Source organism: Apteryx rowi, unplaced genomic scaffold (assembly GCF_003343035.1).
Source record: "Apteryx rowi isolate R43461 unplaced genomic scaffold, aptRow1 scaffold_109, whole genome shotgun sequence".
Lineage (NCBI taxonomy): Eukaryota > Metazoa > Chordata > Aves > Apterygiformes > Apterygidae > Apteryx > Apteryx rowi.
In genome coordinates, this window is record NW_020447297.1 from 950,384 (window position 1) to 1,094,562 (window position 144,179).

The window sequence follows — 144,179 nt, forward strand, 5'->3', positions numbered from 1 at the left end:
CTTCTGAGAGCCTTATCACTGTGAGTTGCACTAATCACTCTTTCAACACAAAGACAACCTCTTCTTTGAGTAACCTAAGAAACTGGTTGTTCCGCATCAACCTCACATTCTTCCTTTAACCTTCAATGGAATATAGTTTGTTTAACTATCCAGTCTGACCAAAGTTTGCTAACTAAAGAAAAACGGAAGCGGATTCCAAGAAATAATTTAATTGAATTTTATTCCTCCTAAGGCGCACATTAAGCACCACATGCTTAGCTGGGATGTGAATCTGGCCATTAAGTCCAAGAGAGTTTTTTACACTCCCACATTAGTAAATGAAGAGACGGGCACCTCCAGGTGACCATATTTTAGACACTTCCCTGAAACGGATGGGACAAATCACTCCCAAGATGCCCCCTTCCTTATCCCCTGGCAAGGCAACCTAGCTTAGTCACCTGGAAGTTCGCAACCTAGTCCAAAATCAGATGAGCCCCATCACAAGAAGAAATCCACCTAGTTCCTTATGTTTGACACACTGCCGGGTCCTCAGTCCCTCAGATTCACTTTGCAGAGAGGCTGCAGCTCTCACAGAGTTGCTGCATGATCTTGCCTTCAGGGCAGAAGCTCCTGGGTGTACAAGCTCTGTCTTATTGAAGGACAGGGAGTATTTGGTACAGATTTAATGGATGCGCAGGAGTCCATCTCCCAGCATCTCCACTGTGCAAACTGGCACACATGAAAAAGTACCCATGAAGTCGTGCAAGTACAGTAATACTGCAACAGCGCTGACCCAAAGCTAAAACTGCCTGGGTTTCACAATCCATTGATGTGCTGAAAGCAGTACTGAAAGTACGCCACAGTATTACTGAAAGCATGCCACAGTATGCGGCACTGAAGGGCAGTGACCAGAAAGCACTTCTGCTAGGAAGCATACCCCTTCTTCTTGTTTTGACATGTGCAGGCTTTCCTTTAGGAAAAGACAATAAGAAAGACAATAAGAAATTTAGCTGGACACTATTCTGGCTTAGCATCAATGAAAGGGGGTGAAATTCCACGTGTTCAGAAACTTCTAACTTGTGCATCAGGATTCCTGTGAAGGGATGCAGAGACCAAAAAATTGCTGTTGGATTTACAACTGCCATTATGACATTGTAAGGTTAGGAAGAGAGTCAGGAAAACACCGAGCAGAGAATGTGACAATGGCAAGAGACAAACTTCCCCAAATCCTGTAATTTTATTATTATTTTAATTCAGGCTCTCCTTCCAGAGCAGCTCAGCAGTTTAAAAGTCCAGAAATGCTGCCAGTCAACATAAGAGAGGGGAGAACACCTTGTACTAGCTACAGGAGATCAAATTCATCCCAGTGGAGTTGTTTTGAACGACTGGAGGTGGGGTGGGGGGGAGGAAGGAGAAAAATAAAAAAAAAAGTCTGATTTAAATTGAACTCAGTTTGCTAACTGGCATGAATGATTCACCAAGGCCTTTAAACCATTTTTCTGGACCCTCTCATGTATTTCCCCCCAGTTGCTCTTCTCTTCCCTCCTTTCCCACTGTAAGTATCAAGGGGGTTTATGCTTCAGGCATCTCCAGTTCCTCTGTACTGCTTCCCAGGAGTTGGCTTGGCCAGATCCTAAACTGACTCTTCCCCAGTGACCGGCCGGACTTTAGATGGTGTATTTCTCAGCTGTTAGATGCATACAGCTTTTCAAAGCATGATTTAGATCAAGTAATTTTTGTTTTCAGTGGCGCTGCATCATAAAATTAGACAATTACTCTTGTAAATCTGTCAGGGCTCTAAGCAATTATCTGATTTAGAACATTTAAAATAAAAGGCAGGAAAATTCCATTCTCTCTTATGTGGCGTTAAGATGAATTAGCCCACGGGATAGACATCCAGATAAAATCTGTTCTATTAGGTAAAGTCTGAGTGTAGTTGGGTCAACATTCAAAAATATCCATGAACATATGGATCTTAAAATGAGCTTTACTTTGGCTACATTCATCTTCCTTTTGTGTTCCAAGTGCACCAAGTAAGAAAGTTTATTGGTAGGGATGTTTGATAAAAGAGGGAATTTTAAGTCATTACTGCAGAAATTTTACAGAAAAAAATTGTCATCCTTATTGGTGTTTTCAATGGAAAAATGATTCAGTGTTACAGTAAAGCAGTCAGAATGCTACTGAAACATAAGAAACCCATACAGAGCTTGAAATCTTTCACAAACATTGGGGGGGGAAACAATTCCTGCTAAAAGAATACAACTAAAAAAATGATCCACTAAATCCATTGAAGTCCATCGAGCTGCTCTACAGGCAGTATGATAAGGAAGAAGCAGGAAAGAGGAATGCAGTAAGCTACTGACATTGCAATTGCCTGGCAGCTACAACATGCCCAGAAAGATCAAAACCCCACATTCGTTAGCCCTGAAAGTCCTGGTTGTGAGAAGCACTGAGCATTTCCCAAAGCTTTTATGACTACAGTATTAGTGATAAGACAGTCCTCAACTGAGAATTACTGATGTACAAGGAGAGACCGAAGGTACTGTGTTTGTTCAGCCTGGAGAAAAGAAAGCTAAGGGTGGGGAGAGAATCAGATGACTGCCTTGAGCTATCTGATGGAAGGGTATATGGAATATGAAGCCAGACTTTCCTCCGAGGCGCACTGAAAGGACAAGAGGCAAAGGGCACAAGTTGCAGCATGGGCAATTTCAAGAGGACATGAAAGAAAAGCTTTTTTTAATGTGACACTTGTGCAGCACTGGGACAGGTGCCCAGAGCAGAATCTCCATCCTTGGGGATTTTCAACACTTACCTGGGCAAGAAATCAAGCAACCCGATCTGACTTTCTGACTTTGAAGTGAATCCTGCTCTGAGCCAAGGTTGGACTAGAGACCTTCAGAGATCCCTTCCAACCTGACTTATTCTACAGTTCTAACAAGGTGAGCCAAGTAGATGCAAGGTTGACTCAGGCAAGATCAGTTCGCTCTGTCAAGCTGAAAGGGCATGAACAGTGCCTCTTTAGTGCTGGACCACAGAACCACCCTTTGGTAGCAAGTAGCTATAGATGAGGCAAAGTTACTGCTGAAATGGAACTGATTAAAAACCTAGGAAGAAAAAGTGTAGAGTAGTTCTATAGTGACGTTTTAGGCTTAATGGCAGTGTCTTTCTAAATTAATGACTAAGAGAAGCTTTAAAACAGATCACGTATACCCCCCTCCACACACATTCTTCTCCCCATTTTCCCCAATGGTGTTACTTCACTCAGTGTGAACACCACTTAGGTTCAAATCGTGCTCCGAATACAGCATCTGACAACACCAAGAGGTGTCTTCGACAGGTCTGCTGTTGCAGGCCTCCTCTCTTGATCTGCCACGGCAGCACCGCTTCTCGCTCTACACTAGCATCCACACATATTTCAATATGTCCACATTTTTCACAAAGCAGATGTACTATTTCCCAGCCAGTCTTACTTGAGAGAGTTCCTATACCTCCCTCCATCTGCTCCCCAGGCCTACGCAGGCAACAAACTGTGCAACCTTGTAATGATGATCTTGGCTTCATGCCTCCACAAAAAAAAAAAAAAAAAAAGTCCTCCACTTTAGCTGGTTTCTTTATAACTTCTATAATTAGCTTCTCTAAAAACACATGAACAGAAGACTGTCTGTATTTTTGATAAAGTTTGAGTGATTATCCTAAAGAGAGTACAGGAATGTTTCAAAGCCACAAATGTTTCAGAGCTACCTTATGGACATTTATAATTTATAACAAGCTTCAAATATAGAAGACGTGACTTTAGTAAGAACGGAAACTGAATGATAAATGCATGCTAGGGCTGCTGGAAAGGCAGGATACAATTTCCATTGGAATTTTACGTTTCCTTTCCCTCAGTCAAAATTTTAATATTTCTCCAAAACAGCAAAGTCCAATGCTTTTTCACGGTTGGAGAGACCTCAAGGACTTCATTCAAATTAGATGAACATGTGACGGAGGAACAGTCCTCAGGCACAAAACATTTTAAATCCAAATTTCAAATACCTCAGAATTTTGAAAGAGATTCAAGGTTCAGGGACTGTCTGTTACAAGAATGAGAAACAGAACGGACATCAGAATCAAAAGAAAAGTTTGATATTATAAAAGGTAAATACTCTTAACATCTGTAAATTTTAATTGTAGGTCAACTGTAAATCACAGACTATCTGAAGGGGGAAAGTTTTGGCCTTATTTTTTCTAAAGAATCTCAACTCCCACATTCTCCTGAATTTCACTGAGCCTCATTTCAACTGAATGCTCTTGTTTTAATTAATTATTTAATCCCTACGCCACTCTAACAAACGCATGCCGCTCCTAGGAAGGTTTTTGTTAAACCACCGTGTAACGCAAACAAAACCTCCGCACGGCACACGCACACCTCCGGATGAATGCTAGGGGAAGCCAAAGCTTTAACAATTAGACATTATTGTCAAACCACATACCGGTAATGAGAACAGTTGTTCAACAAAGGACCGACATTATTTGAGGAAACTGAAAACCCAGAAAAACAGAGTAATCAAAAGAATTGACATTCAAAGATAGGTTAGCAACAACTGTAACCTTACAGCCTCTCATCCATGCTGGAGTAAATAGATAATTGCTCATGCATAAACATAAAAAGGGCTTAGGTGTTAATAAATTAAGGATTAAACTTTGAGAACATCCACAAACAATAGAACAAAATGAAAAGCCTATAAAAACCTCTTAGTAAGTACCCTGTATCTTGCTCTGACCTGTTATAGTAACAGCCCAGTTCCATGAAGCCTCTAYCATTGAAGGCTAAAGAACCACCAGGCCTTCTTCCTCATTCTGATTTAAAAAATGGGGTAAGTCTTTGGTAAAATCCAAACTAAACATCTCTTCTTAAGGCTCACTTGTGCGGCACCACCTGCATGACCCAGCCTGATAGTGTGAGACGCAGAGGAGCTCTRACTTACTTCTTTGCCTAATTTCCATTCCTTATTTCTTCCTTAATTTCATCACTGTCAGAACTATTGCTATACAAGAAAGAATCCAACCAGGTCTGAGAAGGCCAGACCTGTCCACTTCAGATTTTCTTGTACCTTCTTCTGAAATAACCAGCACAGCCTCCTACCAGAACACGGCATAAATCTAGTCTGAAAACACAACAATTCTGTTCTGTCAGTACTTCACAGGATGGAATTACCTCCAGAATTTGGACTCCAAACTCTGCAGTAGTGTCTGCACCCGTTGATCCTAGTCTGAGGCAAACGTATTTAACAAKAACATTTGGGAGCATGTCGTAGTCCAGGGTTGGGGGTGCAAATACGCAGCACCGTTGCCCTGTGTTTGATGGTGACAACACTGAGGACTGGAGAAATGGTTAGGACTACAGTCACAGAAACTATATGATTGTCCTTAAYATTTGCACATATGCATGAATGTAAGTGAACGCCTGCAAATCTCTGTCCAGTTTCAGTCTTATTCTTTACTCGAAACCTTAACCATCTTCAATTTGTGTGTGGTTTCTGCAGACCCCAAAGAACTTAAGTTTGACACAGTCTGAGTACAAAAGCCAAACAAGGTTGTAAGCTGCTTGACTGGAACTGATTAGAATTACGGTGTAACAAATGCAACTATGCTTGAATTCCTACCGGAGCTTGGGACAGCCAGATCCTTTTACATTTGCTCTCAGCAAATACCCAAGCATTCCTTTTTTAGCAGAAATACTCATAAGAAATTAGTTTCAAGTTCTCATGGGTGCATATTTGGGACTCCAAAGACTATATCTGCACACACAAGTATGTTATTCATGCCAGAACTGCTCATCCAATCAAGGAACGGAAATACTACCACTGTTTGTGGTTCATTTACCCAAATTATCCTGAATACCAAAATGGAAATTTAGAATAGTTGGGACCACTATGACAGTGAAAACATTCAAAAAATGCATGATAAAAATTCTAATATTACACTAAAAACCCTGTGCTACTTTCAGAGGAAGAAAAAAGAAAAGCTTATGTCGAAAGACTTTCAAAACACCTGGGACTGCCAATGGCAGGGGAAAAAAAGAAACAAAGAAAAAAGCTTTTGGGTAAGGAGAAGTGGATGAGGATCTGTAAAACCAGTGATGAAAGTCAGAATTTTATTAATTCATTACTGAGAACATTATTTAAGTCTTTTTTATTAAACTACACTTCACTTAGCCAAAAAAAAAAATCCTGCAATATGCAGTAAAAGACATTATTTTATTTAAAGTTTCTTTTTCATTTATGGTTAGCAGAATATGTGGAGGACCAGCTTTCAGAACAAGCTTCTGGAAAAAAATCATAAATCATGAGCACACCCTAGTGTTGTAAAGTAATATTGCAGCAAGGCACTAAAAAATCCGTCATATTAAGAAATACTTAGGATCTTCCTAAGTAATGTTATGTTTTTATATTAAAGAAGCAACTTCCTTGCTGAAATTYGGATTTCTTGTCTTAGTATTTAGGAAATATTTACTCATTTGGATGTTCCATTTTCTAATGAACTGAACATAATCAAGTGCTTCTTATAGATGTGAGTTTTAAAGCTCATTCACCAATTAAGGTCAAAGCAATGAACAACTGTTTCTTTTATGGAGCATAAGCATTGCAGCATTTATCATGGAGAATCCATAGCAACTTGTTACAGTTAAGATCTCTCTCCACAGCTTCATAAGATGCGAGACACCAGGAAGAAGAGGAAAAGAAAGCAACAGCTAAAAATCTAAAGCATTTCATGTGRGATTTATAAGAAATTCATTCCCAATTCATTCATGACCTGGTTTTCTAGAAACTGCTCCATTTACATAAATACAGCCTGGATGCAGCTACATACTGCCCCTACAATTTTTCTGGCTCTTCCTACCTTATTTCCTATTTTTCCCATTTTATTTAATAYTTCCTATTTTATTTAACATTTCCTATTTTATTTAATTCCAAATAAAAGAAGACATTTAAAACAATAGATTTCATGTTATTAATGATGGTGCAYTACAGGGGAAAAAGACAGGTGTTTTTTGGCAAAGCAACACACATCACCTGCAGCTTGGCAAAGCGACCCTCTTCAGTCTGCCTACAACCAGGAGGACAACAACATCGTGAGGAGTGAGATGGCATCCGTGTCACTTCAACAGAAGCGTGCAGYGGGCTGCAAATTCAGGGAGAACAGGAAAGGAAGGAGACATCTCGCCTTTGCAAACTGCGACAGGAGACGCTTCTCAAGGACGGACGGGAAGCCTTCTGCGGTTTGCCCTGTGCTGAGGAAGAAACAGTGAGTGTGCTGCCCAGGGCAGCTGAACTGCTTTARAAGTTAGAAGCTAGGTGCACATTTCAGGGGAAGAAAACAGAGTTTTCCCTGAGAGAAAGRGACAACGGGATGACACGGAGAACTKACCAGTTGACAGTCGGATCTGCCAGCCTAACTGTGTATAAAAGAAGCAGAATAACAAAAATTAAGGACAGCAAATACTGTATACAAGAAGAACAAAGATTTGTCAGTGCTTGTGTCAGATGGTGGCAAGCAGTTCACACCTGAAGTCAAAAGCCACTGCAAACACACAGGACGAGGAAAAGTCAGGGATGGATTAAGGAATATGGGGGTGAAATTAAAGGAAGGACAGMACTTCTCATTTATTTTTCATGGCTYTAAAGGTCTCTGAAAGGCTGCTAAGGCAGGATCTTTTAGTTGTCCTTCTTCCTCATCACCTYTTCCTCAAAAACCCCTCCTGAAGCCCTCCCCCCCAAAAAAAAAGTCAAGGCAACAATTTATTTTCTTGACAATGCTATGTGCAGAAGAAKGAAACATCTGTATTCTTTTGATTCATTGCATTAAGCACATCTGAAGGAAAAAAATAAGAGGGAAAATACAAAAAAGGAAGTTCTGAAAAGTGACTGTACAGTCAGAGTATGTATTTTCTTTCTGTAATTGTGTTCTGAGATTACTGCATTTTGTTTCTTTCTCAGGCCACGTGCCAAAGCATACTGCTGTTTAGTACTGGTCCCGAGTTAATTATTTTTCTGACAATAGTTCCAATTATTATTTAAATGACAAAATGTGCTCTTGCTTTTCCACGTGCTCACATTGCTATTACTGGAGATAATTCAGAAGGAGAAAAAAACTTCCTCTCTGAAGCTTTCTGATGCAGAACATCGTAGAAAAAAATGACATGAACCACTTGTTAGGTTACTGATAAAAAGCTCTTCGCCACAAGCCCAGAAGAGCACAGGRGCACAACGGAGGGGAGGACACAAATTACCTGCTCAGAGGAACAGACACCCTGTCCGGCTCCTCYGGGGCTGTCCCAGAGCAGCATCAGCCCCATGGTGCAGGTGCGAGACCCCAGCAACGTGAGCCAACGGGGGCGGCTCCGCGGAGCACCTTGCGGACTGAAGGGGTCACTGCCTGGGGGAATGGGACACAGCGTGGGATGCAGGGAAACAGCATTTTGGGAATGTGTAAGACTTATTTTAGGATGTTTAGGGGAAGAGCCATAGGCAGAGAAAGGGAAGGATCTAGGTGATTTGGGGAGGTTGTTCCTCCCATGTTTGTCACATGGGAAAGTAAAGGGATAAAGGGACAACCAGAGAAATCCAAGCAGCTGTGGACCCCAGTTGTCATGGGGAATTTTAACCCCTCTGCAATTTGCTGGCAGGACAACATGACAGGCTACAACTGACCGAGGTGATTTCTGGACTACAGTAAGGAAAATATTTTAATGCAAGTCATTAGGGTCCTAGGTGCACCAACAGACCTTATTTGCCCTGACCAGCCAAAAGTCTTTCTGTGCAGGGAAGTAGCAACAGTTCCTATGAAAGGCAGACAGAGTACAGGGAAGCTTTCTCAGTGGTAGGAAAGATGCACTTACTGGGAATGCAGCAGCACCCAGATGAATATACCCACAAGCAGATCAGATGAATTACTATCTTTACATGTGTTGTTCACAAGGCCAAGAAAAATGGACAATACTTTAATGTAATGCACTTTATAAAGGGAGCTCACAAACACATTGCAAGAGCTCCAAGCTTTCAGGATCCTAAACCATCTAAATTGCCACAGTATCAAGCCAATGGAGCTTGTTTCCATGGTAGTATGGGCTTATGAGTACTTCTATGCCCACACAACTGCTCCAGCAAACAAAGAATGCATATCAAAAAAGGAAAAAAAAATGTTTGGCTGAAATATAGTAATCTAAAATAAACTGCGGTGAAGTGAGGTCAGCTGATGTGAAGTGCATCCATCCATGGCCTCTGCACTCTCTCTCTCTTCTCCTGCTTTATAAATTGTAGGAAAACAATGATGTTCTGTATGAGTCTCATCAGACATCAGGACAGTTATCCAGTAAGCYGTGATGAAATAAAAAGAGGAGAAAACAAGAAAAATAGGTTATCAGCTACCATGTGAGAGTTGCGCAAAGAATGAACAACAAAGCCTAATGTTATCAGAAGCTGCATGAATACAAGTACAGCCCTGCTGTTAAGTTGTTTTGCTTGCATATTTCCAGCAGGCTAATGAAGAATGTTTGTTTTCAGTTATTTTCCAGACATTAAGGTAAGATTACTGTATCTGACTCCTGCTGCTTAACAYCTTGCATTAGCAAATAGTCCCAGTGATCTCAACTAAATTAGTTCTTAACTATTTAAAATGCAATATTCATAGGAGCATGATAAACTGATATTAAGAAGCAAATAGCTGCATTGTACCCAGAAGGTACATATGCAATTACATGCACGGATAGTTAACAGTGAAGTATGCTTCAAGATATCCTTCAGTCTGTCAACAACAGGGCTGATGAAGAACAAGACATCCATCACATTCCTACACAAAACATTACATGATATTAAAAATTACATAGCTGCCTAGGCTCAAGGGCTTTAGATGCAATTATAAAGCTCAGTGGTAGAAGAGTACATATTGTTTGCTTTAATTAGTATGTTCCCATGAAATTTAATTCTTACCTATGTTTCATACCTTTCCTACAACAGAAAGCTGAGGTTCCTGTTAAGCTAATACTCCTTTCAGAGAGGCAAGACAAAAAAAAAAAGGATAAAGTTCCCAACTGAAACAACCCCATACCTCACTCTTTAGGAGCTACACAAAGATTTACGTTATTGTATTTCAAACAGCAYCTGGCAGCTCTGTGGATATTGGCTCTTTTCATGTTTCTAACTCTGAAATACGCAAAACTGCACAGACCTCTAGGGAAACAGCCAAAGCTACCACGGAATATAGAAACAAAGGTTTTTTGYAGCCATATACTTTGTGTTCCTAAATCTGCCTGAAACTGAGGAGCAGTCCAGAATGCTGGAAAAAAGCACAGTACTACTCTTCTTTTTTATAAAATGTAACAGCTTTTCCATCCCACATCAGAAAGTTTTTAAGAAAAAGCCCAACAGCTTCTGAGTAACCCAAACAATTTGCAACAAGACAGTTATCAAAATGGATCTTGTGATTTAATATACTTTTTTAAATAATTCATACACTATAAATAGTCTATTTGTGGATGAGGCAGATTCTCCCAGTTTCAGGCAATGAAACAGCAGAAAGCTACCTTGATAGTGAAGAGTCCCCAGGCTGGTATTTCAGGATGTTTTTTCTGAAGAGTGCAATCTTCATGCATCATTTTTGATAGTTTAACTTTTGCAGCACTGACTTTTAGCGGTTGCCCTGAGCAGAAAAAAACAGTGCAACAGCTTTTAAGCATCCGAATTGAACATCTCATCCTTGTAAAACTTTCCAAAATTCCTTACTCTTACTGTTTTACACTTTCAGTTATTTTTATCTAACACTTAAATGTAGATAGCTTTGCTAAACACAAGCATCGTCTTAGATCACACGTCCTCTTTAAGTGACAGAGATTCACTTGTCTACAGGGAGATGATGGAGCAGGCTCCTGTCAGACSTCTTACTTGACATCTGTAAATACCCAACGGTCAGGGTGTGCAAACGGGGACTAACCAGTTAACATAGGCAGCCCAGAGGCATTGCCCAGGAATGCAGGACATGCCACATAAATGGCAGAGGCCCTGACCTAAATGGAGCTCCTAAGGAAGGATGGGGTTGCTCTCAGGTTGCCTGGACCACCAGGTCCCCCTTCCTGAGGGCACAGCTGGCACCGTGGTGTGCTCTGGTCAAACCACTGAATCCAGAGACCTAAAATGTAAGGGGTAGGGAAATGCTCGACATCTAACAACCACCCCAATATTAACAGATATTCCAAAGACACAGGGAAAAGCAGGATAACCAGTGGGATACAGCACTGCTACACTATCAACTTCACAAGAATGACAGACATGATGTGTGGGTGGCAGAGTTCCACTCTTTTTAAAGGATTATGTAAGCGTATAGTGTAACAGCATGATATGTTACAGCAAAAGAGAAGCATGGCAGAATTCCTGGCCCCCATCTCCTGCCCCCATCATGACAATGACACTGATCAGGAAAGAAACTGCAAATTTTGGACTGGTGGTAATAGTAATAGTAAGAGTTCAAGGTAGGTAGTAATAGGAGTTCAATTACCTACATATAGACTGGATGAGCGATTCATCAGGATGAAATGCAGAGACAAAACTCCTAGAAGATCCCGTACTGGAACTCACATGAAAGATGCTATTTTGGATTTAGTCTCAAGTGGTGCTCAGGAACCAGTTCAAGTGGCATCACTGGGAGAGCTCYTCCTTAGTAGCGACAACAATTAGGTTGCTAGAGTAAAGAGCGGATGATTGAAGAAAGAGATAAAAAATGTGAAGGGAACAATGTAAAAACAAGGCTATTAGTCAAAAAAGAAATATTGAAAAGAACAGCCCAAGAAGCCTGCAGACAACCTAAYGGCTACACAGAATACTGAGTTCGAAGCCCAGGTAAAACATGCACCAAAAAGAAAAAAAAGGAAGAAAGAACAACCCAATTAATTCCTGCTTGGTTCAATAGGGAGTTAAGGAGGCTGTCTGAAAGAAAAGGTCAGAATTTAAAGCAATGGAAAGCTTGCCCACATACAGAGAACAGAAAAGCCATTCCTACATGGCAGGTCAAATGTAAACAAAAAAATTAAGAGGGTAGAAATGAATTTGAACAGCCCCTTCTAATGAATGCTCAAGTTCACAGTAAAAAGTCCCCTAAAAACATCAAAAGCAGCAAACTAGCTAAGGAACCAACAAGGTTGCTTGATGAAGGAGGTGTAAAAGGGGCACTCAGAGACAAGGCCACAGCAAAACCACTTTGTGAATTCTTTGCACTGGTCTCTGCTAATGAAGACCTTGAGAAGACTCCCCCACCCACAGCATTCTTTATAATGGTTCGATTTCAATACACAAGAAATATCAGATCAAATAAATAAATTAAGAAGACACCAGGACCGGGTAGCATTCTTTCAAATGTGAAACTGAGAAACCGCTGGCAAAGATGTGCTATCCCCCATTACAAACAGCTGCTGTGCCAGAGGCCTGCAGTGCTGCTAACGCAACTCCCATCTACAAGAAGGGCTCTAGAAGATATCTGTGAATTATGGGCTTATGAGCAAGTTCTTTGGCAAGGTGACAGAGATCATAATAAAGAATAAAGAGTAAAAATTACTGAGCATGTGCACAAACATAGTCTGTTTGGAAAGAATTAGCATTGTTCTTTTTAAAGGGAAATTCAGCTTCAGTAGGCTGATGGACTTACATGAGGATGTCAATCAGCATCTGGGTAAAGAGAATCCAGTGGAAATGATGAATTTCTATTTTGAAATAACTCCTCCTTATTAAGCTATGTTGCCTCAAGGTTGGAAAAAAAGTCATGTTCTGGGACTGAATATTTCCTGTTCTTTAACCAGCAAAGATAGCTTAATAGTCATTTTTCAAAATGGGGAGGAATTAAAGTAGGGTTGCTTGGGGATCAGTGCTGGAAATAGTGTTATTCAACATCTTCTCCTGTGACTTAGAGAAGGGAGTACACTGAACCATCTCCAAGTCTGCAGATGACACTTAGCTTTTATAGGCAGAGAAATGACACATCAGTAACAAGGAACTCCAAGGATCTCACAACACAGAAACCAAAAAATGGCAGATGAATTTTGATATAGATAAACATGAAGTAATGCATCAAGGAAGACAGTCTGAGCTTGAAAGTGGCTGTTAAAGCTCAGGAAATATCTTGCTGTCACCACTAGTAGTTCTCTCTTCAGTAGCAGGGTCAGGAAAAGAAACATATCTGGAGTCCCAGCATGAGGCACACTTTGGGCAGGGCACCCATGGCCACGAACATAAAACAGCCCAAACCATATGTTTGGTAGGGATAAGCAAGCCTTAGATACAGATTTGGACTTTTACAGTAACCCCCTGAGAACAYAAAATGGACGTCAGATGATCAACACCAACTGCATTGCTCCACAGATCTGCTCCCACTACTAAGCTACTTCAGAATACCAACAAACGTTATCCAAGGTGCTTTACTTTGGTGTGGGTATGTATCTAGTGTCTTTCACCTCATGCACACTTCAGAAGCAACAACCCTTCCAGTTCCCATGTGCAATACTGTTTTCTACTATGTATTTTAATACTCTTCCAACTTATCAGCAGTAATTTCCTATGTTCTTGTTCAAGGCAACGCTAAAATAGTATACAGACAACACAAAATACACTACACTTTTAAACAGAATGTATAAATATCTGCACTAATGAGCCACRCTCAAGCTAAATGCATCATTTTGCTCAAAACCCAAATTCTATAAATTGAAGTGGGTGTCAAAATCTTGAAGAGCTTAAGTACTGCTTTAAAAGAATCTGTCAATTATTTAATAGAAATCCTTTCTTAGCACAATGTTGCTGATCTATGTCTCACACCCAAGGTTAATATAATGCTTAAAATGTAGCATTTCAAGTACTGCCGCAAGAAATAATTTAGCTTGGAAAAAATGTGGAGAGAATGAAAAAGCAATTATTCATGTGAATAAAAGAAAATGAATCACAAAGCAGAGAAAATTGTATCTATAGAATGTAGACATGCAAAGATCAATCCATTATACTAGGCAACACAAAGAAAGGAGATTTAAATTGCGGGATAAAATTATCGTTACATACAATACTTTTTTTTTCCCTTTTTTTTTTTTTWARSMAAAAAGAAAACCAGTTCACCACAAAATCTGGTCAACTCTGCTACTACCCCACCCGGAAAACCTGTGTGAGCCTGCCCAGGTACACCTGAACCGTCAACACAATCCTCTTCTTCCAAAGGTCTCGAACGATGGAGAACGCACACAAAAGCTTGGTAGTCCCACACAGGCTTATGTGCCCACACCAGGGCCGTTAAGACACAGTTTGGCAAAACCGAGAAAGGTAAGATCCAGGGACAGAGCGATTATCCTCAGCAGGAAGAGGTCCAGACACTTCACTTTTGCCACGACAATGAACCTGGACCAAGATAGGAGAAGAAAAAAATATATATCAAGATGTCCCATGAAGGCTCAAAGGCCAGTTTCATCCTGTTCCTCAGGACATTTCAGTGGCTCAGAATCAAAACCACTCCTCCAGTGCAAGCTGGTACAGCTTCCCATAGTATTATGGGCAGGTCTCCAGGTCAGAGCCCCTACCTTGGAGTCAGCCACCTCTGTGTTGAGCACCCCAAAGACAGATGGCAAGACAGAGAACTGCCTCCCGGGCCAGAGAGGTTTGCTGCTTCCCAGGGGCTTGGATCTGGGATGCTAAGGAGAGACTGCCAAGGCACAGCCCTTGGACACTTGTTCATTCCTATGGGCAGCGACGATACTGCCAAGGCGTACCCTGAGTGTGTCAAGAATGACTACACACCCATGAGAGTGAGGGTGAAAGGTATGGAGACCCAGGTGGTGCTTGGTGCTTCTTCTCCATCATGCGGGTGAAGCGGAAAGACTGGGGGAGAAGCAGAAAGATCTTGTGGGTCAACATATGGTTGCACAGCTGTTGTCATAGACAGAGCTTTGACTTCTATGACCATGGGACCCTCTTTGAGGATCAAGGACTTCTGCAGAGACAAGATTCATCTAAAAAAGTCAGGCAAGCACACCTCAGACATATTCAGTTGTCTAAACATAGGACTCAAGTGCCATTTAAGATTCTAGCTGTCCAGATACATACCCTGGCTGACCTGCAACTGCTCCTTCAGAAGTGCTCTATGTGCTCTAGCTCATATATAGACACCTTCGCTCTGATATCTTAATATAAGGCTGAATYAGACTCCAAGGATGGGATTTAGCGGCTTAAATACAGGTGTTTAGTGTTTTTTCAGGCCCTCTGGGATATCCTACAGCTCCCAAGTCATTTCTGCTAGCTCCACACAGTTGCCTTGCTGAGGGAGCTGGCAGATGTTATTGCTAGGCCACTCTCCGTCATCTTTGAAAGGTCATGGAGAACAGGAGAGGTGCCCGAGGACTGGAAGAAAGCCAATGTCACCCCAGTCTTCAAAAAGGGCAAGAAGGAGGACCCAGGAAAATACAGGCCAGTCAGCATCACCTGCATCCCTGGAAAGGTGATGGAGCASCTCATCCTGGAGGCCATCTCCAAGCATGTGGAGGACAAGAAGGTGATCAGGAGTAGTCAGCATGGCTTCACCAAGGGGAAATCATGCTTAACCAATCTGATAGCCTTCTATGATGGAATGACTGGCTGGGTAGATGAGGGGAGAGCAGTGGATGTTGTCTACCTTGACTTCAGCAAGGCTTTTGACACTGTCTCCCATAACATCCTCATAAGACAAGCTCAGGAAGTGTGGGCTAGATGAGTGGACAGTGAGGTGGATTGAGAACTGGCTGAATGGCAGAGCTCAGAGRGTTGTGATCAGCGGCRCAGCAGTCTAGTTGGAAGCCTGTAGCTAGCGGTGTCCCCCAGGGGTCAATACTGGGTCCAGCCTTGTTCAGCTTATTCATCAGTGACCTGGATGAAGGGACAGAGTGCACCCTCAGCAAGTTTACTGACGATACAAAACTGGGAGGAGTGGCCGATACACCAGAGGGCTGTGCTGCCATTCAGAGAGACCTGGACAGACTGGAGAGGTGGGTGGAGAGGAACCTCATGAAGTTCAACAAAGGCAAGTGCAGGGTCCTGCACCTGGGGAGGAATAACCCCATGCACCAGTACAGGTTGGCGGCTGACCTGCTGGAAAGCAGCTCTGCGGAGAATCACCTGGGAGTGCTGGTGGACACCAAGTTAAGCATGAGGCAGCAATGTGCCCTTGTGGCCAAGAAGGCCAATGGTATCCTGGGGTGCATCAGGAAGAGTGTTGCCAGCAGGTGGAGGGAGGTGATCCTCCCCCTCTCCTCTGCCCTGGTGAGGCCCCATCTGGAGTACTGCGTCCAGTTCTGGGATCCCCAGTACAAGAGGGATGTGGCACTACTGGAGCAAGTCCAGCGAAGGGCTACAGAGATGATTAGGGGACTGGAGCATCTCTCTTATGAGGAAAGACTGAGAGAGCTGGGCCTGTTTAGCCTGGAGAAGAGAAGACTGAGAGGGGATATTATTAATGTGTACAAGTATCTGAAGGGAGGGTGTCAAGAAGGAGCCAGACTCTCTTCAGTGGTGCCGAGCAACAGGACGCAAGGCAACGGGCACAAACTGAAACACAGGCAGTTCCACCTGAACATGAGAAAAAACTTCTTCACTGTGAGGGTGACAGAGCACTGGAACAGGTTGCCCAGAGAGGTTGTGGAGTCTCCTTCTCTGGAGAGATTCAGAACCCGCCTGGACACGATGCTGTGCAACGTGCTCTAGGTGACCCTGCTTGAGCAGGGGGGTTGGACTAGATGATTTCCAGAGGTCCCTTCCAACCTCAACCATTCTGTGATTCTGTGAAACACTCTGCATTTTTCACAACAGACAGGAACATTGACTAGATGCGTAAAGGTCATTGTAAAATAGCATACAAAACATTATGCTTAAGTGCAATTATGTTCTCTACAGTATACAGTGAACAGCAACAAGGGGAGTCGACAAACTGCAACACGAGCAATGAGCACATATAACTTGTTCCAATTTCTTTGCGTTCATACTAAACTCTATTTTACTTCAAATTCTCTATCAAGAAAAAAAAAACAACAAACATCAACAACTGCAGGTGTCTTTTGAAAGCCAGATTTATTTTATTCATTTGCATTACTCACTTTGGAAAATAATGGTATTTGCAGACACCACAGTGTTCAAAGAACATTTTAAGCACCCTTTCCAGACCTCACATTTGCTGGATTGTTGGGACTGTCACTCACATTGATAASATCTTCCTTTGACCCCTAATTAGAAGAACGTTTCTAACCCACATAAATTCAGTAGTTGCTGGTGCTGAATTGGCCAAATAAAGCACATGTCCCACACCACTCAAGCTGCCATGTGAACAGTCAGTGAGCTCAAAGTGTCTGCAGTGATTGTCACTGACTGGAATCCTGAAAATTGGGATAGTGATATCTGGGAGTTTGAGGACTACTCAAAAACACAAGCCTTATCAATCTGCTCCAGCTATTGTAACTAACAGAACTAGTGACCCCATAATGTGACCACTCAACAGTCCTTTACTCAGAGTGAGATTACGAATATGTGGGAAACTTGCAGCTAATGGCTTCAAGAAACCCCTTGCAGTGGCTGGGGAGGTGCAAGAAAACGAGCAGGTAGGATGCAGCTGATGGCTTGAGATGGAAAGAGCTGTGTGCACAGGGGCAAGGTCAGAGCTCAGTTAAACCATCAGAAGCCGCTGCCCCAATCTCCAGGCTACATAGCATCCTGCTGGCCAAACTGGCCTTGCTGTACTAGCAGGGCCCTGCCACTAGCCTGGCAGCAGATTGGGATAATCAAATTTACTGGACTAGCTGGGTGAGGTTGTCGGGCAGTCCTATGCTTCCATAGCATCACACCTTAGCAGATACTGGCACTCAGTGCAACAAAAAGCCATGCTGAAGAGCTTGGGGAAAAGCAGTCTCAAGGTTTGGGAAGCTCACCTCCAATAAGCTATGTGGTTAGTTAACACCAAGCCGGGAGCCCATCATAGCAGCCCTGTGGAAAACCATACACCCTGAACTCCATTAGGTGACAAGCTACCGGCCAGCCCAGGGGGTGCTTGCACCAGGAGGGGAAACTGCATCTCTCACCCTGCAGCAGCTGAAATCCCTAAGGAGGGAGTCCCTATCAGCTCTGCCCTTTGGTGAAATGCCCACGCTGCAATTAATGGACATTGTTCACCACTCACTTTGAATCAGGACACAGTCCTAGAGCTCTTAGGCTCATCAACCTATGTTGCATCCCATAGTGGTGTTGCTCTTTGCCTGCATATTGTTTCCTATAATCATGTGTTAAGTTATGGCAAATAATTCATATTTACGATGATAATCTCCACAATCTACTCTTAAGTATGTGGTTCACAGGGTGAGGGGTAGAGTTTTTAATGTTATAGGCTGTAAGTAGCAGCAGGACACAACAGTGACCTGTGGAAGAGTTGTCACAAACAAACAGGTGCCAGCCAAAACCATTTCCAGCCTGCCCTAAGGCAAGTGCAACAACAGCAGAAAAACCTATTGTGTGCCAAAACTTAATTGAATCAGAGAAGTGTGCAGCACCTCAGTTCAGATACATTTAAGGAACTGTCTGGGGGACTCTCAGGGAAGGAGGACACACCATGCTGGGACAGGTGCACTCCCAAGAGCTCCAGCCTGTGGACAACACCATGCTAAAGCAGGGACCACTATGTGCAGAGCAGCAGAAAACAGTATGCTTACTGCCTCAGTCTCTCACATTGCCCATCTCTGTCAGATGAATTTTGATGGACTGAATGTACCCTTTGGTGAAAATGAGGGAAGATGAGACTGGGGTTCACTGCTTTTTTTTTTTTTTTTTCTCCCAGTGTCCAAATCACAGTCAGAGGCTTCTGTTGGTTGACAACAAACAAAACTATTCTAACTAATGCTGTTAAGTAATTCTGTTAATAAAACATGGCATTTGGGAACAGGATTTCTCACTACTTGGAATATCTGGCCACAAAAAAATGCATTACCCAGATACATCTAGGTAAGGCAACCTAGTACAGATTTATGGGGCAGTGCAACATAGTACAAGCAGCACAGACAACTGTAGAAGGGTAGTTTTCAAGGTGTGACATCATGAGCTTGTCCCTGAAACTTCAGTGCCAGTAAACATGGCTCCAAGAACAAACAGTTCCAGCTATAAAGAGGGTGTTACTAGCAGAAAAATTTTGTATAGTAGCAATCTCCTTCCACATGACTTCAGATTGAATTTTGTTACTTATTTTCAACAGAGACAGCACATCCCGTTTCCCACTGTCTAATGCAACCCTACTCTGCTGAAGGACCTCATGACCTCAGGAGTTCTTTCCTCAGGTTGCAGTGAGGTGGAGTACGCCATTGGCAGCTGATTGCAAGGTACAGCTATGCCAGGAGATCTGCTAGGTACCACTGGATTGATTTTGTCCCACATGCACAAGAACTATCCAGTTCCTGCAAGAGCTATATTCACTGCATACAATAACCACCCGCAGTGGATGCACTTAAGAAAGAAACACTTCATATTGTTTTATCAGTGATAAAGGTAAAACTCATAAAACTAATACTATAACCAGGTTACTAAAGAAGCCCTGATGCAGGAAAGAACCCTGACTTTTCTTTAACTTAATATTAAACCTTTACCAGATTTGAAATACAGTTTTCCAATTCCTACTTTCTGACTGCACCCATCTGAAATTGCTCCTAGTGAGATCTTGGGTCATACTGCATACAAGTACCCACTGCTAGGAGTACCGGAAGAGCTACTTCACGGAAAACAATCCCCACACTTTTCATAACTGAACTACTTTTGAACCACCCCAGTTAATCTGCARGTTATAATCAACCTTGGCTATTATTTTTACAGGTAAGTGTTAAATTAACCCTTGAGAACACCAGCACTAGCATGGAAAGACACAGCAAGCAACTAGATGGTACAGAAGGTACAGAAGTCACCCTTACTGCTACAGAAGCAAGCTGCATTTATGAGAGCTTTCCTTAGTATTGCAATACTGATGCGTGGACGCGAGAGGGCATTCCTGGCATTTATATTTTGGCTTGGGAAAATGAACTTTTGAGAGCTGCTACCTCTCAGGACATATGAAAAACTGACTACAGGTCAACAGTGCTCTACTTTTATGCCCATGCCTAACAGCATCCATCTTTTCTAAGATAAATGGATTGTAAAAGACAGACATTTCATCACTCAGAAGTAAAAGCTCTTAAGACCTGTGCTTTGTCACTGTATTTTATTACAACAGCTTCGTATTTCACTATCTGTTACTAGGAAAGCAGCAGGAAAGGAACAGGCACTGAGTATTTTTTCAGGAACTGCATTTAAAACCCCCTCCCACAGGCTGCTTCTATATCCCTGTATTTACTGCAGCAGTAAACCTCCACCTCCACTAACTGCTGCCAGCACTATTGGCCATGCTCCTGGGGATACGGCTAGTCCTTCTTCTCTCCTTCCTTCCTTCTCCCTTTTGCAAGTTCTTGATTACTGCTCATTTGCTTTTGAAATAGCTACTTTCTACCAGCAAACTCTCCCCAATAAGTTTATACATTTGGAGGAAGTTCTACTGTCAGCACTCTAACAATGTTTGCTCTACCAATACCTATTTAAAATGTGCCTTCTACATACACTTCCCTTTCCAAGTACTATACAATTCCTTTTTTTCTTGCAGCTTTCCAAAAAAACACACGACTTTGATAAAGTCTGTGCAGCAAAATGCTCCTGCATTTAAATTCCTGCATCAAAAACTCTGCTGGGTTTGCACAGCCCCTTCTACCCCCTTACTCTAATCTGCACAAGGCTTTGTGTTAGCACATTTCAGTTTTTGGGCCATTCCTCTCTCTCTCCCCTGTGCAATTTCACTTTCCTCCCCCMCAAGTTTTCCATAAACAAGGGTTTTTGTAGTAAATGCAAACTGTTTCAACCAGTAAGAGGAAACAAAAACCTCTTTACCCAGAGACTTTACCCAGTGCTGCAGAYAGCAATCTTTGAAGGCCTGCTTTAATCCTGAGGTCTCACTCAAGAACCTTACCACTGCCCTCTGGTCAGGACCAAGACCTTGCTCCTGGCATGCTGCAGCTCCTGCTTCTCTAAGGTACAAACACGTGTCCCCACTCCAAAACCTTAAGTGTAGTTGAATCCATAGGCCCACAAACCTGACCACTTTTTTTTCGCCACTCCTAAATGCTTACACAACCTTGTTGGTAAGCAGAAGGAACATATTCTATTTAACACAGAGATCCAAAATGCTCCTCCCAATCAAGACTTTTCTCTTCCTCTCTGCAGACCTATTGCTTATACTCAACTGAGATACCTGTGACCAAAGCCTACAGCTTTCTCCCCTGCAACCCAACCAAAATCTTGATATAGATTTCTCCACAGGCCTCCTGCAGCTTCCCACTACACAAAGATCAGTGGGAATTCCACCTGGCAGACCCTGTTAATCTCATCTGATCACACTAGTTTCCTATCACTATCTTTTTTCTTTTTTTTTTCCTGGCAAGAACTAGGGAGTTTTTCCTGTTCCACAAACCAGCTCCACATGGAATCAGTTTGTGAGCAGCAATTCTGCCATTTTTTGCAAAGCATACGTAATTCCAAGTAGCTGAAAGACTCAGTGCAATGTCTTTAAACAGCAGTAGGCACTTCACAGCTAGAATTGTGCTGCATGTCACTAAGGAGTGATTACATTACACTGCCCTTGTACAGTCAAACATCAGTGGTCAGCCACACTGGGCAACAGATATAGTTCATGTAGCTCACAAGTTATGCATAAGCCACAGTACCAACTATTTTCTCATCAACTTCAGTTTCCTTGAAAATGGAGCTACTGAAGTCGTTCTACACCAAATTCATGCACAGAGTGTTATACAGTAGAGGGCATTAGGATCTTGGGAAAAAGGAACAGCAGCATACATGTCACAAAACTCTCAGCCTCAATGCTGTTCTCGCTGCAGACAGACTAGGCCATGGCCTGCCGTACAGAGATGTTGAAGAAAAACTGTAGTATCTTTCCCTGATGCAGAACACAGGAAATTATGACCAGCGTTTTTTCGTTCTGTGAAGCTCAAACAAATTTCATCAGTTTAAGGACTCATAATACCTGGGCTTGTAGAATCCCAAACAGACAGTGCTTGTTTTAGGGTCTTCCTCTTTCCATTAACTGCAGAAGCAGGATTTAAGCCAAATTCGCAGCACAGTTGGGTAACCACATACTTGAGCTGCACTAGTAAAAGTACAACCAGCAGATCAAGAGGAGTGTTTATTTCCCTCTTTGAAGCACTCAAGATGCCTCGTGTGGAAAACTACGTTTTATTTTGCTTCTCTCATCAGCCCAGTACAAGAGAGCTCAATAAAGTGCAGCAAGTCCAACAAAGCATCAGAAAGACAATTAAGGGGGCTACGTCTGTTCAGCCTTGAGAGGAAGTATGAGGGAAGAGTCAGAAGCTGTAGCACAGGCAATTTAACTAGATAAGGAAAACAGCTTTCCCAGGTAAGACTGGTCATGTATTGAAAGACATTGCCCAGACTGTGAATTCTCCACCCTTGGAGAAGACCCTGCACAACTGTATCTAAACCTTCTTTAAGCAGCATGCTGGACTACATGAACTCAAGGTTCTTTCCAGCCTAAATGAGGCCTGAAAGTATGACCCTCCACAGTCCTTCCCCTTAGTGTGTTGCACCATGGGCGAATATAGGTGCAACTTGAAAGGACAGATTCAACTGATGCATGCTCCCACCTTAGAAGTTACCAGCATGAGAGATTAGGCTTTCACTTAACAGCTAGGGTTTTTGTGTGGGGGTTGTTTTTTTTTTTTTTTTTGCTTTTACAAATGTGTAATTTTACTAGAATATACAAGGTTAAAATTAGTAGTAGCACAGAAGGCTGCAAATACATATGTTTCTTTTGATGACTTTAAAAAAAATCAGAAAATGATCACCTCTGCCAGATTTGAGCACTCCATTCTCACATTTCATTATTTAACAGAGTTTTTGCATCTTAAAAGCATTTACTGAGATGATTATTGCAGTGTTATAACATGAGCTCTTTTAGTTTTAAGTCTACCATTTGCTTCCCTCCCAGGGGGAGGAGTTCTCCCTGCTTCCGATGACATGGTCTCCACAGCAACATATCCCTGACACCGCACTGAACACAGCCCCGCCGCTGCAGTCCTGCCCTCCACTGCTTCAGGAATGCAGTGGTTAAAAGCTGCACCGAAGAGCTGCAATGTCGGCAGATCTGAATGATTTGTTAGATGAAGTAGAGAATACGCCCCCTAAACACACTCTGGGCTAAAAATGGATAACTCCTTTGTGGAAGAAGTGGCTGCATCACTGGTGAGAGAATTTCTCAGTAGAAAGGTAATTTTGTCTCGATTTTCTCCAGCTAGTACAAATGAGAAGGACACATGAAAAATGTTAGATGTTAAAGATTAAGGAACGTGGGGTGGGACGGGGAGGGACGGACTTCTTCCAGCCTTAGAGCAGCTAGTCCTGAACTGTAATAAGCCTTTAGAGTAAGCATCTGCACTACATTTCCCACAATGCCTATTTATTTCTGAATATGGAAGGCAGCTTCCTCTTTGAGAAAACCTGATTCTTACCCAGATGTGCCTGCAAATACCCAATATTAACTCAATTACCAATCTTGCTATTGCCCTTGGGATACATAGGTAACTTCCCAGACCAACTAATAACGTAAAAAGACAAAAGGCAGCACTGCTAGAGAAAATGGTAACATGTCTTTTTCTGGTTTTCAGTAATAGCTTAGCAGACAGTAGATTTATCTGGGGGGAAGGAAACAGGGAGAAGGGGAAGAAAGAGGCCACTGTACTTTTCACAAACTTAATGCCATAAAGAAAATCCTTTGTATTGTAAGCGTAGGGAGAGTGGGATGGAGCAGAGGAGAAATACACCTTCACATTTCCAGGTAAAACTGTCTACCTCCTTATATTTTTTACTTCCAATCCTGAGAAAATATTGCTGTTGTTCAGCCTAATCCCCTAGTGTCAGCAATGTTTGCTTATGTCAGAAATTAAATAACCACAATGCTATTAAGCGCTACACAAACCCTACTTTTGTTGTCTGTTTTGCATCCAGTCTCCACATGCACATTCTCAGTGTTTGCGAACCATGTTTAAACATTTGCTCATTAAATTTCAGATGCAGAACTCATTATTTGCCACTTACTGTCATGTAGGTATGACAGCATGAGAGGCTGAAGTCTGTCAATTCAACTGATTACAAAGATTTTTTCAAATGAAAGACACTTCCATTTCAAAGTTGGATATGTTTAAACATAAAATTGAATAAAAGCATGAAAGCAATAGCAATGCTGTACTGGCAAAACAGACCACAGAGCTTACAACAGTAACTTACACATACACTGCCGCATTTGTTTCATATTGTATACTATGGTGTCAAAATAAGGGGCATGGAAATCCTTTGTGCTTCTGCATGTGTTTCCCCCTCCATCCCAATCCTTCTTTAATACACACCCAAGTCAACTGTGAGAACCATTCTTTACTTGCCATGACTTGTCCACGCATCCCTAGCTCTGAGCCAGGCAAACCATCTGCAGGGAGGGAAAAAAAAAAAAAAAATTATTGTAGCAGGAACACTTCATGCAAAGTACCAAAATATTCTCTCTCAAAAGTGTTCTGACATTGCGCTGCTTGAAGAAGTTTGGGATTTGACCCTGACATTTCACAGGAAATCAGGCTCTCCCCCTAGAAAGTGTCATATCCAGACATTTAGTCTCTGAAGCTGCCATGCATGACTAGATTCTAAACAGCTGAGGAAGTTTGAAGTGTGGTGGACCACAACTGGAATAGGCTTGATGGTGCAAAATTTTCATTCCAGTTTTTTAAAAATTCATACAAGAGATGGAGGCTTTTTTCTTCTTCCAGATAAGAGCAACAACTTTAAGAAGATTCATTCTTAACTGTTCCAATTAATATGATCATTATATTGTCATATAAACCACAACTGGATACTGAGTCACATGAAGACCCCAAACCAGTTTGCTGATTTAATGAAAATCAGACTGATTTCTGACCAGAGACTGACCAGACTAGCCTCAACTCAGGATAAAGCTTTTGAAATTTGTTCCATACAGGCCAAAAGATCAAGTGTATCTGATGTTTAGACTTTGTAACTACAGAAAACAAAACTGTATTTAAGAAAAACTGTATTATCTTGATGGAAAAAAGCAAACTCATTATTTCTGGAATTACATGAACCACAAGACCAGGTACCAGCAGAGGCCTTCATACAGACCATTCAGCCTAACAAAGCTCTTAAGCAGACGAAGTTAGCTGCAAGGTGGTTTGTTTTTTCATGTTTGATTATTTCTACTCACAGATAACATCAACACCGTAGGATACAGTTATTTTAAAATCTGTGCACTACAGTAATCCAAGACTGTATGATTATAGTACAGGGTTTTGGGGGGCACTTGTTATTAACGACTGTCATTTTAGTACATCCGTAAGTTTCATATTAGGTTCAACAAAGTCAAGAATAAAAGCTCTGGTAACTAGTTGTACTGTCTTAAGTACCCTAAATCTTACGCTTCTCCTTCTCAGGGTTTGAAGAAAACTATCGCTGCCATGGACCGAGAATTTCCACGTTCGGCACTTAGTATCAATAACAGGAATGAACTTCGAGATGTCCTACATCTACACTCCTTGTACAAACAGAACAAGGTAAGGAAATAGATCTTCCTCTCAAGAACGTGGCAATCATTCTGTGAAACTAGGCCAGACAGATCAAGGCTGTAGTACATATCTAAACTGCASAGAACTCAACCCCATATACACTATTGTATTGCTGTGGATGTACCAACAGATTTCTGGAGTAAAGGAGAGCATAACACTGAGCTAGGATTACATTACAGCTCATGGGACTAAACTGAGAACCTGGCAGTTCATGAACCGTTGTTACAAACAGCATCCTCAACAATAAGCACTTATTAATTTTAACACCTATTCCATTGTTATGGCTAGATTATTCAATTTCAGAAGTATCTCTGTGTGCCTGTTTTCATTTGAGACTTTATACAAGACCTGCAAGATAGGATTACACTTTTACTATGTACTCACTCTTTAAGATAACACAGACCACAATGCTTGATGTCAGGGACATCAGTGGACAATTTCCATTTGGTCCCTAAAAGCAGTCCTGGACATTCATGACTTCAGGAATCACGATTCTTTTGGCAAGCAGCATCTTAATGATAATGCTATCCATTACTATATCATTAAAAAATAATAATAATAAAAAAACCCCTTGCACTCTATTTACATTATTACAGCAGACACTAGCTTTTTTTTTTTTTTAAAAAAAGCTTAATTCCTAGAACCTCATCTTCACAGAACCTATTTTCTCATGTACTACTGAAAAATAGTAAAGTGACGTGTATGTGTGTGTGGGGGGGAAGGTTGTTGCCTTAAAATTAGGAGTTAACTCATGCACATGACTGGAGTTCTAAAATTGATGCTTCTCAGAGTTCTGATAATATGAAACAGAAATACTCAAGTCAGGTGTTGAAAGGAATATATACAGTTCATTCTACACCCTTCTAAAACTGACCAAGTAACACTAGCAAAGGTGTACTCTGGCATAGTTACCACCCTGTGTTTAGCTAAAAGAATGACCAAAAGAGCTTGTTTCATCTGTACCATGCCTACTTGGCTGGTTTAAGAACTGAAACCTTTAAGCTTATGAATTTCCCTGACATCTTCTAGTTTCCTGTACTATTTATACAGTCACATCCAGTATATGCTTGCAAGCAGCTAAACCTAGAAAGCATTAAACATTTTCAGTCACTGTACAGAGYAAGAGGAAATATCCTATCTCAGACTACAGCAAGACTAATGAAAGAGTTTTAATAGTCACCAAGAGTTTTATTTTTCTTCTTGAATAGGCAAAAGAAAATCCACTGAAAACACTTCTTGAAATTATTACTAATTACTTCCTTGAGCATGTCCGGACTTCTAAAACCATAGCCTCAAGTTCTGCTTTGACAAATCCTCAAACTAAGAGCTCATCAGTTCAGCTATCCAACTACTCAGATGAAGAACACGTGCATCGGAGCACCATTATGTCTGATGGGAGCAAAACTGAAGATTACAGGTACATCCTTTTCTCTTTTCCCCATTTAGTCACAACTTTTTTCCAGCTGAAATAGTGTTAAAAGGTTTATCATTTATACCTTCAGCTACACTATTTTTTACTAGTTATGCTAATAACACAAAGCTTAAACTATCGTATTATTAAAATCTCCTACGCAAGCCACCTCTTCAAAAATAGTCCTTTATGCACCTTACCAATTATTGAGACTTGGTCCCAATTACATGATTTGGTCACTGAAGCATACACAAATCTGAGCTTTTATACCTGATTGGAAAATATTCACATCAAAGCACATTCTACTGAAAAACTAACTACCTGCACTCACACAACTGCTATATTCATGCTTTGCATATTTAAAAGCAGGGCAGACTATCTTAAATTCAGTATTGCTACAAATACAGATTAGTTCCATCCTGAAATTTATCTGAAAAAAAATGTGTAGTCAAGTCTTTCCATTGTGTTTCTTAGTGTCTCATGGTGGAATAATAGTCCTAGCTGTRCTTTAATAGAAAGCTTTTAAAATGGGCATTTATAGGACTCTATCAGCACAAAAAAAAGGAGTCAGCTTCCCAGCTTTGACTTTCACATAATTTATCTAATTTTAATCCTCATCCTAAACACAGCGTACTCAAACTAGCTACTTCTGAGCATTAAAGCTTGCAAAAACCCAGCAAGTCCTTCCTTATAGGGAAAGAAAGCCAAGACTTTGTAAGTTGAAATAATCATTTGAGAAGTAATCCTTAAAAAGAAGGGAGTACAGAAGAAGAGCAGGCCGTTTCTCTTTTTTCAGATATGATTTCAGTATGTTCCTGGTGCTCTTCTCTCTCCYCGTGTCTGATGCTCTCCCACCTCACGCTGCCTCAGAGCTCAGGCCTGCCTCGTTTTCCTCCCCTGCCCTACAAGACACAGCAGCTGCCCCAGTCCCCTTGCAGTGCCTGTAGCCCCCACAGACCTTTTTCACTCGGGCAAAGAGCTTTCACACACCGAGGAAGCCCCTAACACCCCTCTCTGACACCTAATAGCGGCACCCAGCACACCGAACACAGCACGTCAAACGCACCAACACCCCCCTCAAAATGGCGCCTTCCCCCGGCCCACAGCTAAATATAGCCCGGAGGGCGCATGCGTATTGGCAGAATAGGCGTGAAAAGGGGAGGGGGCGGCAAGGCGAGTGCTGGGTTGCTGGCCCAGAGAGGCCCTCACTACTCAGGAAGTGGCGCCGTAAGGGGCCGCTCTGCCTCACGCTTAAGGATACTCTATGTTTTTTAATCCTCCACAGAGCGGGACAGACAAGCGCAGCGTGTGGGTGGGCGCCGCTCCTCGCAGGCGGGCGGCCGCCACGCGCGGAAAGTCCGCACGCAGCCGCTCCGCACGCACCTGACGCACCTGCGCCCGCAGACGGAGGGGCAGAGTGAAGCCGCGGGCGCAGAAGCGGCCCGCGCGGGCGAGGGGAGGCTCGGCGCTGCGGGGAGGCGGCGCGCGGCGGTGGCGTCGCCGTTCCCGCTGCGAGGCGTTTTCCTCGGGAGCCCGCGCGAGGGGAGAGGGGAGGGCCAAAAGTGCCAGGTTACAGCAAAGTGGGAGCGTGAAAGGAAGAAATATCTGACGGTTTGGGGCAGAAAAGCTTAGGGGGCAAAATCCAGTGTTGATGTGCAGGTTTCCTCTTAAAGCCGGTGTGATTTTACACCGATTTTCACAACTTCTCAAGCACTACGCTCACGGTTGGCAAGGCCGAAGACGATTGGAGGTGCAAGGAAGGAAAGGGGGCCAAGCGGGTGTAAAATAGGCTGGTTGTGGCAGGACGGGGGATTCAGGGTTTCAGATTCYGTCCTGGCGTAAACCAGGACAACTCTTTTATTTATAATGGTGCTTTTTAATTTTAACGCCAGCTGAGAATCCAATCCTGCAAACACATTTATCGAGAAAACTTTCCTCTCAAATCTGCCGGTGGCTCTATGCACTGAGAACGTGCTTGCCATATACATACCTGCTCCCATTCTTAAAGTCCGAGCTTTGGTTTCTCTTTCTGGGTACGTTTAAGCATATTCTGAGCAAGACAGGTAAGGAAGTCTGTGTTGGAGCCCCACATTCATCAAGGGTAAAGGAAGACAGAGGCAAGCACATCCTGGACAGGTGGCTTCATTTATTCCTTGGATCAGGTCTCATGGTAGCCGTGCAATTTGACAGCACTTCTGACCCACAGTGTGGCAAGAGGAAGAAGCCACAAGGCTGCTGTAATGAGGARTATTGTGCTTTCCGGGCCGCCTATCCAATTCCTTTTATTGGCCATGAAATAAATCAGTTGAGAGAAACACCACGGCAGAAGTGTGGTTCTGTGATCCTCCTCACTATTTCAGCCCTCTCGGGCCAAGGAGAAATTAGGCATTACTGTGTCAAGCAACCAGTGCCTGAAATTAGTTTTTATTTCAACTACCAGGATAATTTTTAACAGTGCTGGCAGGAGTGGAGACTGTACAGGCCAATAATTAGATAGATTCAGTTTGCCAGTTCCTTACTAAAAAGTACAACTTTCATCTCTGTCCTTTTAGCTGACCACCTTATGTTTTTTGAAATCCTCTAACTTAAAATGGCCCCTATGTTGACACRTGTTGCCCTTTGGCAACAAGGAGTTATGTGGTCCTAGGTCAGGAATAACAGTCCTCAGATTTTCTAATGCTCGCAGAGATTGATCATCTTTGCCTTGGTTTACACATGAGGCCTATCTTCATAGCACAGGACATGATCCTTTGAAAAAAAATTAACTGGTTAAATAAAAGGAATATTTTTGTGATATGAGATACTTCAACTCATGGAATTGTTTTACTATGGAACAGGATAGAGAAAACTGTCCTACAATAAAAAAACAAAGATTAGGAGATGGTTATCTTGACGCTATAATTTTTGGGTTCCCGAAAATATAAATTACGTTTGTAAGATGACAGGAAATAGGTCTCAATGAAGTGGGAACAAGTCAATGTAAGAACTTCCATTTAATAGTGATCTAATGTTATGCAGCCATTGAAAGAGATCCTGATGAAGAAAATCGAATTCTGAATGGTTTCTAACAGGATATATTAACAAGGCACAAATGAATTTTTTTAGTATGAACATGATTTGTAGAAGGTTATTTTTGAGAAAAAAATCCTGATAGTGTTATGCAGAAAGAATCAGAGATCCAGATGAATCATGCTTGCATTTCAGAAAAGCTTGTTTATAGAATTATRTATGTGTAGGAAAGTAGATGCAAAGAGTGACTTATATAAACATTGAAAAGGTCAAATGTCAGCAATGTAGCAACCTATTATCATGGAAAAGACCAAATATAAATGAACCTGTTTGATCTAAAATAGATGTTCCACATCAGAACAAAGCATGAAAGGGGTCAGCAGAGTCAGTCTAAGTTATATGATAACACAGGATGTTAGCAAAAATGTTAAAACGGTTTTCAAATTGCCAATCACGCAGATGGAGAAGGAATGGGAATTGTTCTTGATGGCCGCTTAGAAACTATCTGATATGCTATATATGATTTGCTTTTTCTGTTATGGTATTGTATGTATCAAAAAAGTAAGCATAAGATTAAAGTATTACACATACTATAACTAATTGCAAGACATAATGATGAAATTGAAAGTGTCCTGAAGACCTGTAGATAGATGTTTAAGTGAAAAGTGATCATGTTTGAGTACCATCAATAGATAACAAGGGACTTAACTTGAAAACAGTGCTTTAATTAGACAAGCAGCTGTTTTTCTTGGTTTCATTGTGTATTATTTTGCTGTTTGAAGTTTTGCTTCTTTTTCTCACTTGTAGATATGATGTCGAGGATCCTCTAGATAAAATCCTTCCATCCAGAAAACATCAGCACAAAAGTGAAAAATGCCACACAGGGACAATACACAACAGCCACTCACTCTCTGATGGGGATAAAAAATTAGAAGATAGTCGGGAAGATTTAAAAGCAACACCGAGTTCTGAGGAGCTGAAAGGCACAGTGAAGGAAAAGCAAAGGTCCAGGTCTGGTCTCCTTGTCAGAGGAATGATGGCTGGACCAAGAGCAAGCTCACCAGAGGTGATTTCCAACACTTACAAAATATCAGGCTTGACCATAGATTTTATATATAAACTGCTGCAATAAAATCATTTGCAAATAATATTAAAATGACTTCTGCATGTTAACTCATTAAATCTGCAGTCTGTAAATATGCGGTAAGTTAGGGCAGTGATTCTGGTTACTTTAGAAATTAAAACTCTTTCAGAAACAACCACTAGGAACAACATATGAACTACCCTCAGCAAATCTGTGATCTTTAGTTAAAGAATGCCTTTATAAATTTGTTTTTCATTTTTGGTATCTCATATCTCTTGACAGCTGAGATTTTCCATTTTCCTCAGGAAATTGCTTTTTTACTTTAGCAGTATCTGCAGCTCCTAAAGTTTTCCTAGATACGAGTATCTGATTTCCTCAGACTTCTCTGAAACCCACATTTAATCAGTAGGAGTTTGTGGTTCAAAAACTACTCTCAGTTAAGAAATGTTTTTGTTTTTTACAATTCTCCATCAATAAGTGTTTGAGAAACAATTCCAAAATTCATTCCTCTTTTTTTCCTTCATGCTGCTTTTATATAAACAGAAACTTTCCCTGTGTAAATTTACACTTATAGAAATGAGAAACTGAGACATTTTAAGCATGTAATTTGGATAATTCTGAAGAGAATATGGAAGTTAAGTGGATTAACTGGATTTTTCTAAATGTCTTTTATTTGGAAATAAAGACTGGGTATCTGTAATGGGGAGGTTTTCTAGTAAAATGTCTTGTAGGTCTTGATTTCTTCTGAGTTGGGTACAGCCCCAAAATTAAGCTTTTTGAAGTATTTTGTTGATGCTCTTGGATGAAAGAGGTTTATAAAAGCAGAGAACAATTTAAAACATTTTTAGTACTGCCCAAATTTTAAGTGAAAGTTTATTTCTGTTCTCAATTATTATCCGAAAGTTTTACGTAATTTACTATCTACCTGATTCCTAATAAAGAGGAAATCATTTAGCGCAGAAGTTAGTGATAGAGCGTTCCATTGCTTTTTGTGTTTATTTGAAGATGCTTGAAATTTAATCTATGGTTTTAATGGTGCTTATTTCTAGGATTTGCAAAAAAGGAGGCTTTCAAAACGATCTGTTAGCATAAGCAGCACAGGACAATTCAAGGGTGAAGAACATGAGAAAAATGACCTCGATGTCCCAAGCACTGATTTTCAAGAAAGTAAAGGATCTTCCACACAATCCACAAGTTACTTCTCTTCGCACAGTGATAGTGCCTTGAAAGGAAATACGGAATTTTCATCAAAGACTTTGTCCAGCTCACACACGAGTTCAGTCTCTGAAAAACTACGAAACTTCCCCAAAGATACAGATGACTCTTTTGCCAAACTGCTGTCTGAAAGAGAGAGGACTAAGACAGAAGAAAGAAAATCTATTCCAAGCTTTGATACGGACAGCAATGAAAAAAGCCTTAAAGTGAATGCTCCTCACAGACATTCAGGAACTGGAAGAGAGAAGAGAGAAAGATCCCTCAAGAAAAACGAGAGTCGGTTGTCAGGCCACAGGTAAGAATATTTGTAAGAATGTTATACTAAAAGGTCCAGAAAGTCTGATGGAGGACRAAGAGTGACTGGGATTTGCTTTCTGATTTCCCTGAGGGGAAGTAGTTGGAAGAGGTGAAGAAACTGAAAGGCAGAGAAGTTTTAGTATTTMTTTTATTAACTTTTAACATCCTGAACCACCCAGGACTCCCTTTTTAGTCAATGGAGAGACCAAAGAGGTGTTAATTTCTCTTTGCTGCCTTTAAAGGGAGCTGAGGATAATTAGTTCAGACTTAAACAGCTAAATGAAGGAATATCAGCCAAGTGCGTGGGTATGTCCACATGGTTCAGTGCAGTGCGGTGTCGAGGTAGCCCAGCCATACCCAGAGAAGCTGGTTGAGCTGCCAGCACAGTGCTGCACCACACAGGGTCTGCACTTAAGTCCTTGAAGCAGGGTAGCCCATGTCATTGCAGCATTTAGACTAGGCCCGATTAGTATCCCTGCACACCGTCATGCTGTTGCCACACTTAACTTTTATTCAAAGTTAACTCCATTTTTTTTTTATGGTGCTACATTGCTTCATATTGATGTAAGAGATTTAGAGAGAGCCTCCTTCTATGAGTTCCAAATATGTATTTTTCACTTTTCTCCATCTTTTACCCTTAGTTGTTTTGATCATTTCTTTGGGGAGGTTTATCTGTCCAGATTTGAAGAGTGGGAAGTGTGGGATTTTGTTTATTTGAGGGAAGCTAAAGCAACAGGACCCAGCGTATGTTATAATTGGTGGAAATAGTTTGGAGTCTTGTCACCTGCTACTGCATAAACTAAGAGACTTGCCGATATCCTTTGTTGGGGGCCATAACGTAGCATTTCTGTTGTACTAAATTTAACAGCTGTGTTGATGGCTAGGGGGTATTTAAGTGCTAAAAGGGCAAGCAATTTATTTTTCCTTATTTTTGTTTTCCTGTTTGATTTGTTATAATAATGGGACGCAGTGTGATGAGGCCCTGTTGCGATCATGAGTAAATATGATACACTGAGTCCCTTCACATTTATGTTAGGTGCTGCAGGAGTTAGCAAATGAGGAATCTCTTGGAGCAGCTTCTTGTCAGAAACCAAAACAACAACCAAAACCAGCCACCAGCCTAATGCAGTTATTTACCTGTGTTAGCAAAAGATTAAAAAATACTACAGTCTTAGGTCTCAAAATCCACAAGAGGTCAGATCTCCCTTACATAGCGTTCTGGGGAGCTGAGATACCACGGACAGTAGCCGAACCCAAGCAATACAAGTCCGACTCTTGCTGGAATGAAACTAATGCTTGCAGATCCACCTGCGATGTTTCTTCTTTCTGAAGGATTTATTAGGTCGTGCATGGCTCAGTATGGATGCACAGAGCCAGCTTGGAAGTCACTCTGGACGTAGGAACACCTGGGTCTGGTTCCATATGGTCTGACAGATCTGGGGCAAGGCTAACACATCGCCTCATCTTTGCTGGTTTCAGGATGGTTTATTATTTCAGGCTCTGCATTAATTCAAGTAGAGGACACAGCTTTGGGGGGCTTTTGACAGCTCCCCATCAAAACTGAGAAGAACGAGCATATTCTTGGTGTTTGTTAATCAACGAATATAAAATAGATTATTTATGACTGTTTTCACAGTGATAAAGGCATGGTGGGCTGGGTAGAATTCTTTACCAATAGTGTCTTTGACCAAGAAATTACTTGTACTAATTTCGGTCCTTTTAGCTGGACCTGCTGATAGTTACTAAGCTCGTGTAGTACTTGTGGAGACAGGAGAAAAGGAGAAGATCTTCTGAAAGGGGTTTGACCACAGTGCACCGTTTTGTGCGATGTACTTTAGTAGTGTGCTCCACTGCTAAAGTGGAGTGAAATAGTTTGATTCCTTCAGTGGATTGGTCTTTTTTCAGCAAGAACAGGAGAGGGAGCTATTTCCTAAGCAGAGTCCATTTAGTCTATCTCCTAAGCAAAACTGGGACATTCCTGCCGGATGATTTGAGTTAAAGCCAATAAAGCATTTGAGTTCATGCTGAGCTCTGAGCTTCTGAAAACTCTCACTGAAACCGGCAGGACTGCTAATATACCTGAAGTTAAGTGGAAATAACAGAGAGTGGAAGTGAGGCTGTTATAATGTAAGGGCTGGCTCTTGCAAAACTTTGGGCAAATCCCTCAGTATTTAAGAGCTTTTCAGGACTTGAATCAGAATGTCTCACCATTTTGAGGCATCCGACTTTACAGTGTAGCAGTGAGTGTTTATCTGGATCCTCTTCCATTCTCTGTTACTGCTACCTGGCTTCACTGATACAGGTGCTAATCTAACTGGTTAGATGAGTAGCCAAAACTCTCTCTAGGATTAACCACAGCTAGTTCATTCACAGGCATCTGCAGTTCCGTTTTTGTTTCCTATAGCAAAATAAAAACAAACAAATCTTATTTTTCTTTCCATTTGCTTTACTTCTTCATTCTCTTTTGCCATATGCAAAAAGTTCTGTTGTTACTCACAGGCTGCAGGCTTCCGTTGTCTACCTATGAGACAAAAAATAAAATAAAGCAAAACTGCTGCCGTGCTTCAAAAGACAAACTGAGTATCACTGAATAAATGCCTAAAACCGGAGTGGGCAGAAATACCTAGCTATAAAAGTACACTGGCAAAGTGCAGATCCCACTGTGTTTTGACTCACACATTTTGATAAAAGAAATGATGAACATAGCCGTGTGCTTCTTATTCCATCAACCATCCATAACTCTTAGCTACAGCATGAAGGGAGGGGAGGGGAGAAGAGGGATAGGTACGTCCAGGGGTCAGCCCTATAACTGTTGATATTCTGATGTTACCGCATCGACATGAAATTAAGACCTCTTGAGTTCAATAGTTCACACACAAGTTTATCCTAAATAAGAAGTGGTGGTTCTGTCTTGTTCTAATAGCTAGCATTTTGCTTTCTTGACAATGAGAAGGCATTTGGATTTCTGTGATGACCCAAATTAAATGATTCCCTACAAAGATGTCTGGCTTAGGAACTCAGAAGTTAACAGTAAGCTTTCCAAAATGACAGAGCAACACATCTAGCACAGATACATTAAAAAAAAAAAAAAAAGGCAAATTCATTTGCTTGAAATGCTGTTGCTGAAATTCCTTGTTTCTTCTTAGAAAAGTGGAATGAATTTAGTGAAATCGGTTAGAGACTAATCATACAGAGGTAGTCTTTGCTTTTTTACTGAACAGCATCTGCTTTCAAATKATGGTATCTGTAACAATGTTTTAAAAAGCAAGTGTTTAATAAATATTAAAAGCCAACTGCAGTTGTTACCTAATTACTCATAACTGTGATAAAATACTGACTTTTTATAGGAAACCACTTGCTATTTTATTCAATATACTCCAGGMTTAATGTGGATCCCCTTGCAGACATAACTGTGTTTGCTATTACATAATGAGTGCACCGCATAGCTTTAAAGATAGAGGTGAACAACAATTTTTTGCCTTCATCTCCATTTATCTGTATATTACTTATCAATGTAACATGTGAGTTCTCAAAAAAAAAAGGAGCATAAGGACTGCAAATAATGAGAAGCAAAGAGTTTATTTTCTTTCTTGTATTACAAGGGAGCAGAAATTTATGTGCTGTTGGGTCATAGATAACTCCCTATGCCATTATTACATTCTATTCCATGTCAGTATGAGTTATTCCATGAAGACTGTATAGTGTGCTTTCCAGTTTGCATGCTTACAGAGTAGTAATTGTGACTGTAAATGTATGTCTTAATTTTAGAATTCCTTTTTTTTTTTCAATTAACCCAGAGACGAGCAGTATATAGGTGGCAGCAAATCTTCGTGTATCCTCAGCTGTAAACAAACAGCAACTAATTTAATTTCTTAATTCATCCTATTTTGTGTATTGTACCATATATGTTGTGGTGTTCATGATGGTCACTGTGCTGGTCTCTGGAAGCTGAAGGCACAGAAAGCTGTTATGAGAACGGTATTTTTAATATGAGGTTTAAACTTATTTTCCTCAGCACTCAAATGTCTGAGCACTGAGATGTCTATTCCAAGGCTTTAATGTTTAGTAACTTAGATGTAACACTTTGGAGGCCAGGGTACACTTCTTATTTTCTGCCTAAACTACGAAAATATATAAAGTAAATCAGGAGCAAGAAAGGATTATTTTAATGGAGAAATCATGGAGCTGAAGTAATTAACAGTGAATTAATTTATGATAGTTTTCCATGTGGCTTTATTTTATCATGCAAGGCCAGATTGTTAGTAAGTTTTCTTGTTGTATAAATTAATGTATATAACAATCCTATTATTTGACTGTTGAACCTTTCATTGTAAGGAAATGAAAAATGTTTCTCTGACACTCACTTTCTCTCTCTCTTTCTCTCTCTCCCCACACACACCCCTATAATCTAGTGTTTGTATATTGATATCAAACTACAAACATGTGCGTTTATAGAAATATGTTAATGATTCTTCCATGCTCCTTCATAACAAGTTTATTTATCATAACAAATGAATAATGACACTTAATCTGTCAATGCCACTCAGTGCAGAATTAGAAACTCCATCTATCATTTCTGTCATTTTGATGCTCTTGTTTATAGTTTATTCTCAAAGCAGTATTTCTGATTGTTGTTCTCCATTTCTTTGAGTCCCTGTTCCTCTCAGTTGTGTTGGTAGTGTACAAGGCACAAGTAAACTGTGGTTTGCTCTTCACTTTTTTCTATTTTTTGGTTCTGAGGTTTTCACAGGATTCAAAGATGTTTTTAAAAAATATACAACATAAGTGAGTGATACGAGATTCCAAGTAAAAAGTTGCCATATTTGTAATTATGATTCTGTCTCTCAAAACACTGCAAGTTCCAGAGGAAATTTGGAGAGATGATGTTGAAGATGATATTGATGTATTCAGATCAAAAGTAATAAACTACTGAAGACCTTCCTGAGCATTTTAACGTGAGAGAGCCTTGAATGGCAATGAGGAAAGATTGTCTGCTACCACCAATGTCTTTTCCTTAATGCTGAATCCCTTACAGCAAGGAAGTATTTATCACTGAGCACACGGAATAAAGAGTGAGGGCCTATAATGGAATGGAATTCATGACCTTCAGGACCTGTAAAAAATTAAATAGCTGTTGAAGTTGATGGCTGACCTTGGACTGAAATCATTCTATTGCTTTTCGAGAAAACCCGTGATGAATAATGAGTTATATGGGAAGGTTGAACAGTGTTAGAAGGTCAAAACTTCCCCCTTTTCACAGCTTGAGCAAACAAACTTGGGGAAAAGAGAAGCAAAAGCACTTCATAATAGTTGAGAATCAGCTCTTCTGTCTCAACTAAAGACATACTACAGTTATTGCTCATGCAGCCTCCAAAGTTGAAGTGCCCTCTTAATTTTCAATGCCCCTTAATTCTACCAATGTAAGATTGGGTGATGATGTGGAAACCCTGCAGTTATCAGCTGAAGAGTTTCTAAATGAGTAGATCTGAGCTGGCAGGCTGCATTCTGACTGGGTGATTCTGCAGTGTGCCATCTCTCCTTATACTGAGTTAGGTGGGCAGATTTTACCTGTAGACAGCAGTTTCTTTTTTGTTAGTTAAGAAGAACCACAACATAWTGACATGTCTGAACTTTCAGTTTTCATGTATAAAGCTGAAAAATCCTCCCTAATCCCAAGAAAAGCAATATAGAAACTAGAATCACAGCAATGAAAGAATAAAAAAGTGTAAAACTGGAATCAAAGAACCAGGCAAACAAGAGGAATTAAAAGGCCCTCAAATTAAGAGTATTTTACAATTTCATAGAAATTAAAAGGGAATGACTATCAGGAAGACTAAAAGAAACGGGAATATTTTTGCATAAGAACAAAAATTTCCTCCTGGCATTAGCAAGCAAAAGGATATGGTAGTAGATCCCATTGTCCAAAGTCAGAGATCAATAATACAGTTTAGGTAGAAGGAAGTTAATTGATTCTATACTCATCCCTTCATTGTGAACAGTTGTCCTGCTTATCCTGTTCTTCTAAATGTGCCTGCCATACCCTCCTTTGCATTGCCATCAGTCTTGGCTACAAATTGAATGTGAGCTAGTGATTTCCTTCAGAAGTCTGCCAATGCAGATGGATATTTCAGACAGTATGGGCTGTTTTATGAGTGTGTGGCTTGGCTTCAGATGCCTTTTCCAACCAAAACCTAAGTATCTCTGATGTGCTTCATCTCCACCACCAGGAGGACAAGTGCCAATGAGTCCAGAGACAGAATTTCTTTCCCTGCAATACAGTCTCTCAGCTAGGTTTGCCCTAGCTGGGCACTCCTTAGTTGTTCCGAAAATATCACTCATTATTTTGGTCATAAACCCTTTTCTAGCAGTGCTTTTTATTCTAACACAAATTCGGTAGTGTTAGTAAATTACCATAGATACAAAGTTCCTTAGTGGAACATTACTCATATTTCACAGAACCATAGAAATTACAGATGGAAAAGATCTTTTAAGGTCGTTCATTTCTATGGCAGATTATTCATCACTATATATGTGTATATATATATATATATATATACACATATGTACTTGCTGTAAAACTTTTTCCAGGACTTTGTCTAGTCCAGCCTTAAATGACTCGAGTGACAACTCTCCCATGGGAATATATTCCAATGTCTAATAGTCCTTAGTTTTAGGATCTTTTACCTTATAGTCACACCAAATTTACTGTATCCTGCCCTCTTATCCATAGCTAAAGTTGTTTTTATGACTGATTTTTCCTTGCTACATGTTCACTTTTGTTAAAGTTTTTCTAGATATTTTTCATGTTACTTTAGGCACTTTTTTGTCTAAAGCTAGTATTGTGTGCTTATATTTGTATTTTTCCTGCTCTAGAATTTTGCTATTGTTTTTCTGTTAGGATTTTACTGACTTGTTTTATATTTCTTCCACGTATTTAAGGACTGCTATAACTTTATAGCACTGTGTCTCTGATTAATACAGTGTAAAGGTAGTTACCCCCTGCTCACGACATGATTCTCAGCATTATAAAATCATATTAATACATTTGTCACTGCAGCATATCACAGGATTATGCCCTCTTATTTTGTTTTAGGCACATTGCTTGCAAAATCTGTCCTCAGTGTTTTAATGTGTTTTTCTCCAATATGCCCTTTATAGGCTAGTATAGTTACGAAAACAGCTTAATCTTCAGTAAGGCAATAGGTGTTCCCATTTCTTGGTAGAGGGAGATACCTCCCTTATGGTTAGCAGTCCTGCATTTCTATATAGGACAGACAAAAAGGAGTGAATCACTTTGCCTTGTGAAACACCTCTTGCTTTCTTTATCCTGAATGGAGACCAATATAGGTGAATTCATTGTATCGTTTTACTGAAAATTCTTTCCCAGAGGCAGTAATAATCCTGGCTTTTCCCTTTCATATATTACAACAGAAAGACCCTAAAAAGTCACTTTTATGGAAAATAAAAAATACCAATCTTCTTCAAAGAAATCCTATAGAAAATCAAAATGATGATTGTTTTTAAAAAAATATGTGCAGTTTCTTTGTATTCTTTTAGACATCTGAAACTTTCAAAATAATATTTTGAAAATATTATGTGCTGTGGTCCTTTAAAGGATCAACATTCACACTTTAAATTATTAACATGGATAAACCATCTTGTTGTCTGAGTCAGTTGCACAACTTAATTGCTTAAAGCTGTCTATACTCTTCTCAAGCATTTTTCTCCTGCATCCTTCCTGCCCACAAACTGAGCTGATTTACATTAAAACATAGGTTGAGAATGCTAGCCATGAATTTGTGAGCGAGTCCAGAAGCAGGATTTGATGTTCCCTCCTTCAACACAAGCAACAGAGCAGGACACAAGCAATTCAGGAGGTTTTTGAAGTGCACTGATTATAACTTCCTGATAAAAGTGATCAAGGAGCTGATGAGGGGGCATTCTGCTGGACCTGATTCTTACAAACAAGGAGGAACTGGTTGGGGATGTGAAGCTCCAGGACACATGTTGGCTGCAGCGATCATGAGATGGTGGAGTTCAGGATCCTGAGAGGGGGGAACAAGGCAAAAAGCAAGATCACAACCCTGGACTTCAGGAGAGCAGACTTTGGTCTGTTCAGGGACCTGCCTGGAAGAATCCTGAGGGATACATCCCTGGAAACAAGCGGTCCAGGAGAGCTGGTTGATCTTTACGTATCACCTCCTCAAAACTGAAGAACAGTCTATCCCAATGTGCAGAATGTTAAGCAATGCAGCAGGAAGCCCGCATGGATGAACGACTAGCTCCTGACAAAACTCAGACATAAAAAGGAAGGTACAAGAAGTGGAAGCAGGCTCAGGTGACCCAGGAGGAATACAAAGATGCTGTCTGAGCATGCAGGGATGGGATTAGGAAAGCCAAAGCCCACCTGGAGATGAATGTGGTGAGGGAAGTGAAGGGCAATAACAAGGGCTCCTACAGGTATATCGGCAGTAAAAGGAAGAATAGGGAAACTGTGGGCTCACTGCTGAATGTAGCAGGAGATTTGGTGACAAAGGACATGGAAAAGGCCAAGGTACACAATGCCTTCTTTGCCTCAGTCTTTACTGGTAAAACTGGCTTTCAGGAATCTCAGATCCCCCAAATCAGTGGGAAAGTCTGGAGAAATTAAGACTTACTTTTGGTGGAGGAGAATCAGGTAGGCAGCATTTAAACAGATTAGACATACACAAGTCCATGGGCCCTGATGGGATGCCCCCATGAGTGCTGAGGGAGCTGGCCAGTGTCATGGTAAGGCTGCTCTCAATAATCTTTGATAGGTCCTGGCAATTGGGGGAGATCCCTGAGTACTGGAAGAAAATAGATGTCACTCCTGTCTTTAAGAAGGACAAGAAGAAGGGTCCAGGGAGCTACAGGCTGGTCAGTCTCACCTCACTCCCTTGGAAGATGATGTAGCAAGTCTTCTGGAAGCCATTTCCAAGAAAGGTGGTTAGGCGTAGTCAGAATGGATTTATTAAGGAGAAATCTTGCCTAACCAGCATGATAGCCTTCTATGATGAGATGACTGGCTTGGTGGACGAGGGGAAAGCAGTGGATGTTGTTTATCTCAGCTTTAGTAAGGCTTTCAACACTGTCTTCCTCAAAAGCAAGCTGAATGAAATAATGACTAGATAAGTGGACAGTGAGGCGGGCTGAAAACTAGCTGGACTGCTGGGCTCGGAGGTTTGTGATCAGTGACACAAAGTCTAGCTGGAGGCCAGTAAATACTGGAATAACCCAGGGGTTTATACTGGGGCCAGCACAGTTTTACATTTTCATTAGACCTGGATGATGAAACAGAGTGCACCCTCAGCAAGTTTAAAGATGATACAGATCTGGGAGGAGCAGCTGATACACCAGATGGTTGTGCTGCGGTTCAGAGGGACCTGAACAGGTTGGAGAAAAGGGCAGACAGGAATCTCATGAAGTTCAACAAAGGGAAATGTCAAGTCCTGCACCTGGGGAGGAATAATCCCATGAATCAGCACAAGCTGGAGACTGACATGCTGGGAGGCAGCTTTGCAGAAAAGGACCTGGGRGTTCTGGTGSACAGCAAGTTGAACATGAGCCAGCATTGCTCTTGTGGCAAAGAAGGCCAACAGCATCAKGGACTGCATTAGGAAGAGCCAGCAGGTCGAGGGAGGTGATCCTCCCCCTCTACTCAGCTCTGATGAGGCCACACCTGGAGTGTTGTGTCCAGTTCTGGCCTACCAAGTACAAGAAAGGCATGGACATACTGGAATGAGTCCAGCATGGCACCACAAAGATGGTTAAGGGGTTGGAGCATCTGGCGTACGAGGGGAGGCTGAGAGATCTGGGATTGTTTATCTTTGAGAAGAGAAGGCTCAGGGGATCTTACCAATGTGTATAAATATGTGATGGGGGGAGTAAGGAAGACAGAGCCAGACTCTTTTCAGTTGTGCCCAGTGACAGGACAAGAGGCAATGGGCACAGGCTGAAATACAGTAAATTTCATTTAAACATGAGAAAAAAAAATTACTATGAGGGTGGAAACACTGGGACAGGTTACCCAGAGAGGTTGTGGCTTCTCCATCCTCGAGATACTCAGAACCCAACTGGACACRGTTCTGAGCRGCCTGCTCTAGYTGAYCGTGCTCTGAGCAGGGGGATTGGACAAGATGATCTCCAGAGGTCTCTTCCAACYTCAAATACTTTGTGATTCTGAACTTATGACAGAAATAAGAGAGTAAAGTAGCTGCCTTCTTTTTAATATATGTTATCATAGAAACAGGAAGGTACAATGCCTAATAAAGGTGAATTTGACTGTAAGATTTCATAAAACTTACTAATCAATATTCCAATTTTAATTGTATTGTTTAAATTAAACTGAATTTCCTACTCAAAGGAAAAGTAGTTCTAGGAAAGTTATTTAATATAAAGTATTTCTTCAACAGTTATGATTGGCTCCAATCTTTTCTGCTGGGCATTTTGGTGTAAAAGCAGCTCTTTTAGGCAGAATGAATGTTTTAAAATATGATCTGTTTGCCCACTTCACTGTCATATACAAAACTGGTGTGTCAGATGAGACTGTTTYGCCTGAAATGACATCTGGCATGTAGCTAAGTTATAAAGTTTTGGTCTGTTGGGTATTGAGCAATTCCAAAAAATACTCATCACCTTGATAGCGTACTGTATGAAGTGAGGGCTGGGTTCAGATGGCCRTGATATGCAAAGCTTGTTTAAAATTAGTCAGAAAACGGCAACTGATTTCAGTATCTAAATAGTATATGCCAGCATACTCAGTGACATGCAGTGGGTATGCGCAATGTCTGAGGAATGCATTAAATTTCTCCCATTGTAGGAGGAAGAGGATGTATTGGGCAATGGTGGCATTTCTAGGAAATAAGAGTTTAGTCAGAGTGCAACATTTCAGATAAAAGGACAGAAAAGAATGCCAAATTGGGGCTGCCTGATAGTAAATTACCTTTACATGCTTCCTTCCATCTTCGTCTGTTTGTCATCTGTACACAGCAGCAGGCATTGTCCTTAAGTCGCGTGAAGAAGCACGTGGCGTCATCGCAGGCGTTTGTCAATGCTTCGGTGTGGCTTTGTAGGCAGGAAGCACAGTAAGAATAGTGCAGCTGGCACCTTCCCTGAGAGACTAACCACCACCCCCCCGGAGCGTGCTCAACTGCCAGCTTGGGAATAAGTCTTTATTTGGCTCTTGCAATAGGCAATTAGAAGAACGGCTGTCAAACGAGATGGGGTCGCCTTCAAGGAATATGGATTTAATTAGCCCCTATCAAAAAAAGAGAAAGAGAGTTCAGTTGCCAACTCATTCTGTAGTAGAAACCTTCAAGTATCTGGAGTTGCATAACACCTTTCATAACATAGTGCTTGGACCGGAAAAAGAACCTAAAATAAAAGTAGTAAACTATTGTGGCTCTTGTTTTGTGCCAATGGATTTATGGCATCAGAGCCTTCGACATGACATCTGCGTGTACTGCCATTTGCCCTTTTAGTATTTTTCCAGCACTCCATAGGAAGAAGCACTGTGCAATTACTGGAAATGGCAAATGGCTTCTGTATCATTTTTTTTTTATTTTTGGAAAGGCCAGAAAACTGGAAAGGTTCAGCCCATTGCCTAAAATGCATTCAGTCAATTGAGAATTTGCCTTGTTCATACAAACATACAGTGCTTCAAGTTCATCTCAAATTTAAAGCAGGAATGGTCAGTATACATCCTCTTTTGTAGCTGGAGCTTCACACCGTTTCCTTTCGGAGTGTCTTTGTAGGAACATCTGGGGGAACACAGTAGGAAGCAGCACAAGAAAGAACAGATGTTTGGATGTAGCACAAGGACTGTGTTCTCCCCTATGCGTTACTCTCGCTAAGATTACGTTAAAAGACGTAAAAGCTCTCTCTGCAGTACCTGTGCTCACCAGTGGGCGGTTATTTGTTCGCCTTTTTTTAATAACAAAATGAGATAAGAGAACTGCTCCACTGTTCAGTGTAAGCTCTTGTGTTGTTCCCATGTAATGTTTGACATTGGCTTTCAGGAATATAATTTATTTTGCTAAAAACTGTCAGCTTAGATTGTTTTGGACTGTTAAAGTCCTGAGACTTCTGACAGGAAATGTTAGGCCAGGAACTTTTCACATCCTTAAAATTAAATGTTCTTAAAGTTGAAGGCCAAAACCTGTCAGAGTGGGCATTGTATAAGACAAGCAAAACAGAGGGTCCTGTTCGTCTCCACTGGTATGAATTAACTGAGTGTTGAAGGCTGGGAACCCATTTTAGTGATTTATGTAGAGTCTCTTAGCTGGTGTCTTGGAAACATCTTTATTTAATGGAATTTTAGCTACCTGTCTTATTTTACTGATAGATGGCTATTTTGCTGGTAGATGTTTGAATTGCTTAATTTAATGTTCAGTTCACATGAGTAGTATTGTGCCCCTTGAAAATTCCAGCATGGGTTGTTCCACTGAAGAGTCTTTGATGGAGTGCAGCGTAGAATTGAACTACACATTTATTATAGTAAGTCTCCTTTTGTAGCTAGAGATAAATATGCATTCATTGCCTATGAGGGAGGGTTCTCTTCAAGTGAATCCAACTCATCACATGCAGTTCAAAACATCTTATAGCTTGACCCATCATTATTGTCTAGTGTTTTTTTCATACACAAACTTTCCCAGCAGGATGTAGTTTAATCTGAATTGTCACAACATTCTTTAAAATTCGCCTGGACAAAAGCAGATTCGTATGCAGTCCATTAGAAATGACCCTTTCAATGACAATTTTTCATTTACCTGTTTTTACATCTATCAGTGAGCCATCTGTGTATGAAATATTTTTTCATATTGCTACCATAGCATTAGAATCAGATGCAGTGCTTAACTACAGAGGCAGTTTGGAGAAATCAAGAATATCAGCTTCATTACCTTTGTTAACCCAACTTGCAGACATGGCAGAGTTTATATTAAATCTTCTTAACAAAGTCTTTTTCCATAAAAGTATATTGCCTGGTATCGATTATGATTCTTCCTTTCGTATCTTTATTGCTTTATTCTTATAATTTGCCCCAAAGGAGTGGCAAGTTATGTTGCCTAAAATGGTGTTGTTTACTGTTTTGCAAATACTAACACAGTCGAATTTTTTTTTGTCTGTTCTCTAGATTTTGCTCACTATATCAAGAATGTCGTATATTTCTTTTTGTATACGCAGTAACATTATGAGATCACAGGATTGCTTTGTGATTTCTAGGCATCCTTCTGACACTATACATTATTATGCAGAAAAGATATACATCCAGTAGAAAAGCTGTTTAGTCAGGCAGTGAAAATAAGCTTTTCCAACACTGTCACTTCAAAGTCACTGGTGACCAATGTTTATTTTATAAGTCCCTTTGTTTATTTGACCTCTTATTTATGGTAGTATAAATAGGAAATAGTGGAATGTACGTTCATTCTTGTGTGGAGAGAAGAACTTTCCCTGTAAGTTCAGTTATTCTGTGTAAATTCTGGGGTTTTGGTTTTTTTTGCTATGCATGAAGATCAGATATGAATGTTCAAATATTTAGAGAAAGTATTGTATAGTATGTTTATAATGAAGCATATTTTCTTCCTGTCCTGTTTTTCTGCCATGACAGATGACTTCCCTCTTCCTAAGTGTTCTAACTAACTGTATGGTTTTACAATAAATTTTCCTGGAACAGTAACCATCTGCTGAATGGAAATTGCAATAAAAGTCCTGACAGTGTTTTGAGAAACCTTAAGGAGGGAACTTGTGAATAACCTCCACCTGCAAAAATACCCTGCTTAACTAGAAAACACCCTACATCAATCTCTGGTGTCAGTGCTTTCCTCAGCTTGATGGGGATTTCCCTGTGACTTGAGAATTCAAAACACTTTGCATCCCGGGTTTGGTTCTTCCAGGAATGGGTGTAGAACCAGAGTCTTTCAGACTTTCCAGAAAGCCATAGCATTACAAAAAATAGTGCCAGGTGAGCTAGATGTGAAGTGTACCCAAGTCAGCTTTATTTTCATCTTTAGTTGTTTTCAGATGAAAGACTACGGGGGAGAAGAAGTATTTGGGCCAGGAACAAATCATGAGTGCTAATTTAATGTAGGGAGTGATCCATAAGCCTAAAGATAGGCATGTGGTGCCATTTGAGACTCTAAGGTATCTAAGACATCTAATAAAACTATCAGATGTGATACAGGACCTACGGGACACCCAAGCCCTTCTGGAACAGTTTTGGGGACCTGAATTATTTTCCAGGTGTCTGTTCCTTTTTGTTTTGAAAAGCACTCAGATATAAGTGCTATAAGACCTACCAGGTCAGGACAGTGAGCCTCTTTCTTCCTGGAAGCTAAGGAGGATTTGTGAATTTGTAAGCAGTGATCCTGGTCACCAGCTTACCATAAAGCATTTCCCTGTACCCATGCTTCAAACCATACCTTCAGGTAGCATTTCACATTGCTGTCTCTTCAATGAGCACCTCATGCTCAACACCTCTGCTTCACACAGCTCTCCTTCCCGTATCCGTGCCAAGGAGCTGCTTCGTATGATACCCTCCTCAGACCTGGCAACCCTATGTCAGTCTGAATCCCTTCTGCCATGCTTCCTTCCTCCTAACTCCACACCTCCACCTCAGCAAAAGGAGGCAAGATCACATATGATAGGAAGGATCAACAAACCTTGGAGCAAGGATGAAGGTTGGAGGCAAAGGCAGGAGGCTAGGCTGTTGGACAGGGGTAGACAACAGGCTTCCTGTGGATACAGACTATACCCAAAGAAATATGGGTAGTACATCTAGTTTGTTGCCCTAAAAGCCTTGGAAGTTCCTCGCTCTTGCCCAAGGTGGAAGAAAGGTATTGTGGTTAAGAGCAATGACTGAAACTCAGAAATCATCATTCTCTTCCTGTCTTTGTCTCAGACCAATTGGGTTGGTTTTAGCTCAGCATACAACTCCCACATGTAGGTATACACATGCAGGTATCTGCATGTAAGCCTAATGTCTAAGTTCCCAGAAGTAAACACCTACACTTAGTTGACTGGCAGGCTTTCTAGGCTCTTGGCTAAACCCTACTACTACTAATTAGGTCTCCATCGATTATCATGGGAGATTTGACACCTAACTCGTGTGTAGGCAACGAAATTTGGGGGTCTTAATCTGCAGACCGAATCCCAAATGCTGTATGATGCTGAGCAAGTCACTCAGAGCTATATGCCAACTACCTAACAGGTATGACATCTCTTTATTAACTGCCAGAGGTGCTGGAGTTTAAGTTTGGAGAAAGGTATATGAGTTGCTTATGACTCTTTTGAACTTGAACATGATAGTTGTTGCAACATTTAGGCTGAATTCCTTCAGAAGGTAGTTTGAAAATAGCCTCTTCATGAAGGGCTTCCATGTATAAAATGGGGAACCTAGGCCTTTTGGTTTCACTGTGTGGCTCTGTTCGCTGTTGGCGAGGAGCTCAGACAGTACATTAATGGAGGCCGTAAAAATGAAGGAGAGAGATGAGGGGCAGGTGAATGCAAGGAGCTGTAACAAAAGCGAGAACTCTTAAAGGTAGATCCTGTCTTTGCATTTGTGGCTGCTGGAGCCAGCATTTAGCACTTCTCTGTCACACACATGTTCATATTTGCTAAATCCACAGTTAAATCTTAGACTTTCTATGTAGCGAAGAGCAGTGAAAAATAAATGAGAATGAGTAGCTTTTCTAGTGATGCACACACTTCCTTGAAGATAACAGTGTTATGCTAGGAACCCTGCTCCTAATACAAAAGGATAAAGAGTTACACGTTGCTTCACCTCGCAGATCTAGGGACAGTTTTCTGGCCTTGAAGCTTGCTGTCCTATCCTGGCTGTATCTATATTACCCAGTATTTGGCTTTAGATCACTTCTAAGAGGTCCCCTGTTGTTGCCGTAAAGCATAATTTTATTTTCTGTTTGCGAGGGGGGTTGGGGTGGGGGGAAGGGCTGGAGGAGAGGGGTGGTTCAAGATCTGAAATCATGTGAAGTATGTGATGCATCCTCTTGGAGGGTGGCCTTGTAATATGAAACTAAGAGGACACGCTACCTAAGGGGACCTTGGAGGGAGCCAGACCTGATGCAGTCTGGTCCGTACGGCCTAATGAGAATGGTAGGATGCTATTCTGTGAACCCTGCTTCGGCATTGCATGGAAAAATACTGGTTGGCATGGGTCAGATCTGTGCCAGCTAACACGGTGACAATAAACCCTATGGATTACTGCAAGTCAATGCTAGATACTGTGCCTCCCCCAGCCCCTGGTTAATTTAGCTGTAACCTGTGGTGTTGTGCTTTAAGTGTTAAGAGCTTTGTTTTTGTAATACTAGATCCAAATGGGTTGACCTAGGAGGAAACACGTTATTCTCTAGGAAACAAGAGACAATAGTTTGCAATCTCAGACAAAACAAAAATGTAGATTATGGTTGTGTCTAACTGTAGTTCAGTGACATCAGCACTTGGCTGAAGTACAGTTTATGGGCAAATTTGGTGTCATTGAAACCAGAAGAGATGAAATTACTAGCAAGTAACTAGCGAAAAGAAATCTCAGCTGAAATCTAGTATTAGCAAAAAGCAAGGGGAGGTCTGATTATATTTTAAAATAAACCACAGTCAACTCTATTAAAATATATATCATAATAAAATGTACTGCTATGTTATGTTCAGCAAGAACTCGGTGCTTCTTATGCCACTGTACAAATTTGTTCTCAGTCCTCTTATTTCAACTAATCTGCTGAGCATCTTATGTATTTTTACTTTGAGTCCTTAGTAACATCGATGATTCTTTTCCATTCTGTCATATCTGAATTGTGGCCATTTGTATTTCATTGCATAAGTCCTCTAACTTTTTAACAGAGAAAACCAGAAGTGTTTCTTTTCTTTATAGTATCAAAGACTGTCAGTGAGAAAGGTGCCAAAATGCTTTTAAACTGGAAAAGTCCTGAGTATGATATGTGTGAGTTCTGTTTTTATTCATCTTTCACACACTGAAAAAGGAAATTAAGTTAATGGAAAGTATGTGATATGATAGCAATTGTTGCTAAAATAATATCACACATACAAAGAATGTTGCTGAGGAAATTATTCCATACTATTTTTGAAGGGACTATCAGTGTAATATCTTTTCTCAAGAAATAGCCAATGATACAGTATTGCTCTTTTGAAAAAAGAGCTTTTTTTTTACCGCAGTCATTTGGAACTTTTCCTTAGTTCTGAATTCATTTTGATACAAATTCAACAGAGAGAGCAAAACCATATTAAAAAAAATCTAACTTTATATTTAGGTTTTGGCTTCACAGCCAAGTGTAAATATTTAGTCCTTTTTATTAGTTGTTTATATTTGTAACTAGAATTTGTAACTTGTCATATACTGTTAAATCACACATGTAGGAACAACAGCTACCTATTAGTTGATACAAAAATTACCCTGGTACAGGAAGCCAGTCTGACACCTATTCCCACTTATATTACTTGGGTGTTTATAAAGTAGTTCAATGACTGACTTGAACCTCATCCTGGTCCCTATAAAGGATCATCCTGATCCCAAGAGGGATGTAAATTTTATTTTATGTTCTGATCCTTTGAACACAGAGGCAGTCACATGTACATGAATATCTTCACTCGAAATTCAGGACGATATAGAATCTGTCAGTGTGTATGAGCTGGCAGGATCTGACCTATCCTGAAATCACACAAATGAAATAAAACTGGTGTTGAAATAGGACTGAAATCCTGAATCAATTGCAGTGTGTTGCTCTGTGCTGGTTGCTTTTCCTGATGGACTCTGAAGCCCAGCTTTATTCCACTGAAATAAATTTCACTCCAACACCATTTATTTTTGTATACAAAATCTCAGTGAGATTGCTCCTTTGTATAGAACATTTTAAAAGCTAAAGATAAAAGTCATTGTGTGTGTTTTTTAATCTATGTCTCTCTCACTATCTCTCTTTCCATATGTATAATATCTTATAATATGTATATATCTTTGTGTGGGTATACCTCATATTTATTCTTGTTTATTCAAACAACTTTTCTCATTAAAAGTATACATTTGGTCATTCATTCTTCATTTAATTTTAATGTAGGAAGTCTCCAGCATCCACCTGCAATAAAGAAGAGCCGATGAAAGATGTACTAGAACTAGGTAAGTTATATCAAGCTTCAGTTTTGCTTTTGACATCATGTTCTTCATAGTAGCTGCAAACAATTATGTATGAGTCACTTCTTTTGTAACTCTTAGTTGATTCAGAATAGTTGCATTAGCTGTTAACGTCTTGAGTAACACTGTGGAAAGAAGTTATTAAGAAGTAATCAAACAGAGGGTGGCTCATTATCTTTCTTTTCTGTCTAAAACTATGCTTTCTCTTTTATAAAGACTGAGGATAAGAAAGTGTTAATTGTCATTTTTGATAAACCCCTGGCACTGAGCCTGCTTGGGGGATGCAGAGGCAAAATTTCTTCATGCAACACATTATATGGAATTTGTTTTCTTTCAGTTGATGTTGAGGATGAAGCAACAACTGCAGAAGTTAATAAGATCCCGGACCTTTCAACATTGTATGTGTTTCAAGTAGCATCAAAGGCAATTGATATTTCACTTGCAAAAGTAAGACTAACAGTGACGGTAAACAGAAAAAATGTATGAAAATGTTATTTCTACTAAGTTAGCCAAAGCTGTGATGAATTGTTCTCTGTGAGTGGGGGTGTGTTTGGGTGTGATTTAACATGTGCTCTATTCATTCCTGGGTATATTCCTTATTTGGTATTCAGATGAAAAAGTGATATAGGGATGCCTGTCCAAAATTCTGAGAAATGCCAAAAAAGCATGCCAGAATGCATCAGCCCACTTGAAGCACAGATAACAGCTGTAACTAATGAAGTTTTATATTATTTTATTATTGCCTCTAGTCAGTTTTGCATCTATGTCTTTTTTGAGGTTTTTAACATTGGTTTCAAAACCAGAATTGGTTCAAGTTGACAAGGAGGAAGGGGGGAACCTATTATTGGCTCTTCCTGTAAGACTTGCCACTGTAACCGTTATCAATTCATATTTCTTCACCTTAATGTCAGGCAACCAGCAGAAATAACAATATTTATCTTCACAGTATCATATGCTTTAATATCACAATTTTTTTTAAATTGTAAGATCCTTGAATTCCCAATACTAAATATTCCTAATATTTTGTAGGATGTGCTTAGGACAGAAAATGGCACAAAGAGATGACTGCTTATTTTCCTTACTCCACCCACGGAGTTCAGTGTTTGCTGAAGTTAGTGGAAATATTTTCCCACCGTGATTTCTGTTCAGGCTGAATTGGGCTGTCAGTGTATTGTGATGCTGTGGATCTGTCTGAGTGAGAAGAATAAGCACTTGTTCATTAATACTGCTGGGTTACTGCTGCTCATAGAAAACACATCTGGAGAGACGAAAAGCCACATTGCACCTTCACCTTTCTTTCTAACTGAATCGCATGTGCTTGTTTAACTGTCTTTTGACAGTGGTTCAGAACAATATTTTATTTACCCATCACTGTTTCTCCCTTTCTTATCTTCCTTATTTTGAGCAGAGATGGAAGTAATTATATACCATATAGAACCATTAAAAACATTTAATATTTTCCTTCCCATTCAGAGAGAGGGGAAAAAAGGCAGAAAAAGATCATGAGGATATCTTCCAATCTCATTTCTAGACCAAAGAAATCTGAGTAACTATCCAAATATTGAGGGCTCTGTTCTTACTCAGTTTTACAGTAGTATAAAGGCAATTTCTTCAGTTTAGCTATTCTTGAATAGCAATGACCTGCATATATTCAGGATCAATATCTGAATTTGGCATGTGCTGATATGCCATCAGACAAATAGCAAAACAGACTGTGTTTTCTCCGTACTGTGCCCGTCAGGGTCTTTTTCTCACTAATGTAACCATTAGTAGGTGTTGCTCTTCTGGCTGTTAAATTTAAGGCAGTATTCTGTAAGCCTTTCAGGGGAAACCCTGCCCCAGACAATCTGCATAAACAGTTTTCTAATGCTGAGCAACATATAGCATTATGAGCTGAAGGAATATTGCAGGAAAAGGAAAATATTACTCCTTTTCATCTGAGTGCTGCTATTTGCAGTATGTATAAAACAGAAATTAAAAGGGTGGTTATAGCGAGTTAGTCATTACCCTGCCACAATCCTCCTTTCTTTTCTATGAACTACTACAAGAAAATGTACCTGTCTTTTGGATTTGTTTTTAAAATGAGAACTTCTTTCTTTCTTTTTTGTTTAGGAAATAAAAAATCTTTTGTTTGGCTCTAGTCTTTGTTGCTTCAGTGAAGAATGGAAAATACAGAGCTTTACATTTAATAGCATACCTCAGTTAAAATACGGCATCGTGCAAAAAAAGGTACTGTATATTACTTCCTTAACAAAAAAAAAGTGATCATTGCTTTTTACGCTGGGTTTACAGAGGCTGTGCGTTTCAACAGTAAAAAAAAGTCTTTAAAAGAGTCTTCTCTTTCTTTAGTATCACTGGTCACCTTGCCAAGTCTTATTAAAAGACTTGAGATGGATGGAATATTTCTGAGGGAAGCTTAAACCAGCTACAAAGAGTGTGCATATATGGTTTGTGTGGGGTGATTCATAGGGAGGAAGACAAACCGCTTAAGCTGAAATGGCATAAACCAGGGTAAGGTCGGAGTGGAGATTAAGAGAAAAAGGAATAGTGGGGGCAAAGTTTAAGAGGGAGCTTGATCAGTCTCAGAATGGGGGGACTTAACGAGAATTGCCTGCAGTAGTAGGGAAATGCCGGAGGAGATTCTTGCCAGTCCTGTGTTTCTTAGCATTGGGGAATCATGTGATGAGGCTTACTCTTAAGATAAAAGGGAAGAAATGCCCCAGCAGTATCACTGGGACCGCTATACAGGTGGGACCACCTCTTTGCAGCCTTGTTTCCTTAATTCTGGGCTGCGGTCACAAGATTCCAGATCCTCCCTAAAACAAGGTTTCATAGTTTCCAAGCCAGGCACAACCACATTTCTAAAATCCCCAGCAGTTTCCTCTGGAGACCAGAGCTGGTAAAACCCCCATGCAATAACTTGGGTCAGCCTGAACAGCAAGCAATTCTGGGTTGAAAGCAACCCGTAAGCAACTTTGGCTGCTAATGAAAATCTCTACGGTCTTGGGTGTTCAGTGTGAGACTCACTCATCTGATATCTGATATCCAGATGCAGCTGGTCAGCCTCGTTTCTCAGCAGGCTGAGTCTGAAGCGTAGACTCAGACCAAGGTCTGTGCACAGAGAGCATGATGTGTCCTCCACATGCAAACAGGTCACAGGAAAAATGAATCCTCTCAGCTGTAGCGTAACACTTTTGCTGCTCCCTATCTTGTGACATGCTGCTGTGATACCCGTGCACAAGATCTCTTGTGTTAAGAGTAGGATCTGAGGACTTTAATAAAGAGGAGACTGGAGAAAGGGTAGATTCCTCATTACAAAACATTCATCAAGCTCCTGAACGAACACAGAAAATCTGTATCTGGCCTGAGASAAATGCACCATGATGTGATATACAGAAGTGATAGGAAGAATAGCTTTGGGACAAGGGCAGGGGCTAGTAAACATGTCATTAAATATTTAACGTGTTTAGTTAAATGTTTCATTAGGCTGATGGTCTTAGAAGAAAGCTGAGTGTGGTTATATTTAGATAGAACCTAGAGAAAAAATATTAAATGGTAATTTAAGCTCCTGAAAGAAGCATGGCATTGATGTTACTGTTCGCTGGTCCACAGTAAGTGTTGCTTTGGTACTTCCAGACCCCTCAGCCAGGGAAAGGGTATCTGTTCAGTTCTAGAGACTCACTAACCACTGAATTCCCTATAGTGAATTCCACAAAAGGAGTGAGTGTTCCAGTGAGATGTGTTTATTTCAAATAGTTAATATATTTTTCCTCACTTCCTAACTTCATTTCAGCTGAACAGTTTTGTTCTTCCCTCGCTACATTAAGTTATTGTGGTCCTATAGGAAGCTATTTACAGTGGTTCCAATTATTTTTTTGAATGGGAAGCTTTACCAGGTGGACTAAAATAAGCATATATTTCGGAAGATGCAGTCATTTGTTATATAAGTGATTACAGAGAAGTAATATGCATGTAATATAAATGAGAAAATAGAGGGTATCAATATGTAAGCTATTTTCTGATTACAAGACCTTTGTTTTCTAGGTTGCATACTATGCATACTACATTCCAGTCCATTTCAGTCCATTGAGCTTGGTGCTATACTTAGAACGACCTGAGAATTAAACTGATCACTTGAGGAAAGCAGCAATGCTGGTTGCACTTTTCATCCTCTTTTAAAGTTTTGAAAGGAGTTTGACAAATGCTAAACTGATTCATCATGACGGTTATGATATACACAGGAAATCGAGGGGGTGACTGTAGCATATGAAAGCAGTGCGATCCTGGATTAATCTCATATTATGGATAGTAGCAGTAGCACAGACTTTGGCATGGCTAGAATCAGAGCACAAATTCTCCAGGAAACTGCACGGTGGTCCATACTTTTTTTATCTTCATTATTTTTCTTACCTTATCTTCCTAGACAAAACAAGCACTGCTACATCGGCATGTATGCGACGTTGGTTTGGGGTGGAACTGTGTTTAAGTAACAGACTTCTTAATGTTAAGGATGAACCCATGTCTGAGAATGGTAGCTATGTGCTGACAGACACATGGGACAGCATCTGTGGGAAACACTACATCTGGTGTGCTGACTCCTCAGTTACATTGCAGTGACACCCAGTGCTACCAGTGTGATAAGTGTGAATGCTGTCGTGATATCTATGCTATTAGTCTTGTATCCTGCAGAGCCTGCTATATCCATGTGAAGGTGTTCCAGCAAAATGATGGCTCTTCTCTGTCTCTTCAGCAAACTGCTGGAGTAAAAGATATGATACGAAGGATCTGAGTGAATAACAAGGAAAAGAGAATTGCACTGGTTGGGGTTTCTTAGACAAGGAGAGGACATAACCATTTCCTTCTTAAGTCAACCTGTGCATGTCTCAGCCATGGAGTTTACCCATAGGAACAGGTTTTGGTCATGCAGTGGAATCACATGGGCTGGATAGCAGGGAACAAGCAAGGAGAAGAAAACAGATCACTACCCTATCCCACAGCCTTTCAAAATGGCCACTAATCTATTTTTCATAAGGTTTAAAGTTAATATGGTATTTGTTGGTATTATGATGTTTCCAGCATCAGTAAGGTGAAAGCTTCAATCTTCCTCCATTTTCTTTCTCTCCTAGTGAGATAGCTGCCTGGTGCAGAGGGCTATACGTAAACACGAGTCTATGTTTAGTGATGTAATTGGGAATTTGAGGCATAATGCTCAAAGGAAATGAATGGGCAAGGCTTAATTCCACCCTCTGGAAAACAGTCAGATTTGATTTTTCTCTAGAATTCAACAGGGATCAGGAGATCTTTCATTTCTTTGTTTGCATGATTACAGAATAAATTAAAAAAACAAAACTATTTTTTGACATTATAGATGCCATTATGGTGTGTTCTAGGCATTTTCAGGAAGAACAGATGGGAAATACAATACCAGTTAGTAACACTGATTTTCAGTGGCTCGAAAAAGCAGAGAGCACTGCAAAGTCATGGATGGAAAAAGAGAGATGAAAGAAGAGCTTACGCTTGAATGGAAACACATGGATTGCAAAAAAGTTCTCACCAGCATCAAACAGTGGAAGTTGTTTTTTTTCATGGAGTCTCCTGTTATTCCCCTCAGGGTGGCCCATGTGGAGTACTGGCAGCAGTTCAAGCTTGTGTCCTACAACAGCTTATCTTTGGAGACAGTAACAGGAATAAAGACACTCGGTAAGTCAGCAGCTGACATCAGGAATATTTTCCATACTGAAGGGAAGAAAAAATTATCTTCTGCCGCCAGCAAGGAACCTTTTTGAGTCTGAAGCAATTGAACCTTTCGTTGTTTCTGAGAAAGTAGCATATGATTTATTTGTATTTGCTTCCCTTTTAACTGTAGAAATTTAAAGGTTGGCTTTTCATTTGTATAATTAGTCACTTGTGATTAACCAAGAACCCCTGAAAATCAAACAGCTTGATTTGTGGCCAGTGAAAATTATTTAACCTTGAGATCCCAAGGAGAAATAGTTTCAAAGAAAATGTAATCAAGGTTTGAAAGACCATGAAATTCATGCAGTTTTCGACACTAAGAGAGAATCTCAATGAGGGTGTTAAAGTTATGGCTATATATTTTTTTCTTGCTGGTATTTTTGTTCTTTCACAGCAAAACTCCTTAATAGAGTTTAAATTCTCTGTATGTGTTTTCTATGTACTTTATAAATGTTGTTAAATATTGATAGCATCAAAGAAAATTGCTTGGACTGCTGTTTGGATAATATTAATGTACTTGTCACTTTGCTAAAGGAACAGAGGTTATTCAATGAAACACTGGAAAATAATGTGTTAAAGGACTTACTTTATTACCAGGCCAGCTATATTCACCTTTTGTTTTTAAAAATAAATCAAGTCCATTGGAAAAGAACCATCTCCCAGAGCTTTCCTACATTTTATAGATGCAGGTTGTTCAATGAGGAGAACAATATTTTACTGGTATTTTTGTTTACAGTGCCACCTCCCCTGTTCCGTGTGGGTAATAGCAGTTTTTTACCTCATTGTAGTCAGAAGGAAAGTTTTCAGGCTGAGATTTCACTCAGACTTCATAAAGCAACCTTACAAGGTAAAAAGACCTTGTATAAACAAAATTTAGGCTTAAATGTCCACTTTCCTGCTTGAAAATATTTGTGATAGTGGCAAGGTTTCTGCTGAGTTTTCCTCAGCTTTAGCTGACTGGCATCCAAAGCAAATTAGTTGCTTGGGCTGTTCMTAAAAACAATGGAAAGAAAAAGGCACCTGTAGAGCACTGTGGTCTGTCTTCAGCACCCAGCAAAATACAGGATGGGAGGTGACGATTAATCCAAGGATTACCAGGCCCTAGTGAGTCCGCACAGGCGGCCAGGTCCAGATGTGCTAGTGGGTAAGCAGTTCTGAGGTGAGATGCCATGTAAACCGATGGAGACATTGTAAACCGTGCTTACAATCTAAGTAAATTATTGAAAGTTTTACCATTATTACTGCTGTTGTTGCTGTTATTAATGGCACTGATTGCTTGTGGACCTCAAGATAAGGGTTCAGTTGAAGTAGTTGCTGTGAATTCATCAGCTGAGAATTGTCTGTTCCTTGAAGCAATTTAAAGATAAATAGTCTGGACTGGTAAAGAGATGGGTCCGGTGGTATAATACGTGTTCAGAGTGTAATATCATATTAATTCTACAATATTACATAGTTTAGTTCTTTCTTCTTCCATTCAGTTCTTTCAGAACATCACATCTGCCTGTAATTCATCTAAATAGCCTGCCATTCAGAGACACTTTTTAAATCAGCAGACAATGCTTCCCAAATGTCTTAAAAGTAATGCCAATACTTCAAGCATTTTCTGTACAATTTAGCCACTGAATTTTCAAAGAGTCTGTCTCTGCACACTTTTATTAGGGAATGCAGAAATCATTTATATGAAAGGTACTGAGGAAAGAAAAATACTAACAGTATTGGGAGAAACTTCTCAAACTTTACAAATATTTTCCAACTGAAAATACATCAACTCAGAAAGCACCCGTTGGTTGGCACAAATATTAGCTAGCAAAGCAGTAAGAAATATGTAAATTATTATTGTAATTCAGACTGTAATGACAGTAGATTTTTCAAGGCAGAGTCTGGCTCTTGTCCACAAAAAAGAGCTCAGAAACCTCCATGGAGGAAAACATATAGATTTTATGACCAAGAATCTCCACAGAAATCACCGAAGTATTATTTCTGATTGTGAGAACCAGGAATTTATTTCAGCTTGGAGGACAGGCTTTGATTATCCATTCCTTGGTCCCCTTGAGTCTCAGGTCCTCCTTGATAAAAATAGAGATGCTAGCCTTTTGCTCTTTCAGCATAATGCAGTGATGGTGATGTTGTAAAATTATGAGGCACCCAAATAAGTGGGTTAATTGAGGCCAGATTGTTTAAGCTATAAATATTCCAAGTTAAAACAGCAATAGCCTATGCTGTTTACTTGGCAATATTTGCCTCTCCTTTTTTTTTAACTCCTGTTATTCRCATTGTTTTAAAGGATTTTACTTTTACATATTTTGTATATGAAAAGGGCTGCTGAGGTATGCAGAAAGTCTCCAGGGAATTTCAGATTAACAGGTCTTTATGCACAGAAATACTAAAAGCCTTCAGGCTCCTGAAAATGAATAGCAAAATGGCCTGGTGTATTCATGGGATAAACATATTTTTCTTATGATGTATCTGCCATGGGCAGAAACTCTTACTCGAGCAGAAAGAAAGGGGAGTCTCAGTGCTTGAAATGAGCACTTTCTACTTTCTACTGTACCTGAATTTTCAAAGTACTAGCCACTTCATATTAAGCATTTAACTTCAGACTTCTTCAAGCTTCAAGAAATAATCAGTATGTCTCCTTCTTACTCTGCTGCCTCTCTCAGACACATAAATTAGTTGCTGTGCTTCACATGAATTCCTGAGTGTCTGTATTAAAACACAGCTAAGATAAGAGACCATTGTGATTATATTCTTTCTAATCGAAACTCTCACCTATTAGTTCCCATATCTCACATCCTTCAGAGGGAAACATTCTCTAAGTGAACATTATATTCAAGACAGACATTGAACTTGAAAGGCTGTTTAATTTTTTTGATGTTTGATGTTTCTTGTTTAGTCTTTTGAATTATTACATCTTTTACTCAAATGCTGGAAACAGGTTTTGGCTTCATCTCCCATCCTGGTAGCATTCTAAACCTGATAATATCTGAATTTCAAAGAGTGCCATTCTTGAAGCCACTAGAGAAAGATTCCAGTTCTGCGTTCCCAGGGGGAAGAGTCTGTTGTCCAATTCTTCAGGCAAGGCACAAAGACTCATGAATGCTTGGTTTTATTCCCAGATCTGCTTGTTCTCCCCCATTTGACTTTTGACCTTGCAGTCCTTTATTTCTCCATTTACTTTTTAGAAGTTAGAATAACATGACGTATTAGGAGACTTTCCAAAATACAATTTGTATGAAGTRTGTTGACACTGTTGCTTAAATGTTTGCGATCAATGGAGTAGTGTAAGCCTTCAGGACATCATTGTATATATTCCAAACCAAGGATTTAAGTGAAAATGTTTCAGAAACAATTGGGTTTCACAGACCAATACCGGGTCAGTTACCACCATGTTTTACCTCAACACTTTGGGACATACCGTATTAAAAAAAAGTGTTTATTGCAGATGGTATTTTAGACAAAGTTTGTTAATAGGATAAGAATATTACGGTATAGATTTTAAGATGACAACAGTTAAGAATTTAAAGCTTAGGAAAGAAATTAAATATAAAGGCCTTTATAAATTAAAAATCACATATAAATATATATATATAATATAATATAATTATATAAACCAATCCTATTACAGAATATTAAAACAATTTTATTACAGATTTAAGGATCTCTTTGCTTATTCTGTCCATTATTTGCCAATACAGTACTGCTCCCTAAAGTATGTTTACCTGTATTTTTTTCCAACTAGTTATAAATATGTATTCTTAAAGACCATCTATTATTTCTTTTAGAAGATTAATTTTCAGTATATGATCTATATGTGATCATTTCCCATTGTTGATCATACCTCATTTGGTTTTCTCTTGCCTTAGCTGATTGTTCTTGTTATAATCATGTTTTTTTGATGCTAAATAATGCTTCTGCTTCATGCCTTGCACTGCTGCCATGATTCCACTTTTTCCAGTCAGGTTCTTAATTCACCCAGTTCTATATATAATTTTATTTCAATCTTTCCTTGTAAATCAGGCACCATCTTTAGCATTAATTTTCTAGAAGTATCAGCTGTGTATGTAATCTCTTAGATTCACCTATATTACAATGGTATTTAGGCAGAATATATAGACGTAATCTAGCCAGCTTTCATGTGCCTAGCTTAAGTACTTATCACAGTCTAGCCATCACTGTGAGTCACATACGAGCGTCAGGATCCCCCAAATGCAACCGCACTGCTATTAACACCTGAGCTAGCTGAGCTGCAGTTTTGTCTCTGACTGCAGTAGACACCTACCCACTGTGCCCAACAATCTAAAGAGGAAATTTTTTGTAGAAATAGCTCTATTCACTGGATGTAATTACCTTCAATAAGATTCAAGGTGCCTGCTTAGGTGCCTAAAATGAGATTTCAGGCGGCTCACCCAGGGAAGGGATCCAAAAAGCCCGTATTCCATTGGCCACTTCTTCCCGTTTAGAGATTTTTAGGCTACGGAGCCAGTGCTGAACACAACCACATCCTCCTATTGCCCATTCAGTCCAATGCTGAGAACTCTTCACACTGCTTCCACAGTGAGTACTCTAATGGCATCTCTGATTCAGATGCTTAAGCCTCAGAAAAAATCTGGAGATCAAATATACCTTTTTATCTAGTGTATGTTGTTAGTAACCATAGTGGCTCCTTGTTCAACTTACAGGTTTGTTTTGAATTGGCCTTCAGAACTGCCCAAATCTCTCTCTTGACTATAGAAGAAATTCAGATACCTAATGACAGTTTTCTAAAGCAACTTTCTGGAGCCTCATTATTGGGCATTGCAACACCTCAGTTGTCTCCAAGAAAGCAGTTTTGTTCTTATAGCTACAAACCTGCTATGAATCTGCATATACTGAAATAGAAGCAGTTTGTTCTCTAATGGTTAAGCTTCCCAGTACACATTTTGGTACTTGTCTGTTTCTTGCATTTCCTGAACTACAGTAGTCTTCAGCCTTCAGAAGTTCACAGGACCAAGTGCCTCACCATGGCTATTGCAGACATATTATGGCGTGCAGGAGGCAATGAAAAAGCGATTGTGGCACTGTAAGTAAGAGAAGAATTTCTGGTTATTGTACAATGCTCCCATGATTGTGTCTGTTATATATGTACATAGCTCACAAAATGAATGGTTCTTAAGATGTCTTTATGCAGTCTAAAATGGTTTAGGAAGAAGTATTGCAAAATGACATTTCTACTGTCCTAGGACGGAACAGTCAAACTCCGAAATTGCTGTGAAATATCCTGTGGTTTTATTGAGGCTACAGTTCCTCCAAAATCTCTGCTAAGAGATATCAATCTGAAAGTGGCATTTTACTCTAGCAGTTCTGTATTGCAGGATATTCTGTTATGGCTCGGATTCCTTTCATTTTGCTGTAGCTGCCTACTAGTTTCTTATGATAAGGTTGCAGCTAGGTTGCCTGTATACAAGACATCTGACTTTTAGACACTTAAGTTTCACTGTACTGAATCCAACACTATATATTTAAGTGAGATAGGTTTTGCGAGAAGAGGTCATTTCTTTTATTAGATCAACTAAGATAGCTGAAAAATAAGAGAAGCTTTTGGGCACAGGTTCTTCAAAACCGAAATAAAAGCAGCAAACTCCAAGACATTTCAGTTAAGATCTTGAATGTTTTCCATCTGTGAAATGTTTCTTCTGCAATGATATTGTACATCTGTTCCTCTGCTTCTGTTTTAATGCCATTGTCATTTTAATGTCATTTAATGTCATACTCTTTCCCAATAAAAAGTGTAATTAACATCTTAAACCTATATCTATCCTCTTTCTGTATATAGAAACTTATAATTCATATTAAATAGACTGAGAATTAGAGCATAGATAAAGTAGATATTTCATTGATAATAGGGTTTTTTTTTTAATTTGTAGCATGAACTTTTTATGGAGTTTTTTTTTTAAGAAATAGTTAAAAATAATGAACCAAATCCTTGGTTCATCATCCAGTTCATATAGCATGTTGATTTCTCTTTAGTGTGCTTTTGGTCCTTTTAACATGAACTTTGGTTTTGTTTGAATATCCTTTTTAGGCCATCAGGAAAACAGCAGTTCACTCCCATAGGAAAATACAAAGCAGATGGAATCTTAGAAACTGTAAGGTTCTCTGTAACTCAGATTGATATTTTCCATATATCCTTCTTGTAATTTTTCTTATTTTAGTACAATCATTCTGATTTCCATATATCTCATGTTACTGTCATAGTGTTTTAAAACCATTGAAGTCAAATTATTTAGTCATGATCCAAAAACCAGTAGGAAATAATAAAATCCTGTTCTCTCTCTGGTTGTGAACTGTTCCAGTATCTGTGGACAGTTGGGATCTCTGAAGTCCTCCTTGTTTCCTTTAACTTTCAAGCTTATAAACAGTGCCCACTTCTGTTGGTATGCCGTAAAAATGGAAGGAGATCCTTTCAAGTTCCTCAGCACAGCCATGAGCATCAAAAGGCAGTCTTTTCTCCTTGTGTTTTATAAAGTATTCTTTGTCTTTTTTTCCCCCAGTAACTGCAAATGGCAAAATACTTTCCAGTTATGCCTTTATTTCCATCTGAAACTTTCCAATGACTTTGTAAACATTTATGCCATAAGCCAGGTTTTAGTGGTTTAAGGAAATATTACTGGTCTCCTAAATGCAGGACTGGGTGTGTCAAGACAGTGCTTTTCAGAACCAGACAGTTTTGGAACAACTGGAAGCAAAAACCTGTATAAATGTGGTGAATGCAGCACAAAACTTTGGCTATCATATGCTCTTCCAAGAGGCAAGATACGTTATTTTAATTAATATGCTAACATAATTCTGAGCTGCTTGCCGTTTCAGAGTTTAGTTAGCACCATAATGCTGCCATTAGGTACTGCTCATCAAAGGTCATGTGGGTATAGCCACAGTGAAAGTAAAGGGAAATCCATGATGTAAAGGAAACTCCTGATAGAGCCAGGAATATAATCCCGATCACTTGACCTTTCCCTGTGCCATATCTGCAAGACCATCATTCCTTTCAAAATCAAAAGATGGTAAAATAGACAAAGAGTGTTGAAATAAGGACCTGGTCCTGTGAACCTTTCCAAATTTTATGTTAAATAACATTATTCATGGGAGTATTTTCTGAATGTGATGAGAAGTGCTCTGATACATACCTGCGGTAGACTGCTCACCAGAAGGGGTACAAACTCCTGAGCTACTTGCCCCTTCTCTGTCTTCTAAAGCTGCATTGTTCCTATGTTTTTTCTAATAATTATTTTTCATCATGTAAGCAATGCTTAAAATGGAATCAAGGTGGCCATACAATAAACTTGCAAAAGGCAAGAAGCAGCATTTAAAAATTCAGAATGTATGAAGTGCTGAGAAAGGATATTTTACCAAGTAACAAGAACCAAAAAAAGATAGATTTCACTAGCTTTTTATACCATTTCATGTTAGTTGAAGATCTTACCAATCAGATACAAAATTGTGGCTACTTTAATTCAGCTTTCAGATTATAGAAACAAATTGTTATCATTTCAGTTGCATTTTTTTCTTACATTTCTTCCCAGCTAATACTACATAGTGCCACAAGATATGAAGATCTGATTGCATTTCTTCAGAAGAATATTCACCAGGTACTGTGTATAGGGAAGATATTAAATTTGTTATTGTTCAGCTGCCAGTCTTTCTGTATTTATCAGTCTTGTATGATGTCTTCTGAACATTGTTTCAGACACCGTATGGGCATGCCTTGCATTTTAAAACACAGAGCAACAATTTCACTTTTAGCATAAATGAGAATGATTCTGCTTTCAGTTGGATTTGCCTTTCTTTAGGAATGGGATAAAAAATGTACACAACAAGCAAAGTAAATACTATCTTCTTTTTTTTTTCCAGTTTGAAATTGGTCCCTGTGGTTGCATCCTTCTGACTGTGTCTGTCATCTTATCGAGATCTATCAATCTGTGAGTGTCTTTGTATCCCTGTTTATTAAACTGCAAAGCAGCTAAGCTGTGAGAAAGTGAGAAGACAGCCACGATGTACTGAACTCTCTGGTCTTTTAAATCTATCTTGATGCTTACTCTGATAAATATAGGGAAGTTAGTACTTAGATTTGTTCAGTCAATCTTGGCTTTTTTGTGTGTGTGTGTGAGTTTGAGACTGGCCTATGGAGGGAGTTACTAACGTAGGAACATAAACATAAGATAGGAACAAAGTGGATCAGCCAGCATCTGTTCTTGTCTCCTCCTATTGGAGGAGTGATGTTGTGCAGTCACCAAAGCTTATCACGTGCCGTTTTAAAAAATGGAAGATTTTTTGCCACTGCTCTTGAAAAAGTGTTTAGGAACCTCATTTCCTGATGGGTAGAAAATGTCTTAATTCTAGCCTGAATTTAGTTATGACTAAATTCAAGTTTCTTTTGTTGTTGTGCCAGTATCTCCCCGACTTACTTGTCCACTTCCTGGTGTTAACRACGTAAGTATGGCCACGCTGGGTTAGACCAAAGGTCCACCTACCCAATGGCTCATGGTAGTTGCATATAGAAAGAGTATTAGAAACCGGCCAAGTATAGAGGGATCTCTGCCTGTGAAACTTCTGTCAGTAAGCTTAGGGCCTTCCTGTACTGGAAGGGAGCAACTGGACTATGTATTCACTCCCTGATGTATTTTGAGAGCAAACCTACTCAGTCTTCATGAGAACTATACAAGCCAGACTGCCTCAGTTTCCTCTTATGAGAGACTTGCTGATGCCCTGGTAATTTTCTTTGCATCTCTGAATTTAAATGAAGCTTTATTGAAGAGAGTCCCAGAATGGTTTGCTGTATTTCAGATGCTTTTTTCCCCAGGGTGGCATACAATGAGTAATACTTTTCCATCTTTTTCTGAGTATCTTTTTTTGCCAGATACATTGCAGAATTGTTTAACTCATTGCTATCCTGCGATCTACAAAGATTCACTGCTCTTGTTTCTCTTCTGCAATATCCAACTAATATGTTCTTGGCTACTGCAAAACTATTTGTTTATCACTGAATCACAGAATCACAGAAGGGCTGAGGTTGGAAGGGACCTCTGGAGATCATCTAGTCCAACCCCCCTGCTCAAGCAGGGTCACCTAGAGCATATTTCCAAGGATTTTGTCCAGAAGGCTTTTGAATATCTCCAAGGAAGGAGACTCCACAACCTCTCTGTGCAACCTGTTCCAGTGCTCTGTCAGCCTCACAGTAAAGAAGCTTTTTCTCATGTTCAGAGGGAACTTCCTGTGTTTCAGTTTGTGCCCGTTGCCTCGTGTCCTGTCGCTGGGCACCACCGAAAAGAGTCTGTCCCCATCCTCTTTACACCCTCCCTTCAGATATTTGTACACATTGATAAGATCCCCCTCAGTCTTCTCTTGTCCAGGCTGAACAGGCCCAGCTCTCTCAGCCTTTCCTCATAAGAGAGATATTCCAGTCCCTTAATCATCTTTGTAGCCCTTCGCTGGACTTGCTCCAGTAGTGCCACATCCCTCTTGTACTGGGGATCCCAGAACTGGACACAGCAGTCCATATGTGGCCTCACCAGGGCTGAGCAGAGGGGGAGGATCACCTCCCTCGACCTGCAACACTCTTTCTAATGCACCCCCAGATACATTGGCCTTCTTGGCCACAAGGGCACATTGCTGGCTCACGGTCAGCCTGCAGTCCACCAGGAACTCATTTAAGCATAAACAAAATTTGACCATTCCTTTATACCTCCTACAAACTGGCTTGAGTGACTTCTGTAAAGAAAATATTGAACATAGAATGAATCCATCCAGAGTGCAGAATATGTTGTTTTTTACAGAGGTTGTCAGTTCTAGTGTTTATCCATACCACAACCAAAAATAATCTAACTTCATAGATATTTAATATTTTCCTCTTCATCATTTCAGTACATAACATTTTTGGTTCCAGTTATCCAGCAGAGATTTTCTGATCTCCTGTAGAAGAATTTCTGATCTCCTAGACAGCTTTGCTTCGTTTTCATTTTGAACAGGGATGGTAGCATTATGCATATAATACTCTCCTTCTCTCTCTCTCTTTCTCTGCAAATATATGTGTATGCACGCACACACACACACACGCATGTATATATAATAGCATTATAAGCTGTTAAAGTGGCAATAATCATTCTACCCTATTTGATATAAATAACTCCATTTAAACATTAGGCATTATGTCTAACGTAGTTGCCTATGCTCCCTGTATTGTCAGTTGAAAGCAAGACCTGTCTAGAGAGCTGCTTATGTCACGTACCTTAGATACCTGGTTTAGGGCGGGATGAATTATTTGCCAGGTGTGCCCCATTCTCTGCATCAATGACAGTGATAAAGAAAGGCTAGCATAACTTGGATTAGGCACCTAATTTTTAGATGATTATAAGTAAAGCATGATAAATCTTGTCTGAATTTAATAACTGGTGTAATAGTTATGCTGGACTCTAACTTAAAGAGGTAGTCATTAAAGTAGCCTTTTTTAAAAGCAAGTAGAGGCTTGCCCAAACAAGTTTGCAGTTAATTGTGTTTTTATACATCTTGAATGTATTTCTGTGCTACTGTGCATCTCAGAGCTGGTCAGAATATAAAAACTTTCTTCATGTTGTCAATTCCACTTTTGTAAAGATTTATAGACTTATCTCAAGTGAAAAGAACTGTCAAGGTGTTCCTTGACAAGTGTATTTCCAACTTACAGTAATAACTGTCATGAAGAGAACAGCTGCACTTAAAAGCAGCATGGGTTTGATTTGAGTAAGTGAAATGTTGCTTTTCTTTCTTGCCGCTCTACATTGTCTTGAAAATAAATAGCAGCTTAGAAGCAAATTTGAGGTATACATTCAGTTGCTCACCCGTTGAGCTTCCTAAAAGCATTTACAGATATTTTTTTTCTTTTGTTTTTGTTTCTTCCTTTCTTTACGTTACAGTAACACTGCAGGCTACTCGCTTAACTCCCTTTTTGTACTCCGACAGTAATGAAACAATAATTTTATAGCATTTGTCATTATTCTCTTTTTTCTGAGCTACTTAGGGAATAGAGGTCCAGTGTAGTAAAGGTATTTGAGTGAGTAACAATATACTTGGYGTGTAGCAGAATTTTCAAAAGCAGCAATATTCCTAATTGCTATTGATTGCATTGCTTTACTAGCCATTAAATGGTAAACATTCTTTAATAATATGAGCAAGGAGGTTATTTTTCTCATCACCTTTCAATTCTTAACAGATGGTTTATGACAGAGCCAATTTAGCATTTGTGATTCTATTCAGGCGGAGCTGTCTCAAAGTGAACATGAAAATTCCTTATGATGCCTATTTACATTTTGCAGTATCTAAATGTTTTTACAGATCTGGTCCACAATGGAGGACTGTTTATAAAATGTAGCTCTCTTTGGAGGAAGGTTCATGACTTTCTCACAGAACTTCATTTTAAAGCAGCATTACTCTTCTAGCTTAGTACTGTATAGTACATTGCATCAGTAGCAGACCTTTTTTTAAATAAGAAATAGGAATTTTTCTCTGTCACTAGAAGCAGTGGAATATGTCTTCAGACCTTTGCATAATTATTTTTTTAAAGTGCAAACTAAATTTTGTTTATGTAATTTTCAATAATAGATGAATGCCTATGTCATAATATTTCTCTCAGTATATTACAAATAACCTCATGGCTCATATCATCAAGAAATATGTACCATTTAGTGGCTGTTACAGGCATTGCAAGTAAGTATTTACATAACTGACATAGTTCTGGATGAGTATTTGAAGAGTAATGGAGTTGCTTTCAGTAGTGGAATTTTCATTCAGCAATAGACCTCACTGGGAATTTTTTTGCCCGAGTTTCTTAAAAGAAAATCAGTTTCTAAAAAAATCGAAAATTTCAAGGAAGTTTCAGTTTTCCTGATTTTGCGTGCGTGTGTGCATACTCTGTTGAAAAAGCTAGAAAAAATATTTAATTTTAGTTGAGAAGTTGACATATTTTGCTTCTCAAATCTTATTCAGATCCTTCAGTCTAGGTCAGTTCTGCATCATGTGCCCACAATGCTGACTGTCTGGGGTTCCTTGGTAAATCTCTCTCCCATACTTTATTTACATCTCTTGTAAGGAAATTGAAGACTAGAAACATAATATTCTTGAACTATAATTATCACAAAACAGAGCATTGTGCAAGATACAAAAGTATGTCCACCCAAACCAGAACAAAGCATTTATGTTTGGTTTGACAAAGAGAAGACTGGTGTTTTGATTTATGAGTATTGAAATGTTTCTTTTAATCAGGAGTATTTTTCCCCAATATTTTCTGTTCCATGAATAATTCCAGTATTTGACTTAAGCTTTCATTTCAGGACAAAATTAGAAGAAAATAGTAACACATTGTCTTATATGGTGGGGAAGGATTAATTACTGGTTAAAAGATAGAACACTGAATGTGGACTAAATGGTCAGGTTTATTAATTAAAGGATATGTACCACTGTTCTGGGGCTTGTACAGTTCAGCCCATCCAGAAGTGATCTAGAAGGAGTGAAGGATAATGAGACCACAAGGCTTGCAGGTGATACAGACTTGCTTAGGACCATCAGTGTGTGAGCAGATGCTCCCCAAGTCTTTACAGATGGAAGACAGCATGCAGTTGTGACCATGTCACATAGCTCAGGAATGACAGCTGCAGTAGTTAGTACTGTTCAGAGGGATCCAGACTTTTTAGCACCTTCTTAAATCCATGACTAACTTCTAGCAGTTCAGAAAGAGCTCGCGGTGCTAACAATGGAATAATCTCATCTATATTTAGCCATCTAGAAGTTATATACAGTCTCAGTCCTCCCAGCTCCATCTGTAGTCGGTGAGATGAGATAAGCTTCTTTAGGAAAGTCATCCCATCAAAATATAAGTGTCAGGAAAGGTGGGACGACTTGCAATAGGGGCGTGCCTATCTTTTTCCGTTAACTTTGGAGGGAGAGAGAATGACTTGCTTAGAGCAGACACCTAACTCTTAGATGACTAGCATCTTGTGTGTAATGATTCCTCTTCCTTGACTTTAATTACTTACTATGCAAATATTCACATCTGGGCTCTCTCTGTGCTCAACAAAGAGAAAAAAATCATGATTCATTTGACTTATTTTGAATGTCTGCTGTAGAATGAGATAAATCTTTTCCTGAAATGCTTAGTTATCTCCACAGTATATAAAGAAAATCTAAATGGCCTACTCAGATATAGGCTGTACATTGTACACATCGTGTAGTCAAATGAATTCTATCTTAAAGTGACTGGTCAATAAAATGGGAGATGAAATTCAGCATTAGTAATGTGAAGTGTTATACATGCTAAAAAAAGCAGTCCCAACTGGCCTTTAAATCAGCTGTTGTAAGAAAAGGAAGAAATTCTGGCACCGTTACTGGTAAGTCTCAGTTCAATTTTCAAAGATAGTCAAAACAGAAATAATGTGTTAGGAATGACAGTGTTAAGAAATGAGAATAGAAGAAAAACACGGTAAAGTCTTTATATAAATATGTGATATTTTCATGTCTTTATCTTGCATGTAGCCTTGTCTTCCCAGATCAGTAAAGATACACTAGAACTAGAAAACACTGGAAGGAAAAAAAAAGATTGCCATTAGTATAGAATAGTTTCCATTTGAGGACAAATTAAATCTTTTCTCTTCAGCACTGAGGAGGGACAACTTGGATGTGATAAAGTTCTTACATCCATGGCAAAGTTCAGTAAGGAATGATTATTCACTGTTTCTCAGAGTTTAAAAACCTGGGGGCAGTCACAGAAATTATCAAGCTTCAATTTTAAAACAAAATGTAGTACTTTTTCTTCCACAACATAAGTAACTTTCAGTACTGGAAACTGTAGTGGCCAAAAGTATGAAGAGGTTCAAATTGATGTAGACAAATGACTAAAAGATCCATTCAGCAGTAGCCTTAAACCCACCAGTCTAGATGCAGCCTCCATGTGCCCCRTGCTTGTGTTCTGCCTTGATGTGTGCTACTAGCATCTGCTATGGACTGGGTGCTGGAATAGGCTGACTTTAGGTCTGACTCCATAATTTTTACATTGTTATTGATTTTTCTTGCAAACAGAAATTCCAAATTTCAGCTACATCTATTGGGCAGTTACTCTAAATCAGTAACACCGTAAGCCTGCGCAGCCAGGAAATGCAGAGTTTTGCACTGCTTTGTGGATTTTGCTAATGAGTTTATCATATTCCATGCGCAAATGATCACTGGTAGAACCGATAACAAATCGCCAAAGAGGAATGAGAATTCCTGAGGAAGTTGCTCAGAACGTGTTGTTGCTTCTGGTACAGGAAGGAGTGCTAGTCGCTAACAATTGTAACTTCTTTTTTTTTACAACCAGCGAAGAATTAAAAAATAGTGGCACTGTTATACTAGCTCAGGGGACTAATCTTCCCGAGTGTGCAAAATGCATACTAGAATCTTCATGTGGTTAAGAGCCACGAGATATTTTCCATGTATCAGGGAGAGACAGAGCTAATAGACAGGCTGCAAGCTCCCACCTGGACTTCACTTCATTGCATATGAGAATGGAGCACTGCGTATGGGAAAGAAGTGAACACTCATTTCACAGTGACCCAGTAAGTAAAGCCTCAGTAAACCCCACTGTCTCGTTGGAGTTACGACATATACTAGAACTGCAGTGCAAGCTTTCTCTGCTGGATGCTGTCTCATCATCTCTGACACTTGGCACCTTCTCCACTATGCTTACCCATGGAAAACTGTTGCTTTATTGGGATGTGGCTGTTCCTGATCCATTCATTGAAAAGCCTTTAAGTTTCTGCCTCTTACCAACCAGGCACACTGTCAGTTTTCATTGCCATATTTTTCTGAATATTTGCAGTAACTTTATTCAATAAAACCATCATTACTAGAACCCATTAGAGCTAAGAACATATTGATTGAGCAATTGCCTTAACTCAAACTCCTTTGTAAAAAAAACAGGTTTTGCCATTTTCAAGTTATCTGCAGAAGCTAAATAGAACCTCATCTGAAACACAGACTCGTTGTGTCACTCACAAATGTGCTGACCAGTACTATCAAAACACCAATCTCTTTGGTCAGCTTGTGCTGAGATACTTCATTACTTATTAACAGCAGATCACAAATGTAATTTTGCAGTCAACATTGGACATTTGGTATCTTTTCACCTTTTTCTCTGAAGTGTTTCTGTGAGAGTAAAGAAAACAATGGCTTTATCTGTGGGRAAAAAAAAGAGCAACTTAAGGGGTCAAGAGGAGGCTGTTAAAGTTGACCACTTATAAACTTAGAAAAATAAGTCAACCCATGTCTCCTTATTATGATCCTACAACTCTTTATAACTATCCTGCTATAGTTCTTTCTCTTCCAGAAATGTGTGCAGCCCCATTTCAAAATTATYTGTGCTCTTTTCCATTTCTAAGCTTAGCAGTTATTTTTTCGCAAACCAGTGCCTTTTTATTAAATGGAATAATTTACAGTTTGGTTCCTTCTCAATCTAGGCCTTTTTGCACTGAATAAGTCTGTTCTTAGTTTCCTTATATAGTTCTCTGAAATTCATACTAAGGGGAATCATGTGATTAAAGCTATGTTCTGTGTCTTTGCGCACTCACTCTTGATTCCTGTGATACCATTTTTCTAAACCGGGGAAGTTAAATTTCCTTCATCTTTTATGCTAATGTTTCCCATGGAAAAAACACAAACAGCAAATCATTTTGATAGCTGTCCAATATACCTATTTCATCTCTAAAAATACCCTTCCCATAATAAATGAAGCAGAATTGCAACTTGTTATGTTTTACAGGAGAAAAATTCTGGCTTGTTTAAACTTTATGTGAGAGGAAAGGTTGATCAGACAGGTTAAAGGATCAGTGGCTACAATTCCTCTTTTCTGTTCGTGGCTCTGCCGTGAATTTGCTGTGCAGAGCATCTAGCTTCAACATTTGGAGAACTAGTGTACCTAATAGGAATAAATAACTTGCTTATCTGAGGAACCTGATTTTTCAGTGTTCCAAGGATCTTGGAAAAATTATGCAATATGTTGTTATCATTGTTATGTCCTCTAGTATGCTCAGTATATTCGTCAACTTTGTTTTGCCTCTGCAACTATATGTCTGGTTGCAAGTCACATTCCAAGAATATTCCTGCTTTAGTCCATTGGCAAACCATTTTTATCAATTGTTTAAACCTGTAACAGTTCTGTGCTCATTCCTTCTACCTTTGCAGGATAATATTTCACTGTGAAATGTACTGTTATATATGTATATTATATAGTACTTAGGGGCTGTAGTAAAGATCAGGACCCCTCTTTACCATACCAACAGAAAGAGTGAGTAGCAGTGCGACATGCCATCTACAACTCCCTAGTAGCTCTACCCATATATGCACTTACCCTGTAGGGCAAACAAATGTGTTCATCCTTGTTTCACAAAGGAGAAAGTTATCTCGTATTTGCTGCAGGGTAAGAGCATGTATATGTGCTGTTACTACAGGTCACACTCTACCTATCCTGATGATGACTTTTTTTGTGTGCCCGTATCCACACAATTCCTGCTCTACAGAGTTTTCATAGAACAGAAAGTGCATGTGACAAATAGGAAGCTAAAGCCTGTGGGAACTGATTCATCAAAGAGCTTCCAGACATGCTTAATTTGTTAGACATGTGATATAAGTATGCATGTGAGCACATTGCTTTATTGTGGCCGGAATGATGTACCTCACATGAGACAGGAATCTGGAAACTGACTGTTGACCTTCAACTTCTGTAGCCATGACGTTACCTGCCTTTCAAACGCTATTTGCTGGTCCATTTTCATGTGGATTATTTCATATTGCTGGAAGGACAGGATAAACACTCTCTCTTAAATATCTATATTTCATTATGATAAATAATCTTAAAAGAGAGTACTAACATTGAAAAATTTTTAGTATGGTTAAAACTTATTTCGTTAAAACGAAAACCAAGCTGTAGGAGGACTGTCTTTATGCAAAGAGACAACTTTTTATTGAGAGATGTATAATAGGGATAATCATCACAGTATTCATATGTATTAATCATTTTGTCTGTATCCTTGACCAGCTAAATCATTTACTGTAAAATAACCCTGATTCTGATCTGCTACTTTACTTTTGAACTCTTTCAATCAAGTAGAACATTCAAAAAGAAAGTGATGCTGTGTCAGTGCGTGAACCACAGGTAGAATAGCGGGTCCTCCACCCTCAACCCATTTTCTTTAGCTGACACTATTTTGTGACTCTTAGCCAATCTTTAATCTAGAGTTCCCCTAAAATGTACCTACTCTTCTTTTACAATCTCATGCTGTTTGGCTGATGAAAAAATGCTTTTTGTGAAAATATGGCTTGTCCAGTGGCTGAAGCAATTACAAGTTCACATAGAAGATACAGTCACACAGGGCATACTCAGTTCTTGATGTCAATATATTTTTATTCTGGGTAAGCCAGCTTTTCGTAAGTAATTTCCCCCCACTTGAGAACAACTGGAAGACACACAGCAAGGAGAAAATTATATGTGTGAGCAATTTTCACTCAGTGTTTACAGTATTGTAATATAAATACATGTCATGGTGTATTTTACCAAGTTCTTGCTAGGGAAGAAATGAGCCCTTGTTTGTTTGGGTAAGTGAACTTCTGTGCCTGCAGCTGGATAGGTTGCATGCAGTTCATAATTTTCAGGATCTTTCATGTCTTTGGTGCTCTGGTGTGTGAATGAGGTAGAGGTCCTTCAAGCTGAATGTTCATTGGACAGATACTACTTTTGTTAATGTAGAACCTTAATGAAGCACAGATTGTAGCTTCAACAGCCCTTGCTTTGTAGGTTCAAAAGGCAACAAGCAAGGCAGTTTGTTTGAAAGCGGTTAAACTTTTTACTTCAAAGAAAGACAAGAAAAAAAGACAGTGATAACAAATGAGACAACCTTAGCAATGTTCTGAGGAGGGTGTGAGAACTAAGTCTGCAGCTATGGCGTTTGTATTCTTTAAAAAGTGGATACACAGAGGAATATATTGGTGCAGGAAATGTTACCTTATACCAGTTGAGACAGAGAGGATCCAAGGACTCAGGAATAAAGCTATAGATGGGGGTAGTAGAATGGAGAAGGCAAGATGAAGGAAAGGAGAGAAAGGTCTAAGACAACCCAAGTGTGTAGGCATCTGTCAAATAAGGTCTGAAGATAAGATAAGGAAGCTATATAGCCTGCTAGATAAGGAATGTGACTCAGGGGGAAACATGACCACAGTGGCAAGGAAGAGGAAGAGCTGAATTAGGTTTGAAGAAGTTTGCTTCACTAAACAACAGAGAACAAATGTTAGTGGTAAGAAATCGGAAAAGATGAAACCGATTTCAGCAAAAAGGGGAAGAATCAAGAAAATACAGAGGATCTGGGTTATTGTATGCAGACATGCTCCACATCCTGCTAGGTATGAGAGGGATAGAATGGGAAAGAACAAAATACAAAAAATTAATGGGAGAAGAGCTCAGCTATACAAATAACAGAAACACACATGACTGTTGACTCCTTGTTAAGAAAATTCACAGAACAGAGAAGTGTACTGTATGCTAGGAGGAAGGATATTTGGTGTGTATATGCAGCACGAAGATTCCTCACAGAAACAGGGGAACAAAATCCAGATTGTTCCCCATAATAACTCCAGTTCCTCCTGGAACAGATCAGAATAAGTCCGTGAAGCTGAGTAACATGCCTAAAGGGAAGGGAGCTCAGCTCATTCTCTGGAGAATTTTCTGATCCCTAAAGAAAGAGTGTAAAGGAATGAAAAAAGTATGATGATCAACAAATATCTCTAGCACTGTTGATCTGAAGTGTCCTGGGAATGTCTCATGATGGGGAAAAGATGGACGTTTTTCTTCCTTTCCTTTTTTTTTTTTTTTTTAACACATGGACTCCAGCAGACTATTGGGTATTCCAAGTTAGGACAGTGAAAAACAAAGAATTCAGACTAAGAATGTTAAGTAATAGCAGAAGGTTAGAATGTGGATATTGAGAGGAAAGAAGGGGTTACTGTTGATCAGGCTGGTAACCTTTCACTGTCTGTATCTGATGTTTGTATCTGTAACTGATGTATAAAAATTTGAGAGGATGATAAAGATATTGAAAGAGCCATACTTAATTCACCAGGGAAATCATGTGGGGTCAGAGAAATATAATCAAGATATTTCAGATATAGTTTATACTAAGGTAGGGAAGCTGAGCAACAAAGTGGAAGAACCAAAACTGTTGAATCAGAAACAGATTAATTTAGATATAGCAGAAACAGAATAGAAGAGGAGTTGTAATAGGTACCAAAGGATATGTGAAAAGGAAAACTTCAATGAGATAGCATTGTATGTCAGTTATGTAAAGAAATTGAGCAGGAGATTGTAAAGTAATACAAAAAGATAGCATGGACAAAAGGGCATCAGTTTGGTTCACAATAATTCTGAGAAAATAAGAGAATTTCTATTATTGATCCCAGGATCAGGTTTGGGCATCTGTAATATTTTTAAAGTGAGAAGTACTGCAGGAATTGTAAGACTGGGGGAGACTTTACTTTTCCAAACATTCTTTGGAGAAAAAATGCTCTTAACAATGTGATAGACAATGGATATCGTCATCAAACATGTGCTGTACAAATATGTGATAATTCTAGTTTTATTTTAATTTGGTAAAAATGAAGGCTTTATTGTAGAACTAAATGTAGAAAATAACCTAGATTAGAGTCATCAGTAATTGATTAAGTTTAGATTAAGTGCAGTGTTTAACAAAAGTGTATCAGTAAAGATCATTCTCAATATATCTACTAGAGTATTTAAGTAAAAGGGAGCGATGAAGGATGCAGAATATCCAGCACACAATACAGAATATTCAGTGCTGTCAATCCCTGGTTTTTTTGCAGTCAGTGGGAAAACAGAGTTAAGCACACACTCTAAGCACACACTGTAAACACTGTGGATGTAGCTCTCCCCCTTGACTCTGGGAGGTACTGTTCTTCCTGCCTGCACCATGGTCAGTTAGTATTACTCACAGTTTCTTTAAACTTCGTAGGCATTTAAGTCCATTGCACTCAAGTAGGCAGCCTGAATATTACTCAATTTTTGCTGTTGTTAAAAAGGCACACCTTGAAAAATTAAGGAGCTAGTGGGAGACATCAACTGGATTGAAGAGCTCAAAGATTCAAATGTTAGAAAAGCCTGAAATTTCTGGATTTTATGTTTCAAGTGAGTGGAAAAATCCACTGAAGGAAGTTTTATCCTGACCTAACTGGAATAACTGTTTCACAAAGTTTATTTCATTCTGAATCCTTGTGCTAGAAAATTCAGAAATAATGTGAGTCAGACAAGGTCAAACCCAGACCTTGTCATTGAAATTAAACAAAAAACAGTTATCATATCAATAAAAAGAGGTCAAGGAAAGAAGGTGTGAAGTTACTGTGTAGGGAGGATGTGGCTGTTATTAGGGATAATATAAGGGGTGCCCCAAATCTAAATGAATATTCTGCCTTAAATTTCAATAAGGAGAATGACATGGTGAAAAGTCAGAACTGGCTAATTGGAATCCATACATAGGAACAAAATTAATTTCATGGGAGGTGGAAGTGAACCTGTAAAAGCAGTGGCCCCAGAGCACGAAGGAAAAATAAGCCAGCAATCTTTTTGCCTAGAACTTATTCTTAAACTTATGCAAGATTTTCTAAGCTATCACTTGCTTTGTCAGACTTTATGAATGGGCTGGATTACTAAAAGCTTTTTTTTTTTCTTTTTCCCCCCAAACTGTATCACTTGGCTTCTTAAAAAGTAGAGTAACCTTGCATCTCCAGTTCAGTAAGTGTGGACAAATGGATACTCTCCATCACCAAGTACTGTAAGAATTAACCTCTAAAATCAGAGATATAATAGTAAGGATGGTTAATACCTTTTTTACAATAGAGATCAGCATATGACAAACAATATTTATATAGCAAACAATATCTATATTTAAGAAAGATGGAAAAGGAAGACAGATAGCTTAGTCCTTAACTTGTTAGTTTGAAAAGCTGTAGGGAAAATTCTGAAAGGAGAATAACTAATATGTACAACGGTAAATGGAAAATGGTAGGGATTGCAGCATGCTTTTACTGAAGATAGGTTATATGAGACTAAACTAATATTCTGCTTTGATAAAAGCACAGATTTTTAAAAAGGGGAAATGAAATAGATGACTTCAGGAAAGCACGCAGTATGGTTCTGAATGGAAAACTTTTAGTTAAACTGAAAAAAACAGTTGTAAAATGATCAGAACATTAGTTAATGGAGAGATAATGAGAAGGGTTTTTTTGCATTTGATGTCATACCACATGAGAAATCATTTTCAGAAGTGAAGATGAGAGATCATTTAAAAACTGTAATAAAGGAATGGAACAGAGTGGAGACTGAAATGCAGGGTTCTGAAAAGAGAGCTATCAGTGTGGGGAAGATTACTGATAGAGTTCATCAGTGATCAATCTGGATCACTGATGGGATTAAATATAGTTAATATTCCCTTCAGTAATGTTGGAAAAAGGGAGGAATGTGCTACTGAAATGTACTGATGACTCAAAGTTGGAAGGCACTGTCCAGAGAAAGAATAGTGTTGTACAAAAAGAGTTGGCCTTCATGATGAGGATAATAAAAAAAAATTACTTTTAACTGCATAAAGTACAAGGTCATGCAAATAGAGACTACTCACTGCTGTTGTGTGAGGGTTCACGAGTTGTAAATGTCAGGATAAGAAGTTGAGAACAAGCATATCAACATAAGCAATTTTAGGAGGTGAAGAAATATTAATAGACTGTACAAGACACTGATGTGTTGTCACTGAAATACCATGTCAAATCGGGTTCACCCATTAAAACTGGAAAAAGTGCAGAGAAAGGCAAGATCATAGGAATGAGAAATCCGTCTTATAAAAGGAAAACAAAAGTGTTTATCTTTTCTAGCCTAAAAAAACAAATTTTGAGAGGGGACATGACTATTCTCTAAATATGTAAGGGTGGCAGGGTAAATAAACAAGAGCGACCAAGAATAGTTATTTAATTCAAAGAACAGCATTAGGTCAAGAATAAAAGTGTTTATCAATAAACTTAGGGTGTGACTCAGTAAGCACAGTCAAAGTTTAGATTAGATATCAGCTTCCTAAAACACGACTTTAAAAAAGTATGAAAAGCCAAGAAAGTAATTAAGGAATGTTGTGATTTTCTGTGAAAGAAAGTAACTAGGATGGCCGGAGTTTACCTGCCAGATACAGAGAACAACATCTTCCTTTCTTCCCCCTGTCTCCACAGCTCTCCTTTATCCCAGCGGCTATTGCTGTAGTCCACACCAGACCTAACATACATGAAGAGTATTGCTCTGATGAGTATCTGAGATACATGCATTTAATTGCCCCTCAGTTCCGTAAGACTATCCATATAGGATCAGAACAAAGGTCCATCTAGACTAGTATCCTTTCTTTGCCAGTGGAAAGCAGTGGCTGCTGAAGGAAACCACGTAAGAAATGAGGTGAATATAGAGCAATTATTCTGCTGGTATATTCTCCACGTTTCCAATAGTCAGTAATTCATAGACTTCCTAAACTGGCAGTGGTATCCGGACCATTAAGTTTATTAGCCCTTGATGAACCAATCTTCCTTGAATTTGTCTAAACCCTTTTTGAACCTTTTTATTCTTTTGGCCTCCTCAACATCCTGTGGCAATGAGTTCCACAATTTAGTTATGCACTTTATGAAAGAGTTTTTTCTTTTGTTTGCTTAAATTGGTTGTCCAATAATTTTACCGGGTGTTGCCTAGTTCATGCTATGAAAAGTAATAAGCAAATGTTCCTCATTCATCTCCTTACCGCTGACAAATTCTTTAACTTCTCTTGTATTCCATCTATTGTTTCCTGTCATAGCTGAATGGTTCTAGTTTATCTAGTCGCTTCTCATAAGAAAACTGCTCCATTTTTTGAAAGTGGTTTCTTGTGGCTCTCTGAACTTTTTCTTATTCTACTGTATCTTCACACAGCCTAAATTACAATTAAGTGAGCTAGTCTAATCTGTCTGTGAAGTCATCTTTTGCATGTATCTGAGGTAATATTTTCTCCTTTAAAAAAACTACTGCCAAGAAAAATGGAGGGAAAATTTAAGCTAGAGAAACTAAATGCTCGAATTCTGTTAATGTTGAGTTAAAATAGCAAACTGAGTATTTGAAACGAAGTGTTAATGCACTGCTTTTAGTTGTCTTGTCCGAGCAAGGGCAGTTTCTCATCAGTATTGGCTACAGATTGCTCTCATTACTATAGCAAACTTATTCCTCAGTTTGTAGACTAAAAAGATATACTCAGTCTGACTGCAATGCTGGCATCTTTGTGAGTGTGATTTATCTATCCCAGCCTTGGTATTTAACATTTAGATGGCCATGTCCCAGTCATGGTAGGCTCTTTTTACAATCATCAAACTGATAAGGGATTTCCAAGTAGAATTTCTTCCCCTGCTCTGCACATTATCTAAGCTAGGTCACATAAAATACCTTCAGGAGGTGCCAGTTTCCATCCATGTACTAAAGGGTAAAGAAGCCCAAAGTGATTAGCTGAAGCTTATGTGTCCATCTTTAGATCTAAATAAATTAATGACAAGAAAAACCTGTGCTTAAGAGATTGACCAGCTTTGTCATGTTCCCAGTCTCATTGTTTCCCTCTCCTTCAGGAAATCAAAACTTTACAGAAACAAACTTTTTTGATTTTAGGTACATAAGGTGAATTTTTTAAAAAGACACCCAAAGATGTGAAAGAATAAGCTTGATTCTATTGCATAGCAGAGCAACTGGAAAAACACTTTCATTTTTTTGCCAAGTTTCAACCAGTGTCCTCTTCTTCAGTGTCCTATTCAGCTCTGTTTGCTAAACTTAAGGCCAACAAGAATAAGCAGATCCTGGTTTAGTATCTTTAAAGAATTGGGCTCAGAAGAACATAGTACATTCAATAAAAAAGATAAATTCTATTGAAAAATGGAACAGTTGACACACCCTTGAATTTGCCAAGACTTGAATTACTTTTTACATCAGATCTATCCCTCTGAAATATAAATGCTTTGTATAGTGTGTTAACACCCTGTACCAGCAGAGCTGATGAACTAAGTGTGCATGATTACCTGACTACATGTACATTTTAAGAACTTTGTTAAATTAGCAGGTACATGAAAAAAAGTGGTAAATTAAGACTGAAGCCACTTCCTTCCTTTTACTGGTTTGCATCACAAACAGTAATAGATTTTTTTTTTTTTAACAGAGGGGCTCTTCCCTTCTTTTTTAAACATTCATTTAAAACCTTTGCAGTGTGCCAGTTTAAAAAAAAAAAAGAAAAAAAAAGGAACATTTACACAATAAGCCAGTCACCCATCCTGTCATTTTCCACATCCCCATTGTAATTATTGAAATCCGTATGCTTGAAGAGGAGTTTTTCTCCCTCCCAACCCAAATTCTATTTTGGGAATAGACTCGTAATTGTGTGTTTGTTAATATAGCTGTCTGTTGCCATGAACAAAGTGAGGTCACCAATTTACTATTACAGCTTTGCCACAGAGTTAAGGACTGTAACAGAGCTAGCGCTTACTTAAACACTCCGTTCTTTGCTTTATATTGTTTTATTTTTTGTTCTTAAATTGTTTTCCGTCCAAAGGATGTCAAGGGGAAAATAATTAACATTAGCAGGTTCACATTTTGATAGGCTGGAGTTCTTCCTAGTGTTTAGTGTGTCTGTGACTTTTGTATTTAATATGCAATGCACTGATGTTCTCCATTAAAGTCTTGGCAAGGGTTTCCCTGGAAATAGATTGAGAATTAATATGTGTAAAACATTTTGAAAATGTGTTATTTATCTAATTCATTGTTATTTAAAAGAAAAAAGCTCTTCTGATTACTGATTATTTTATGCTGTAGCATCCAGTCCTCAAAATATTTATACTTTGGACTTGTATTTATGCATTTTTAAAATTTGAGTCCATACACTGGAATTATACTGTCATTACAGTTTCAGCTAATGATGGTATTTTTCTCCATCTGTCTAAAACACTTAGATGATTTGTTTGTAACGTGTATATCGCAGAATGGATGAATGAATTGAAAACATGAGGCAGATTCTTGATCGATAAGAATTATTGTGGCTGACATATGTCAGCATGGCTGTGAATATTCAGAGCTGTCAGAGGTTTGACTCAGAACGTGTGTACCTCTTTAGTACTTTACATCCTCAATAAATGCCTTACTTCACTTCTTGATAATTTGAAACTTACATTTCCAGCAAGGCTGAAGATTAACAGAATCAACTGGAGTATGGAGAAAATCAGATTTATCATATTCTTTTGGAAGGGCTATTTCAGACATTCCTGCCCTAAACCCAGCAGCACAGAAAACATCAAAAAATACATACCTTTCACTACATATGGTTTTGGTTGATTTCTGTCATGAGGAGATTTTTCCAATTGCTATGAGGTAGGTATATGCTCTGAAGCTACCTTACACATTTTTGGCTTTGCCACATACTAACACACATTAGTTTTATGCAATAATAAAGTGAGAAAAACCCATTTAGTTGCAAACTGAATGAAACAAAGTTGCCTGTAGATCCCCCAGGAAAAGTTCCTTCACCCTCATATGAAAAAAAAAAACCAAAACCTAAATTGAAATATGATAGTGGGAAAAAAACTTAAAATGAGAACAATACAAAATTACTAAACTATGTGGAGAATGTTGCCATGTTACTTAGCTTATGTGGACATATAAAAATATGTTCACGTTTTTATCATGACCCCAGAAAAGCTGGGCGTGACTTTACGTACATTAGGAAGTACGATAATCTGAGTTTTAACAGCCACCAAACAGGGACCCAAAGCAAACTCCCGCATTGCTGCTGCCTATCTTGCCTTCCCATGGGGGGAAAAAAAAAAAAAAAAACATGCCCAGCTTAGCTTCTGTTTGCTTAGAAATCAGTAGCAATGAATCCACTGCAATAAACTTTTCAGCTGCTGTGTGTCTCTTGTCCCAGCAGGCTGCTTCTACTCCACAGAGAGTTCACAGCACTCTCCTCTCCGATCATAGTGCAGACATAATCTGTATTACTTTACATGCAATACAAATAAAAAATAAAGTTCATGATGCTTCAGCTGGGAGATCTTATGGAACAATATGAAATTTAGCAGATCTCATCATAGCTGTTTTGATTATGTACCAATTTAGGAAATGATTCCTACTGAAGATAGTGCTGAAGCATATTTCAACACATGGTTAATTTTCAGTATTTGTTCAAGAGATTTTCAAAATCAGTATGGTGCTGTCTAATCAAACAATTTGTTCAGCAGATTTGCAATATTACCAGGTGAGGCAAACACCACTATTTTGAGTCAGCAGTCAAAATACTTCACTCTCATGCTTCAGTTTCAGATTTCTGTACCACCACGACACAGGAAAATACTGATAATACTGCACTAGGAAAAAATATTTGCCGTTAACACTCTTCTCTTGGGTGGTGCCTTTTTGTTGACCTAAAGCACCACACAGAGTATTGGGTTGTGAACTAAGAAAAAGGGATTCGTACTGAGTCAAGCCTCTGATTCACTGCCTGATGATGAATAGGATTCTTAAGGTCTTGTGACTTAAAATTAATATATTTTACTGTTCTAAAATGATATTAAAATTACAAACTGAAGATTCCATGCAGAGACAAAACAGTATTAGTAGTAGTGATTTATTCATTACACCTATTTTGACATTTGATTTTGTCTGATTTGATACCAAAATGAACAAATGCTTCAGATTTGCTTGTAATCATTGAGTCTCTTCATAGCCCAGCAGAAAACAAAACACATCATTGTTATAGTCTTCTGATATTTTTACAATGCATGAGGTGTACTTGCACTTAAAAGCTGACACCTTTTATTATAATAAAAATAAATACACCTGCATTGGAGATGGTAAGTCTTTGGCAGTACAAATAATAATCTTAGTGATTTATAATCTTGTAGCTATATGCCTAATGTTTGTTTCCTCATCAGAAGAGATGATTTGAAAGGCAGATGTGCGTCTTCTTGAAACTCTGAGATACACCTCTAAACTCCCATATTGTTTTTACCTACAGATGAAATTAGAACTTCCTCCTATTGTCTCTCTCGTGTGTCCCATCGTCCCTAACTGACGCATATTGTATAGTCTACTCATTTCAAACACGGCTACGGAGTTTTCAAGATGAAAATGTTTCTAAAACTAAAAAATGGCTGAATTCCAAAGATTATTATCAGCCCATCCATTCCTTGCAGTGCTGCATGAGAGAATTTTCCATACCCCCACACACACTTTCCATGGTCTTTTCTTTGATTTCACACTAGCAAGASGTGTTACTGTAGCACTTTGTTATCACTGAAACTAACTTGTAAATTATCCGTAGCATTAAAACATGGGGCACTGGTGTGGGATGACCTTGAGAGCTGTGATTCAAATTTGAATGATTCTAAGAATTATTTGGGCTGGACATCTCATAAGTTATATAGTACATTCTGATTTTCGTGTTCAAAGTATATTTGTAACATTTGGGATGAAGACAGGAAATGCGGGAATGTCCCAGCTTTTTACTTAAGAAATCAGTTTTTAACTGAGCATGTACAGCTATGCTGAGGTGAAATTTCACACTAGTTTTACTCTAGCTTCATCAATTCAGCTGTTACATTGTCACAAAGAAAGTCTTTTTTAAAAATTATTGTGCTAAGTCAGGGAACRTGAGTAACTGGAGGCACATAAGAATTTGCATACCAAAGGAGAGTGAGAATGCTACATATTTTTTATTTAAAACATCACAAATGGCGGACGTGTAGAATAACTTAGGTCTCAGATGCTGATCAGTCAGGCATTCTCTTGTCTTCTCTTGCAACAGTACCAAAATGAGGATCTAGGCAAAATAATTAGGATCAACGTATTTTATACTGAAGAAGGGAAATAACTCTTTTATGAACCATAGAATTAATCTGTGGAGTTTATTGCCATAGCTGTCCTAGAGTATAGTACATTGGTTGTTCTCAAAACCAGATTAGAAATTTATTTATGAATAGAATAATGACTGCCGTTACATTATATCTGCAGGATAAAATTGATCACAATTATAGCCTGCATGTTTTAGGACATCAGCCAGTCACTAATTCAATAATTCCAGGAGTTGTGGGAGAGGGAACTTGATTTGGGGAGATGTTTCTCCATAATTATCAATAATGATATTTCATGACTTTTCCCTTTGATCTCATAAAATAGAAGAAAAGTCCACACAGTAGTATCATAAATGTGTGCACCTATAGTCATTTTTTGTTGTTCTTCTTCTCATGGACAATATAATGCATATATTATATCACATTCAGTTAGTGGGTATAACCCAGGAGTTAATGATAGGAATGGACTGGCTTGGTAAATGAGAGGAGAGCCTTAAATGTTGCTTACCTTGACTTTAGTAAGGCTTTTGACACTGTCGCTCATAACAACCCCATAGACAAGCTGATGAAGTGCAGGCTAGATAAGTGGTCAGTGAGGTGGACTGAAAACTGGCTGAACTGCCAGGCTCAGAGGGATTGTAATCAATGGCACAGTGTCCACCTGGAGACCAGTCACTATGGTGTCCCCCAGGGGCCGATACTGGGGCCAATACTGTTTTTCTTCATTAATGACCTGCCCCAGAGGACGGAAAGCACCCTCAGCAATTTGGCAGATGGCACAAAATTGGGAGGAGTGTCTGATACCCCAGAGGGTTGTGCTGCTTTTCAGAGGGGCCTCGACAGGCTGGAGAAATGGGCAGAGAGGAACCTCATGAAGCTCAACGCGGGGAAGTGTCAAGTCCTGCACCCGGGGAGGAATAACGCCATGCAGCAGCACAGGTTGGGGGCTGAGCAGGTGGAGAGCAGCTTCTCAGAGAAGGACCTGGGTGTGCTGGTGGACAACAAGTTGACCATGAGCCAGCAATGTGTCCTTGTGGCAAGAAGGCCAAGGGTATCCTGGGCTGTATTAGGAAGAGCATTGCCAGCAGGTCAAAGGGGGTGATCCTTCCCCTCCACTGAGSCCTGGTGAGGCCACATCTGGAGTGCTGTGTCCAGAGCTGGGCTCCCCAGTACAAGAGAGACATGGATTTACTGGAGTGAGTGCAGCAAAGGGAGCACAGAGATGTTTAAGGGACTGGAGCATCTGAAGATTCCATCCGAACATGAAGTAAAATTTCTTTACTGTGAGGGTGACAGAGCACTGGAACAGGTTGCCCAGAGAGGTTGTGGAGTCTCCTTCTCTGGAGATATTCAAAACACACCTGGACTCAATCCTGTGCAACATGGTCTAGGTGACCCTGCTTGAGCAAGGGGTTTGGACTTAGACCATCTCCAGAGGTTCCTTCCAACCTCAACCATTCTGTGATTCTGTGGTTCTTTGATTCTGTGATTCTGTGATCTGTCACATGAGAAGCTGAGAGAGCTGGGCCTGTTCAGCCTGGAGGAGAGAAGGCTCGGGTGGGGGGAGGGGGGATCTTATCCATGTGTGTAAATACCTGATGGCAGAGAGTAAAGAAAACAGAGCCAGAGTCTTCTCAGTGGTGCCCAGCACCAGGACGAAAGGCAATGGGCACAAACTGGAACACAGGAAATTCTGTTTGAGCATAAGAAAGCACTTTGTTACTGTGAGGGTGGTTGAACACTGGAACAGCTTGCTTAGAAAGGTTGTGGCTTCTCTATCCTTGGAGGTGTTGAAAGCCCTCCTGGACCAGATCCTGGGCAACCTGCTGTGGCTGACCCTRCTTGAGCAGGGAGTTTGGACCAGGTGATCTTCAAGGTCCCTCCCAATCTCAGCTATTCTGTGTTTCTGTGAATAACAAATGCATGCATTTGTGAGAAAATCTTTTCTAATTCTACAACTGAATCAGTTTAATAGTTCTAACTACAGAAGTTCTAACTCTTGGTGCCGATGACTTCTCTTTTCCTCTATAGCTATCTTCTTTGGTCTAGTTCTAACTAACTTCTGCTTGCCACAGGTTTAGCAACTTTTCATTGGTATTAAGAAAATCTTTTTTGTCCTGCAAAAATTCAGCTTGAAAGAATTTCAAAATGTAGAGCTATCTAATATTGATTCGTGGTGGTGAAACAGGCTTTTTCCAAGAAAGCCTTTTTTTTTTAGAAAAATTAAGTGTAGTGAAAAGAAGCAATTGTGATTAAATATTCTCTGCTCTTTTTCAGGGTGCGCAATGATTTCGATGTGCTTACAAACCGACTGATTGGCAGCCATGGGTATTGTACTCAGGTATGTAAGCATGGAGCCTAGAAGTTACCATAGGCCTATGCGTGCAGAGCTATGAACGGATCTTTGGGAAGAGATGACATTTCTTCTTTTAGGGTCTTCATGTTTTTTCTTTTTTCCCATAGTGTCAAACATCTTCACCTGTTATTTTTTCCCCCAAGTATTTTGACAGATTGTTGCCTTTGCTTTCAGAGCCTCTGCTTTTTGGCCTGGTTTTCTGGTCTGGGTGTGTCTATATCTAAGTGTGTAAATGTACACTGTCTCTTTTGAACTTTTTTGAATTTAGCTGATTTTAAGGCTGAGGTAAAGATGATGTAGAAAACTGAATTTCCTCCTTGCCATCCCAGAATGGCAACAGAGCATGCGTGTCTGACATCCTTCTGTATAAATGATCGCTGCTCAGCTAGCTGAGCTGATGCTGATTCTTCAAACTGGAGACATGGATTATAGGAGTATGCAAGAGAAATGGTTCTTGAAAATAAGAAGTCTGAATTGCTGTCTGACACTTAGGACCACAATTTTATGCAGGCTAAATTCCAGCTCATGTTCTGTACCAGACATCTCCTGCTGATTGGCTCTAGGTTTGCATAGGCATCCAGTTGCTTGGAAACACTATGTCTTGGACATAGGTGAAATGTAGATCCCAGAATTCTGGGACATGGATTCTCCGAAAGCTGGGATATGGGCAGAAATTGTGTAGTCTGAATATGGTCTACAGTTATAAAATATGTAGTACTGCCATTTTGACTGCAAAAGACAAGCTTAATTTTCTTCTCTTAAACTGTTGCTACATGAATTTTGTACTGCAGTTGCACAGTGATTCCCCAGAAAGGTGGTGGAACATCACTGGCAGATTTAGAAATCTTGTAAGCATCAGTAAGAATCTATAAACTTTGGGGGTTCCTTCCGGCTATAAATGGGTGCAGTTATTTTTATAATCATAAATCAAGTCCAAGCTGGCAATATCTATGTTATTCATGTCTTATGGCATGATAGTTTGCTTTATTTTTTCCTGGAAACTTTCTTGTTTTTTCCCCTCATGTTTCTTGACATATGTTATTTATTAATGGTTAGATGGTTCTTTTCTGTAGCACAGTCTGCTGCTAGATTTTGTTTTTTGCTGTTATGTCATAGCTGGCACTGGAGTGTCCTTGTGTTGCCTATGCTAAGTGAAATGTCTGGTGTCTCTTTCTGTTCATTGGATTTTATGTGCACCCACATGTGCACATGCGCACACAAAAACACATGCGCACATACCGTCGCCTTTTAGCCTCCTACACCCCTAATTATAATTTGGCTGGACAGAAAAGAATCAACAATCTGGTAAAGCAAATGTGAGTATATAAGTGATATAGACCTGACCTGAAGCCATAAGGGTGAATTTCTTATTGAGTGAAACTAAGTTCGTCCAGGAATAATTGTGTTCAAAACACAAAAATACATCACTGTTCACATACAGAAATAACAGAACCGTAGTATAAAATATATTGGACGAGTAACACAGAGTGAGACCAAAACCTTTTGGAGTAGTGAGTCAGTGGTTTTTCATGTTGGTCATCATACCATTTAATAATCTTAATTAAAAACTCAGAGGAGGCAAGAGGGCTCAGTGGTCCAACTTTCAACTGGTTGTAGTGGTTTCGCAAGACACCACTGGTCTGTAAAAATGGCTTGGAAGCTATTTTTATTTTTCCCAGTGCAAATTAACATATTGGGATGATGCTTTCTCATTATATGTATCAATGATTTTCAAAAAATGGGTCCTCCCCAATCCTGACTTCTCAGTCTGGAGAAAGGGGAAGGATGCCACAGGAAACAGAGAGGAAAGATGCTGGAAGGAGAGAGGACCACAAGACTTTGCATATTTCATTACAATCTAAAGCAAAAAATAGCTTGCCTTCCCAATGGCCACATATCGCTGTTATGGTTAGATTTTCTCTAGTAACCTATTAAAACATATATGCAAACACAAGCACACAAATTGCATAGACTTGTAATAGATACCATTTATGCTCCAGCTTTCATTGTACAGAAAAGGGGACACTGAAATGTTTTACTTCAAAAAAAAAATCACTAATCTGAGAAAGCTGAGAGCTGGATGTAAGAACAAATTTATTATCAGCAGCTTGCCTTTTGAAAGCTGACTATTGAAAATACAGCTGATATGTCTTCATTTTAATTTGGGAGCAGCCTAAACTTTTGAAAAGATGTTATAACTATTCATATTTATCTGGTCAAGCTTAAACCCCTCACATAAATTAAGGATATGGTACATGCTTAAACTTGTCAATCCTGAATAAAGGATATACTGATGTCTGGTGCAGGCATGATGTATAACTGATTTTTTTTTAAATATATCACAAACAGGAATTGGTGAACTTGCTTCTGACTGGCAAAGCTGTATCCAATGTTTTTAATAATGTGATAGAGCTGGACTCTGGAAATGGCAATATCACGATTTTGAAAGGCATCACAAGTCGCAGTGATATTGGTTTGCTATCTCTATTCGAGCACTATGATGTTTGCCAGGTATGTTTTCCATTCTTCTGATTTTAATTAAAAATGAAACAATTAACAAGTTTAAAATTGGTTTGGAATGAATATATCAGCTAAGACATTATGAGCTTCATTGGGTTGCCCACTCAGGAGTCTAGTGCTGTCTTAGATGCCGTAAGGCATCCTGCCTGGCATCTGAACTGATGCTCCAGAAGTGTGTCGTCTCCCTTCTGGTTGCAGGTTCTGTCTCACATCTGCCAGCCCTCTGTAAATGGCTTGGGTAGTCTACAGCATCTTAAATGTTATATGCCTGTGTGTTTTACTAAACTGATCTCCTAAAGGGGGAGTCATCTCACAAAGACACTTATATTTAAGTGGCTACTGTGTAGGTCTGTGTATGTGAACTAAGATCTGGTCGTTGCAGTCCGTGAAGTCAAAAGTTGTTCACCTGACTGAGTGTAGGCATGTGCTCTAGGTTGAGCTGAACAAGTTCCCCTGATCTGTATTCACTAGATCTCCACAGATTATAGTGCAGCTGAGACACCCAGCTCACATGTAGACACTTATATTTTTGTCATGTAAATCTAAGTGACTGAATCTGGAGCTGAAGCCCACACTAAGTATTCAGTGATGGGTAGCCAGTTTGATTGAGTCCTGTAGCCCATGCTGTAATGGTGAAAGTAGTCATATTGTATTAGCAATAATGATAATAACACATAGTTAAAATAGCTGACATTATAATGGGAAAGTTCCCTTTAGCACATCTTTGAAATTAATATTTTAATTATATTATGATGAAAATAAAAAGATAGATTAAAAGTTTCAAAGTAGTGACAGCCATTAAATTACCTCTAGAAAAACTTGCCTAAGGATTTCACTGATTCTTCATCAACAGACATTATCATCAAGATGGGCATCTTTCTTAAAGACGTATTCTATCTTAATCAGACAATCTTGCATTTGATGTAAGAATACTATTTGAAATTCTCTTGCCTGTACTAGGTGCTATATTAGATAGTTGTAGTGGTCCCATCTGGATTTACAATCACTGTCTCTATGAAAATTAGAAAGAGATTAGCAAAGAATTTGTTTGTAGTGATCTAATATAAATGTATGTCTGAAAACAAAGATTGATATTCACTGTGTCCCATACGGCTGAATTCAGTTACATTTTCCTACTACTGACAAATTCCAATTTTCATTTTTAATTAATGTAATGCTTTACATTATTCACAGGATTATAATACACATTAAGTTTAGTTAAGAAAGCATATCAGTATTTCCAAATCAGATTAATACAGAAAAAAATTGGACTAAAAATAAATTAGTTTCTGCATATAGTTCAGGCTCCTTATCCTTTCCTATAAAGAAGGTAACATTTCAAACTTCAAAAAAAGATTATGCACCACCATAGCATTTTATTCCATCCTCCAGTGAGGAAAATGACTTCTAAATAGCAAAATGGTCAGTGAGGTCAGTACAGGTAAGAGCTATTTCTTTGTCATCTTCCCCCTAAAAATAAAATCAAAGTTACCCAGGGAATCAGACACCATCTTCCTCTTATTTTGCAAATTATATGATGGAAGGGTTCCATTTCTGCTACTACTGTGCTTTCACTTGGGAGTTGGAATCATGAGCAGTGATATATTTTCCAAGCCAGTGACTCTTAATCAGTTACAGAATTCTCAGTAGACATAGTTTCTTTTTTTTTTTTTATTTACGTTATTTAGGCATCTGATGCAAATTGTCTTACTTTTTATTAAGAACATTTGTCAGTACTTCACATTTCAGTTCTTATGTCTTAGAGCATGCTGCAGTGCATGCCTAAGGACTAGAACAAAAGTCAGATTCCAGTGGACTTTTGTCCCAAGGCTGGGGCCTCGCTGCTGTGGCTTTAGCATGAAGGGCCAGATTCTACTGTCTCTTACAAAGAAATTAGTTTAGAGTAATTTAGAAAAAATAAATGAGACTGTTAGTTTGCAGTGGTGAAACTGAGAATAGTGTTTGCCTGTAAGTCTTTCAAACTTACTCTTTTCTTCCTCTCAGCATTTCGGTAAGTAGATTCAGCATGCAATTATGTTGTGGCTATGAGGATAGTAACTGAAACCAGGAATGGAAAAGAACTGTCATTTTTTTTTTTCCAAAAGTTAGAAGATCTCCAGCATGCTATATAGTGAATCATAGACATTAGAGATGGAAAACTCCCTTTAGGTCATATCCAGCCAATCTCTCAGGGGATAATACAGGATATTTTATGTCCTGTTGCAAAGTAGTGGTTTGCCAAGACTCTCTTTAAAAAGTCTGTATCCATGAAGTTCCGGTCTTTCTTCTCAGATGGCCATTTATTAGTTGATTGTAGTGCATTTAACTATAATCTTATCATTTTTCTCTTTGTGGTGATCCTATGTGTCTCTACTTTAAAACATAAGGAAGCACAAGTAAGAGATTTGTAGGTACCTGCAATACTGAATTTGGAGGTTTTAATGATATCGACTACACAGCTCCTGCTTTGGCTGTATTTCCTAATATTAAACCTGACTGCTCATTTACTTAGTTTCCTCTGATTATCATTCTCACTTCTAATCCAACATGCCCCCTGAAGAATTCATCCCCATCCGCTAGACATTTGCAAGCTAATGTCACAGTTCCTCCCTTTTTCATCAGTACATCCTGTCCAAACCTTATTTTTATTGCTCTACTTCAGACTTCGCCCAACTTACCAACGTACTTAGGAAGAGCTATGCAAAATTCGAGGGTAGCTGCAGCAAATACGCCCAGAAAAAATTTGTGTATCATTTTATCTCCCTTGTGTACAACATCGAGTATTTGTATATAACCAACAATTTCATTTGACATGTCTTCAAAGTTGAAAATACCATGAGGGCATGAGCATTGAATTAATCATTCCGTCAGATTTCGTCAACAGTAGCAAATAAAGACAAAATGGTGAACCACTTTTTCCCCAATGATTGCTGGAAGAATCCCTCTGCTGCTGATCCAGTGACCTTTTTCAGTGGATCATGCTGAATGTGTTATCTTTGCTGATTGGAAAAATGTGTGCTTCATGTAATTTGTCTGAAATTGCTAATGTCTAATCATCACTCTTAATCCTAACATATCACTATACTCGATGTATTTTTTGTAATGTAATTACTTGTTGTAAATTGTTGCACAATGACAGATGGATTCACTCAGTCTAATTCACATGTGAACACTTAGTTCCATAGTGAGATTCCATATTTTAATTCAAAAAAGCTAAAGGTCCATTTCCATTTTTTTTTTTCTGTAGGCAAGTTACAGGTTTTTGGATTCCTTTTGTTTATGCCAAGCCTATATGCAGGTTATATTAATTCCACCTAATCTTATGCATTTAACTGAGAGGCCTAAATTAGGATTTTAGCCGTCCTGGGTTTTCTTTAAAGCTGTTAAAGAGATAGGAATATTTCCAAAAGCTGATCAGACCACATACATAAAATTGATGCAGGTTTTTCCCTGTTGGCTGGGCTGCGGCATGTAACAGTTTAGTAGTTCTCTCAGAGAAGCTGAGCGGTTTTTGCAGCAGGGACGAGACCTTAGAGAAAGGGGTGAGGCAGAGAAGTGTGCAGGACTAATCACATCAGTCCTAAGTGAGAGAGTCCTGCTTTTGGGTCAGTCTTTGGTCTAAATGCCATGTTAAAATTTGCAGGTCATGTTAAAAGTAGAAACAGATGTTTCTGATATTTATGCCAGATCATTTAAAGGGGTAACAACAACAACAACAACAGAGAAGAATCTTCTGCATTCTCATCTGCAGAATTCAAAGATACTAATATTAATAATAATTCATAATAATAGCAATAGCATCTGACATTTATGTGTCACTTCCTAGAAGGAGACCTGTACTTTGCAGAAGAGGCCAGTATTATCACCATTTTACAGTGGTTACAGATGAAAAAAGGCAAAGTGCTTGCCCCAAGGACATCCGATAAGCTAGTGGATGAACTTGGAAGAGTACAGGTCTTCTGAATCTCAGAACGTCTCTTTGGTTCTACAGTCATTACAATAGTGGCTGATGAATTTAGCTGTCTTTCTGAAATGCTTTTTGAAAGCATTTTAGGTATGTCCTGTTGTACACAAAATAATGGAAGCATACATGGTAACTTGTCTCTTTTGAACCTGGACTCTGAGTCTTCTTGGTCTCCACTGATTCTCTCCTGCTTTCAGGCAGTCCTGCTTTAGTAGTTAAGCCACCTATCAGCTGAGCTTTCAAATTCACCCTACTCTGATTCTTGGTTGTGGCTAAGTCTCTGCCTCAACTGTCAGCATTTCAAGAGACTGATGCTTTTTAGTTCTTGCATTTCTTAAAACGAAGAAAAACCCTGCAATTGGCTAAGAAGTGACATGTCCATTTTTCCTATTTCTTTTCAAAAAAAGAGGGAAGCATAAATGAACAGAATTTATTCATTAAAATTCCACAGATGGGAAATATTATCTTTGGTCCCTTTGATGAAACCAGGACACTTTGTGCTATAAAAAGACCTACTTGTATTCTTAAATTTACCACACATTCTCTGCCTTCTGGCACCTCACCTGTTTATTTGCCCTGTGGAACATTCTTCCTATAACCTTTTGCGCTAGGAAATTTCTCTGCTTCACAAGCACCTTTTCCAGTCAGATGGACTGGATACAAGCCAGGTCATTGGTGGGGTAGGGGGAATGTTAGAAAGAGGTATTGACCCTCTTGCTTAAGAAACCTACAAAAAAAAATATGTATGTGCAAAATGGATAATGATGATCAGTTTTATTTTCCACTTATTTTTCAGTAATGAGCATGTGGTAGAGATTGTGCTTCATAGATGCATTCTGCAAGTGACCCTGCTATTTATGTAAGATGTTTGTGGATACTACTGTGGGCAAAAAACACGTGAGATATGCAATTTTGACTGAAACGAGGCTGACAAGGCATTGACCATTCTAAAAGCCTGTTCTGCATTCCTTGTTTATACATCTGCCTTTCTAGCTTGGAAATGAAATGTTCTTTAATGAAGTCCTATTGTCCTCCCACTCATCCACGGACAATTTTTTTCCCAGAGCGTCAGTCACTGGTGCTAGGATATCGGCATTGATTTGTTGTCAACATTCTTCCAAACAAAATAGAATCACAACATTTTTGTTTAAGACAATAGCAGTAACAAACTCCACATGTTTTAAAGAGTTTTGCATGCTTTGCAAACAGACATAACAGAAGATGATAGGTCAAATATTGTCTAGATATCCCTTAACGTTATAAATACCAGCATATGGATCTGGATTTTTCCCATCTAACTTCAGGCTCCTTGTAGGCTGAGTGTGTTTTAGGTAAGAGTCTAGTCAACTCCCTTTATAGCTGGTGAACAGGGATGTCCACATTTCTGATGACTAGATGATGACTGGACTAGATGACTGACTGATGACTGGACTAGATGATCTCCTGAGGTCCCTTCCAACTTCAGCCATTCTGTGATGATACCCATCTCTTCCTTACTTGATTTTACAGACAGTCAATGCCTAGGGGCCAGCCTAAGTCAGAGGGTCTACAAATAGATGCTGAAAGTCATGTAGACTAAATCTTGGCCTATCTTTGTCATTGCAGTGAAGCAACATCTTTAAATGAATTATAAACTCCTCCACATGGATTAAGCGGACAGCAAAGTCCTGATGTCTGAATGAGGGCTGAATCTCCCACAACTTTGCGTCACTTGAGACGTAGCAGAGAAATAGCAAAATGAGGCAAGGATATAGAAAATATATGGCAGCTGTCTGGCACCGTAAGGTCTTTTTGCCTTGCCACAACTGCTATGTTGGATTGAGGAACAGGGGAAGCCACAGTGCCACTGGGAGCATATGAATTCCCAGTGTTATGGGAGGTGATCAGGAACCTGTAATGATGGGAAAACTAATTCCTCTTCAGTTGTGCCTGGGAATACTCCGCCCCTGTGGCAGGACAGAAAGCATGCAAGGTGTCTTGCCATGGATCCAAAGCTGTGAATTTAAGTCCTGTTTTGGATTCTTGCTGAAGGTTGCCCCTAAGTAGTGCAGCTGCAAATGGGTATTTAGTTATTTGGGTTGAGGCCAGGTATGATGCTGCTCATGCCATTTTATTTGCATCTTAAACAGCAAGTCTTAAACCACAACAGCTCTGTGGATCACCCAGTCTTGAAATGAAGAACAAACTTCACCCAAGGCTACTATTCTGGAATCTCAGAGCTACCACTCTTAGTATTATCTGTATAATAGTATTGCACAATGGGTCTGGAGGGGGATCGGGACTCCATTGACTTGGGCACTTGACCTGCATACCCCAAAGAACATAAAGACATTGGCATATGGACTTAACCACATGTTAAAGTGCAGTCAGTGATGGCTTGACTTTGTTTGCATATAGGCTACTAAAACCTGCCTGATTTAGTGCACTGTCAACACACAACAGATACATTAGAGCCATTTTCATTAATTTCTGGTAAGTATAGTATGGTTTGTGTAAGGCAAGTATGAAAAATATTCAGAAATAATTTTGTACTGTGGCAGCATAAGAGGACCTTAGTCAAAAGCCAGGGTTTCCAGGAGTCTTTTATGTGGTTTTGTAATTCTGGGACTGAACAAATATCTCTTTCTATTCTTCTCCATTAATTTTACCCTTTACATGTTTTCCAGTTCACCATTAAAATGATTTCCTTTTCTGCAACAAAAAGGATTCAAAGACACATAGAAATTATCTAGAGCTCCCATGTAGCAATCATGTTTGCTACTTTAATTCATAAATATCTGGCTAAAAACTCTCCATTTTTTGCCCAACCTTTAAATTATACATACTCTGAATGTCAGAAATTGTCAAAATTGATTTTATTTTTCTTAATCTGATTGACATCTAATACATATTAATGGCAACAACTCCTTTTACCCTCACAGTGTCCCTTAACTATATGCAATATAATAGCCAGTAGTGTGACTGACAGTGTTTTATTTTGCTGGTGGAACAGGTGTCCTGAGTCTGTGGTGTTCTTGATAGCCCAAGAATTATTCAAAGGGTATCTGCTTTTACATTATTGATACTTCAAATGTAATGCTGTTGGAACATTTTTTAGTAATTATTCATACCAGTAAATGTCACTGCAGTTGGCAGGAAAAAAGTCGACAGAACAAGCAATGTGCTGTGGCCTGTAAATGCTACAGCTTTGTGTAACTATCCTTTTGTCTATCAGTGCTATTGGATTCAGTACAACTAGCAATTACTCAGTTTGACAGGACCCAGATTGTTGTGGGATCACATTGACCTTGGTACAGTACTGTGTGATTACCTTGGACAATGAGCACCTATAACAGTTGTATTCAGGCAAACAAACGTAAAGCAAGAAAAGACTGAAGTTTGCACTATAAAACAATGCAATTTTAATTAAAAAAAATAAAATTCAGCAAGCAAAGATGTAAAATTATGTTAAATGATAACAAAACTCCTGGAGAAACATGCCACCACATTAGCCATAACTAGTGATCCCCCTTGGTTGTTGATATCATGTCTTCTTCCTTGAACTATGGCTACGGCAAAGGAATGATGAGGTAATGTTTGTTTCTGTTCAAGGTAGATGGTTTAACGTAGTCCAAGAAACAGAGAATCTAGGTTATGTTTCTTGTTTGTTTCTTTTGGTATACACATGACAAAAGATAGCCATGTTCAATGAGCAGATAAAATCTGAATGGTGAAATACCAAACACTCATGCTGGCAGATATATTGGAATAATTCTCCAGCAAAAAATATTTGTCTGTAGAGTTAATTTTACCATTGTGCAAATATGCATTAAAGTCAGACGTGGAAAATAGACCACCCTTAGTGTTGAAAATGAACCCTTTGCAGGTGCTTGCTTTTGAAAGGTTGACATTTTCCAAAGAAGAGAATTGTCTTTGTGAAATTTATGAGCATTCTTAAGGGATTTGTAAGGGAGAAGATTATGGTTTGTGAAGTATCCATAGGAATTGGAAACATGCAGCATGAAAAGCCACCTAATTCATTACCCCCCTTACTCTTTGCCTGAAACAGATTAATGAGCTTGTGTGAAAATAAGTATTTGAATATTGATGCATTATTACACTTTAATATTTTTAATGCATTATGATACTATAAGCAGCATAAAAATGGGTTCTTTTTGTGTTCTGCAAAGTAGAAAGACAGCTGTTGAACCCTTAACAAAAATAATGATATTTAATAAAATAGATTCAAGTCACATATCCCTGATTTAATATGCTTAGATGTTTCTGTGTGATTTTAATACATTAGGACAAATCTCTTGGGTGTGAGACATCAGAAGTAATAAAGCCCTTCTTGTGAGTGACTGAAGCTAAGGAACTGTGGTTAGCAGGATCTCCTCTTACAGAATGTTTGAGGGCTGTGTGTCATGGTCTTTCTGCTGCTGATTACATCAGCCATCAGTAGTGGCAAAAACAATGGGCTTTTTAGGATCCTTGGTCCAGGCCTAACACTTCTAACATCAACTTCATTAGGCGCCATTGACTTTGCTGTTGTCCTGTATATAGAGCATTTGGATCCTCGTTTCCAGTCTTGCATTGTATGTTGTACTCCTGGCTGGTTTTGCACCTTATAATATTGGAAACACATCCTTCATTATCAGTTTTCACTGGTACAGGCTAAAGCAATGCTGTAAAAACCTGAGAAATACCAAATCTGTTTATTTTAGCTACTTAACTGAAGTAAGGCAGAACTTGTATAACGGGGAACTGATAAGCAGATGTCTGTAGTCTGTCAAAGGACCAAACAAATTCTGCAAAAGGCACTGGCTATATTGTACAGAGGAGAATGGGGAGACAGGGAAATGTTTAAATATAGTACAAACTGAACACGTGATGCTGTAAGCGATTGGACTTGTATGTTTATTTCTGCATGAGAGCTGCTTGTGAGCAGGTGATAAGCCATAAGAGAATATATATAAAAGGAGAGATTCTTTGGATTCGGGCTGCTGAATAGGTAGAAGTCACTGTGCACTGTTTGATCATTAATGCAGTCTTACAGTTCTACCTCACACACTATCCTAAATTAAGAAACTTGTCCGAAGAATTCAGCGTTGAACCGAATTGTGTGGATAGTTAAAGTTGAGGAGGTATTAGAAACACGCTCTGGAAGAGTCAGCTAGTTAATGGGTGGACAACTGCAATAATGTTTTGGGATTCCTGGAGGACAAGTCTGTAATAAAAAGCTAACCAAGGACACGGTATGGATCTGATTGTCCTTACTGTTTGATATGTTCACTGTCATGCATGTTCACTATCATGGTGCTGTACTGTGCCAAATGACATGTTCCAGAAAAAACATGGACATGATTTGGGGAATGCTATGTGCCAGGGATGTTCCTTTTAGGAAATATGAACAGAACAACCTGTTCTGGAGAGAGAAGAAATTTTAGCCATATGGACATAAGCCTTTCCAAGCTGCTTGACTTGAAAGCTGGAGAAAAAATCCTGGACCGCCTGTTTAATCTACTAGTATAGGAATAGCCTGAGGTATCTGGAGAGCCAGAAGTCCCCGGAAGGTGATCATAGTCAGTGGGATAGAGTAACCCGTGGTCTGTGGGAGAAGCAAACCATCCAACACCCAGAACACAGTTCGATGTCAAAGGCAGCAGCTGATCCTCAGCTAGGATAGTTGATGTAATTGAAATGAAGACCTCACACTTTTTGTTGGAGATGAGGATTTGACCTGCAGTGTTTTTATACTCTCCTTATTGTCTTAAAGTTCATGCCCCAGCCTCCTTCTGCAAGCATTGTAATTGAAAACTATACATATTTGAAAAATGTTCCTGCAGACCTTACTCATCTGAACAGTTTGTCCTGACTTCAACGAGACTGTTCATGGGAGTGAGAATTGGAGTGGATGTGTGCTTTGAAACAGTTCTCTATCTCTATAATCTTGTTTTGTCAAATGTTGTTTGATGAAGCTTGGAAGTTATTTTAGCACACATTTATGGGAAAAAAACATTTTTAAAAGATGACTGTCTGTTCCCCTTTGGATTTTATTTATATGAAAACTAAAATATGAATGTTTGTGAAACTGAATGTTATTATCCATTTCCCTCTAATTTGCCATCTTTTGTTGTATCTGTGTATTTCCCTTCTTGATAACTTCTTTTTAGAGTATTTTTGTAAGCTTTCACAACTTTTTTTCTGTATTTTCAAGCCAAGAATTTATGTAAAAGCAAAACTGTTGTATAAAAGGCTGTTTTAAATAGACATTAGCAAAGTAATGAGTCAGGGAACAGTTATCTAATTAGCTGGAGACTTGTTATCTAACATGAGAGGAAATTCTCCTTTGGGAAGATAATTGATTTTTTACTCATATAACACTTCAGGTATAAATACTGAATCTGAATAATAAAAAAAAATATATAATCCTTATTGCTGGGGACACCATTTAGACTTTTAGAGTACAACAGCGTATGTTTTGGCTTCTGCCTTTTACCTGTATATTGAATCACATTTGCACCTCTGTGCCCAAGATGAAGAATTAAGGGCAGTACTATATATGCTATATCTATGATATAACTCTAGAAAACCTGTATGAGAATTTGCCTGCTAAAAGCCTTTTTAGACATGTTTAATCAGGCCCAGAAACAGAAGAATAAAACAACTGCCAAATCATATCAGCAATCCACTTAAAAATAGGATCCTGTCTCTCATAGCCAATTAGAAAAGTACCAAAATGCTGCAAAATTGACAATTACAATGAAATTACCTGGTCATGAGGGCCCCACTAGCACCCATTTCATATCCTGAAGCATGATTTAAGTCATCTAGAGGTAAAGGGAAAGGTAGCAGTAGGCAGAGATGATTTCTGTGGATTATCTCACTTTCCATATTACTACGCAAAATTCTTTGGAAACTTACTGAGCCTCTGAACCAGCAGAGGTTCTTTGATCTGTATGTCTGTATTACAGAGACAGAAATTGCATTGAACATAAGGAAAAAACTTTTTTACTGTGAGGGTGACTGAGCACTGAAACAGGTTGCACAGAGAAGTGGTGAAGTTTCCATCCTTGAAGATATTCAAAAACTGTCTGGACAGGGTCCTGGGCAATGGACTCTAGGTGACCCTGCTTGAGCAGGGGGATTGGACTATATGATCTCTAAAGGTCCCTTCCAACCTCAACCGTTCTGTGATTATGTGAAATTGATCTTGCATTTCGTATATTTGTGTGATTGGCTTCCATTCCTTGTTTTGCAGATTAATAGCATACCAGCAGTGCAACAACTCTTGTGCAAAGAATACATAAAACTGAGGATGAATCAAAGGCTATTCACAGTAGTTATATCTGTTTAACAGTAAGCAAGATTAAGTACACAATAGAAGACAACAGTGGATCTTGGAAGGTCACTTGATTCTTAAAGGACTTCTGATGTTGACATTTATACAGCATCCAGCACAGCAGTGATTCCACCCACTGTAAGAATACAAAGAACAGCCATAGTCAGAATCATTCCACTGAAAGCAAAAAGCTGTATTTTTGTTTTTAATTTCCCTGAACAATTTATGGAAGATACTAAAACCAACAGTTCATTAGGGGAAAACGATTCTATTTTGAATTTAGAAGGTTCTTTCAATGACAAGAGTATAGCTTATGATAAATATCTTTTGTAGCTAAATATTAAAATCCCAGCTGGAAGAAATAAGGTTCCCCTGCTACATTAAACAATCTAATAGCTATTTTTTCTCTATTATTTAAAACTGAAGGGCTAAAATCATTAACTGGTACTGCTGATCTAAAGCAGCAGTATGCGACAGGAGGATGGTATCTATCTCAGAACACATTAGCGTGAGGGGAGGAAAATACTTGTAAGATACTCAGTGGATGCAGGAAACTGCCATGAATCATTTTATATCAGCATACATGAAATTTCAAAGCCATATATGCRCAACCCCAGGTATTTAAACATATATATTTCTGCCTTATAAAGTGTGTTCATTTGTGAGGAAAAAGTGACAAAAAAACCTTTTAGGAGATTTATTTTATATGCCATCCCATGCAGCATTTCAACTCTGAATTCCTGGGCAGTTCCTAGCTTCACTTTGAATTCCATGAGAAATCAATAGACAAGAGCTGAAACAAGCATATAACTAGTTTCAATTTTTTGCTGGACTTGCACCTTAAAGACTATGGGGTAAAGCAGCAGAAAAAAAACTGATTACATTATTGCTTTCTTGTAGTAGATGAAAATATTGTACCTATCTGGAATATGAAAATGCTTTACATATCTGTAAAAAGATTCTAAAATGAAAGGCCTGCTTATAACTTAAGGACGGATACTTGCTTTTAAAGTTCCCTGGTTTACCAGAATTATACTTGTCTGCTTCATCAGTGGTATATAATGAGCCTGCTTTAGTGTTTGTTGACCATAATAAATAACTGAAAAATACATTTACTGTTTTCCACAATTATCTCTTTTCTTGTATTATTTTCCCCAAAAAGTTGTTATTATTCTGTATCTTTCTTTTAGGTTGGTTGTTACTTGAAGACCCCTAAGTACCCAATTTGGTTGGTATGCAGTGAAAGCCACTTCAGTGTGCTTTTTTGTTTGGAAAAGAATTTATTGGGTGACTGGAAAACAGAACAGAGATTTGATCTATATTATTATGATGGCTTGGCCAACCAAGAAGAAGAGATACGGTTAACAATTGGTATGTACAACGTATTATTTGTGCATTTCATCTCTGGTGGTGTCAAGAGCACCACATCAGAAAGAATGGGATAATACAAAACTGAATAAGTTTATGACGTCTAAGATGTTAAAATATTGTTTTTGTGCCTGTTTCCTAATTTCCGTGACTAGTTTCAATAATTAATTTGAAATAAAATTTCACATAGAAATTTTGAGAATAAGGTCTTAAAAGTGTTAAAAGTGAACATGTACTACTTTACAAAGACTGCTAAATCTTTCAGTGACACTGATTTCCAAGGAAATCCTGTTCATACTCACAGGGCTATAAACCATATTTAACTACTCCCATTCTTCCACATTTCTCTAAATACTCATATCTTTCAAGATCTTTTCTACAGGCRGAAAGTATAAGACTTCTATTTCTCATTCCTACATCCATGCAGTGAAGGGAGCAGAAAGGGTGAGGAAGCAAGGAAACCTTTCCTCCAAAGCCAGCTGATACAGAAAATGATACTAATCTCCTAACGAAGACTAGTCCTTTCCCTGCTTGTGGGCACACCTGGAAACACAAGAGTGCACAAGATCTTCTGACTTGCAAAACTCATTCCTTCAGGAAACCATGTCAAATTGTGGAGCGCCTCTTACAGTAGTTAGGTTTTTTTCCAACTGGAAGACAGTTGGATAAGCACTATTTGGATGCTTAGAAAGATCCTCCTCATTTGCACATTAAGTTATTCTTGGCCCTTTAATTCCTATTTGCTAACGGTGCGTTCTTTAACTTTTGTTCCATTTCCTTCAATATATTTATACTGCCTAAACAAATTTCTTCTAAATTTTAAGAAGGCACTGTATTATAGTCTACTCTTTAAAAATAAGCGATCAGTATGTTTTGTTTGCACCCACATTCTCTTTCTTAGACAGAATTAGTTATAAATGGTTGTTGTACATTCTAATTAAGACCATGTGCCAAAAACTATTAGTATGATGGGAGTGCTGGAGGCCTTTAGCATCTCTCAAGATGTGGTAGTGAATGCAAGTCTTTATCCCTGTTATTTGTTCTCTTACTTTAATTTGAATCCATGTCATTCTATTGTAGTAATCACATTATTTTTTATCTCAGCAAATTAATCAACCTCCACAGGACGGTAGTTGCCAGCTGTTTGCCACATGGTCTGTTTCAGGTACAAGAAAATTTGCTAAAACAGATATTGTACAAAAACTCACTATATCTTTGCTTGGAGGCAACGTATTATAAATGTCAACATATCATCAATCAAATCAATCATAATTAACAGAAAAAAATACCTTTTTTTCATAGGCTCATAATTTTTTGAAACGTGCCTTTTAAGTTGAACTTTCCATAATTTATTTCTCAATTATATATTGTCAATGTGAGAAAAATAATCTCTTTGCTGGTTTTGTGCTTTGGAAGTAACTGCAGTCTCACTATTTTCTAATGACTCAAGAGAATCCCTAATTATTCACTGTGACTGTAAATAAAGAGGAAGATTTTCTTGAGGTAAGGGAATTCTTTGTAAGTGACACAGATAATACAATTCAGCATAGGACTAGAGACGTTGAGACACGTTTGTTCTATTCTGTTCTATCATGTAACATACAGTCCTGAACAGGGTTCCTCATCTATATTTTCCTCATTAATAAATGAGGAACATTTCCAAAATCCTGACTTACCAAGCAGTCTGAGATCCCGGGATAAAAAAGTAGTCAGAGCTTATATATGTTATTTCTTTACTATTCAACCTGTCATAGCATTTATTTCTCCTTAAGGATTAAACTTTCATTGAGAGGTAGACATCTTTTTGTTGTATAGCCTCTTCCAGGGATGTGTCCTAATAAATCTTCTGTTATCTGTGAAATTCTGCAAAAGGCTGTAAAATCCAAATAGTTTCATCATTCCAGGGAAAAGCTTTCCTAGTTCTGGCTGCAAAATAATCCTTTGTTAGGTCTGGAGAAAAACTGAAATTCCTTTACCTCTTAAAGGTTACACTGATGATATATCTAAACCATGCAGCACAGTACCAGGTGGAAATACTACGATGCTAAGTATTACTGGTATTTCCATAATAGAAATACCAACAAGCTACGATGATTAGGCAGCATTATACAGAGATGCTAGGTGAGGTCCCGGGTGCAGCACAGATACATCTCCACTGGTGCTGATTAGCATGGTTGTTTGCTTTTGRCTAGCATATGCAAGAAGGGGAATTCCTTAAAACTGAGATTTTATTAGGAAGGTTACAATCAAGGTCACTTTCCAGGAAATCTTAAAGAAATTATGCTGGGCAAGAAAGGAGGAAAAGCCAGAAGGTAAGAGCAAAATAATATTTTGAGAGGAGTAACATTTCCTCTTCTACATGGAATCAGCATCAAAACTATCCAGGACTGAGAATTTGCCCTGATTCTAATATTCATGATCATTTGCCAAAATGAAAAGAAATACAAAGTCCCTTTCTGGAAGTAGGCAACATCTGCTAATGAATTCTACATGCTGTTCCAAACAGACAAAGGTTCTTCAATCTTTTTTTTCATTTTGCTGGAAATTTCTGATAGGCAGAAGAAGGAAAACAAGCCAGTGTATCTAAATTAATCACCCTCTGCATTTTGCGCTTGTGCTTTTGTTGGCTGTTTAGAGACTTGCTGGAGATTCTGGGATTTTTGTTATAGGTCATACAGAGCACTTGTATGAAAGAATGTGTTGTGCTGCTTGGAGAAATACTACTCCTTTTTTCTAATATATACAATTAGTGCCTACCTATGTATTTTTATCTCATTGGCACATCCCTTGAATTTGGTATCCTTTCAAAAGTGTTTTCAAAAAGTGGTTGTATAATTGCTAAGAAAAAATATAACAGGATTTCTCAGAAGATTCTTCCAKACCCATAGGCATCATCCTCAGTCCCTTTGCCAATCCCACTGAARGTAGTGTAAGCAGTGAAATTGCAGATTTTCAGATGTTGGAGACAGCTACTAGGCTACCTGGTATATTGATTATAACAGTTTCCTTCAAAATAGCTTTGTCCCACACTTGAGATTGTTCCAGTGTGCAGAAGATTTCTGGAAAGGTGATTAATAAAATGTCACTTCCTAAGGTTTTGGTTTAAATTAGAATGTAAGTGAAGAAGCTGCATTGTATCTTACTCAGATTCTTCTTGCTGTTGGTGACTCCAGGATGGAACAGTGTTGCATTGATGCTCCTTGCTTCAAATGAGTTATGTGAAGCACTTTAACTCAGTTTGTCAATTAGTTAACTTAGGTAAACATTCCTTGCCTGCCTCCTTAAGATATAACTTTTGGTAATACTTTTTCATATTCCTTACTATGAAATACCTCCATTCAAAGTCTCCTACTTGGAAGAACTCAAGTCTAAAATTCACAAAGTTCAGCAGGTTGGTAATGACTATGAAAGGCAGCCATGCCAAATGCCTATTCTACTACCAGTGCTATGATCAGGACAGTGGCTGTTGCTTCTTACCATGAGAAGATCTGGAATGTCAGCATCAGGAATTCCCAGACAAATCCAAATACTATTGGAGACCTCTAAAAACTGTTATAAACTCTTCAATATTAGGATGGAATAGGCACTTTCAAACTTTCAGGGTTCCAGCATATCTCTAAGCTCCTGAGGTTCTGGAAGAAAACTGCCATTACTTTATGTACTTCTAAATTGTATCCATTTTTCATTACTCCAGCCCCCAAGATCATTCAGAGTTTTCTGCATGGGTGTTTATACTGACAAGATCAGCAGGCAAGGGAGAGTCAGGTCATCTCTGTGAGATGAGGAAGCCAGATATATCTGAGACTGGCATAAATAGTGTCTGGTTGCACTGCTAGTTTTTACCTTTCTGACTTGCAGAATACTGTGGCAGGCTGATCAACAGTTTCGTGAAGAACCATTAATGTTCCCTCTGAACCACAGGGCATGACACCACCTTTCCCCTGAGTTGAATTGTTTTTTATATGGTAAAATAACAAACGCCACAAACTCTTTCACACACATCTAGATATGGCAAATGCCTTTTCACTTATACCAATGATATTCAGCATATTAAGGAAACTCAAGTAAGGTACCTGTTGCATCCTTATGATCATAGACAAGACACATGGTACAATGTGGTTAGCTGCAGCTGTGGATATAGAAACAGTCACCTCCCATCCTGTCTAGATCAGTTTCACTGAATCAGGTCCGTATTCTACGCTCTGGTTCGGCATCCTTTGTAGCTCACAACCTGCCCACTGACTGGATGATGGACAGAAAAAATACAAAAAACAAAAAAGCTTGGTCTGCTGCAGTCTAAAATGTTTTACTCCAAAACAGGAAACAGCTGAGCAGACTGACATCCAAGCTAGTCTCAGGATGTTTTCTCCCTGGGAAGTTCAGCAACTACTTTCACTGTTGACAGATCCAGTTTCTGAAACACTGACCTCTCTGTTTTCCCCGGAACAATGCAAATGCCTTTCCGTCCCAAAGAAATGCTCAGAGCCTTTTACATCCAAAACGGCACCATCTTTTCTGGTCTGTGCACTGCTCTCCCAAAAGTCAAGGGACCATCTTCCCTTCCAGGGGAAGGGATCTTAACCTAGTTTGGACTGGACTTGGGGCTTCCTATTCAAGCCTAGGACTACAGTTGTCCTTAGCATGTAAATAAGAAAACTGCATTTTTAGTAATTATCACATTGGCTGCAAAATAAACACCTCATGAAAGTCCTCCAGCACATTTTTTCACCTTTTGGTCCATGTTTTCCTTGAGACCATGTTTATATTAGTAAAATAACTTGGGTCAGGACATGGGTCGGAACACTGTCCCATGATCATCCTTAGTGTTAAATAGTCAGCGCATTTCTGCAAAAGTTTTGGGCCCGAACCAACTAACTCTCCCAAAAAACTCCTGGGCACAATCTGGGGGTCATTCCCAATATAAAGTTTGCATTCATTCACCCTCTTTCAGGCTTTGGAGTGCCTTCACATGAGCAGGTTGTAGACCGTTAGCTAAGAGGATACAAGAGCTGACTAAAGCAGTGAATGCCATGACATGCACACTGCCCGCTCAAGTTGCTGGCTAAGGTCAGCTATAAAGTGCGTGCTATTTACAACGAGCTGTGCATGTGGTATCTGCTCAGAGCATTCCTGGCCCTGTCCATGCCCACGCTGTTCAGATGATGTGAATGAGAGTGTGGGCTGATATTCAAGTGCCAGGAGTGCTCACCTTGCAGAGCATTTCAATCTGAAGTGGGAATATGCCTGCTCTGGGCTAGGTGCTTTGCAGTGTGGGCGGCAGTGACTCTTGGTCTACTCTGTMACTTCCATGGTTGGGGTTCCTACAAGCCACTGCAATGCAGAGATGAATACAAGTATACCTCAGACACTAATCATATCTGTTATGTCTCTGCAGACACAACTCAGATGTGCACTGAAGCTAAAGACAATGATCTTACTCCTCCACTTGAGCACTGTATTAGGACAAAGTAAGTGAGAGCTAAAATTTTTAAAACAGGTATTTTCAGTTATTGATAAACATAATGTATATAAGGCTGGACTGTGGTAAAAAAGTAAATATTGCAACAGATAATCTTGTAAAATTAGTGGTTAATAATTAGAATAGGTATCAGTGGGCCAGACTGTGATAATATGTATTACACATTTTGTTTTATTATTGTAATTAACAACAAACTCTCTAAGATATTCAATTCACTTTTAGAGGCACCTTCATTACATTGCCAAAGCTGACTTAGTTAAAGTCAGTTTGAGAACTCAACTCGATTTCAACAGGTCAAAGTTTGGATACCCAATAGTGATTGGTTCCTGTTGTAGGGGTATAATGAGAAAAGGAGAAAAATTCTTCCATCTTTATCAGTCTTTTCTTAAAAGCTAGAATTGCACTGAGGGATGTGGGTACCATTCTCAGTGCATGAAGCCCCATGCTCGAAAGCTTCAGTTTGCTCAAACTGCCCATGTGTCCCTGAGCAGCAAAAAGCTTCTCAAGATCACAAAACACAGTATTTTTAATGTTTTGTTAGGCCATCGTTGATAGTTCTTAGGTCATAGTCTCTCCTTAAATACAAGGCCAGTTCCTGTGATGTTAAGATTTTCATGACCATTTTGAGGTCTATGTGATATTAAATGATGGACTTTAAGAAATTTATCCAAGTCATGCTGAAGTTAATGGGAACATTTTTCAGTTACTCTAGTGAGAGATGAAGGAAGCATAATGGGGGAATTTTGCTGGATTAAAAAATCAGCTTTATATCAACTTCAGCAGCAGGCCTTTGAAAGCTGCTATCTGCACATCTTTGGAGCAAGAAGTAAAAGCCTCATTGTGAAAGCCCGTAACGTTTGTTAAAACAGCAAGCCAAGCAGCTTCAGATTTCTCTTGTCATTTCCCTCATCTCCCTGCCACATTTTTTCCTGTTATAAAAAAAAATAAAAATACGAGAAACAACAAATGAGGGCATTGGCTGCCAAACACTGTGTTCATGCAGGGCTGCCATTATACAGTTACAGAAAAGTAGAAGAGGCATCCTGTAACATGACAACAGTGATATTAGTCCAGGCTCCCTGCACACATATATATTGTATTGGTTCCTCTGTTCCAGTGAAAGGTAAGCATGACTGTTTACAGATTAAGATAGATAGTATATAGTCTCAGAAACCCCACACAATGAGGTGAATAATGCATGCAGCTTAAAGTCGGTGTTAGAATGGTTTCCATTCCTGGCCTTGCATCAAAGCGAAGCACAGTTTTCGTAGCGGTGATGTTTGTTTATTTTAAATTATCTGCTTTAATCTTTTGGAGAAGTAAATTACCAGCAAATTCCAGTGTCAATTTATTTTGTTTGTACCGTTCTCAGGACTATCTGATTTACCCTGATCAGTCTGGCTTCTTGTCCGAGTCTCTTCAGTATTCTCCATTTTCTTTGAGCACATTTATTTGATCATGGCCTTGCTGTTAAAGTTTTTTCATATTACATTTTTCCTTCCTTTTTTTTTTTTAAGAATGTTTTCTTCCAACTGTAAGTCAGTATATACAGAAAAGTAAAAAGAAACCAAACTAACTCACCTGTTAACAAATTGGGAGGTACAAAAGTAATGTTTCATGTACAACCATGGAAAATACCCCTAATTTTTATTAAAACAAACAAACAAAAAGCAGCCATTACTCCTTTTGAACAAGCATTCATAATAAAATTCCTTACTAATCCTTTCTCACCAGCAAATGCCGGATAATTTCTCAGGGACTGTGCAGAATTTCACAGCCTGAACAGTCAGAACTGAGAAGTTTAACTGTAGGTTCCAAATTTTGATCAGGATTTTTCCTTTTCTTTCACATTACTGAGTTCTATTTTAATCCATGAAAAGCCTTACCCATTGTTTACCCTAATACCTGAACACCATCCCGTTGTGCATTGAGTTATATGCCTAACGTCTGTCTGGTGTTTGTTTTATCCTCTTCCAAAGAGAGAACTGCATCTGTAATAGAATGTTTCTATATTTAGGGCTTTTTCATTATTATTATTATTATTATTATTATTATAGGAGATGAGTTGTTTTGCTTCTTCAGGGAGGTGAGGCTCATGCTTTTAGTCCCTACACTGCAAAACATCAAATGAGAGAAATTTGAGTTTAAAGAAGCTAACACTTCAGGGGACTAGAACAACTAGTCTCTAGCAGGTATTGCTTGAACCTGCAGGCTCCCAGCCAAAGAGTCAGTGCAAGCACATGTCTTTTTACTATGGCTTTCAGCTCTAGACATCTGTGGAAGTAGTCAGATTCTGACCAAAAGATGTCTGGAATGTGCTTCCCTAGGTTGTTTGGGAGATGCCGTGCAGACTTCTTTATTCCATTCTCCCATGAAGAATACTCTTATATCTCAGTCACAATCCTTAGCCACTGTCTCCACTGGCGGAAATAACATCTGTTAGCCCTGCCGGAGGGGAATAAAACTTTGATCTGACTGTATAATCTGAATTCAGCAATGTATTTTATTAACCCTCTAGCATCAGCTTTCCTCTGTGGTAGCAGGGCTGTGTGATACACAGTACATCTGTTTTCCTTTGAAGTGAGACAAGTGGAGATTTGGTGGATTAGAGGAGAGGAACGCATGGGCAATTAAGCCTGAATTATTGGTATGCTCTATAACAATATCAAGTGATTACTACAAGAAATACTCTCTGAATGTTATTCCACACTGAGCATTCTTCAGGGCCTGAACCAGTTCCTCTTAGGTTCAATAGAAGTATTCCCATTAACGTCCGTGACCTTTGGATGTGGTTATAATTGAACCAGATGAGGCAAATATTGTTTTTTATTGCTAATCTGATAAATTATAATTGAATTAGCAGCAAGAATCTGGGTTCCATTTGAATTGCACTGTGGTAGGACAGTGTGGCAGAATGATCACAATGCATTGTCCTGACCATTTTGTTTCTATCCTTGCAGAAAACACTTGTTCAGCATTTGTGAGTGAGATCCCTGACTATTTGACACCTTCTCTGTGCCGATTCATTAGGTGAAAAAAGTTCTGAAGCCCTCTATGTACTGGCAAACAGCCAAAGGCTGCTTTTCATTCTATAAACAGCTCAAAAAAAAGAGTTGGAAAATAAATACAGAAGATCAGGCTTTTTATGAAAGTTACCTTGAGTCCTGTTTCAGAATCTGTTTCTCTGCTTAAGCTCCTTATTCAAAATCTGTTTTAGAAAAGGCCACTTCCTCACTTCATAGTGATCAGCAATATCTTAAGCCATACTAGCAAAAATGGTGTCGGCAGCAATGATACCATGTTGTTTTCACAGAGGACAGTGTGTCCACAGAGCAGATCTGATTCTGTGTCATTTAGCCTTTGCTGATGCAGGATCTCTCTCAAAGCTTTAATCATCCTGGTGAGATAGAAGATGGTGCCTTGGGAAGATTGTCTACAAAAATAAAGGATGGTTTGATAGCACTACCAGAAAAATCCGATGGAGATAGAATGTGGAGACTGTACTTCCCACTTGCATTTGGTTGTTCTGTGGGCAAAGTGATATTCTGAACCTCTGGCAGAGGTAACTTTCAGCACTAGAAAGTACCAGACTAAGCAGACTATGCCCAGCCAGGGCATGTTCTGTTTTTAGCTCAAGAAGTGAGGTATCACCGTTGTGTATTCCTACTAAGCTTAGGAATGAGGACAGTCTTTCTGCATTTTTTTCATGTGGTCAACAAAATCAAAAATGGAAAGAATATTCTGCAGAAAAAGTAAGGACAAATTTCACAACAGCCCACATTTTCCATATCAGTTTACTTGCGGTTTTGCTGTGCCTGCTTGTAGACTGAGAAAGATCCCTCAGGTAGTCACTTCCCTTAAGACCTTGAGTTGAATACTGTGTGGATTCAGCTTTTGGTTTTGTTTTTCACTTAATCAACCTGCTCAACAAAAGTACTGAGCTGTCATACCCCTGCTGACACATCCTGTCCTCGGTGACAGAAAGAATGTGGATTGCACTCTGGCAACTCACTGTTGTCCCCAACCCCTCACAAATGTCTTACTACTGTGCTCCTGAGCTCTGAGACAGATTTTCAAAACAGATCTAAATAGTCAACACTGGCAATGCTGTCGAGTTTAATTCTGAGAAGATCTGGAACATGAACTTGCAAATGCAAGAAATGCCATGGACCAGAGTGCCATTCATATAATGAATGACTCCGACTATACAGTGAATTGACTCACTTCAACCCAGCAAGGTCATTGGAGAGACTCATCATGGTTTCACTGGGTCTTGCATCACCTCGTCATCGTCCACCATGCCTTGAAGGCACATTTGGTAGCAAATGCAGGATAGATACTTTCTTCGCCCTAACAGTGTTGGTCACATTCCTGGAGCAGGCAGCTGAGCAGTAGCAAACAATAGAGAGCCAAGAATAGCAAAAAATGAAGGTTTTTATGCATGAGTATGGACTTATTTGGAAATATTGTCCTCAATATACATCTTCAGTGTTATTCTGAAGGTAGGATGATGAGACGAAAAACAAAACAATACCATAGAGAAAGCAAAACTGTGCCATTGAAGTGTGCCATTGAATATTTGAAAGGAACCAAAGACAGGAACAAGGATAGCTGCTAAATGAAGTCATCTGGTCTCGGGGTCTCAGAGCCACACAGCTCCTAATCAGAGGCCTGTCTGTATAGGAATGTGCAAATTGCCTAATAACAGCTAAGAGACTGAGCATTCTGGTTATATAGGGTTAATTCTCATAACCGTCTTGGGGATTCCCTACAGCCTCTGTAAAGCCAAGGTACCTGTTCTGAATCAGCTGCTGCTGAGGACTCTCTATTGCCTAGAAAAGACTAGAATAAGTTTAAGGAGACTGACTTCCCAGTTTGGGCACTAAAAATAGTGGGTGCAAGTACCTCCTTTCCCTTCCTTTCCCGTGGAGAAGATGTAAATAGTTACCCAAGTGAGTCCATCCAAAACTCTAAAGTAATTTGTTTGAGGGATGTTGGGTTACCACTCCAATAACATGATTAACTGACGAGTGTAAAATAATTGCTTTCATTTCTAGGTGGCACGGAGCCGTTATTGACTGGAATGGCACAGAACCAATCTTGTGACTGACCTGACCTGCACTTTATTTGTAAAGAAAAAAAGGAAACGACTGAATTAGCACATTCCTATTCCCACCAATCCAGGAAATAGGACAAGAGTTACGCAGTTTACGATGACGAAGAATGACATGGTTGTGTGCAGGCTGAGAGAGTTTCACCTCACGCTTCAGATATTTTGCTTATAATATAAACAGCATTTAAATAAACTCTTGGTCACTGCCTTTATCATACAGTTTCTGAGAGCAGATTGAGCTTCCACTGCCAAATCAAGCTTTCAGATGAAGCGGTAAAGTTGTCAGCATCCCCTTAAGGTCTGTTTCTGGATCCACTCTGTATCCTGCAATTGTTTCCAAAAATCTGATGAAAGGAGCTGCACTGAGATTTCTGTCACTTTCCTTGCCTTCTCAGTCCTGCCTAATTCTTCACCTAGAAAACTCCAGAATAAATACAAAATGTCATTCAAGAAATATATATTCACTTCTTTCCCTGATATTAGCAACTCTCATTTTGCACTGAAAGTATTGGTAGCCATATAGACTTTTCAGCTATAGCCGGACCTACACAAAGTTCTTGCAGTCTCATAAAAATTGCAGTAAGGCTTGTGGTTTTGTGTTATCAGAATAATAGTAAAACTGTGTTCCTTATACTGGGTGCAATTGTGCAGTGTGTTACGGTGCCTCACACTGGTGTAGCTTATTTTCCTTTCTGGATGAGAGAAAGCTATACCAGTGTCTTTAATTCTGTATCATTGTAACACTAGGGTTTATTTATACCAAACTACTGGATAAGATCTGTGGTGGTTTGCTTCTCCACAAATACAAGAAAACACAAAAGCTTTAGGTTTGACATTTAAAGGGTGATATCTGTGATAGATACCGTTCTTCATGATTAAATAAAGTGCATGTATGAAAACACTGTAATGTGAAGATGTATCTGGAGGTACCAAAACAACATGTTGTATACTGAAATAAAGTCTTTAAGTGACACGTTGCGGCAACACTTTACCAAAATGGGAATGGTTTACTCAACTAAAGATTGGAAAAAATACTTTGGAAAAAATGATTTCCTAGTGGAAAAGTTGCAAATAAATGGTGTGCCTGTAATTTATTCCTCTATCTTGAGAGTGAATATCTCATGAAAGTTTAATAAGGACTTTTGCTTTTTGATTTTTATCATCCATTCCTGACTCTGCTACAGCTGTATTATATGGCCTTTATGTCTGAGTTTAAGGGCATGTTTGTATCGTGGGCTCAAGACTGCCTTTTTAGATCAGATTCACTCATCATATAAACTGCAGACACCACAATTCCCCACTAAGAGATTGCATCAGGGTTCAGGGCAATTCAAGGTAATTGATGTTCAGAGTTCCTGCGAGTGGGAGATCACAAACATTGAAAGATCCCAGATGCAAAGCTCTCTCTTACGTGTCCTGAAAAATCACAGCTAAGGGTGGCTCAGCATGGTGTCAATCAATCCACCAACTTGTGATAAACCTTTCCTCCTCTTAAATTTTCTATCAACTGTAGCCCCTGCCTTGTTTCATGTCGCAAACAGAGTCTGATTTTCCCACCTACCTCACAGGCCAGCTTTAAGAAAAAATCAAAATATGCAGAATGTATTTGTCCCTGGACAGAAAATAGTATAGTGATAGAAATATGATGGAAAACTTTTGGGATCATGTGTAACACAAAAAATTCCTTCCTAGGTTTTCTAATCTAGTAAACCCGCACCAATTACTTTAAAGCACTGTTTTAAAGTAGGTCAATGTGGAGATAAACTTCCACTCCCTGCTGGAAGTGCAGCAAAGATAAGCGTTTCTGTGGGGAAGCGGGGAGCTGCCTTGTGACAGGCCTGAGTTTCATCCGAGTAAAATGTGAATGTCTACAGTGCAGATGTGTTCAGATGAGCTGTTTCTCTGGGCTTCCCCTATAGCTGGCGAGGAGAAACAGGCCACACTGAGTCATCAAGCCTTGTTTCGTCATTTACTTTAGGGTGAGAAGAGTTGTGCACCAGACTGCAGGGCTGTATGCTGAGCAGATCTCTACGACGTATAAAGGGAGCCCAAGGTGATTGCCTCGGATGAATTTCATTCATGAAGATGTGAGGGGTTTTCAAGGTAGAGGAAAGAGGTGAAAATTAGTGAATAGGGCTAGGAAATAGACTGTATTTTGTGGCTAGCCTCAGAGGACAAATACAGATGAGGGTAGGCCCTGAACTCTGAGCCTCTTTCTGAAATAGGCTGCAAAGAGTTTGAGGCTCCTTCATCGCAGGTTATGGGGAGTGTTTTGCTGGAACTTATGTCTCTATTATCACAGAATTTTGAACAGCCAGATCTTTCCTATCCGTTATCTGTAATTACGTCCGTATATATTCGTTCTGAAAAGTCTACTGTCTATCTGTCATCCGTTTAAGCTGAACACCTTCCAGATTCAGCTCTGGCTTCACTCACGAAGGCAGAAATAAATGCACATAGACCACGTCACCAAAGGACTACACGTGCAGGGTGATTCTCATGACCAAGTTGAAGCATGGAGAAGCTCAGCATTACTAAACTCTTTCCAGTATTTTCCTTCTCCAGGGCTCAGTCATAGTGTCCTTATTAGGCAAGAGAGATGGCTCTTGAGATTTACTAGGGAATCCTTCCATAAAGAGGAAGTGGGTAAATGAAATATTCATTTAGATCTAGTTCTGCAAAAAAAAAAAACCATCAGAGCATTCTCTCTGTCACTACCTGCATCAAGCAGGTATTGATATTTTTATTTCACGTAAAACACAAATGGTTATTTACCTTCACAGACCTTTTTTGAATCAAACAATCAGAGAAGGCCACAGTATGTTATATGGCAACGTAAGAACCTTTATAGGGATCTGTGCAGAATCATATCCTGTTCCAGCAGCTTGCATCTAGTTTTTTTAATTATGTCTTCCTTTTCATTGTTTCCCATTTTCTTTTTCATGAACGTGACTTCCTGAAGTTAACAAAGCAGCAACTGTTCGGTAATTGTGCATTAAAAGACACGGGGTAACTTTTGGTACTTGGGCTCTATATATGGCTTGATTTCATTCTCTTTCCTTCTGTGGTATATCAAATATACCCTCTGCTGAAAATTGACCCCTTAGCTGACAACAAACATGGCATATTGTATATGCAGATGAACAGTTAAGCAAACATGCTGTTATGGTAAGGTGTTGTATATGTCACCTTTGTGGGAAATGTATATTTAACTTTGTCTTGTACAGAATGTCCTGTATAAATAAAACATTCAAAGCAATGGTAATAGTAACATCCCAGATTCCTCCTCATTTTTTTTTTTAAATAATTCATTTGCTAGTGGATATTAATCAGAGATATTGGACTATAAATGTTTCACGGGCCTCATCAGTTCAGTGGAATAATAACGAAAAGTTAAGCTTCCTACTTCTCAGAGCGGAACCGTAGCATAGTGTTGGAGGTGGCTGAGGGGCAGTAGAAAGCCCATGCTGGGCTTGGTGGTGTTACACCTAAGCAGCTACGGGTGCTTATGCCAACTGGTCTGAGGCTAGCTTCAAATGTGAGGTACTATCTGGCCCCTGTAGACGTGCCCACCATGTTATGGTTGAAACCCACGCAGGTTGGTAGTGAATGAAAACTGCAAAGATCTCATTACCTTTGGTAGCTCAAGTGTGAGATGAGCTGCATCATCCTGATCAAAATCAGGGGAGAAATAGTCATGTTACAGAGCTTTATTTGGTAGTCTGTGCAGGGTGGGTATGTACACACACCGAGTAGGTTTCTTATCCCTCTATAGGTCTACTCTACAGTAGAAAAAGTGTTTTAATATTTTTTTAGCAGCACCCACTTGTGATAATTCATTACCGTGAATAAAGTTCAGACTTAATTTGATGACCATGCTATTAAAATACAAAAGATTGGGTTGCTCTCTTTCTTCTACTGATTAGCCCAAGCACAGTTACTCCATTGTTTTGCAAGGCTAGCCTGCTAGTATTGGTTTTTCTGCATATCTGCCCATATCATAATAGTCAAATCTAGGACGAGTATGAGATATGTTAGCAGAATATTGTGAATGAATCTCTGGTGTCACTATGTGTTTTGTTCACAAATTATGCAAAATGACAGCTTGAGTCTGTTGTTTTCAATTCATTTTTCTCTATCATTTCATTTTGGTTTTGTCATTAGTATATCTAATGGGTTAATTTGAAAGGACAGGAAATGGTCACTTTAGAAAGCAGAGGAAAGCTGAAGAGATTGGAAAAAATGACACAGCTTTAAGCCAAGTTTTTCAGGAGTGATTATTGTTTTAGGGACTCTAAAGGTTCAGCTGCTGACCCTGAAATACTTGCAGTAGGCCAGATATTCTGGTGGTGGCTGGGACCTCCAGCATGTGGGCCTCAAATCACTAGTCGTTTCTGAAAACCTTTGTGCCAGTTTCTGAAAGAGTTTCTGAAGGAGGCACTGCAGGGTGCCTACATGGTTGGGAATATGGTTGTGGAAACTTATTATGACACAAGCTGTAGATTTACATAAGGTGTCAGCTACCTGCATGGATTTTCCTAACCCAGGGGAAGTTTACTAAGGAGGAAACTGCCTTATATTATCTCCCTTTTACAGACCTGGTACGTGAGCAGTTACAGTGGATCAGATGATAAAAAGTAAATTACGCTAAAGTTTGTCTTGCAATAATTTGTTTCTGCAATGCATGCTTGTAGAAACCTAAATTGCATTATTTTGCATTATTTTGGTTTTCTGTTGATCAGTAAGATCTAGTAGGAAACACAAAGGTTTAGCCATGGAAAGAAAATGATTGCTCTTACATGTCTGTATGACCCAGGGCCCAGCCTGCTATATAGCCTGAGGAAAACTCATCCCATTCAGAACAGTTTGTATATATTAGCACTCTTCATCTATTTGTTTTCATTGGCTGAAAGCTAATAAATCCAACATTACCTCTGAAATAAGGAAGCAGTTTCTCCTTAGGAGCTTTGTTTATAAAACTAGAAAAGGAAAAAGCACATTTTCAATCACATGTTTTATCTGTCATTTCAACCAGAGTTGGGATGGGATTGTTGTTACAGTGGAAAGCAACCTGTTTTTGTGATGTCCCACATTAACAATAGTTGTTGACTGTATCGAAATGGAAACAAGCATGGAATTAAAAGAGAAAAAAACCCTCTCAGGTATGTATTATTGTTTTTCTAAGATAAATATTCATCGACAGTCCAAGATTTCAAGTTTCATTTGCTATTTCACTTACTTGAAGGAGTTACATTAGACCGCAACAGTTGAYGCATGATGCAAGTTGTGCTTACGGGCAGGATTCTTTACTGTGCAGAAGAGCAGGTAATGCCGAGACCTTCGCTGTGCCCTCAAACTAAAGCATTGTTTTCTTGAGCTCTGGCTCTTGGTTGGCATCAAGGTGAATTTCGGCCAGTGTGTGGTTTCCCTGGCAGTGTACGCAGAACATGTTATTCAGCACCCGCTATATAGCAGATCCTAGATCTGTACAGGTTAAGATGTTTCACAGCAGCTCATGGATCTGGATGCTTCAATTTTCAAGGCCTATTTGAGAAACCTTAGATTATTTATGATGGCGGTGTCCCGAGCTAGCTACAGATTGATATGAGGCAGTCCAGTGCAAAGACTAGATCCAGATACTCGGAGATAGTAAACATGAAAGCAGCATTGTGACATTAATATTGCTCTGAAGCTGAGTTAATAAGTCCTCATTCTGTAATCAAGGCTAATTGGCTCAGATGCAACAAGGCTAATGGGTTCAGATGCAAAACTGATTTAATGCATTGGCTCATGCATTGCTTGCTGGGAGATGTTTGTATCATGTTCTGGTTGCCTGACATATCCATGCCAATAAAGGCATTGGAAAGTGGTGAGCCTCCACAATCAGAAAAATAAAGGACCTTTATATGTCTGAAACTGGGCATCCCAAACTGGAAGCTTCCAGTGATGTCAGGTGTTTTTGGCAATCTTGCCTGCAAGAGTCACAGTAGTGATTCTGCTCAGGCAGCTTTTGGCTGTAGGAGGTTTAGTTTAATCTGTGAATCTCAGGTRGGATCCATCTAATCTAGTCAGAGGTGTCTACAGGACAGGTTTCTCCATGTGGACTAGTAATCCAGGACTTCCTTTACAGTCACTGGTGAAAAATAGGCACTGTATGAGTATGAGTCATCTGAYCTGTTTTAGGTGCCTACTGTAGGATGAAATGAATTGCACTTTTCACTTCCCTGCCTGCTACTGACTGGATCTTCACTGATTATCTTAGTTGTAGRGAGGCTAGAATAAATGAATCCCACTGTATGGGAATGATAAAGTCAGAAAAGAAGAAGAGTGTGTTTATAGACCCATGTAATCAACGGAACAAGTGAATGAGATGGTGGGTTACAGATTCTTCTTGGCTGCTGCACCATTCTTACCTCTGTCTTCCACTTCCCAGCTTTTAGTTWTGAGCTAGAGAAACATCTCTTTGTGAAAGAAACTACAGGATTTAGCAGCAGGAACTTGCCAGCATTTGGAGAAGGAGCTGCTGATAAAATTAGATTGCTCAAATGGAAACACAGGAGGCATATCAAAGTTGAGACCTGGAAGGTGTCCGAGGCATGAGATTTTGTAAGCAGAGATTTCTTGTACAACAGTTCTGGGACTGTGTCACAATCCTAAATCCTGATAAAACACCCAAGATACCAATACCTTCTGTGAGTGTTCTGCTTATTTTCTTATCACTATCTTATCATTTGGCAAGGACTTCCAAATTAATCTGAAAAATATTCTGGGCATTTGTAAAAATACTCTATGCACTGGAATTCAGCAAATATTTATTCATTGACAAAACACTAGCAAAGAATGTGTGACCAAAAAAAAAAAAAAAGAAACATTTAGCTCCTCTGTGTACAGTATACAAAGAATAGAAGGTTAAAAGTTACRTTCTGCAAACATACCTTTTGCTGAGATGTACTTGGTTTACTAAGTGTTGTGGATATGAGCCAAGGTCTCCAGACCCTGAATTCTGTTTCATTATTGCAGGGAACATGGAAAAATATAGCTTCTGGCTAAGGGAAGGGAGTGGTTCACAGTCTTTACAAGGGCAACAAGAAAGGCTTCCATAAGTACATAAGCAGCAAAAGGAAGGCTAGGAAAACTGTGGACCTGCTTCTAAATGGGACAGAGGCCTTGGTGACAAAAGACATCAAAACCACAGAGGTACCAGGTGCCTTCTTCACCTCAGTCTTTACTGGTGAGACTGGCCTTCAGGAATCTCAGCCCTCTGAGACAAGAGGGGAAGTCTGGAGCAATGAAGACCTACCCTCGGTGGAGGAGGGTCAGGTTTGGGAACACTTTTACAAACTGGACACGCACAAGTCAATGGGCGCTGATTTTCGTAAGGCTTTTGACACTGTCTCCCATAACAACCCCAYAGACAAGCYGATGAAGTGCGGGCTAGATAAGCGGTCAGTGAGGTGGACTGAAAACTGGCTGAACTGCCAGGCTCAGAGGGATTGTAATCAATGGCACAGTGTCCACCTGGAGACCAGTCACTATGGTGTCCCCCAGGGGCCGATACTGGGGCCAATACTGTTTTTCTTCATTAATGACCTGCCCCAGAGGACGGAAAGCACCCTCAGCAATTTGGCAGATGGCACAAAATTGGGASGAGTGTCTGATACCCCAGAGGGTTGTGCTGCTTTTCAGAGGGGCCTCGACAGGCTGGAGAAATGGGCAGAGAGGAACCTCATGAAGCTCAACGCRGRGAAGTGYCAAGTCCTGCACCYGGGGAGGAATAACGCCATGCAGCAGCACAGGTTGGGGGCTGAGCAGGTGGAGAGCAGCTTCTCAGAGAAGGACCTGGGTGTGCTGGTGGACAACAAGTTGACCATGAGCCAGCAATGTGTCCTTGTAGCAAGAAGGCCAAGGGTATCCTGGGCTGTATTAGGAAGAGCATTGCCAGCAGGTCAAAGGGGGTGATCCTTCCCCTCCACTGAGCCCTGGTGAGGCCACATCTGGAGTGCTGTGTCCAGAGCTGGGCTCCCCAGTACAAGAGAGACATGGATTTATTGGAGTGAGTGCAGCAAAGGGAGCACAGAGATGATGAAGGGACTGGTCATGTGAGAAGAGATCATATCCATGTGTGTAAATACCTGATGGCAGAGAGTAAAGAAAACAGAGMCAGAGTCTTCTCAGTGGTGCCCAGCACCAGGACGAAAGGCAATGGGCACAAACTGGAACACAGGAAATTCTGTTTGAGCATAAGAAAGCACTTTGTTACTGTGAGGGTGGTTGAACACTGGAACAGGTTGCTCAGAGAGGTTGTGGCTTCTCTGTTCTTGGAGATGTTGAAAGCCCTCCTGGACCAGGTCCTGGGCAACCTGCTGTGGCTGACCCTGCTTGAGCAGGGAGTTTGGACCAGGTGATCTCCAAGGTCCCTTCCAATCCCAGCTATTTTGTGATCCTGTGCTGATGTCTGCCACAACTCCTCTGAGAACGTCCAGGTTTCTGCACAGTTATTCCCAAAGAGAAGATAAAAACCCAACTGCAGAGCACAGTGTTACTGAGTAGCCAGTCATTCATATGCATACGATGTRGTTCACATTAGTAAAACTTTGGCGGAGAAGAAATCGTAAACATCAAAGAAAAGCCATCACAGGTGGGGGTGGAAGGTACAGCAGTAAATCATTTTATAAACCCAAGTAAAAAGAAAATAGTCACCTTAAATACTGAACAAGGAAGAGGCTGCAAATCATTTTACTTTAGAGATGTAGAACATCATAAATCACTGATTTTATGTTACTCAGATTTTTCTTCTTTGTGATGCACAGTTTTAGGCCTATGCTTCCCTTATTTTATTGACCATTACATTCAGGAGAAAACTGTACTAAGAGCCAAACTCACACCAAGTACAAACCAGCTAAATACTGTTCTCACTGTGCTCAGTATTTTTATTTATCTCATATGGAAGATAATGGCCTTGCATGTTATTCCATTTTGGCTCAGACAGAGAGTCATGGCTTGTATCTTTACRTCTCATTGCTACGATACATCTCTCTATTTATGTTTTTAGCTGGCTGTATTACTTTGTTGATATGGTTTTAAATCTGCTGTCATATATTGTTTGTGATTGGTTAATAGAAGTAAAAGGGCAAAATATGACAATAGCAAACCAGGAATGGTAAATGTCAGTTCTAGATAATGTGACAAATGAGTAATGCCCTGTAGTGGAGTTTCATGGCGTGTGAAGACAGCCGGTCTTTTACGAGCACTTCAACATAAAACAGCTTTATTAYGACTGACATCCTTCTCCCTGAGTCAGTGCTAAATTCCTATCGTGCACAGTATCCTTCCTGAGTCAGTTCTGTAAGAACCAATCCACTTTTATTAAAATTATAATTCCAGTTTGCAAATGAGACAAGTAAAATGCACACATTAGAGCCTGCTGTGCATTTATTGGTATTATTTCTCAGGAGTTTCCATTGCCAGTAGCAGGTGAACATGGCTGGTGAAAATCTGAGAATTAGGCTGCTTTTTTTACAATATGAAATACAGCTGTGGATACCCAACTGTTTAGACATATAAGAGAGAATATAGGTGTGTAATGACTGGGTGTCATACACTTAGAGATATCAGTGGGTAAGCAGCGGAGGGCACAGGAAAAGGAATTAGAATGTTAAAAACATGGTCTTAATTTTGGGTGCAATTTATTAGGTTTTGCAGGACAGCTCTAAGACATCCACTTATTTTCAACAAAACAGTGACTTAAAAATACAGAGAAGATTCCTGAGGAATGAGAAACTAAACAGCCATCAGACCATGTTAGGAGCTACTCTATTTTCTTCCACTGAAGGAGCCCAGACTTAAATTCTTCTAACAACTAGTGCTCTCAAAATACCCATTGGCACTGTGCTTCGTCCTTTGACCTTCCTCAGCTGTTAAGAGTAATGAAAGACACACCACAATTTTCAGTACCAATACAGTAATGATTTTTACTTTGTCCTTGCTGGTTTTGTCCACTTTACGTTTCCTGTCTAGTGTATAACGGTGAATTGGGAAGCCTGTTTCTTTTGTAGACTCTGAGAGCAAAATGGCAGTAGAGTTTGAGAAGAGAAGGGTGATTTATGAGGATTTTGGGAGGCAGGGAACAGGTGATTTTTGCTTGAGGGAAAAATAATGTCCCTTGCTTAAAAAAGTTATGAAGTCCAGCCCAGCRAATACAAAAGCAAAGCCATGTGGAGAATATATGTTATTTGCAATCGTTCCGAAAAGAGTTTCCTACAGAACAACCATTGCAAGTCATTGTAAATCTCTTGGGAACAGCAGTCAAAAACATCAGCAGTTAATTACTAGAGCTTCCTAAATCAACCTTCTTTGGCATGACATGAAGTGAATGAAAGCAATAAAAGCAAGGAAGTGCATTGTGCTTTGTCCTGTCCAACTCCTGTTCGGACAGGCGTAGGTCATAAGCACAAATGTGACCAGCCATGAATTGTTTTTTATTTTAATTCATGGCCTTGAGTTAAATTAAATGAGCATGCTGGAAAGGCCAAGGTGAAATGTAGGGCCAGGTCTTTGGACTGCATAAACCCTCTGACCTCAACTGAGATRTACCATTTACACACCTTTAGCGTATAATCCGTGCCCTAGCAAAACATCAAAGGGTTTAGATTATCTATCTAAGAGTCTAATTAGACCCTGATAGCTTGGTGTCCAGAAATTCTTGGCAATGCAAAAAGTATACCTTACAATGGCCAGTAAAATGAAGGGGGAAATTGAACAATCTGTTCTTGTTAGGGGCTGCAAAGCGTTAGCTCTGGGGCATGTATGAGCTCTTGCTAAATTTTACGATGCCAGACTCTGGGAGGTGGAGCTTTTTCTTTGCCTTGCTCTCCGATTGCAGTCATTTCTTGAAGCAGAACGATCGCATGGATTACTTGACTTCTGCCACAAGTCTGGAGGAAGGAGATTTTTGATCGTATTTGTAAATAGCTCTGCTAAAGAAAAAAGGAAAAAACTTGCTTCATATAGACCCTGATTCAAAATCGATTTCTTCTTTACCATGAAACCAGTCTGCAAAATCTAAAACATCTGCTTGATAAAGCAGAATTGTTACTGTTTTTCACTTACCGCTTCATTCTTGCCCTTGTGCCTCACACTGGGGTGGAGAAGATGTTTCATCAGCTGTGTTGGTGAGTTTTCCAGGGAAAGGAGCTGTGARTTGAGACGTGAATGAGGGAGAGTCGCAGGCTGTACATCACAYGTCTTTGACTCAGAGAGCAGTGAATGAGATGGGAACCCAGAGGAAAGATAAGTGTCTTAACTGGAGGGAAGGAGCCAACGGGAAAGGCACACAATAACAAATGAGACAGAAGTTGTATGCCAGGAAGAGTTTTATAGGATCTCAAGACCTTCATAGACGTGGGTGAGGGGAAGCTGGTGATTGATAGAGGCTGGCTGAAAGGAAGGGAACACAATGAGGTGTTGGCCAGGCAGAGCTCCTCAGGCCTTGGGAGTTAACACAGCCCGGGCACTGGGAAGCAGAAGGGAATGATGTTTGCAGGTCAGCGGCTGGGCAAATTGTGTTGGGAGCTGTGCAGGGACTGGCTAGAGGAGCAATAAAGCAGGCAGCAGGCAGGAGTTGCCTGTTAACCTACGTGATTAAGGGCTAGTCACCATAAATACAAAGGCCTGGGGAGGAGCTGAGGATCATGGACAGGTAGAGGAACACCAGTAATGTAATTAGCACCAAGGGAGCACCTTGACCTGGCTGCTCCCAGGGTTACCCTAGCAGGACCATCAGCCCATAATCTGGGTAAGACCCACTGAGACAGCCCAGCTGAGCTGAGAAACTCTTCCCAGAAGGCCTTGCAGGCTGAGCGGGTTACTGCCTACGGGGTATGGGACTGACTGTGGGAGGCAGGCAAAAAGCATTTGGAGACTGTATAAAACTTACTATGGGATGTCTTTGGGGGGATTGTGGGAATGTGCAAGACAACTCTTTGGTCCTTCCCATAAACATCACAAGACCTTTGAGGTCAGTGTGTTTTGGGGAGGAGCATGCATGGGTGAACAGAGGGATAAGGGCATAAAAGTGTCTGGTTGCACTCAGACTGAGTGTCTTAAGGCCAGCTACTGGAGAGACCCATATTGTGCATATACATACATATACATGTATATATATATCATCCTGATCMTCCAGAGAGGAGGAACAGTACTGGGCTGCATGTGCCATTCATGTCTGTGTGAGTGCTGTGTGTTGATGTGGGTGCTGCTAAGGCACAGCTTTTTGTCTTCATTGGCCCGTGTGGCTGGCCATATGTATATATACATATTATGTGTGATTGCGTAGGGGTGTGTGTGCATGCACCCATTGGGAATATGTGCTGAGTGTCACTACTGGCTGAACATAGGGACATGGAGCTGCAGCAGCCTCACATCCATCAGGCTCTTGCATTTGGCTGCCTCTAGCATCTAGCATGACCTGTGGTCTCCCCAGTTGTTGTTCATCTGATCCTCACTGAGCTGATTAGCTTTTAATCACATCACCTAGCATAATCCACTGAGGAAGGGACCAAGCATTTGGACACATACATTAAGTTATTAAAATCCCCCCCCTAGTATTAACTCCAAATTTCTTTTCTTTTTTAACAGCAGCGTGAGATACCTGCAATCCACTCGGGCCTTCCTGTGCTCTGAATCTGTGGGATGGGAACTGGCAAAAGTTCCTGAAAGGGGTTGTAGGACATGGTGTCCTGAGTTCAGCGATTCAAGAAAGCTCCTCTAGCTCTTCGTTCCACTGTTGTCATTTAGGATACTAGCATATATGAAAGTCACATCTCCACTCTTGGTCTAAGGAGGTTTCAGGTTGACCCCTCCAGGATGTCACCTGTCTGATTTCTTGCCTACTAAACAATTCTGATCATTTTTTTCCTYAATATCTCTGCAGATCCAACCTCTGTGCTATGGACCAATGGGTTTCTGATATAGTATTTCCTATCATTTTTTGGTAATAAAGGTGAGAAATATTAAAATACCATCTTAATATTTTGCATCTCACAATCAATATTAATCACAAATCCTAAATTAAATATTGTGTGTCCAGACTAGAACTTTATTATTGATTCTTAACTCCGTGGCACCCCAGTGAAACTGTAACTTATGTTGGGTTCTGCTTTGCTGTGCTTTACAATGGCATGAAATTAAAAAAAAAAAWAWAWATATATATATATTCTCCTTACACAAAAGCATTCAACATCTAGACAGATTAAAGCCAAGAGAATTTACATCTTGGATAACTGTAGTCTGTGATCAAAATCTAAAGTGCCCATGATCTAATTTTAATTACATGTCTACTCTCATCTTTTATTCTTTGTGCTCAAAAATAGCTTCTGTTTAGATGCACTCACCTGCTATTTACTGGCTTATGACCTTTATTTTGATCTGTGGTTTGGGCTTTTCAGTTTGCTGCGAAGGATTTTGGGAATAAAAGACTTTTGAAGGAACAAGCCATGAAGCACAGCTTGATCATGGTTTCCTAGGAAAGCTTTTATACTTATGACCAGTTGTTTTATACAAGTTTGCAATTTATATTAGGATTTTAAGTGTGCAAACAGAGAACTACTGGAGATATAAACCAACACATCCAGCTAGGGAAAGTGATAGTCATACAGAAGACTTTAAAACAGGTTGTGTGCAGAAACCATGCCTGTCATACTTCTTGTAATCGCTGCTAGTTCTGTGGACCAGGTTTCTTGTGCAGTTTTGACTCTCCCTGGTATGCCTTTGAGCTGCCCAAAGAACCCAGTGCCTTAGGCTATGTTTTAAAACAAATGTTTCTTCAGATTAAAGTATAAAACATCCTGTTTACTGCAGCACTAATCCCTATTCCATTGCATCCCAAACTGTGCAAAATGAGAATTACTGGACATGTTCCTTTTCATTCACAATAGTATCTTGTGCTTTTCATTCTTCCTGTCAAACCCTTGGGTTGACCAAGGGCCACTTCTCACTGGGCTCCTCTTTCCCTTGTCTCCAGCTCTTCGCAGTTCCTTCATGTGCCTTTGGACATGTGCACTGCCCTGAAGAGGAGCAGAGGAGACATGGTCTCATTCCCTCATGATAGACAGTGCTTTCGTGAACTTCCATATGGTTATCTCGGGGTGTATGTGGGTCTGGTCTGTAGTGTCCTGAATTCAGACTGAAACCTGAATGACATAATTTTGCTATTTGTTATTGTCCTCTTGAGACAGGAATTGTCTCGCCTAACTTCATACTTCTAAAAGCTATGTCTGAACTAGTCACCATGCACATCCTTTATGATCAGAAGAACAGATACATCCTTCTGACCTACCTTTGACAGCTACTTTAGGAAAACATGGCTCCTCTTCTGAAGGTTCTTGATCTCTGCATTGACCATGAAAGGGGCTGAATGTGACTACCTCAGACACAGGTGTCCAGCATCTAGATATCTAGATAACAGCAGGTAAATGTCAACCCTGATATCAGCCCCTCCAGGCACCTGATTCAGCTGTCTCCTCCTTCATAGGTCATGTTCATTCTCTGCACGCTGGGACTTCTCATGGTCCATAGCTGTTGTTCTTGGAACACTACAGACAGGACCTTGTGCTTTCAGAGGATGCTTCATAGGTCTCTCTGCCTGAAACTGCAACTGCTCAGACTTTTTAAAGCTTTTTTTCCCCCCTTTCATGTATACATGGATTATAGCAAGTGGTATCTGTGTGCAGACCACAGACTGGTGGGGGGAAAAAAAAACACAAAAAAACCCAAAGACAAAATCAGGGATTGTTTTCTGGGCTTTTTCTCTGTGCTCTTTCAGAACCTGCAAAGGTTTTAGCTACTTGTTCCAGCATCAGGATCAGCATCAGTTACGCAAAAGAAGCCCTTTATGATCTCAAGCCTCAACAAGCTACTTTCCAGCTGAGATTTTTGAGCATTTTCAGTGCAGTGTGTAGGAAACGGCCTCTGGTGACATTGTTCTTTCTGTGATGGTGCCAGAATGTGCCACAATGATTGCTAGCAATAATAAATAAACCAAGTCATGCTGCAGTTACTCTTTTTGTAAATGAGGAACAAGAACTGGGAATGCTCCTAACAGTCTCCAGAACAAAATTATGAAATGACTTCTTTATCCAATAATAACGGCATGTGGTGTCCCCACTTAAGACTGTGCATGTCTTTCTGAATGTATCTATATGGTAAACACCATCACAATTTGTTACTAACTTGTTAATATTCAATGAAAAGGCYCAATTTGTTGAACAGAAGGAAGAAAGCAAGATAAAAAGGAATCTGGCTTTATGGGGTCCTGATATAAAGACATAAGTAGGTAACAGCAAAAATGAATCACTTTGCTCATTGAGCCCTTCATACCCTAGAAGTTCAGGGAGGACAAACTTTTTTCATGATCCCTGAACACAGCAAGTTACCAAGCAGAACAGCTCTGAGCAAACTCCATTCATTTAGAGTGCAGGAGCATTTGCTAATAGTGAGAAAAAGAATATATCACAGAGATTTTTAGAGTTCCACACTAATGATTCAGGAGCCCATTTAAAATAATCAGATAAACTGTGATGTCCTAATTGTGTTCACTCTGAAATTCACAGTAATTACGTATCAGAAGCAGAGTCAAGTCCATTGCTGAATATTTTGGAAAATACTGYTAAAAATAAATAAGCAAAAATTGAAAGTTAATAACCAAAACCTCCTACTTGCACTTCAGTAATTTGAAAATAAAAGAAAAAAYGAAATAACAGCAATACACATGAATGCTGTGAAGTAAAGGGAAATTGAGAAAGGAAAGAATGTGACTTAAAATCGGGGCATATAGAGTACCACCATCTAATGGTTGTGTCTGTTTATTTCTGTTTTGATACCTTTAAGGATACTTGGGAACCTCTCTGAAWGAGGTATGTTTTTGCTTTCCCTTTCTCTTAACAACATAATGTTTGAAAATAAAATTGACATATTCATACTACAGCATTAAACATCTTATTGCAAAATGAAAAAAAAAAATTCCCTTGTGAGTGTGASTAATGTTGCAAAATCAGAAATTGTACATTTCTATGAGAATTAATCAGAGAACTTTTGACCTTCCTTTAAACACTTCTCAGTCAGTATCATGATGTCTTAAATACCTCCAGTCAAGATTGGCATAAAACTTCTGACGTAACTCATGGAAGAGCCTTATAGGCCTACACATTTCTATCATCTCACTTCTGGGACATTTGTGTCCCTACCCATATGATTCCTTGAGGAAAAAGTGGTTGTGACAAGGAATGAAGGAAACTATCTCCATTTAAAAGTTCTATAGTCTATTAAGGACATGTTTTAAAGGTGAACTTCCATCCCTATCGAAATCAATATGACTTTACCATTAATTTCAAAAGAAGTAGTATTTCACTCAAACCCCCCCCCCCCCAGCTTTGAGGTATCTGGAATCAAGTAAAACTCCATCACTGAGATGATGGTTCTTAATCTGGTAGCTGTCAATGCATAGAAGAAATAAAATACCATGTAGGCCAACTGAAGTCAAAGATCTCAGTATGGTCAGCTAGTCCACTGGACTAACCTAGTTAAGCTGCATTCGTTTTATAGCCATGGTGCATTATCAATGCTAAGAGTGGCAACACCTGGTTCCCCACACAAATGAAATATGGCCACTTTCAGATGGATTAAGTGGGTAAGCCTTTTGGTACAAATCCAGACTGTACTTGCAGTTCACAGTCAGGGACCCAAAGACAGTCATCAGCTACTCTTCCCTCAAACCTCTATCTGAAATTAGTAAGTGAAAACCTGTGAGGAAGACTGGACAATATGGCCCAAGTCAAGTGATGACCAGAGGACATTTTTCAACAGCTAAGTGTGAAAGTAAGYGTAATTAACTCAGGCTTTGAAGATCAAAATCCATCTAAAGGAGACTGACTTGTATTTGAATGGGCTTATAAGAAGTTATCTGCTAATCTTTAGGAATATTTCTTTTTTTTTCCCTGTGGTGATTGCTCCAAACAACTTAAAGCTGAGGTTTCTATCTTGCAGTCATGCTTACTGGAGCAGATCTCTTTGGTAACACAGAAATGGTATTTATTATTACTGCAATCATACCCAGCCACTTAGGGAGGGATTCAGCTTGCTGATTAAGGTCCCTACACGATACTTTGGTTGCCTGATCTTAGGTATCTAGCTCTATTTGAGATAACACAGGTGTGCCCTCACCCCTTTGGATTAGCTGATAGAGGCCAGGTGAGATATACCTGGGCACAACAAATACCAGAAGACTCCCAAGTCACCAAAGATGTCAGCTTATAAGGTGTGTATCCCACTTATAATCAATGGAGATTTGGTCAAAAAAGTCAGTGGAGCCCAGAGTGCGATTTGGYTCATTAAATAGAGGTTGTCTGCATTTTAGATGCTGAAGTTAAGGCAAACAAATCTCCTCAATAAGTATAAAAGTCATGTATGATAAAATATTGCGGAAATACTGATTCCCAGCCAAAATATAATTTTGATTTAAGAGAAAAATCTGTGTTGTTGACATGAAAAATCTGCATCCATTTAACTAAAGAATAAGCTACATCAAGATATTCTTCATATCAGTTAATTAGAGTGAAAAAATCTGCAATGGGGAATAAATTATTACATCTCTGTTGTTTTTACCAAAGAGGAAAAAATGTTCCGGGCGAATGCAGAGTCATCAACCAGGTGCCTTTTGTGATAATGATCAGTCAGGACCTGTTGCCTGTGTACCAATAAAAGACTATTTACCAAGTGTTCATTAAAAAAAAAGAAAAGTTAAAAAAAAACCCTGGAACCAAAACAACCAAATCACTGATTCAACAGAAAAATGGGATGTGAAAAAAGTAATGCTGCTACCAAGGCAAACGTGCTGAAAAATGAGTACAGGCCAGAGCAAATGGGACCTGTCCCTGCCCAAGAAGGCATGAGAGAATCACTGCTGCATAAACGCTCACTTAAAATTCCCTGGGAAGCAATTTATAGAGTGCACTGCTTGCTCTCCTTCTCTCCTTTTAGGGAAACTATGTGGAGTGGATAATCCTGGAGCCTTTTCATGCCAAGGAGCAAAAAGAAGTATTAGTTTGTATCTGCTGTATTTAATCAGCCTCTCTCTTGGCTTATTCTGTACGAATCCTGCGCAGGGAAGAACTGAGAAGAGAACAGAAATCTGTCACACACAGTTCACTTCAGTCCTCGAATCTTCAGACGCCCCCTCTCCCCCAAGAATTTTAAAGGCACTTCTGGAAAATTAGCGACAACTCTTAACATTTTTCAGAATTTTAAAGCTGTCAAGACAATGAGGGCTGTAGGAGCTCTTGTTATCATGACGGGACTCCATCRCTTTCTACCTTTGTGTTTAGAAGCAATGGACAAGATTTATCCCACTTGCATTTAAAAATCTGACCGAGATGCCAAAGTTATGGTCTAATTGCCCTATGCTTCCAATAATATCCAGAGAGGAGGCCGTCTTTCCAGAAAATTATTTAACTTACACGGTTTCCTCTAATGATTGGATCACATAACCATAAGAGTTCACTACTGCTGGCAGGTACCAGAGACAAAGTAATCAGCTTCCATGCTCTGAATCTCAATGTCCCAGTTTTCAGTCCCCCCCACAACCCAGACGAGCAAAAAGCTGCACAGCGTTCACTTATTTCTGCTACCTACAATGAATTCTGCCAGTGCCCTCTGAATGATTTTCTTAAGTTTGGGACCCTGCTTTGGAATTTTGAAATATTAAGGATTAGTAGGTAGATAATGAGCAAATTCATAATGTCTACCAAAAAAATAAAATAAAAAAGAGGAAACCCAAGGTAGAGCAAGCCCAGAGATGCCTTGTTTTTATTCCTTCTCCACATCTTTCTGCTGATATTATATAATAACTGATATTTGGAAACCACATTTTATACTGTACATCGCAGTATTTAGCACCAATCATTCTTGTTCCTTCCTGGCTCCACAGCACTTTGGAAATGACATACAAATATTTCTTGCCTTTCTCTTCTTTTATATCTATGGTAAATTCTCATTTAGTTTTAACTTACACATCAGAACAAAACATGGACGAGATGCTGAGTTGCACATACTACCAGGGAACAGTTTAGTCTTATTAAAATTATTTGCATCTGTTAACACTCACATGAGCATGCTGGACTTTTCTTTTTCTTTTTTCTTTCCGAAAATCCTGGCACTACACCAAGGCGATGGAATTCAGAGTTAAAACCCTTAAGACTTCTGTCAGCAAACTGAAGATACAATTTTCTTTGGGAATATTATAATTTTGACAAGGCTGAGTTAGATTTAACCTGATACTGTCTAGCTAAGTTTACAATCGAATATGAATAAAGATGGAGTAATGTTCATCTTTTTATGTAGGCATCTGAGGTTTTTTTTACATCAGCTGCTGAAACCTAAGAGATTTTAGATTACTTTTCATTTGCTGAACTACTTCTGCCACAGCTGCTGAAGCCTTTAGCTCTTCTGCCTTGTATGTTCCTTTTTCGCCTGGAGAGAGGGCAGATACCATTGCCAATGTTGATTTTGCTGTGACAGAAGAGGGTCTTACAGGGTGGCCTGAAGCTAAACAGAGCTCTTAGTGCAAGCAACTTCCCTCTGTGCTTAACAGGTCTTGGTAGGAACGTGGAGGATCAGSTCAGATAATTGTTCAGAAGTTCTTATGCATGTTTGACACTTAATGTTCTGGAAATCAGCCTGGAACTTGCACAATTTAAGAACAAAACAAAACAACTTTCTGGAATTCACTTCCAAGGTAAAGGACGTGTTCTATGAATTCAAAATAGAACAAAGCTTGCTTAATTGTGTCAGCTGGGTCTGAAACACCATGAATTCTATGCCTTCCGCAGAATTCTGGCAGATGATTGACTTTCTGTCCCAGCCAAATCTCAGTTGCACCAAAGAAAGAAAACATGTGAAAGGACATTTCCAAGGGTTCACCAATTTTTCAATCTTCAGAAAAGTATGTATGAAAGTACATATGAAACCCACCTAAGTGGGTTTTCATTCGTTCAAAAGCAGTTTGTCATCAAAAAGGTAGAGAAGAAACGAAGGTATATTTTCCTCTTGGGCCAAATCTATACCTTTTGAATAAGCCTTTGGCAAAGTTTCAATTCTGGGCTAAAGTGAATTAAATCTTATGCTCTGAAATATTTGGATTCCAAAAATAGGAAGAGAATGAAAGTGGGAAATATGTTGACAGAGAAAACATACTGCACCTGGAAGTTGAGGAGGTTTTTTGTTGTGATTTCTACCAGGGGAGTTTATTAGATTTGCTGCTAACAGGATCGTGTTACCTGTGGATAATCACAAGCATTTGCTTATGAATGACCCTATTAAGAATTTTGAAAATTTCATCTGGTTTGGGGAAGAGTGCTGTTTTGTGCACCTTAGAAATAATAATTAAGGAAAACAAAATAGCAAAAGCAGAACAGATTGTAAGTCAGAGACGTAGCCCAACAAAGCTCTAGTAAACAGTCCTGTAGGCAAGTCTTCAGCCAGACTGCCTCTCACAAAACACTTTCCCAGCTGATCCGCAGCTATRTGCTTTTCTGCCAAGGCACATGAAATACGTTGTTATAAATAAATGCCTTTATCTACTGGCAAAGCTATTRAGAATGTAGGTGGGGTTACTGCACTTTGTCCCAAAGGCCAGATGGGTCCAAGCCCCCTTGTGTGGATGTCCCTTTATATTCCTTGCTGGGTCATCCATTTTGAAAACTATCACCTTAACCTCTCCTGTCATTATGTCTTTTTGGAAGTTATGTCTAACTATGCCTCTCCTGTAACTTAATCTACTTTTCTGGTTATACTCCTCATAGTACATAACAGCACTTTATCAAAACACATTTCTAATTAATATGTTCTGGACCTGTTCCCCCATCAGAGAAAAAGTCCAACTGATTTAAGTGGGAGGAGGATCAAGCTTTTCTGGGATCGTTTCAGTTAAGAATGTACCAAGATCTTGTGAACCATAATCAAAGTAAGTGATTTGTCTTCGACAATCTCTTTCTCTTGAGCCTTTAAGAGGTTGTTCAGTCCATTAAAAATACCTTGACAAATGTTGTTCTTGGAGACTGTGAAAGGAACAAATATGATTAGCTGCAGATGCACAATTTCTTAAAAAAAAAAGAAAAAAGAAAAAAGAATCTAGCCTTGGAAGTCTTTGTTGCCTTGTGGCACCAGCAGTTCCTTCTCACTGCACTCTGGAAGGGTTATCTGAGGGATGTTGCTGTCACAGCTGCACATTTCAAAGATGCTATGATGCGAGGTGTACTAGAGCCAATCCAAACAGCACACATTTTTACTGCTCTGTCAAAAAAATCATGTCCACTAAGGGCGTTTTCCTTTCAAGCACTGGTGTAACATCTTGTACTGATTTTCTTAAGCTGGAGAACCAGCAGCGAATGGCTGGGAGTGTGCAAAGGTGTCTACTGATGGAATGATCGTGTAGAGACTACATGGGGCCTTCGAGGTCATATTTCCTTTTACAGATATGTTTATGCCTAATAATTTGAAGGAATAGATGCAAAATCAAAAAGTGAATCAGAAAAACAGGCCCCAATCAATCTTGTGGTCCAATGTCTTGCGGGACTGTGCTATTAACTTAAAGAAGACCGGGGCTGGGCCTGCAATCTTCTATAATGTTGAACTTTTTATTGCACTCCCTGGAACAGTTTAGCTTTATATAACTTTTCTCTTTCCTAGACAATGCTGAGAGATGGTTCAAGGAACAACACAGGACAGAGACTGTTCCCAATAGACGATATGGGTGAGGCCATGCTTTTTTCGCACGGAAGAAAGCTTAGCCATATGGACACGGGATGAATCATACCACTTGCCTTCAGGGCCAAGGACAAGGTCCTGACCTGTTTTTCTTATTTTTATTGATGTATTCTTGTGTAATAAGAGAAAGGGCTTGCCTTTTAATACTTGTAATCTCAACAGAAAAGAAAATCAAAAGGAAGAAGAAAAGAAATATTATTTTTCAGATGATACAGAGAGATTAAAGTCATGTTTACTTAACGCAGTGGAGCGTTATACAGACCTCCCCAAGCTAGTGCTGACCTATGGTTGATACATGCTCACCACAGTAACGGGTAGGATATCTTTCCTGACCTGTCAGACTTTACTAGTTGTCTCAAACCACATGTAACTCAAAGAGCACTGGAAAAACAGCCAAGAAGAGTAGCAAAAAGCCAGTTGACAAGGGACGTAAAAGGAGGGGACTTCGTTACAGTCCTTTCTCGTTAATATAATGATGACATCAACAAAGCTTACAGCCCTTCGTATGCTGGTCCTAGCCATCTCCAGGCTGATATCATTATCTTACTGGTGGAGAACTGAGGCCCAGAAGATTGCGGTCATTTTGTCAAAGTCACAGAGGAAGTCTAGACTGGATCAGGAGAATGTGTGGAACACAGAAATTCAAGCTTATCCCTTTAACTACCGGACTGTCTTTCCTCAAAAGGGTTTATGACGTGGTCCTATGGCAGTATCTGCTATTAACAATATTTCCTTGATTTTTAGCCCCTTTGCCATGACCACTTGGTATTTTTTTCTGAAAAGCCTTGTGACTGAAGAATTGTTCTGTATCTCGATTATCCACGCAGCGGAATACTTATGACTAAATTTATCTGCCTTTTAAGTTGTTTTTAAATTGCATTTAGCGTGTGATGTTTCCTTATCTTGGACAAGGCAAAGGAAAAAGGAAGGAATCTATTTCTGCCATCTCTTTCCTCCTGCAAAAAATCCCCCTCCCCCTTCCCCTCTCTCTGCCTTCCAAAGCTTTTGTTAATTTAAAATTAGCCCTTTGAGATGTTCTTGGGAAAGTCAAGCTGCACACGGCGAGCAAGTCCCTGTGGAGCCGGTTGTTGCAGTAAACACAGGGCAGAAGCTCAGTGAGTCACCTGGCTGGCTTTCTCCTGCTGCGTGAGGGAGAACCGTGTAGGAAGCCCATAAAGAAACATGCCACCACCACCAGGGACTCCGCACTGGATACCTCAGCGAAATCATTTCCCATCCTATCCGGACCTCCTACCAGCAAGTCACTGCAAACGTCAGTCCAGATAGTAATTAGAGGGTACTAGATGCCTGGCTCTGATCTCATTGCCATTGTTTGACCAAAGGAAGGATTCAAAACAAGGCTCAGGGCCAAAAAAAAGTCCTACAATGCTTTCTTAATATTCAGGTTCTGTTGCCCCTCTTTTTTTTTTTTAATTCCCTTACAGCTAATTTTTAGTGACACCCACTGGCAAAAGCTCAGCTGTAACATGTTTACCAATCCCTCCTTCATATCTTTTGATCGCTGATAGTTCTGGTTTGCTGGTAGGGCAGGTGCTGGCTTGCAGTCGGTCGAAGCAGCCCAATTTATCTATACGCACACATGCTGTTCAAGCCAGCTGCCTGGCAATGCTGGGGAGCACTGTTCCTTCCAAAAACATCCCTGTGGCAGCCTGTCTCAGTAAAGGCATTGCAAGAGGGACACAACACACACACAAGCCATTTTTTTGTCAGCGTTTTGATGTAGAAAAGAAAAGTTAGCACGCTTTATTCGAACTGCCTGCCGTGTTTTTAGCAGAAACTCTGGGGAATAGGAAGAAACAAAGAAAGGCAGAAAGGAACCTTTCTTGGCATCTTTATAACCTGTTTTGTTGTACTGTGGAGCACACGGATGAAGGGTTTGTTTTGCAGGAGGAGGAGGAAGATGTCAAACGGCAGCAGATTGTTTCAGGAGATTTGCAAGGTGGAAGATTTATAGGAACCTCTGTCTTCTTCTCCTTGGGGACAGAGGGGAAGGACTGTGCACCACTGGGTGCACAGCGTATTGCATATGCAGTATATGCACAGGGTATACGCAGCAGGGAGGATGGGTATTTAAGTCAGGGGTGATACGTGGACAGCTTGGAAGGTAAAGCTCTGTCTCGTTCTCTTGCTTTCCCCATTCACCACCATCTGTAAATCATGCTTTACCTTTAAGTCTTAAAGCTTCAGATTTTAGGAATCCCAAACCTCACCTCCCTAATGCTGTAATCTTGTAGATGTTTGATGCTTGCTGTGAAATACTGATTGCTTGAACCCTCTTCCGGACAAACAGCTTCCTTGCATTAGAAATCCCATCTGCAATAAGTAAATTGAGACTGAATTATAAAGCTTGGCTATTAATGGTAAACGAGACCTGTCTGGTGTCCCAGGATGTATTTTCAGTGTATACTCTTGGTGTAGCTCATAGCTTCAACCAAGCCAGCTCTCATCCTGGATGCAAAGCAGCCGTGGAGCACAAATCTCAGCACAGGCTGGTTATTCTGCCAAGAGGGGTTTTGCTCTCTGTACATCACGCCCTGACACCACTGGCATTTGCCCCTCAGAGAAAGCAAGGGGAAAAGGATTTCTCTTCTAGAGGCTGTAATAAATGTGTGGACTGTTTTTGAGCAAGTGCCAGCTACTGCGACATTTTAAATGTGCAGCTTATGTTGGAAATAGGTACATATGTTCTCCTCCCCCTCCCCCCCMAAAAAAAACCCACCCAGAATCCTTTTCTTCAGCTAAGGTTGGACATTTTTAAATGTTTTAAAATTTTGTGCTTTTGTGGCCTGCATGCAGTTATTATGAAGTAAAAGATACACAGAAGCAATGCCAGGTCTGGTATATCATCCAGAAGAGGGAAATGGCACATAAAAAGGGCATTTTATATATTTTTTTTCATCTTACCTTTTCATAGACATCTTTTGTCTTTAAATTTTTAAAGCATTCATAAGCTCATTAAAAAAAGAAAAAGAAAGAAAAGGAAAGAACCAGATTCCCCTTGTCAGAGCTGTATTGATACAGAGATTTTTCAGTTACCAAAATGAATAAATAACAGAATTCTGAAGTGGAGCATACGTAAGCAACCAGGATATATAAACAACTAGGAGAATATTTTTCTAGCTTTTTAAAATCCTTGATTTCTATACAGAAATTTTAATTAAAAAATAATTTTGCAACATTAATGTTTCAGAACATCAATGAAATATGAGGAAGAGATATGAATAAAAAATGCCTGAAATTAAAGAAAAATGAAGAAATAAAGGAAAGTGAATCATGACTGTGAAGTAACTGAACAGGTGAATGAACATAAAGGAAAAAGCGAAGAGTCTTCTTAAGCCAAGACTTAGCAGCAATGAAGACCACCTAATGTTTCATTCCTGCTCACTTTTGAATGACCTTTATAGCCTTCTATATTCACCTAAATAACAAAGGATTCAAATTCAGGCAGAATGAAGAAATGCCAAACTCCACTATGTCTGAGTTACACTGGATTTGTGTTGTGGGGAATAACAGAACTTGGACTTTTATCTGAAAGGAAAAGAAGTTAACTCTACTCTACACTTATTATCTCTCCTTCCCGTAACTGGTGGAAAGAAGACGAATATTATCTCAGATACAGATTTCTAAGCATTTAACTGTCATGCCACCAGTTTTTGCTGCCACCCAGAGCTGTACTGCCCAGTGTAAGGCAACAGGGAATTCCTTTAATTTTTTATTGGGGGGGGGGGGGAACCAAAACAACAACTGATTCCACATTTTACTTGAGGTGTAGTTCCTATAAAATTTTGCTTTCAGGATGTCAAGACCCAAGACACACCAGCAGATAACATTTTTCTTTAAATGGCTTTGAAAGCCATATTCTAGTCTCTCTAAGAATCATGGCCCTGTATTGGCCATGCGCTGATCATTGTACTTTGTGATTTTTGAAGTCCAGGACCAAGCACATCCAGGTTACTCTTGGTATCTAGATAGGAAACAAGAAGTTATCAGCCATCCAGTGTACCAGCAGCACCACCAAATCTTGGCAAAATCCTTGGAGAACAGGCTTCTCAGGTTGCTATTAATAGCTTGTCTCTTGCACAACTGATCACTGGCACTCGCTATGGCTCATCGATCTTCTCAGCCGTGAGCTCCTTTCTCAGGTCCCTCTCTCTCCTTTGGTACTGAGAGTGGCCATGTCTTGACCGCAATGTAGGCAGGCCTGCTGAGCGATCTGACATCTTGCTTGGTCCTGCCCCTCTGGTTTGTATCACTTGGAAAGCTTTCCAGACTATGGGAGCACTGAATGTGTGATAGTTCAACAACCTGTAAGCCACCCACTTAGAATATCTTCAGTATGTTCTGAAAATTTATTCAGCACTTGTATTTAAGAACTTAATTTCAACTGTTTTTCTAAGGAGAATAAAAAGCTTAGCCAGCTTTTAGAGGATAACACCTTATCTAGCAACCTCCAACACAGACTTTGTTTCAAAGTTAAGTAAACACAGGTGCATGCTGGAAGCTGATTGCAGTAATGCATCATCTTGGTCTCCTACCAGAAACACTTACCCAAGAGCAACTCAACCATTTAGAGGGATCCTAGGTATACCATCCCCATGCACATCTAATTTTGTGTACAACACATGCTGTGAACACTCCGTGTTTGCTAAAGTGAAAAAAAAAAAAATAAAAGCATTCATAGGATTATCTTGAGTACTGTCAGAAAAAATCAGATGGGACGTGAAATCAAACCCTCAAGCAACAAGTATTATTTATTGCATTCTTCCTGGAGAATTATTACAGATGTTCAACTAGACAGAAGAAATGTCTGCAATGATTAGTGGAATGAAATCATGTATTCCATTTGTGAAGCTTGTTTGCTTTTATTTGAGCCCCAGAGAGCATTTGTAAATGCTTTAAATTGTTTATCATAGTTAATCTTGACTTAAGTTAAGTTTTCCTTGGCTGCAACTGGGCATGCCCAGAAACTATGGGAGGAGCATGAGATACAAACCTATATGGCAGGTAAGTAGACTAGCATTTCGTACAACTCGTAAATCCTGAGGCACTTTGCTCCAGATTGTAATAATGACTTGAAAATATTAAATGAAAGGGAATCTTTTGTTCTGCCTCATGCTTTTAAGCTTTTCCTTCCAAGCATTTTTCTGAAAAACTGTTATAAACTCATATTGTCACATGAGTTTCAGAACAGAAGAGGTAGCAAGTTCAATAGCTGCATGGATATATGGATTTTAAAGCCAGAAGAGACTGTTCTAATCATGCGGCTTGAGCACTTGCCTAACACAGGCCAGCATATCTAAGCCAGTAATTCTTGTGGTGAGTTTAATAACATCTGGTTGAGATAACTCAAGGGTATCTTAACTGGGGTTCAAAAGAGGCCTCTTCATCTCAGCTTTCCTGCCTTATCAGTATATGTTATTATACATATTTCTGTTTTATCAAGAGAATAAAGGAAGGAATTTTTAGGGATATCTCAGTAAGGGAAGCCCCTGACTTTCAGCATACACTTAGAGAGATCAATCCCAGACTTAAGCAACATGAAGAGCCTTAATGCATGTTTATCAAAGGGTGTCTCCACAATCTAATGGATGTGAGGAGGTGGAAAACGAGAAAGATCTCCTCTCTAGCCTTTCAGACTTGCCCAGGATGCTCATTTCTCATCCCTCGGACTGCTCCCTGGAAACCTAACACGTGGTGAGGACATCAGCCTGGCTGGCGAGGCAGGAACAGTTCGTTCCGAGCTGCTCAACGTACTGCTCCCTCTGTTTGCTTCATGTTATCAGCACATTGGCTTTGGTTTCAATAYGCTTGAAATTAATCGCTTTGCAGGCAAAGAGGCTGGCTGTAGAGGTCTGCAGTGTTTTCTTCAGAGACTGGGTTTAGCTTGGAGGCCAAGTGCAGAGTTGCCAAGCAGCTGCCAAAACTGATGGATAGAAGGCAGTTGCAGGAATGCCCAGAAATGTTTCATTGTCCTTTGCTGGTTAAACGAGTGGATACAGGATGAACTCTAGGTTGCATTGGGTGTGGTCATTGGCTGAAAGGAGGCACTGTGCAAATGTATGTGCTTTTCTTAAAGTAATTTAATTATTGTTTCCTGTTCTTCTGCATTACTGATTGTTGGAAATTCCAAGAATCTAATTGCTTCTCTTTTTTTTTTTTTTTKTTTTAAGAAATGATTTAAATTTGGAAATTAATTTGAGAAAAGATTTGAATGAAATTCAGACCTAGAGTGCAAAAATTACTTCATTCTGTAACAGTGATTGCTGAAAGTGCTGGTATTACCACCATCAAAGAAAAGGCTATTGCTATTGCAAAACAGTAATTGCACACATAGTGGCTTCCTTTATATTTGAAGATAATGTAAGCCAACACATACGGATATACCATGTAAGCTCTTTATATGGATACCAGCACTTTCTGGTCACAGCCGGATGAATAGGTTTCATATCAGACTTTTTTCTGGAACAACTGCCCCTTCTGGCAAGTTGATTGAGCTGGATAAGAAGTGGAAGGGGGAGTTGTAAACCTGGAGTTTCTCAGAAATCCAAACTACAAGAGAACTTGTTTCTTTCTCCATTGTGCACTGAAAATTAATTGTTAAATAAATATTCATTTACAGAAAGAAGAAAAATAATGATGGCCAAGGATCACTTTCTTTCAAAAAGTGCCAGGTATCTAAATATTATAAAAAATATTGTCAGCTCAGGAAGACTTTAGGCTTCTAAATCTATCTAGAAGCCAGCTAGCTGGCCATGCTGTTGGAGAGGATGATGTTGCATGTCTGGAAAATTAGCGTTCATTTAAGTGCCTAAAAGTGGTGATCAGGGTATGTTTCGGCTCTAAATCAATGCAAAATGTTCCTTAACCCCACTGATGCAGCACCAGGCCTTTAGGCAGATTAATGAAATGTTCCTCATGTTACTGGCAGATTAAGGGATGACTTGCCTATAGAGTATTTGTTACTGATAGTGATAGCTGGTACCACTTACTACAGTTTCAGCTATGTTGAAAATTCCCTAAATAGGACAGCCAGGTCCTGTGTAAGGTGACTCATTCCCTGCTATCTTAAATGGTATTTGTAAACTTTCTCATGTGGTTCTGGTGTTGCTGAAAGAGGAATGCAATGGCTTTACAATCTGTAGTATTTAATATCGTTCTTCATTCTGATCTTTTTAAAGTTTTTTTTTTTTTTTGGCTTATTCTGTGGAGAAGGAGATTAAAAAATCAAAGAAAGAAACAATGAACATGAAAAATGAGGTTCTCTAAACATTTGCCACATTAGAGATAAGAGTCGCTTCTCCTCACATTTTGTGATTCTGGCACTGTTGGATTTCCTGCATTGTCTTATTCTGAAGCTGTTTGGCTCAGGTTAAGCTGGCACAGAAAGATCACCCAAATAGGGAAGAATTAAGTCTTACAGTGGGGCAAATGCTTCTTGGAGTGTCTTCCTTTTCTGCCCTTACTTTTGTAGAACAATGTGCATCACTTTGTAGTCTGCATCATACACAAGAAGAGAATTTGTACTCACTGTGGTCTGGGTTGGAAATTTTTATCTTCTATCAATATTAGAACACACTGCCGGTGTCTTAAATACCCTTGGAGTCGTGTCACCTGGAACATCACCATTTTCTTGATTGAAATAGTTTCCCACATCTACGGATAAAGACCTCAAATTTCTTGGATCCTTATGGAAGAGGATCGCAGCAGAGACACTGTGGGGATTCATAGCATGAAGTTTAAGAATCAAAGTTTGATGTGTAATTTAGTCTCCTTGTACTTCCCCCATAGTCAGTGGAGAGGGATGAGCGTTCAGAGCCAGCCTCTGGAGGAGCTTCTCTCTCCACCAACAATCTAGGACACAAATCTCCCAACCAAAGTGCCCTCTTCCCCAAATGGCCAGAACCTGGGGACTATGGTGTAGACATTTTCAGCCCAGCACTGCCAGGCCCTGAGGACCAGAATTGGTCTTTGCATAGGTGAGCACATCCCAGGGAGGACAAATCATCTGTTTGTGCTGGCACTGGATTTGGCCTAGTCTTGGTGAATGAAGCATTTGATAGATCAGGGGACTGTAGCTCAGAAATCCTTTTGAGCAGTTTTCCTCCACGTTATGGAAACAGGCAATACAGCCTTATGGAGGATTTCTCACAAGTCAATGATGTTACTTCTGATAGGGAGACAATAAAGAAATGTCAAGGCTCTTTGTGTCTGGAGTAAATCCTTGTGGTTGACACATGAAGAACAGTTATTCAGGCTTTGGTGCTGTGACTAGCCCAGGTCCACTGTGAAACTAAGATATGGGGCCATATAGAGTGAAAGAAGTTTTAGGAAGCAAAAACTCTCCTTCCTTTGGACTATGCTTAATGCAGCTGGTTCTGCACCCATGCTGATGTCCTAAAAGCCTCAGTACTTTGCCTTCTTTTCACTTCCTCTGGCAAAAATATTTTGTCTCCAAAATAAGTCATCTGTCTTTAGTTATCCAGCAGAAGTGGCTGCCTCTAAGATTTATTCCCCTCCACATCTGCCTCAGTGACCATTGCAGTGCCACCTGCCAGAAGTCTTGTCTAACTTTCACTGAAGCCAACAGGATCCATTTCATGGCCTTCAGTGTCAGCTTTGATTAACCTCTGAAGAGCAAAAGACAAACATGAATAAAAATACTAAGCTCCCACCACATCAGCAATGCAGAGTGAAGCATCAGGAAGGCATTTATTTCACATTAAGGAAAAAAACTGTTAGTGAAGGCCAAATCATTAAATCTGACAGGGCATTAACAGCTAGAAATGATTTGGAGGAGCTTGTCAGGGGATTCCCAAGACTGAAATATAAATTCTGTAGAAACAGTGCCTATTGAGTGATAAGTTAATGCTTAGAAATACACCATCTGTGCACAGTTTCCTCAAACCAGTAAGTCCTGAAGCAGTTCCATACGAAAATACAGCTTATTCTACCAGGGCATCTTTCCTCTGATGTCCATCCCACTCTTGGAATGGTTTTTAATAAATATGCACAGAAAAGAACTGGAACAACATCAGAAGGTGATTCATAGGCAAAAACACATGCAGTGCCACCTGTACACAAGCTTGTTTGTTGAGCAGAGCTGCTGCCCTTGGCTAGCCAGATGCAGACTGGAGCCTGGAGATAAGTGGGTCAATGTGGATGCACAGGAAAGAAGGTGTGGAAGAAGTAAAAATTGGTGTTCTTCTGCCTCACCAGTTTTGACAATCTTCCTTCTTGTTTTTCTGAGTTTTCCTCATTAAATGAGTAAGGAATGAATGAACAATGCCTTTTGCTAGTGAAAGGGCATAGCTTTTCATGGAAGACCAGTATGTGTAGAGTAGTTAGATGTTTTGCAGTATTAATCACTTCTGGTTTTGGATCTATCACGTACCAAGGTGACAGGTTCCTTAGTCTGATCTGGTGTGGGAGGTTGCATGGACTGCTGGAGTATCTTCTCACTTTTGACAGATAACAAGCTAATGGAAAGTAATGTCACAATCTCTGTGGCTTGTTTAGCCCCTAGAGATCTTCACAAAATCACAAACCAAAGGACTACTAAATGGTCCAGTTCCTTGCCAGTAGTGGATTTCTCTCCAGTGTGCATTTATTAGAGTTTTGGA

The 144,179-nt window shown here is 39.5% G+C and overlaps 1 protein-coding gene across 1 annotated transcript; it reads left to right on the forward strand.

Moving 5' to 3' along the window:
- The first annotated feature begins 23,135 nt into the window (after positions 1–23,135).
- MINDY4 (MINDY lysine 48 deubiquitinase 4) lies at positions 23,136–113,513 on the forward strand. The gene is made up of 18 exons (XM_026072554.1): positions 23,136–23,354; positions 25,580–25,699; positions 26,920–27,128; positions 30,939–31,197; positions 32,265–32,725; positions 50,829–50,887; positions 51,240–51,349; positions 53,015–53,131; positions 56,514–56,602; positions 61,596–61,697; positions 62,700–62,763; positions 64,198–64,263; positions 64,526–64,593; positions 86,882–86,945; positions 89,310–89,471; positions 101,956–102,136; positions 107,529–107,601; positions 112,670–113,513. Exons 1-18 carry the CDS (start codon positions 23,292–23,294, stop codon positions 112,716–112,718), a joined length of 2,316 nt encoding a protein of 771 aa, XP_025928339.1. The 5' UTR covers positions 23,136–23,291; the 3' UTR covers positions 112,719–113,513.
- Positions 113,514–144,179: the final 30,666 nt, after the last annotated feature.

Bases quoted from the DNA above. Each gene is read 5' to 3' on its own strand.
- MINDY4 (XM_026072554.1), top strand. From the start codon at position 23,292: ATGGATAACTCCTTTGTGGAAGAAGTGGCTGCATCACTGGTGAGAGAA. The intron at 86,946-89,309 runs GTATGTAAGCAT...TATCACAAACAG, and splicing joins GCCATGGGTATTGTACTCAG to GAATTGGTGAACTTGCTTCT. The intron at 89,472-101,955 runs GTATGTTTTCCA...TCTTTCTTTTAG, and splicing joins AGCACTATGATGTTTGCCAG to GTTGGTTGTTACTTGAAGAC.